The sequence below is a fragment of the Cervus canadensis genome, chromosome 8 (assembly GCF_019320065.1).
Source record: "Cervus canadensis isolate Bull #8, Minnesota chromosome 8, ASM1932006v1, whole genome shotgun sequence".
Lineage (NCBI taxonomy): Eukaryota > Metazoa > Chordata > Mammalia > Artiodactyla > Cervidae > Cervus > Cervus canadensis.
In genome coordinates, this window is record NC_057393.1 from 12459478 (window position 1) to 12601543 (window position 142066).

General features: G+C 44.1%; 6 protein-coding genes and 2 non-coding genes across 9 annotated transcripts; 6 read left to right on the forward strand and 2 right to left on the reverse strand.

Annotated features, from left to right (window-relative positions):
* The first annotated feature begins 12283 nt into the window (after positions 1-12283).
* PRDX3 (peroxiredoxin 3) lies at positions 12284-21403 on the forward strand. The gene is made up of 7 exons (XM_043475312.1): positions 12284-12420; positions 13907-14042; positions 15720-15861; positions 16837-16972; positions 17787-17890; positions 20164-20329; positions 20543-21403. The coding sequence occupies exons 1-7, from the start codon at positions 12385-12387 to the stop codon at positions 20594-20596; spliced, it is 774 nt and encodes a 257-aa protein (XP_043331247.1). The 5' UTR covers positions 12284-12384; the 3' UTR covers positions 20597-21403.
* A 2115-nt stretch (positions 21404-23518) lies between these two features.
* SFXN4 (sideroflexin 4) lies at positions 23519-39234 on the forward strand. Its single transcript, XM_043475311.1, has 14 exons — positions 23519-23725; positions 25289-25354; positions 26544-26618; positions 27512-27538; positions 27622-27676; positions 28376-28401; positions 29262-29315; positions 29401-29457; positions 29590-29655; positions 30305-30383; positions 31613-31728; positions 34554-34639; positions 37081-37198; positions 38821-39234. Exons 1-14 carry the CDS (start codon positions 23687-23689, stop codon positions 38896-38898), a joined length of 942 nt encoding a protein of 313 aa, XP_043331246.1. The 5' UTR covers positions 23519-23686; the 3' UTR covers positions 38899-39234.
* Positions 39235-41398: 2164 nt separating this feature from the next.
* DENND10 (DENN domain containing 10) lies at positions 41399-59099 on the reverse strand. 2 transcript variants are annotated; one of them, XM_043475309.1, is made up of 9 exons: positions 58965-59099; positions 56465-56661; positions 55004-55083; positions 52017-52165; positions 50969-51080; positions 48897-48997; positions 46627-46734; positions 44432-44526; positions 41399-42946 (listed from the first exon to the last, which is right to left on the reverse strand). In XM_043475309.1, the coding sequence occupies exons 1-9, from the start codon at positions 59017-59019 to the stop codon at positions 42770-42772; spliced, it is 1074 nt and encodes a 357-aa protein (XP_043331244.1). In that variant the 5' UTR covers positions 59020-59099; the 3' UTR covers positions 41399-42769. The 2 variants fall into 2 exon arrangements, with proteins under 2 accessions (XP_043331244.1, XP_043331245.1); XM_043475310.1 differs by lacking the exons at positions 55004-55083; positions 58965-59099 and having other exon boundaries at positions 56465-56602.
* Positions 59100-65038: 5939 nt separating this feature from the next.
* On the forward strand, positions 65039-65332 carry LOC122445789 (10 kDa heat shock protein, mitochondrial-like). The gene has a single exon (XM_043475036.1). It carries the CDS (start codon positions 65039-65041, stop codon positions 65330-65332), a length of 294 nt encoding a protein of 97 aa, XP_043330971.1.
* Positions 65333-79340: 14008 nt separating this feature from the next.
* On the forward strand, positions 79341-110400 carry EIF3A (eukaryotic translation initiation factor 3 subunit A). Its single transcript, XM_043475313.1, has 22 exons — positions 79341-79537; positions 84711-84901; positions 85058-85194; positions 85583-85746; positions 87097-87296; positions 88433-88641; positions 90370-90541; positions 93695-93799; positions 94386-94484; positions 95744-95860; positions 96128-96313; positions 96931-97278; positions 97712-97816; positions 97897-98010; positions 99378-99500; positions 100007-100160; positions 100736-100920; positions 103732-103820; positions 104379-105094; positions 107383-107620; positions 108283-108464; positions 109188-110400. Exons 1-22 carry the CDS (start codon positions 79489-79491, stop codon positions 109406-109408), a joined length of 4104 nt encoding a protein of 1367 aa, XP_043331248.1. The 5' UTR covers positions 79341-79488; the 3' UTR covers positions 109409-110400.
* On the forward strand, positions 94122-94251 carry LOC122446924. Its single transcript, XR_006271066.1, has one exon. It is a non-coding gene; the product is annotated as a small nucleolar RNA SNORA19 (small nucleolar RNA).
* Positions 95288-95417, forward strand: LOC122446923. Its single transcript, XR_006271065.1, has one exon. It is a non-coding gene; the product is annotated as a small nucleolar RNA SNORA19 (small nucleolar RNA).
* Positions 110401-112478: 2078 nt separating the features above from the next.
* On the reverse strand, positions 112479-115027 carry NANOS1 (nanos C2HC-type zinc finger 1). Its single transcript, XM_043475314.1, has one exon. It carries the CDS (start codon positions 114597-114599, stop codon positions 113715-113717), a length of 885 nt encoding a protein of 294 aa, XP_043331249.1. The 5' UTR covers positions 114600-115027; the 3' UTR covers positions 112479-113714.
* Positions 115028-142066: the final 27039 nt, after the last annotated feature.

Here is a 142066-nt window from a genome sequence, read left to right on the forward strand (position 1 = left end):
AAATGAGTCGGCTCTTTGCATCAGGTGGTCAAAGTATTGGAGCTTCAGCATGAGCATCAACCCTTTCAATGAGCATTCAGGACTGATTTCCTTTAGGATTGACTGGTTTGATCTCCTTGCAGTCCAAGCGACTCTCAAGAAGTCTTCTCCAGGGCTTCCGAGGTGGCTCAGTGGTAAAGAATCTGCCTGTAATGCAGGAGACCCAGGTTCAATCCCTGGGTCAGGAAGATCCCCTGGAGAAGGAAATGGCAACCCACTCCAGTATTCTTGCCTGGGAAATCCCATGGACAGAGGAGCCTGGTTGAGTACAGTCCATGAGGTCACAAAGAGTCAGACACGACTAAGTGACTAAAAAAAAAAAATCAAGTCTTCTCCAACACCATAGTTCAAAAGCATCAGTTCTTTGGTGCTCAGCTTTCTTTACGGTCCAACCCTCACATCCATACATGACTACTGGAAAAACCATAATTTTGACCATACAGACCTTTGTCGGCAAAGTAATGTCTCTGCTTTTTAATACAATGTCTAGGTTGGTCATAGCTTTTCTTCCAAGGAGCAAGCGTCTTTTAATCTCATGGTTGCAGCCACCATCTGCAGTGATTTTGGAGCCCAAGAAAATAAAGTTTCTCAGTGGTGCTATTGTTTCTCCATCTATTTGCCATGAAGTGATGGGAGCAGATGCCATCATCCTAATTTTTACAATGGAATATTATTCAGCCACAAAAAGGGATGAAATATTGATACATGACAAAGTAGATGAACCTTGAAAACATCTTACTAAGTGCAAGAAGCCAGATGTAAAAGGACAAATATTGTATGATTCCATTTATATGAAATATTCAGAATTCAAAAAGACAGAAACATGGATTGGTTATCAGGAGCTGGGATATAGTGATAGGGAAGAACTGCTTACTGGGTCTGGGGGGTTATTTGGGGGTGATGAAAATGTTTTGGAATTAGATAAAAGTGGCAGTTCCCCAACATTGTGAATGTTCTAAATGTCATTGACCTGTTTCCTTTAAAATGGTCAAATTTATGTTGTATTAATTTTATCTCAATAAAAATAAAAATTTTAAATCCAAGTAATAGTTGGAGAATCCCTAGGTTGGATTAAGTGATTAATAATATTAATATGCTGGACTTCCCTGGAGGTACAGTGGATGAGAACCGCCTGCCAGTGCGGGGAACACGGGTTCGATCCATGGCCTGGGAAGATTCCACATGCCTCAGGCAACAAAAGCCTATGAGCCACACAACTACTGAATGTCGTGTGCCCAGAGCCTGTGCTCTGCAACAAGAGAAGCCTCTGCAATTAGAAGTCTGTGCACCACAACAAACAGTAGCCCCCGTGCAACTGCAACTAGAGAAAGCCCACACACAGCAACAAAGACCCAGAGCAAACAAAAGTAATTAATTTCAAAATAATAATAATATTATTAATGTGCAAAGGAAATTAAAGAGATATTAAAGGCCAGAGAAATGAAAGATGCATAACCAGAAAGTTGCAGGACTGGGTCCCAAGACCAGTCTCTGATTCTTTATGCTGCGTTATTTCCATTCTACTTATTGCATGATCTTCCAGAATGAGAGGAAAGACATAGCATTTTTACCAAGTGCACCAATCTTGCAGGAAAGAGAGAATGTTGGCAGGAAGCCTAGAGTCCAGAGAATAGATAAATGGACAGAGGGAGAGGCAGAGGGGAGGGGGAAGCAATTAGGAAATGGAGGACCGACCGGAACATGCATGCTGAACAAAATCAGGAGAAGGGGCAGGAGGGACACCGGCAGGCTGGTTTGCGTGGTGGTGGGGTGGGGCTCCACTGAAGGAAAGGCCTTGAGCCACGGTAAGCACTCCCCAGTTAGGAAACTGCGGATTAGGAACGCTGCCACCTGCTAACCTGCAGGAGCTCATCCACTGCTCCCCTGGCCCCCAGCACCCTTCTCGTCCTCTCTCCCCTCTGAGATGTCAGTTTCCCACTTGGGAAGGACCAGAGACAAGACAAAAGCAGGAAAGCAACTTTATTTTCAACACAAACTCTGGTCCCACTTCACTCAACCTCTGCCCACTCTGGCCTCCAGCATTTCCCACCCCTGGGAAAATTAGAAGCAGCTTCTCCTTGCACAAGACTTGGGGCCCCTCCCCTAAGTGGCTTTAACAGAGGGGGGAGCTGGAGCCCATAAGAACGCTTTGAAAATGGTGAGGTTGAGTGGAAACCTTCCATTCTCCATGACGAGGCACCAGTATTTCTGAACCATTGATGACTAAAGGGAGTCACAGAAGACTTAGGCAAACAGTACTTTGTTGTGGTTGTGGTAGGGGTGGAGGAAAAATTCATCTGAAAGGAAAGAAGGCTCTTTTATTTTGGGAAAACACATTCAGGGGCTTTTAGTTACTTGAGAATCAAGCCACTACCCACTCTGGAATGGGAATAAAGAGGAATTGAGCTGGGCTACACATTCTCTAAAAACTGTCTTCTTCAGGGGAGGCTGATCACAGGATGCTTTCTGGGAGAAGTCAAGGGGGGAGTGGGGGAGGGCTGGGATGGGAAAAAAAGGTGAGATCAAGGGTGTTCCCTGTGATATTTTCCCAAGGGAGCAGATCCCTGCAACGTGGGGAAGGAGGGCTATTGCAAAGGAGGAAAATGGTCTCCCAGGGGCGCCTAAGGAGCTGGGAAGGTGACAGAGAACATTAAGGCATAGCTCCCACCCTGCTTTACGTTTGTCTTGTTTGTATTATAATCCCCAAGCCTTCCATTTAAGACGATCGCTCATCTCTGCTGGCATCCAGGAATTGAGAGAAAGACATGTGACCATCCTGGGGTCCAGAAGTATAAACAAGAAGACAAGCAGCTCAGAAAAGCTTCTGGGCAAGAGGGGAGCTGAGAAGCCCAGAGCAGTGCTGCCGCCCGAGGTGCAGGGCCTGCCTAGGATCCACACGTGTGTGCTGAGTCGCTCAGTCCTGTCCGGCTCTCTGCGACCCCATAGGCCACCAGGCTCCTCTGTCCATGGGATTTCCCTGGCAAGAATACTGGAGTGGGTTGCCATGCCCTCCTCCAGGGGATCTTGCCAACCCAGGGATTGAACCCAGGTCTCCCGAATTGCTGGCAGATTCTTTACCATCTGAGTCACCAGGGAAGCCCAAGAATACTGGAGTGGGTAGCCTATCCCTTCTCCAAAGGAAGAACTTCCCAACCCAGGAATCGAACTGGGGTCTCCTGCATTGCAGGTGGATTCTTTACTAGCTGAGCTACCAGGGAAGCCCCAGGATCAATATGGACAAGATGTAAAGATGCTTTTGGGAATCCCAAGAGGTCCTGGGAATGGGGACTGGTAAAAGGCCAGACAACTTTCTAATCTAGGCTAGGAGGGGTTCTGGCTGTTGGACTTTGCCATGCTAATTTTAGTGACATTTTTAGTAGCCCAACATGCCAGAGAAGAACCTAACAGTCACACAAGGTGTCATCGTTACCATTTGTTCCTTCATTCCATTGACATTTACGGGGTGACTGTTAAGTAGGAAGCATAGTTAGGCACCATGGGATGAGTAAGACACATAGGCTCTACCTTTTAACAGCTTCTAGGTGTTTTGGGACAACCAGTCACATGTAAGCAACTGGAGTGGGAGACAGATCAACAGAAGAAGTGCAGAGGGCTGAAAGAAGGCTGCTTTAAACTGCCTGGATGCAATGTCGGCAAAATCTCCTAGAAACCACTTATACTCATTGTGGAGGGAGTGTAAACTGGCACAACCCCTCTGGAAAGCAATTTGGCAACACATAACAAAAATTACCAAAGCACACACAGCCCTTGGTCATAGCAGTTACAATTCCAGAAATATACCCTAAAGAAATAGGTAAGAATGTCTGCAAAGGTTTGGCTACAAAGATGTGCCAATATCATAATATTGATTATAACATAAAGAAAATTTTGGAACAGCACAAATCTTCAATAATATCAGGTTGGTTAAGTAAATTGTGGAACAACATTCCAGTGGCATTCCTGTCAAAAATATTTAACCTGAATTGAATGGTGAGGAAGTATCAGACAAGCAAGTGGAGGAACATTCCACAAAAGAGCCAGCTGCCGTCCCTGAAAACTGTGAAGGTCAAAGGAAGATAAAGAAAGACTGAAGGAGACTAAAAGACAACTAAATACGATGTATAATTTTTGGATTGGATCACTGGGGACAGTGGATTTGGTAATAGTGGATCAATGTTAACACTCCTGATTTTGATCATTGTATTGAATATTATGATTATTATATAAGAATGTACTTGTTTTTAGAAACTATACCCTTAAGTATTGAGGGGTTTTTAAACAGTGAATTAGCTAGTTATGAAAACTGCAAACCAGGAGAGCCATCAGAAATCATTCAGAAGTGAAACATGACTCAAGAAACAGTTCAAGGCAACAGTGAAAGATCTGTGATAAAACACAGAGGATTGATTACTGAGAGAATTATGTTGATGATAACTTTCAAAGGCATTTAGGGGAAGGGGATGTCAGCTGGGGTAGGGGAATGGGTAATCAGAAATGGCTGCACATTGTAAGTTTCTAGCTAGATCTTCAACCAGGTCCATCTACATACGCTAGGGGTCTGCCATGTGCCAGGCACAGTGCTACAGGCTGGGCATGTAACAGTGAGCAAGGTGGGCATGGACCTTGCCCTGGTGGAGCTTTTACCTTGGGAAGAAACCCAGCAAATAATTAGTAAACAGACAAAGTAATTATAATTTCCAATCAAAGGAAACAAGGGCCAAGATAGACAATAACAGACTGGGTCGTTAGGAAAGTCCTCTTGGTGAAGATGACAGCCAAGCCATGTCCTAAATAAGGAGGAGGAGGGACTTCCCTGGAAGGCCAGTAGTTAAGAATCTGTGCTTCCTGTGCAGGGGGCATGGGTTGGATCCCAGGCCAGGGAACTAACATTCCACATGCAGTATAGTATGGCCAAAAATTTTTTTTAAAAAGGAGGAGGAGGTAACCAGACATGTTGTTTGTTGTTCAGTCACTAAGTCATGTCTGACTCTTTGCGACCCCATGGACTGCAGCATGCCAGGCTTCCCTGTCCTTTACCATCTCCCAGAGTTTGCTCAAACACATGTCCATTGAATTGGTGATGTCATCCAACCATCTCATCCTCTGTTGTCCCCTTCTCCTCCTGCCTTCAATCTTTCCCAACATCCGGGTCTTCTCCAGTGAATTGGTTCTTCACATCAGGTGGCCAAAGTATTGGAGCTTCAGCTTCAGCATCAGTCCTTCCAATGAATATTCAGGGTTGATTTCCTTTAGTATTGACTGGTTTGATCTCCTTGCAGTCCAAGGGACTCTCAACAGTCTTCTCCAGCACCACAGTTAGAAAGCATCAATTGTTTGGTGCTCAGCCTTCTTTATGATCCAACTCTCACATCCATACATGACTACGGAAAAACCATAGCTTTGACTCTACAGGCCTCTGTCAGCAAAGTGAGATCTCTGCTTTTTAATACTCTCTCTAGGTTTGTCATAGTTCTTCTTCCAGGAACAAGCATCTTTTAATTTCATGGCTGCAAAGTTTATTTTCTTGGGCTCCAAAATCGCTGTGGATGGTGACTGCAGCCAGACACGAGTAGAGAGAATTGCAGTCAAGGAGCACAGCAGGTGCCAAGGTGTGGGCTGGGTGCTGGGGAAGGAGGAGTAAAGCAGTAGGGCTGGGTCAGGAATGGGGTGGATGTCGGGCCCAAAATGAGTGGTCTGGAGGGAGGCAGGGGCACAGACTGTGTGAATTGGGGTTTTACCCTAATAAAAACCAGGAAGCCACTGAAGAGTTTTATGTAGGAGATGAAATAACCTGGTTGGTGTTTGCTGCTGAGGATGCATCGGAAGGAGGCAGTGAAAGCAGAGACAGGTTAGGAAGCTTCTGGGCCCATCATGGGAGGTAGGGAGGAAAGGAGACAGATCGGATGATGGGATGGGCCTCACATGTGACTTTTGCAACATCTCTGAATAAAGTTTGCTACAAAGAGGCTGACAAGACTGAGAAAGATGGCATTCATCCGCTATCTTTCTCTCTTTCTTAAATTGTATTATTCTAGAATTACATCATATTCTCATTTATTTATTTACTTTTGGCTGCACTGGGTCTTCATTGCTGCTCATGGGCTTTTTCTAGCTGCAGCGCTCCGGCTTCTCACTGCGGTGGCTTCTCTGGTTTCAAAGCATGGGTTCTAGAGTGGGCTCATAGTTGTAGCTCGCAGGCTTAGTTGCCCCGAGGCCTGTGGAATCTCCCCGGAGCAGGGATCGAACCTGTGTCCCCTGCATTGGCAGGCAGATTCTTAACCACTGGACCACCAGAGAAGTCCATCCTCCACCTTTCAACTTGGTTCCTGAGACCAGTTCTCCCAGTATGGAATAAATTATGACTAAATATTTACACCTAAATCCTGCAGTCAGCCTGTGGATAACACTTTGTATTACAATTTTTGTAGAGCCGTGTTTAAGTTTGGGTTCTCCTAGACCTTCATTCAGGGAAGGCAATGGCACCCCACTCCAGTACTCTTGCCTGGAAAATCCCATGGACGGAGGAGCCTGGTAGGCTGCAGTCCATGGGGTCGCTAAGAGTCGAACACGACTGAACAACTTCACTTTCACTTTTCACTTTCCTGCATTGGAGAAGGAAATGGCAACCCACTCCAGTGTTCTTGCCTGGAGAATCCCAGGGATGGCGAAGCCTGGTGGGCTGCCGTCTGTGGGGTCACACAGAGTCGGACACGACTGAAGCGACTTAGCAGCAGCAGACCTTAATTCAATGCAAGGAGCTTGTTTGGGAGGTACAAGAAGTGCAGGTGAGGCAGGGGGAGATCAGACAGGAAAGCAGCTGGTAAAAATGTGTTAAGTAACCTCCATGGGTAACTGCAACTTAATCCCTGTGGAAACTCCAGGAAACACACCTCAGGTTATCTACCCAGGAGCAGGGGAGCTGGACTACTTTGACACCAGCTCTTCCCACCTGGCCACTGCAAGAGCCGCGGTGGTGGTGGTGGTTTAGCCGATCAGCTGTGTCAGACTCTCGCAACCCCATGGACGGTAGCCTGCCAGGCTTCTCTGCCCATGGGATTTCCCAAACAAGAACAGGGGTTAATTCTCTTAAATTTGTCTTTCCACGGGGTGGGTGGTCCAGCCCTCCCAGTTCTGAAAGACCTCAACACAGAGATGCAGGTAAGGGCAGTTAGGAATCTCCAGGGTCCAAAGAAGTAGCAGGGTCTGAGGGATACAGAGACTTGTGATAGAGCTGCATGGACTTTGTGTTTTGCTTTCTTTCCCTTTTAAAATAGACCTCGGGACTTCCCTGGGGGTCCAGTGGTAAGAGCTCATCTTCCAATGCGTGGGGTTTGGTTTTGATCCCTAATCAGGAAGCTAACATCCCCCAGGCCTCCAGACCAAAAAACCAAAACATAAGACAGAAAACCAAAATGTAAGACAGAAGCAATATTGTAACAAATTCAATAAAGACTTTTAAAATGGTCCACATCAAAACAACAAAAAAAAGACAACCTCACACCGTGGAAGTGACCTAAGCCTTTTTGACCACCAAGAGGCCCTAAGAAGCTGTGAAAATTCCAGGGGCAAAATGGTGATGGCCTGGACTGAGGTGGTGGCATTGGACATAGAGGGAAGACATCCATCCTTTGGGTGCTGGTTGGTCGCGGGGGCAATGAGCAGGTAGTGAGGAATAGGTTTGAGGAGAGAAAGCAAGAGTTTGGTCTTGTGTTTGTTGAGTTTGGGCTGAGTAAGAGATGTCCGAGTGGAGATGTTGGCAGGCTGACTGGGAGACACTGCTCTAAAGAGGGGGGTAGGTGGCCTAGAATTAGGAGGATTTTTAGGGCAGTGGACTATTCTGTGCCCTAGACTAGAGTGGTGGATATACATCAGCACACATTTGTCCAGACCCATAGGGTGTACAACAGCAGAGTGAACCCTAATGTTAACTCAGGGTGATCATGACGTTATCAGTGTAGGTTCATGGATTGTAGCAAACACACCACCTTGGCAGATGGTCGGGGAGGCTGTGCAGAGGAGGACCCAGAGAGTACATGGGAAGTCTCTGTGTTTTCACTCAATTTTGCTGTGAACCTGAAACTGCTCTAAAAAATATAGTCTATTGAGAACTTCCCTAGCGGTCCAGTGGTTAAGACTCCATGCTTCCCATGCAGGGGGCATCAGTTGGATCCCATGTGCCCTGCAGTGCATTCAAAAAATCAAAAAATACACACACACACACACACACACACACACACACACATGTATAGTCTATTGAAAAAGGAGGCAGGGGTGGGAATAGATGCATGCATGCATGCTGAGTCGTGTCTGACTCTTTGCAACTCCAAGGACTGTTGCCCACCAGGCTCCTCTGTCCTTGAAACTTTCTAGGCAAGAATACTGGAGTGGGCTGCCACTTGCTATTTTCCTGACCCAGGGATTGAACCTGTGTTTCTTGAGTCTCCTGCATTGGCAGGCGGATTCTGTCCTACTCCTCCAGGGACTAGCTGGGGATAGGCAATAAAGACAGCAGAGGAAAGACTCAGGAAAGGCTCAGAAGGAAGCTGAGGTGTGCTAGGGGCAGGATGGGAAGTCTCAGACTCAGGAAGGTGAAATAATCTGTGGGGTTCTGAACAGAGGACAGATTGACCCCATCTGTTACTCACTGCTGTGGAGCAGCGCAAGGTCAGGCAGTGGGAATTCAGATGAGGTTGTCCGGAGAGGCCTTTGCCAGGAGACATGGCTCAGCATGGAGGGTGCATCTTCCCTAGAACCCAGGAGACAGCTGAATCGGGCCCTCGTCAATAGGAAAAAAAGGGGGGAAATGAATGCTTTTAGCCATGGAAAAAGGAAGAACTCAGGAAAACCCAGAGTAATGTCTGCCATCTCTAATTGCAGCCCCGGTTACCAGAATATTAACTTGTGGTTCCAGGGAGGTATTTTCCTAATCATCATAAAACAGTAGCATATATCTTTTCATTTGTCTTTCCCTCGTCTAGGTCCAAAAGTTCTTCTTCCAAACTCAAAACGGAGAATTTCAGTTATTTTCTACTCTTTTGGTAATCAAGACAAGTTCAGTTTGTCTTTTTTCTTTAGGGGAACAATCTATGTCCTTGTTGTGACAGCTAGAGAAAACTGTATAAAGAGATTTTTTTTTCCCCGCCTTGAATGAATGTGGAAAGAACATCTTGGCCACTATGTCAACCACTGCTTATTCATTAGTTCGATGAAGTTTTTCTGAGCATTTGTTATGAGCCAGGTACTAGCCTAACCATGGTTGACCACAGAACTGAGTATCATATATGAGCTTTACCTTCATGAAGTTCACAGTGTGGTTAAGATCTAAACAAAACTATGTGTGTGTGTGTGTGTGTGTGTGTGTGTTTTCAGTTGCTCAGTTGTGTCCGACCCTTTGAGGCCCCATGGACTGTAGCCCACCCAGCTTCTCTGTCCATGGAATTTCTCACACAAGAATACTGGAGTGGGTTGCTACTTCCTACTCCAGGGGATCTTCCCGACCCAGGGATTGAACCTGCGTCTCCTGCATTGCAGGTGAATTCTTTACCTGCTGAGCCATCAGAGAAGCCCCAGAAAAGACTATCGAGAACCCCAGCGTGATGTAGCAAGAGTGAGAATGAGAGATGAGAATGAGAAAAGCTTTCTAGGTACCTTCGAGGTTTCTCTAACGACCCCCGGGGGAGGTAGTCAGAGAAGGGTTGGCAGAATAGTACTCAAATACCAATTCCAATTAAGGTTATCTTTTCTTGGAATGAACAAATGGGGGACCCTGCTCATCCTCCCAGAGGACGTCTTTGGCTCTAGCCAGAGATTAGCTGAAGGACACTCACTTTGCAATTTCTAAACAGGATATTGAAAGGCTCTAGTGTGAAATTCCTTCTGGGCCTCTGGGCTGGAGATTCTAGGGTACTTCATTCTTTCTAGGACCAGGTAGATAAGCTTTAGACAAACACCAGCAGACCAATGTGTCCAATGAGGAGTTCTCCATTCTCATTGTCCCCCAGTCAGTGAATCCCTATGTGACTTGAGGCAAGCTGTTGAACCACAGGCAATTGCTTCAGCTTTCTATTTGGAAAAGAAGTGATAAGTAGTGAAAAGTCTCCAGTAGCCAAAAGACCTGGGAACTGGGCATCTATGTTGAGCCTGTAAGGGTTCCCAGGTGGCACTCGTGGTAAAGAGCCCACCTGCCAACGCAGGAGACATGAGAGGGGGGTTTGATCCCTGGGTCAGAAGATCCCCTGGAGGAGGGCGTGGCAGCCCACTCCAGTATTCTTGCCTGGAGAATCCTATGGACAGAGGAGTCTGGTGGGCTACAGTCCATAGAGTTGCAAAGATTCGGACACAACTGAAGTGACTTAGCATGCACGTACGTTGGACCTATAAGCAGATAGGGTAGGGGTTCCCTGGAGAAAGAGAACCAGACATGACTGTCTTGGTGTAAGAAAAGCCATTTTTGGCCTAAGCTATTTTTGTGATCTAAGGCTGGCCACAGTGCTGTCCTTGAACAGGTCTTAGTAATTTATGATCTAAAGGGAAGAAAAGAATGCAGAAGCAAATGACTTTATCAGGTAATAGAAGTAACTACAGCAAGGATACTTCAGTTATAAACACTTCCAAGTCTGTTTCAATGATAAAGATTGGCCTGAAGTGTTCAACCACCAGATCAACTGGAACCTAAGCGATGAATGATATTGACCTTTTCTGACCCTCGTAACTTCAATCAACTAAAGCTTGGATTCTATCTACCACCCAAGCCCCTTCATGCATACCCACATACCCTTAGCTTGAAACTTCCCTAATTTTGCTATTTAACATGACAATGCTTTGGAAAATATCTCCTTACTTAGGACTTCCCCAGTGACCCAGTGGCTAAGACTCTGCACTCCCAAGGCAGGGGAACCAGGTTCGATCCCTGGTCAGGGAACTAGATAGATCCCATATGCCGTCGCTAAGAGTTTGAATGTCTCAATGAAGATGGAAGATACTGCGTGCCACAACTAAGACATGGCACAGCCAAAGAAATATTAAAAAAAAAAAAGTCTTATTTGTTGCAAGTAATAAATCCTTCCCTTTCCTGATCTTTGCCTAGGTTGTGTCATTTGGTTCCATACCCACCAACCCAGTTTGGAAAATATCCACTTGGGATCTACATTTTATCACACCTACTTGATTTTTATCATGTTTGATGAACATGCTTCAAGGTACCGTGCTCACCACTGAGTACTTGGCTTTACTAATCAACCAAAAATAAATGTTAAATGTGTCTTAATTCTCCCAATTTTGGCAAGAGAAGCCAAAATGGAAGCCCACACATCATCCCAAAGATTTTTCAGGACAACAAAATCTTGATGTGTCTGACCCACTTGGCTTATTGGTGGTGGTGGTTTAGTTGCTAAGATGTGTCCGACTCTTGCAGCCCCATGGACTGCAGCCTGCCAGGCTCCTCTGTCGATGGGATTCTCCAGATAAGAAAACTGGAGTGGGTTGCCATTTCCTTCTTCAACTTGGCTTACTAACAGAAAAACTGCATTAATGATTTTTTAAAAGAACACTTATTATTTATTTGACTGCACCAAATCTTAGTTGCAGCATGCAAACTCTTAGTTGAGTCATCTAGGCTCTAGTTCCCTGACCCCAGATGGAACCCCCAGCCCCTGCACTGGGATCACCAAGTCTCAGCCACTGAGAAGTCCCTGAAATTGCATTCATGATTAATTCCATTTCATCTAGGAGCCAGAAGTCTCTACCTCCGGCCAAAATAGGAAAGGGAGCCTTTTACACTAACAGTAATCCACAGGTTCACAGTTGAGTCAGTTCAGTCGCTCAATCGTGTCCGACTTTTTCCGACCCCTTGGACTGCAGCATGCCAAGCTTTTCTGTGCATCACCAACTCCCGGAGCTTGCTCAAACTCATGTCCATCAAGTCAGTGATGCCATCCAACCATCTCATCCTCTGTCGTCCCCTTCTCCTCCTGCCTTCAATCTTTCCCAGCATCGGGGTCTTTTCAAATGAGTCAGTTCTTAAGTCAGTAGCCAATATGGAAATATCTATCTTCCCACCCTGGATTGGATCTTTTTAGGCTGGGGCGACAGACACAAACTATCAATTTCCCAAGCATGAAGCTACTTAGGAGTTTTAACAGGACTTAATCCTCCTCTGGGTGGGATCGAGGGACCCCACAACCGAGACGTGTACCAGGCGGAGGGCCCGGAAGGTCGTAGCTCTTCCAAGCCCCGGCTCCGGCGCCGGCCCGCCCCTGTCCGCCGAGGCCACGCCCCTGACCACGCCCCCGTAGGCTCCGCCTCCTCTGCGTCTCTGTCGGCCCCGGGGTCCCCTGCGCACCGAAGATGGCGGCCGCGGCGGGAAGGTTGCTCCGGGCTTCGGTGAGTGGTTGCTTGCGGGGCACAGGCACCGAGACCCTGCGGTGGCTCCGAGAACGTGCTTCCCAAGTGGGATGCCGCTTCCGCTGGCCTGGGGGTCTTTCACCCTTGGAGGATGTCAGAGGGAAGTGGACCACGGGCCGCCTCCTCTAAGGCAGGCTCCCCGCGCCTGCGCAGAGCCGTCCTTCCCCCCCACCCCCGCCCACCCCCCCCCCGCGCCCTGCATTCCAGTTTCCAAATCCCTCTTCGCTCCCAGTCGTGGGCCACTATCCAGTCTCCTGTCCCCTGCTTAAGCACCTGGCTCTGGATGCAGGCGACCTGTCCCCTGGTCGCGGTTCTATAACTGACTCTATGACCTTGGGCCATTGTTTTCTTTTCCGAACCTCAGATAACTTCCTTACCTTAGCATGGCCTGCCTACCTCAAGGGTTTCCGTGAACATCCCCTTAAATGCTGGATGGACACCAAAATGCTAAAGTAACAAAGTCCTTGAGTGCCTGAGGCTCTTGGCTGCCCGCCCTCCCCTTTCTCGTGGTGGGGTTCCACCCAGGCTCTTTCTTCCCGAGTCATGCTGGACTCTGAAATTGAGCAAACGTTTCCCTTGACCCCTGTCCAGGGGTCTGACCCAGCCCAGAGGCTGAACTTTGCTCTGTTTGTTTGCTTCTGTGTGGGCCGGAATGGCCTTGTCTTTTCCACGGGAAAACCTTGACATGGTAGAACATGCCCAGCACATCTGCTGGTAAAGAGCTTAATACACAGAGCCTGGCCGGTCTCCTGGGCTGAGTGCTCCGGGTTCCTTTTAAAAGCATGGAATCTTCACATTCTTGTAATTTCCCTCTGCCTTGCAGTCTTTTGTTTCCCATTAATTAATACATATGTGTCGAGTTGGCCAAAAAGTTCGTTCAGGTTAAACCCAAATGAACTTTCTGGCCAACCTGATAATTATATTTACATATGTATATGGTATATACATATACACTCAGCCACTGGATCTCCAGGGAATTCCCTGTATTTTTTAAAAAAATAAAAATTACATATGTGAAGTGTGCATCATGATACAAGTAATGAAATAATTACTATAGTCAAACTAATTAACATCTCTTCACATGGTTAGCCTTTGTATGCGTGATGAGTGCACCTGTCTACTGTCTTAGAATAATACTCTCATTTTCAACTTCAACACAGTATTCTTAAGTATAGTCAACATGCTTGTACATTAGAGCTCTAGACTTATTCATCCTCCATAACTGCAACAATGTACCCTTTGACCAACATCTCCCTGTCTTCCCAGTCTCCTTTACAGTGTCAAAGGATAAGGAAGCAGAAGGGAATTTTAAGAACATGTAGACTCAATCCATGCTTTTGCAGTTTGGAGTTTTTGTTCATGGGAACAAGGCCATCGGAGGCCACCACTGCCCTGATGCCCTTTCAGCAGGGTTTCAGCCGCCATTCTGGGAATACATTCTGATATAAAGTGTTTCTCTTTTTAGCTCGCCCGACATGTGAGTGCCGTTCCTTGGGGCATTTCTGCCTCTGCAGCCCTTAGGCCTGCTGCTTCTCGAAGAATGTTTTTGACAAATGCCTTGTGGTCTGGTTCTGATCAAGCAAAATTCGCCTTTAGCACCAGTAAGTGTTGTTATGCTTTCGTTTGGACCAGATAATGGAAACATTTATCATCTCTGAACAGGAGTTCTGAACTATGGCCATACATTAGACTCACGTGGGGAGTTTTTACTATCGTACCACTTTCCTAGTCCCACCCCAAACAAATAAAGTCAGTCTCCGGGATGGGACCAGAACATCGAATTTTTTTTAAAGCTCACCAAGTGATTCTCATGTGCAGCCAAGGGTTGCGACTCACTGAGGCAGACTGCCCGATTGTCACATTTCCTTGGTGACTCCAGAGGTTTTAATCCCCTGGGTTGAGGAACATGAAGGAGGGGTGGGGACAGCCACAGGTGTCTGGACCTGCTGTGTGTGAAGGGCATGAGCTGACTGGGGACGGACGGTGCAGCTACTCTACAGGCTTTTGGATTCAGACCAGTGGCCTGGCTCCACGTGGCCACCTTAGGCCAGTCTGTTGGACTCCTCCGTGATCTGAGTGACACACAGCTGTTTCTTGAGATTTATACTCCATTCTAAAATATGAGATTTGCTTGGTACAGCCGCAGATAATGAATGGCATTTGAAAAGGCTTCCTTTAGGTTTGTCCCACCTTTAAAAAAGACTATTTAACTTGTAATGGTGGTGGGGGTGGGGTGTGTACTTTAGCAAAACCTTTGTTTGTTGGTAAGTATTTTAAAAAAATTTACAATTTTCTCGGAGCTGTAAGAAGTTTCTAGTATCAACTTGATGACACGAGTTTCACTTTCCTTTTCACCTGTCCCAAACCCCAGCTCCCGGTAGCTCCTCCTGTTTCTGAAGCCAGGCATCTTGACACCTGGCCTCCTTTGTCCCGCCTTTCCAGCCTGAAGCCTGGCCTCTATAGTCCTGACACAGCTCTTGCATCCCTTCCTTCCTCTCTGTCCCCTCTGCCGTACCTTGCCCGCCTCACCGCTCACTTAGATAGCTGCAGTCACCTCCTGACATCAGGCTCTCCCTGCTCCTCTTACTCTCCCCTGCCCGACTAATCTTCCTAAGAACAGCCAGCACATCACCCATCTCCTGCACAGAAGCCTCCAGTGATTCCCATATCTCTCCTTTTAAGAACAGACTCATCTGTCTGATACACAAGGGCCCTGTCAGCGTGGCCTTCCACCGTCCTTGCTCTGTCCCCCATGCGTCTTCCTTCTATGCACACCTGTTCTCTACGTCAAGCAAACTCTGCTGCAGGCCATTCCCCGCACCTGCTGTGTTCCTTCCTTTGTGCCATCCGCCCTGGTCTTGGCAAAAATGCAGACCATGCTTAGAACCCACCTTCAGACTCATTGGTCCTTAATTCTATGTTCATCCATCCCTACTCTCTCCTGTCTTCTTTTATTTATTTGCCTTTTGGCCGCACCTTACGGCATGTGGGATCTTAGTTTCCCGACTAGGGAGCACGCTGGTGTCCCCTGAAGCGGGAGCTGAGTCTTAACCACTGGACTGCCAGGGAATTCCCTCCTGTCTCTTTAGTTTCCATAGCATTTTGAGTTAGTGTACAGTCAGACCTATGGAAAGAGAAACAGTTTTGTAAGATGTACAATTGAACTGAACCTTTTAATTATACTACTGATTAATTACTGTGAGAGGTTTGAGTAAAATCAGAGAAGTGGTTGGTTTAACGAATGAACTGTATATGCATGTTTTTGGGGTATTTTTCAGGTTCCTCATACCATGCCCCCGCCGTCACCCAGCATGCCCCCTATTTTAAGGGTACAGCCGTTGTCAGCGGAGAGTTCAAAGAAATTAGCCTTGATGACTTTAAGGGGAAATATTTGGTGCTCTTCTTCTATCCTTTGGATTTGTAAGTGTATTTTCTGTGATGCTGTAACATCATTCTGGGAGCAAGCAAAGATCGCTGCCTTCCCACTGACACGGCCTGTCTTTACTCTTGTCAAGGGGAGGGTTGCTGCTGACTCTGTCACTGTTGGTCTTGTTGATACAGCTTGCATCTGTAGTTAATTCACAAGTGCTAAGTATAGGGGGTGGAGTGGTATTCCTTTTAATGGGTTTTAACATGGCTTTTTTATTTTTAAAGATGTGTGTATTTATTTATTGGCTGTAGGGGGATTTAGTTGCTGCACGTGGGCTTTCTCTACTTGTGGTGAGCGGGGGCTCCTCATTGTGTGGCTTCTCTTGTTGCGGAGCATGAGCTCTAGGGCACATGGGCTTCAATAGTTGGAGAACGTGGGCTGAGTAGTTGCAGTTCCTGGGTTCTAGAGCTCAGGCGCAATAGTTGTGGTGTACGGGCTTAGTTGCTCTGTGGCATGTGGAATCTTCCGGGATCTGGGGTCGAACCTGTGTCCCTTGTACTGCAAGGAGATTCCTACCCACTGGACCACCAGAGAAGCCCTGTGGCTCTTGTTTTACGGCCCTGCAGCCCGGGAGCCGCACTCCTGAACCCACGTGCCTCGAGCCCACTTTCCACTCTGGAGTAGTGGTTCCTGTAAGCCCGTCAGGGAGGAAGTTTCCACTGAGAAAAGTAAGGATGATAAAATGAATTTTCTCATGAAGCTACTTATTTAATAAAATTTTGTCTTTATTCTTGGAGTGTGCCTCCCCCACCCCTATTTTTTGATATGATTCTTAAAATAGAAAGTTGGTGGTGGTTTTTTTTAAACTGGAGTATCACTGTGACCAGGAGTTCAGTGGGGATGATTAACCCTTTTGCCTTTTTCTCCTTTAAGAAAATAGAACTACTCTTTAGACAACTGCTGTTGAGATTTTAAAAGTCTTTTAAAAAACATTCTCTGATAAGAATTCCTGCCCTTTTTTCTAGCACCTTTGTGTGTCCTACAGAAATTATTGCTTTCAGTGACAAAGCCAATGAATTTCATGATGTGAACTGTGAAGTCGTTGCAGTGTCGGTGGATTCCCACTTTAGCCACCTGGCCTGGATAAACACGCCAAGGAAGGTATACACATATCCACACCGCCTCTGCACTTGTGATCTCAAAAACTGCCAGATCCCATGAAAGACCAACCTAGAAGTTGTTAAAGCATGACTAGTCTGAAATGGGCTATCCGTCAGTCCTAACCTACTAGCAGATTCTGTTAAGCTCTATCCATGTCTCCTGTAACACTGCATGTATTTACTCCCCACTACACCTGTGTTTTTCAATCAATAACAGAACAAACTCAGCAGGGCTGGGGAAACAGCTGGACTCCATTGTCTCCCCTCTCAGCTGGACCCTGTAGATCCCCGTACCCTGTGAGGCAGGTGAGACAGTGGTTAAGTTCTCTGGTTTTATTCTTCTGCATGATCAGTATTCTTGCCTAAAAACTTGCTTGGGAGAATCAATTTCTAGCTATAATGCTGGACTATCAAATAATTCAAAGTATTCTTTTTTTTTTTAATTATTCCACCTTTATGCTTCAGGAATGAATCTTCAACCAAAAGGATACTTTAAGAATTAGAAAAAGAAAGAAAAGTCTGTAGTATTCGCTGGGTTTAAATCCTGCCTCTGCCCCTTTCTAGCTGGGACCTGGAGCAAGTTACTCAGCCTGTGTGCGCCTCAGTTTTGTCATCTGTAGAATGGCGATGATGATAGTAGCTGCTCCAGGGAGCTGGAGGGGGTAGTGAGGCAGTAGAAAGAGCTTAGCGCAGCGCTCGGCCCGCTGTGGGTGCTCAGTTACTGCCTTCTGGCTGTGGTCAGTCGCCCTGTCACCTGGCTGAGGAGGCTGTGGGAGCCTCAGTGTAACCACCAGCCCTGTTTGTATCTTTATCAGAATGGCGGTTTGGGCCATATGAACATCGCACTCTTGTCAGATTTGACCAAACAGATTTCCCGAGACTACGGTGTGCTGTTAGAAGGTCCTGGCCTTGCGCTACGGTAAGATCCGTTTTGTATGAACTTAAAATTGTCTTTTGTGTTTAGCGTTATCGTACTTCATAGGGAATTTACAGAAACCTGGGTAGGGAATTCTTAGAACCCCAAACCCTTCACTTGTCTTTTATTGTAATACGCATCAGTGGATGCCTCCTGCGAGGATTGGCAGTCTTTCAGAAATGACTGTGACATGTGTGCCCCCTGCGTCTCCCTGGGCCTGTTTCTGAAGAAGGATATCGTACCCTTTTAAAATATATATATTTATTTATTTTATTTGGTTGCACCAGCTCTTAGTGGCAGCACACAGGATCTAGTTCCTTGACCAGGGATCGAACCAGGGCCCTCTGCATTGGGGAGCACAGAGTCTTAGCCACTGGACCACCAGGGAAGCCTCCAATACCACGTCTTAATGGCCACACTGCTTCACTCTCCCTGACCACATGGGAGTCACTCCTCGCAGTGAAGCCGTCAGACTGCTTGGTGATAGGGGGTGGGGGGCAGAGGGGGCCAGCAAGGGTAGGAGTCAGTTTCCTGGTACAGTTAGTATCTTGTACAAGCGCTGGAGCCAGAGCAGAGTTTGAATTTATTAAGCTCAGCTGCTCAACAGCTGTATGACTGAGCAAGATATTTAGCCTCTTCGAGTCCCTTTCTGCCCATAATTAAAATGAGAATGTACCTCCCGGGTTGGCTGTGAGCATTGAGTAAGGTGAGGCAGCTACAGAGTTTGCGGCACAGGTCCTCGGAGCTGCTGTGAGCTCCATCCCAGGCCGTCAGCCTTCCTGGGAGGGACCAGAACTTAGGCATCATGATGGCTGCTGATGGAGGGACGGGGCAGAACTTGACCCTCCAGGACACAAGCGAGGATCCCACATGGATGGGCCTCACAGTTTTGTCGGGGGCTGGCTTGAACCCGTCACCTGCCCACCGTCGTAGCTGATCTCCAGCCTGCTCGGGGTACGCTGGAATTTTGGCTCCAGAATCCACCTGGGAACTTGGGCCTTTTGACTCTAAGGAGATTACTGCCTGCCTGTAGTAAGTGGAAGCCTAGCTCTGACAGCATTGGCAAGGGAAGGAGAGTCCTGGTGTTTTCCTCCCAGAATCCCCTGTATAGTCTCGCTCACTTTGTAGTTACCTCCCTACTGGTTTCACTGTTAGGACTGACAAAAGGGAGAGGAGTCAGTCTGGCTTGTAAGATAAGCCTTTCTTTCTGGAGACTGTGCTGTGGGCCCATCTCCAACCCAGCTCTCTGGTTCCGCATCTGCATTGTGGACTCCCCCTTGGCTACACCCTGCAGGAACATGCACCAGGACCCCCTTAGCCTCAGAGCCTAGACCCCCTAAGGCCAGGCCCAGGGAGGGAGAACCACCTTTTTATCTTCTGAGTTTTTTCTAATTTGCCTTTTTCCTGAGTGATCAACGTTTGGGATACCACACCCTTTTAAAGATGGACTGTTAAAAACCTCTTTGAGTTTTATGACCTCTGGGTAAGTCAGAGTATCACCCTCACTTGTATAGAAGATAAGCACAGACCCCAGGGTGGTGGGTTACCTCATTACATTGCTGCTAAGTGATAGTGATGGGACACTTGGACAATCTGTGGATCAAAATAAGAACTGTAAGTGATTGAAACACATCAAATATATTTAAATCCAAGATTCGAAGAATTCCAGGAAACCAGTTCATTATTTTGAAAACCTAATAATGGAAGAGTACTAAGCAGTCATTCTGTCTTTCCTATACAAACTGTACCTCAGGGTAGCCCAAAATAAAAGTGATGGGATTGTTTTTCCTTTAGATTTCTACTCTGCCTAGACGTAAGGCCAGTAAATTTTCCCATGGGATTTTCTCCCCGATACTCAATTCACTCATAAGTATTTACAGAATACAGATAAAATACGTCTCTGTTCCTTCTCAGTCGCTTATGGTTTCTTGCCAAGATTTGATACAGCTGCCCAAAGAATGCTTACTGCATCACTAACGAGAAGTCTTTGCTCTGTGTAGTTCAGTGACCTTCAGATATTATGAGACATCCAGGTCACATCTGTGAATGTGAACACACTGCCTGTTTTCCATGGTGGCCTAGTCCAGTCCTATCTTTGTTAAAGCACCTGTCATCAATAAGAGATAATAAGCTTTCTGTATAAGGAAAACCTGATTTTTAAGCACATGATAGAGTTTAATAAATGCTCTATCAAGGAGAATTAAAGGCAGGGTAGAAGTAGAGTCTTTCTAGCTCTGGTAATGTTGACATTCTGATGATGGTGAATCTTTGTGCAGCGGTCTCTTCATAATTGACCCCAACGGAATTATCAAGCATCTGAGCGTCAATGATCTCCCAGTGGGCCGAAGCGTGGAAGAGACCCTCCGCTTGGTGAAGGCGTTCCAGTTTGTGGAAACCCATGGAGAAGTCTGCCCGGCCAACTGGACACCCGAGTCTCCTACAGTAGGTTTCTTTCCCAAAAGCAATGGGAGCCTAGCCAAGAGGGTCCCAGGTCCTCACTGCCTCAAGGGCTGCTGGCCTGGAACATCCACGTTGGAGCAAGGGTGGAGGTGGTGTGCAAAAAGTTAAATAACTGTAGGTTAAAAATTGAGGGCCTTCAGCTCCCTTTTGAGATCATAAAGTCACTTACCCAGTGAAATATTTTTGTATTTTCAGATCAAGCCCCATCCAACTGCTTCCAGAGAATACTTTGAGAAGGTAAATCAGTAGACCATCCTGTGCACACCTGAAGCTTCCCACACCAGAAAAGAACCACAGTGGGAACTCACTTGTAGCTTTTCAAAGATTAGTATTTTTAGAAAGCAAAAAAAAAAAAAACTCAATGATGCTTGTATTCATAAATAGTATTACTCTAAATGTTTTGTTTTTGTAATGTTAGCCAAGGCTTTTAAAACGCTTTCAGTTACTAATGTAATGAGTCCAGGGCAAGGTATGGATGGATGGCTAGTTTCTACAGAGTGTGTAGTTCACCTATTTCTTGGATCATGTCTTCAGTAGGAAAAGGAAACAGATCTTTTTCCTCAGCCTTACTTGAACCTTTGTGTATACCAGAGTAGTACGACAGGTATTGAAAACTTCTGATCAAGGGTCCTGAAATTTTCCTCTTGAATTTCTTTGTATTAAAACTGAATTTTCTTTAAAGACCATAGTTTTAAGTTCTTAGTATTAGTGGTCTAACTTAACACTTGCAATGAATGTGTGTATGGTTGAAGGAAATGTGAATCATGTTTTTTTTTAAAAAAAAAACAACACAGTGGCAAAGTGACTTAACTGATCATGCATGTTCCCCATTCCTGAGATTTATAGTTTATATAGTTATTGTACTTACTTTGTTAGCTGACTTAGTGTCTACATACATTTCTAATATTGATTGGGTATAATTAGAAAGGATATTTATTGAATCCAGGGATTGCAGTATGAAATTTGAATCATTCATGCATTTGAATTATTATAATTATTTTCTTTCTTGAAGTGTTCCATGTAAAAAATATAATAAAAAATAAACATTTTAAAATACTTGCCTTTTTAACACCATTAATTCTTGCTTCAGCTTACTTATATTGTGGGGCTCTCTAGTTTTCCTTCTCTGATTATATCAACAGACATTTATTGAGCATTTAACTCAGTCGCTACAAAGATGAATAAGATGCTGGCTACACATCCAAGGAACTGGACAAAAGAAATGTGGAAGCATTTATTCATTTTAATGGCTTCCCTGGTTGCTCAGATGGTCAAGAATCTGCCTATTATGTGGGAGACCTGGGTTCAGCCCCTGGGTTGGAAAGATCCCCTAGAGAAGGGAATGACTACCCACTCCAGTATTCTTGCCTGGAGAATTCCATGGACTGAGGAGCCTGGCAAGCTACAGTCAAATCCTAGAGTGCCTACTATATGCTAGGTACTATTTTGGAGGCAGAACGAACAAAAAAGACATACCTCTTCCTTTTTGCACTTACATTGTAGAGGGAGTAAACAATAACATTACATAGAATGTCTGGAAGGACAGTAAAGTGGAAAAAGGGACTAGAGCAGAGAGGTACAGGTATTTTAATAGGGTTTCAGGGAGTCAGTCTCTCCAGGTCTGTATTCTCATCTGCAAAATGACTGTAATTGTACCTACCTTGGGGTTTTGGTGTCAAATGAGATAAAACACCTAGAAGGTGAGGGAGTTGCAGGGATAAAAAGGTTCTAGGCAAAGCAAATGACAAGCGCAAAGGCCCTGAGGCAAGAGTGGACTTGGGGTGGGAGAAAAATTGAAGGACAATGTGACCAGACCCATGAAGGAGGAGAATGGTAATGGGGAGCCCAGAGGGCTTTATGGGCAAGCTAAGGACTTCAGATTCTATTCTGAGACAGGAAATGGCAAAAATGTTTTGAGAAGAGTCACATCACCTTGTTCTTAGAGGTTCACTCTGGCTCCTCTCTTAAGACTAGACCCATAACAGTGCAGAGAGGAAAGCAGGTCAGCTGGGCTGGATTTGTGACATACTTGCGGTAGAGCCAGCAGGATAATACAGATGTGCTAAATACTACGGTGCAATAGATGCCTTCCGGGGAACTCTGAGGAGGGGAGCACCTTACCTGGCTATGGGCATCAAGAAAGCCTTCCTGGAGGAGGAGACGAAGTCTTGGAGATACGGAAAAGTGATCTGTGGGAGCTGAGAAGCCACATGGGCCTGAAGAAAACCATGAGCTGCTTTCATGTTCCTGGAGGTGAAATCAAAGGGAGGGCAAAGGCCAACCGGCTGCAAGTGGTCCAGATTGAGCACTTCCTATGGACCCAGCACTGCTAGGGCTTTCACATGTTTTATCTCATTGGACCCACAACAAAAACACAATAGGTACAATTATTGTCATTTTACAGATGAGAAAGTAGACTTGAAGTTACTGACGACCATGGCCACAAACAAGTATTCCATGGCACCAGGTCCCTAACCTGGGACTCCTCAGGAGCCCCTTGAAGGCCCTCAACATCCAGCCTTCCACAAACACACATAACCCTCACACACCCCAGTGCTGGGGAAGTGGGTGGAGGCCGAAGGAAGGCACATTTTCCTCTACAAGTGGTCTCTACCCTCTCTCGTGTACAGCAGAGGAAACTGGGTTTGCCCCAGCGCAGGGGAAAACCCTTGGGCAGAGACACTGCCTGGGAGGCAGGGCTGGGGAACCTAGGAGGGCCCCGGGGTTTGGTATAATGCTCTCAAGTCGACTTTTGAAAATTCAAAAAAGAGGTACCACTGGGCCGCACAAATTATGTAGCACGTCCTATCCCCCATCCCGTGTACGCTGGACTTCAGGTGCAATCAAAGAGATTTCCGAGGGTACAAAGCCTGTGCTAGGGGAAGTCAGACGCTGTAGGACTGCAGGGTGAGCCTGCGGAAGGCGCCAGGCGCCCCTGAACGGATCTCCACTGTAGGTCCCGTGATATGGGCTTTGTTACATAGGCGACCCGTCTAGGCCCGGAGGCGGCCAGCCTACCCGAAAGGGAGGAACAAGGTTGGGAAGACCTGGCCTATGGCGGAGGTGGGCTCCCGGCAACAGCAGGCGCGCGGGACCCCGGGAGCTGGAACAGAGCGCACGCGGAAAGGAGGAGCCCAGGGCACGCGGGCCAGGGAGCCGGGGCAGGGGACGCGCGCGTGCCCGGGGCGGGGCTCGCCGCCCGGCTCCTCCTCCCCGCCAGGCCCGGCCGCCGCGGCCTTTCCTGGCAGCTCCTAAGGTCCCAGGAAGAGGAGCCCGGAAGAGGAGGAAGAAGCGCGGGGGGCCGGGCGGCTCCCAGGGTGCAGCGGCGCCGCCGCCCGCATGGAGCCCAACGTGCGCTTCTGGATCACCGAACGCCAAGTACGGCCCGGGCCCGGCGCGGCTGGGGGCGGGGAGGGCGCGGGCCGCGCGGCCTGGAGTCGCCGCTGGCCGCCGTGACCTTGGGCAGGCCACGTGGTCGCAGCACCCACCTTCCCGTCTCAGACCCCGGGAGGGAACGAAAGGAAAGCCGGGCTTGCAGGATGCCGACGGCCACGGCTGTTAGCGTGCGTCGCCTCTGCCGCAGGCTTGGCTAGGGAGGGTAGGTAACACAGTGTCACCCTGCAGATCGCACGAACCAGGAGTCACTCCGCACCCCTCAGGGGTCTGCTTCTGCTGCCTAGGCTGTTGCTGAGCACCAGGCTGGAGAAGCACAAAACAGGTCCTCCCCAGGAGTCTGTAGGCTCAGCCGCCCGACCTTGAGATTCAGGGCTGCGCGAAGCCCCGCCTCCAGGCAGTGGCCGGGAGGCGCTGTCCAATAGAAATAAGATGGCGCCACGTGGGTAATTCCAAATTTTCTAGTAGTCACATTAAAAATATATGACTTTTCACATTTTAATTTTAATAATATATTGCATGTAGCTCAGTAGAAACAAAATATTAACATTTCAACATGTAATTGGTATAAAAAATTATAAATGAGATTTCTTGCATCCTTTTCTGTAGGAAGTCTTTATGTATGGTTTCCACATACAGCACATCTGGAATTGGCCTGGCCACATGTGGTTAATTGGACAGCACGTTTCTAGAGTGTTCTCTTTCCGCCTTGACCTAGAGCAGAGCCTAGCTCGGTTCTCTTAGGTGGGAAAGTCAAGGACAGGAAACTCAAGTTGTCCTAGCAGAGCCAGGCCTCTAAGCGGGAATCACTGCAAAGTTTGGGGGCTTTAGGGAGCAAACCAGGCCTTCTTTCTCCACATGTGAACCAAACTGCCTGTATTGAGCCTTCACTGAAGTGTCCAGTTCTTTATGACTGGAGTTAAGCCTTATAACCGGTCTTTGCAGGTGACTCTGGTAGAGAATCTGCTGCAGTGCAGGAGACTCCCGTTCCATCCCTGCATCAGGAAGATCCCCTGGATAAGGGGATGGCAACTCACTCCAGTGGTCTTGCCTGGAGAATCCCATGGACAGAGGAGCCTGGCGCGCTACAGTCCTTAGGGTTTTTTTTTTTTTTTTTAGTCCTTAGGGTTTTAACGACATGACTGAGCATGCATGCAAGCCTTATAACCACCCAAGGGGTGTGAAGAAACAGATTCCTTTCTAGGAATCTAGAAGGATTGAGACCTTTCTAGGCAGTGCTTCAAGGTGATATGTGGGGTGTGAACATAGGTCCATTTGACCCCAGAGTCTGGGCTTGTAACCCTCAAGAGCAATTTGAGGTGAAGAGCACAGGCCATTGGGTCATTTCCTGGTTGGGCTTCCTTGAGTACATTCATGAGCCCTTGGAAGCTTCAGTGTCTTCACCTGTAGGATGGGGATGTTGTGAGGATTCTAGGAGATGCTGCAAGGAGAAGGCCCTATGAGGTTCTAAAAATATTGTTAAGTGTTATTACCTGTTTTTGTTTTTCTGCTGCCATTAACCTCTCTGGTGCTCCTGCCCCTCTCAAGTCTTTTATTCAAAGAGTTCTTCAGTGGACAGACTTGTTGGATCCTACGAATTTGGTCCTTTCAATTGTAAGTATTTTCTTGTTTTCAAAAATAGTGAATTTCACACTTTATTCTGAAATGTGAAGGCTGTGTGTCTCTTATCAAAGCAGTTGAAATAGCAGAATCCATGTATATTATCATGTTTTTATTTCTTGTGAATGAACTTGAGATTGGAAAGTTGCTACATAAGAGCAATCCATTTAACAGGTAGTACCAAATCCTGGCTTCCCAGGTGAGTGACTCAGTGGTAGACAATCCGCCTGCAACGCAGGAGACACAGGTTCAGTTCCTGGGTTTGGAAGATCCCCTGGAGAAGCAAGTGGCAACCCACTCCAGTATTCTTGCCTAGGAAATCCCGTGGACAGAGGAGGCTGGCGGGCTGCAGTCCCTGGGGCCACAAAAGAGTTGGACAGGACTTAGCGACTAAACAACACCAACCAAATCCTGGGCCTGGTGCTGGTGGTTTCAAAGGGAATCAAAACAAACCTCCCTGGTGATGGAGGACAGAGAAGCAAAGCTAGCCACAGACCTTGACTCCGGGCTCCAAGGGCAAGGTGTAGCAGGGAATTGGGGGAGGTTATTTAAAGAAGGCTGGGAGGGAGGAACTGTCAGGAAGACAGGACTGTGAGCAAAGGGGAGGGCGGCAGGGGCCAGGTCACCCAGTTACTGGGTCTTTTAACTCAGGGGAACCGGACAGTTCTGGAAGGTCCTTGTGGGTCATTCAGACAAGAGGGATTTTTACTTAGCCGTCTGACGAGTAACCAGAGGGACCCAGACTATGATCAGTTCAGGGGATGACTCAATTATCTAAGTGAAAGAGGAGAGTTTGAACCAGGTGTGGCTGAGGGATGAAGAGGAAGAGAAACCCTTCGTGAGAGACCAGCAACGACACTTACAGCCAGATCCACAGGGGCACTCCCATCTTTGTGCTCAAATAAATGCTTCCTGTCGTCTTGTTTATAATAGAGAAAAACAGGAAACAAGCTGAATGCACATCAGTAGGGAAATAGAGAAATATAAAATGGCATACTCATGCAGTGGAATACTGAGAGTGTGGCTTCAATCCCTGGTCAAGAATTAAGATCCTGCGAGCCTCTTGGAGAAGTAAAAAAAAAAAAAAAAATTAAAATCAGGTGTTAGTAAGCATGTGATCCTTAAATCTGTGGATAAATCTGAAGTTGAGATCATTGCTTGATTTCTTTATATCTAATTGTAGGAAAAAATAGAAAAATCGAGGCAACTCTTGTTAACAAATGAAGATGCATCCAGAGGTGACTTGGAGGACAAAAGGGTATGTTTCTTGTTCCCAGGTGTGCCTGGCTCAAAGCTGGGCTTGGGTGCCTTCAGGTGATTCTAACTGCATGGTCTGAAATCAGGTGGTATTTTGGCATCATAAACACTGCTCAGTTGGGTTAGCTTTTAAAATATAGTTATGATTCCTTCTTGTAAGCCAGATGAATATGAGTTACTACTGTTAGGAACTAGTATTAAGGGAAAACAGCATAGGGTTCTTCCTGTGCAACAGAGATGGGCAGTTGCAGTATCTATTCTCTGTAGCTGACTCCTGAGCCCCATGGCAAATTCCAGAATTCTGGCAGGCCTCTGAAGTCAGAATCTGCTCCCTGTTAGAAGCAGTGTTACGGGGCGGGGTTACAGCCCCTGCCCAAAGACTTAAGCCCAGTGTTTGTTATCTACCTTGCAGCGAGTGGGGCTTTCCAGAGCCCACAAACATCAGTCCCTTGAGGCAGCCTGCGGAAAGCTCGCATGTTTAACTTGGTTTTTCTAAGAACTTGTTGGGGCCTCTGAACTCACACCTGGCTCTCTTACAGTGACTTGGCTAATAGCGTGGTTTGCACACAGCCTGCTCTGCTCTGAGCTGGGGGAGGCTGGCGGCATTCAAGGACTCCCCCAAGGGGCAAGTTAGATGTTGGCCTCTCCAAGGTCACAAACCTGGGGGCCTTTTTAATGTTTTGGTCATTTTCGTGTGGCTCTTCTTTTTGCTTCTTGTTAGTTCACTCATTTGATTTACTTGTTTTGATCTGCTCTGCCCCCGTGGTAGAAAACAGTTCACCCTTCACTCCCTGAAAGGTGGAGCAAAGGTGATACCACAAATGAAACTGGAGAGGAGCTATTTTGGCTGCCAGGACACCTTTAAAAACTATTGCTTGGTCTTTCTCTTTTTAGATACAAGAAGCCTGGAAGAGAAGTCTTGTAAGTTTCAGCCCCATCCTAATTTTTAGCCTAAAATAACAAAACCAAACATCAGACTCACCTTTGTGTGTACCCTTCTGAAGTCCACAGTGCATCCTGACAATAGCAGGCTAATCCCTGGTCCTTTTCGACCTGCAGGTGAGTTGATTCTAATTTTCACAAGTGGTTTGTAACCTTTAGAAAACCTTGCCTCCCTCCAAGTCATGTGGTTGGTTCCTCTGGCAACCAGCCCCATCCTTCGGTGCTTTCCCAAAGTCACCGTATTGACATCATCTCAGGTGTGGTTGAAAGGGGCTTGCTTTGAAGAATGAGAGGCACTTGGGACTTCCTGGGTGGCCCAGTGGCTAAGACTCCATGCTCTCAACGCAGGAGGCCCAGGTTCGATCCTCAACCAGGGAACTAGATCCTGCGTGCCACAGCTAAGACCTGGTGCAGCCAAATAAATTTTAAAGAATAAGAGACACTCCTTTTACCTTTATCGCCCTTCTCACTTAGGAAATTTCAAGGGTTTTAGGATCTCTGGGCCAGGGATAGGGATGAAGAGCAAATACATATGTCTTATTATAAGTCACAGTGTCACAGATGTATTGAATTCACCTAGAAGGATGAACAAAGATTTGCAACAAGTGACCACTTACCCTCAATGAGAGAAAGCCTGGTCAGGTCTTCCTCTGCTGTGCTGGTTTTAAGTTTTGCCTTATGCACGTAGTTATTATTTTTATTAGAAAGAAAAGTGCGTAAAAAATATCCTTTGACTCCCATGCCTGAGAAGAGGCTTCAGGGTGGGCGGTTTTCCACCCTCTCTGCCGTCACTGACCCTCTTGTCTTTCTCGCCAGCTCTCCTGCCTTTCACGGCACCCACGGTGAGTAAGCTGCCATTCACCACTAAGAAGCCAAGGGGTCAGGAGGACGTCCAGGCATCTCCTAAGCTCTGGGCCCCTGTCCCGTGACTGCCTGATAGATGGTTAGGACCTCTCACCTCTGACCCTTGTCCACACCCCACCTCTACTTATACCCCCGGGCATCAGGGCCTGTTGAGGATACACAATGTCACAAGGTAGCCCTTTCTTTGAATACCTACCATGGGCCAAGCACTAAGGAGGAGGTTAATGAGTTAGGACATACTCCATGGCACAGGCCCATGTCACTGGCTGTCACCTCCTCTCCCCAAGTCCCCTCCCCCCCAATCAGGCAGGCCCTCCCCTGGGACCCGGAATCACCCGAAGTGAAGCTGTCCATCTTGGCTCTGCCCCCTGCAAGTTTAATTTAAAATAAATTAAAATGATGCTTCTCAGCCGCCCTGCTCGATTGCATGTCTGGAGACGGGGACCAGTGTGAGGCACCCCTGGGCTCTCACTGCCCATGGGGGCCCATCCAATACCACCTGTCCACGGGCCACTAGCCCCGGGCATCCACATCTTCCGCTTCTTGCCCCTGCTCTTGGGGACTCAGTTCTACATCTCCCTGGGGAGGTTCTGTGTGCCACAAGCCTTCCCTCCCACCCAAGACGCTCTCAGCTATGCATTATTTTCTTTAATTGAAGTATACTTCATTTACAGTGTTTCAGGTTTACCGCAGAGTGATTCATTTTATATGTATTCTTTCTCAGGTTCTTTTCCATTGTAGGTTATTACAAGATCTTGGGTATAGTTCCCTGTACTACACAGTAGGTCCTTGTTTATTTTATATATAGTAGTCTGTATCTGCTTTACTTTCTTTACAGCTATTTCTGTCAATGCTACCGGTGAAAAGTCTGAAGTCCATGATTTTACCTCAGGTAGCAATTCTTTCTATTTCAGAATTATTGAATTTTGTTGAACTTGAAACCAAAATGTGACGTGTTAGCCTCTGTCTTCCTGTAGGCCTCCTTCTACACCTACAGTACAGTCTTCAACATCGTCAATGGAAATGCAAGTTATGTGAGTATCACGAGGCCCGGAGGGCATGCAGTTTCACCGTGTTTCTTTTGGCGATTTTGTGTGTTTGTTGGAATTATCTTTCCTGGGTAGAACTGTGGCATTTACTAAATATGAACCTTTGTTTTTCCCTAGGATCGTCGTGCACACGAGAGCTTATTACTAGGTGCAGGAGTGATTGTGTCTTCAACTTTTTTGGGCGTATGTATTTTTAAAATGTGTCAAATCTTTTACTCTTCAGAATCAAAATTTTATGTTCTAACTGAATTTAGAAAGTATGATTAAGACATGAAGAAAATCAAAGTTACCTGTAATCCTATAACCCCCAAATTATGTGATTTTTTTTTCTAAGTTTCTAGGCATGGACTCAGTACTGTTATCTTTCTTAAAAAAATTAATTCAGGGGACTTGACTGGTGGTCCAGTGGTTAAGACTCTGAACTTCCACTGCAGGGGGTGTAGTTCCCTTAGGTCAGGGAACTAAGATCCCATATGCAGCACTATGCGACCAAAAAAAAGAATAATGTCATGTTTGTAAACATGTTATACAAATTATGTGTTGCTTTCAATGTCAGGATACTGTAATGAGTGATAATGTAGACTTCAGAGTCTGGTGAGCCTGGGTTCACCTCTTGGGTCAAATCCTTAACATCTTAGTGACTCTGGACACATTTGTAGCCTAAATCTCTAAGCGTTCCTCTGAGGATCAGGGAGAGCACTTCAGTGTTGCAGGAATTAAAACAAGAAACGTGTGGAGACACTTGCAGGGTCCTGCCCTGTAAAAGGAACTAGGCTGACACTAGCCCTCTGCTGGTCCCATGCAATGATGATTCGTCTCTCTCGTTTTCTAGTTATTCCCTCGTTTGCTCCAAGTAAAGCTTTCAATGAATAGCGTTCTGAGCAGAAACGTCATTCCCGTCATCATTCTCGGTAAGCGGGAGCCTGCCTCCATCTTCAGGGATACCCCAGTCCCTGGGCCTCACTGCAGTTGGTGAGAGCCAACATTTATAGCTTGCTGGTGCCCCCAGGTCCAGATGGGGTCTTTGGTTTGAGAAATGATGCTTTCTCTGTAGGTACCCCTTTAGTTGTCAAAGGATGAACACGAACCTGGAAACACAAATTACATTTTATTTATATTTATATAAATATATATTTATTATTTATAACAAATATACTCCAATTAATATTTTTTAAAATTTTTTCTTGAAATATAATTGCTTTACAATGTTCGTTTCTGCTGTACAGCGAAGTGAATCCCTATATGTATGTCTCTGTGTGTGTGTGTGTGTGTGTACACACATTTACCCTCCGTCTTGAACCTCCTTCCCACCGCCCCCATCCCACCCCTCCAGGTCATCACAGAGCACTAAGCTAAGCTCTTGTGCTAAAGAGCAGCTTCCCACTGGCTGTCTTGTTTTACACATGGAAATGTATATATGTCAATCCCAATCTCCCAGTTCACTCCCCTCTCCCCATCCCTCTCTGTGTCCGCACGTCCGTTCTCTATGTCTCCATCTCTTTGTAAAGATTGTACAAGCCTTGTCCATATATTATTTCACTGAATCTTGACAACAACTTAGAGGCAGGTAATATTATCCCCACTTACAGATGAGGAGACTGAGGCAAGGGGCGGTTAGGGAGATTTTCTAGGGTTACCCATGGAGGAAGTAGTAGTCTTGGGGATTTCAAACCAATAGTATGACTCCAAGGGAGGGACAGAGATAGTAACCAACTGTTTTAAATTTGCCAGCCTGCAAGTTCAGTAATTCACCCTCAGCATTTGGGCTTGGAAATCAAAGCAGCTTGAAGTGTTGGCAGAATTAGGTCAGTGGTAAAATCTGGGAAATTATGTTATAGAAACTGGGTCAAGCCAGCTTCAGCAAAGAAGGCAGGCATATTTCAAAGGCCCCGGGGTTTTTCTGGGAATCCTGTCAAGGGTGTCGGGACCTGGGGCTAGGCTGTAGTCAGGATCCAAGACCGAGAGGCCAGCAGTTCTGACCCCTACTCCACAGCCCAGGAGAGAGCTGACTTTGTATGTGTCAGGTGACCACCCATGGATCGGCAAAGCACACCCATCAGAGAAAGAGGCGTGACCCTCGAAAACATGTCCCTTCACTGGACCCACACTCATCCCTCTGTTTCCTTCTTTACGTCCACAGCCCAGCTCAGTGGGATGAACGTGATCGCCTCCCGAAGTTTGGAGCCCATACGCGGGATCGAGGTCATGGACAAGGAAGGCAATGTCATAGGTTATTCCAGAAAAGCCGGGACAAAGGTAGGGGACCCACGCTGTGAAGCTACAAGCTGCTTGCCTTTGGGGCGAAGAATTTAATTGTCAGTCTGAGAGCTGGTAACAAATTCACATCTCCTTTCAGCCTTTTCTTATCTGTCTTTTCTCATGGTGCTCAGAGAGAGTTCACATTTGCACTGTGATGTTTAAAAGGTGATGCAGTATCTGGGTTCTCCAGAGAAACAGAACCAATAGAATATCTGACCATCTATCTTTCAGTCATCTATATAAATACGTTAAGTGTGGGCGGTGCTAAGTCGCTCCAGTCGTGTCCGACTTTTTTGGAGCCCTATGGACTGTAGCCCACCAGACTCCTCTGTCTGTGGGATTCTCCAGGCAAGAATACTGGAGTCGGTTGCCACACCCTCCTCTTCCAGAGGATCTTCCCGAGCCAGGGATTGAACCCACGCCTCTTCTGTCTCCTGCCTTAGCAGGCGGGTTCTTTACCACTAGCGCCACCTTCTCCAGCGGATCTTCCCACCCAGGAATCGAATTGGGATCTCCTGCATTGCAGTCGGATTCTTTACCAGCTGAGCTACCAGAGAACCCAAATATATATATATATATATCGAGATTTATTTTATTATTATCTAAATTTTTATTATTTGGCTGTATTGGGTCTTAGTTGCGGCATTCGGAAACTCTTAGTTGCAGCTTGTGGGATCTAGTTCCCTGACCAGGGATTGACCAAGACTGGGAGCACAGTCTTAGCCCTTGGACCACCAGGAAAGTTCCGCCACAGTCCAATTTTAGAACATTTTCATCCCCCTGAAAATTCTGTCGGGTGAAACAGAATTCTGTTTCAGTCACTCCCCCTCCCACCCGCAGCCCCAGGGAAACACTGATCTGCTTTATGTCTTCATTGTTTTGTCTTTTCTAGAAGTTTCATACAAGTGAATCACAGTATTTTTGTCTGGCCTCTTTGACTTTTGAGGTTCATTCATCTTTTAACGCACTGGTAGTGCATGGCTTTTTATTGCCGAGTAGTCTTCCACTATACCACGTTTTGCTTGTCTGCTCCCCAGGCGATGGAGATTTGGATTGTGTCCAATTTTTGGCTGTTGCCCTTGATGCCGCTCTGACTGCTTGTGTACCTACAACTGTGTGTGTGGATGTGTGTTGGCATTTTTCTTCAACTGAATTTTAACTGCAGGGCACGGTGGGAAACACGAGAGTGAATGTTTAATCCCCAAGTTGTTCTTTAGCTCCTCCCGCCTCTCGGGTGCTGTGCTGGGCTCTGGAGACCCACCCCTCACTGGTCAGCATTGCTTCTCTCCAGGGGCTGGGAGGGAGCCTCGGGCCCTGCTGGCTACCCAGTTATCTAGCCCATCTTATTGAGAGGAGCTTCCTTGTTTGCAACATGGCCAATTTAGGGTGAAAGAAAGGTTTGGTGATCTTAAAAAAAAAAGTTGATCTTTCTCTTAAGAATAAAGTGTCTGTGACCATGCGTAAGCTTGGTCATTCTTTTATCACTTCCCTGTCACCGGAAGATTTCTTTTCTTCAGCTAAAATTTCAGAAACTGCGTAACCAGCAATATCTGATTGTAATAGAGCACCTTTGATTAGATTTCAGGAGCCTAGTCCATGCTGTTTTCCTTTGCCTGGCCGTGTCGGCTACTCAGTTGCAGGCCGCCACGCATCTCGCAGTGTCTCATGACCGGTGTCTGGTTTGGAATGTCTTCCCTTCCACACAAGACAAATGGAGAGGGGCCGGCCTTGCCCTGCTGACGCCGAAACACTCCAGGCTCAGCTACCACTCTTTTCTTCTTCCAGCGACTTTATCTTGTATTCCTGAAAGGTTATTTTTAAAAGCCACACCCTCCTTGCAGCCCTCTGTCCTCGTGGGGGAAGGGCATTCCTGCAGGGGATCAGATGAGCCGAGCATTAGTGTCCTGGGCAGAACAGGCATGTGGGCCACAGCAGAGAAGCCTGGACAATGGGCTGTAGCCACGGAGTCACAGGAGGCCGGAAGTGCACAGAACAGATTTCAGGGGAGGGCAGGGTGGGCAGAGTGCCTGTCTATCTTACACTCAGCGTGTAGAGTTGTGCCTTACCCAGAGGTCGAGTTCTGACGTTCCAAGGCAAGTGTCATCTATAGTCAAAATTTCCCTTGAACATCTCCGATATTGCCCTTGAGTACACGTGATTTTTGTGCATATAACCCATACTGTCAGTGATATGTTTAAAGGTTCAATATAGAGAGTAACTTATAGAAAAGATGGCAACACAGTATAGACTATACATATATGTTTATGCAAAATAAAATTTTATAAAACACTGTTCATCACACAAGCAAAAGATGGGAGCATGCAGGCAGACTCATGCATGTTACACGCAGACATGATGCCATGCCAGTGCACTGAGAGCTGGGCTTCCCCTCCTGGAAGGAGTGGGATTAGCTGGGGGCAGTTTAGGAGAGGAAGGTGGGTGGCAGAATCCTGGACTGAAAGAAAAATGTGGCGATGTCCTCAGTGGTAAATCAAGCTTTTCTAGCAAAGGGACTGCCATTTGGTTCTAAGTAAGGATTTGTCTGTCAGCTGCTTCTGCTTGTAATTAATGTTTTATTTGGGGTGGTTGGTGGGAGTGATGGAGACCATTGTGGAGTCATGGAGAGGTTAATCTCATCTCCGGTCATTCCAGGCACCAACTCCAGGCATTTTCTGTACGTATGCAGGTCAAGCGCTGCTTCCAGCCCTTTGCACGTGCAGAGAGGGGAGAATGGCAGCTTGCCAGTCTCTGTCATGACTTGCAAGATCCCTGGAACTCGGCCTACTCCATGTGCTAAGCTGCTTTCTTTTCATTTCCACTAGGCCGTTAAAGATACAGCAACATCCAGAGTTGTGCTGTTTGGGACCTCTGCGTTTATTCCTGAAGTCTTCGCATACTTTTTTAAAAGGTAAGAGGTATGCTTATATCCCCGGGAAGGAATAAACATGTTGACCATCAAAATTGTATAAAATTTGTCAAATACTGAATCTGATGAGCGGGATGGGAAGAAGGTCCTTTAGGAATCTTCCCTCTAAACAGTCTTCATCACCATTAAGATGGTAGGATTGATTTAGGGCAGGTGTGGAAATCCTGATGTGCACATTCCAACAAACCTGGACTCTCCCCCAGTTACTCTGTCCTCAGTTACTCCTTGGGCGTGCCCCTGCACCTGCTGAGGCTCGATTCCTCATTTCTGTTGATAGAAAGATGAGTTTGGAGGATTTGCGGGGCCTGGCAACTCACCCCAGTATTCTTGCCTGGAGAATTCCAGGAACAGAAGAGCCTGGCAGGCTGTAGTCCATGGGGTCACAGAGTCAGACATGACTGAGTGGCTGACACTTTCACTTTTTCACTTTACTTTCCCAGCTCTCATGTGCTATGGCTGCTGCTCAGGTCTCTTTCCCCTCTTCGTTCCAAGCATGTGTTAAATTAGCTTAAGTGGCCCAGAACCAGTTGACTGCCATTCCTTTATTTGTTTATTTTAATATTTATTCATTTGGCCGTGCCAGTTCTTACTTGTGGCATGCAGGATCTTTTGGTTGTGGCTTGTGGATCTAATTCCTCAACCACAGATCAAACCCTGGCCCCCTGTATTAGGAGCACTGCATCTTAACCACTGGACAACCAGGGAAATCCCTGCCATGGCCTGTTAGGAGGAGAGCCTGGGGTCAGCTAGTATGAGAGGCCCCACTTGCAGGAAGCAGCTTAGGGCAGGAGGAGAGGCGTTGGTTTAGATACCAGGAACAGGGCGGGGGGGGTGTGGCCTGCGGCAGCTGATCAGAACTCTTGTGCAGGACAGTCCTCTCTTCTCCTTTGTGGCTGTTGTCTTCCTCCTTTCCCTCTGTACATTGGCTTCTTCACGTTGACACGTGACTGTGGCCACCTCCCAGCTGGTATCCTTGCAGTGTCTTGTCTTTTTTTTTTTATATTTTTGGCCGTACCCCACAGCATATGGGACCTTAATTCCCCAACCAGGGATCAAACCCACACTGGCTGCATTGGAAGGCGGAGTACTGGAGTGGGTTGCCATGCCCTCCACCAGGGGATCTTTCCAACTCAAGGATTGAACCCGTGTCTCTTAGGTCTAACCTATATTGGCAGGCGGGTTCTTTAGCACTAGTGCCACCTGGGAAGCCCCTTAATCACTAGACCACTAGGGAAGTCCTCACAGTGTCTTGATGAGAGAGAAAAACACAGCAAATCTTGGGGGGTTAAGGGTAGGGTGTGTCTTCCACACAGTTCACAAACTCCTGGGAAAGGATCCTGTTGGTCCAGGAGGGGTCACCTGCCTGGTGCTGGCCCAGCCTGCTCTGTCTGGGCTGCTGAGCTAGGAAGCCTCTGCTTGGACCACACAAGGAGTGCATTTCAGGAAGCAGCAGTGTTCTGTCCAACTCCTACTTCCCATGGTCGATCCAGCTGGGTGGCTGTGGGGACTTCTCCAGGGTTGGGTCCCCCTGCTCCTCTCTGGCTGACCTCAACGTGGGGGATTCTGGGAAAGCTGGGATCTAGAGGTTCATCCTCCAAGGCCTGCACAGTGGTACCACCTGCCTGGTGGGGAGAGGTGGTCCTCATTTCCTGGTGGGCCTTTGGGGTGCCTGGAAGGGACCTCGTCCCACACCCATGACAGTATCCCAGGTAGAGTGGCCACGGTGGCCCTTCTGATTCAACCCTTTCATTTTTGCCTCTGAAAAGTCTCAGGGCTCAGAAGGGGAAGGCGGCTTACCTGAGAGCACAGGGTCTGTCAGTGGTCAAGCCCCAGCCGGACCCCAGGACCCCAGATCTCTGGCTTCCCAGGCGGGGCTTCTTGCTCCTTCTTCCCACAGTCTCAGAGGTCAGGGTCAGAACGTCACAGTCCAGGGGAGGGCGCAGGTCCTAGAATCTGACCTCTCACTTTTGAGAATTTGAAGATGTGGCTGCGTCCTCTTGTTGGTGTGAAGGAGATGATAACATAGACCTCATAGGGTCGGGGGATAGCAGGTAAGCAAATGCATATGAAGTGCTTGACCCAGGCCTGACATGTAGTGACTGCTCCATCTGTGCAGCTGCTGGTATCACCTGTTGTGGGGTGATGAGGAACGGAGGCCAGGCCTGCAGCTGCTCACAAAACAATTGACTGCCATTTGAGCCCAGGGCGGGCCTCTAAAAAAGTCCTGGAGGGACATCCCTGGTGGCCCAGTGGTTGAGGCCAAGCTTCCATGGCAGGTGGCCTGGGTTCGATCCCTGGATGGGGAACTGAGACCCCACGTGCCGTGTGGTGAGGCCAAAAAAATAAATAAAAATTTAAGTAAGCCATCTTTAAAAAAATTTTTTTTAATTAAATTTAAAAGCCCTGGTACCTTTTTCTTACAGGACCCAGTTTTTCCTGCAGAATCCATGGTCACTGTGGACCCTGAAGTTTTCTTGTACGATCCTCGTCATGGGATTGATGGTGCCAGTTTCCTTCAGCATCTTCCCACAGATCAGACGGGTAAGTGTCCCCCTTCAACTTCCTCTTAAAAAAAGAAAAATGTGTCTCTTCTCCTCATTATCAGAGTGAGATAACTCATTCTCTGAAAAAAATCGGGCCAAGTTTACAGAAGAATAAAACAAAATAACATCCTTTACGCATAATCCCACCCTGCAGATGACTTGCACAGTTTTGGATTCTGTTTTTCTTAACTGTGTATCTGAAGTGTTTTTCTGGGACATTAAAAAAAAAAACAACTTTGAGATAGTTTAAAGCTTCATAAGATACTATAGTGACGGTCCATCCCATAGGGCTTTCTGCAGCGATGGAAACGTTGTAATCTGTTGTCCAGTATGTGTAGTCCCTCATCACAGCTGGCTGTTGAGCACTGGAAACATAGCTAGTGAGGCTGAGGGATTGAATTTTTAATCTGTTTAATTTTAAGTGCTCACATGCAGCTAGGGACACCCGTTCTGTGTGTGCTCAGTCATGTCCCACTCTGCAGCCCCATGGACTGTAGCCCACCAGGCTTCTCTGTCTATGGGATTTCCCAGGCAAGAATACTGGAGTGGGTTGCCATTTCCTACTCCAGGGGATCTTCCTGACCCTGATCAAACCTGAGTCTGTCTCTTGCATTGGCAGATAGATTCTTTACCACTTTTAGTCTTTACCACTAGTGCCACCTGGGAAGGCCCTGCTGCTCTATAGAGCAGGATATATTATAATCTGTGATGAGTCAGACTGCCTGGACTCAGATTCCCAGCTCATCCATGACCCTGGTCAATCTGCTTAAACTCTCTGAGGCTTAGTTTCTATTAAAGACAGATGGAGGTCATAATACCTCTGCAAAGGCTTGTTGCTGATAGCAAGGACATTACTGATGTAGTAGATACTGATTTCCGGCATTTCTTGGCTGAAATGCTTGTTGCTGTCACCATCACCACCCCCTGACCTCCAACCCCCATCAAGCAAGCCTTGGCATTTGTTGGATGTTTAAAATAACTTGTTGATCCAAGGTGGGCATGAGGTGGCTGAATGGTGGTCCTGTCCTGACTGGGTGGCTTGCAGATAGAGCGCGGGGCTGAGAGGTTCTGCCAGGGCCCTGCCCAGGGTACATCCTCAGACGTTGTGTGAGCCGCAGCATTTGTTTATATTTGAAATTTTCCATAAGAAAGTTTTTAAGGGACTTTCCTGATGGTCTAGTAGTTAGGACTCTGAACTTGCAATGCAAGGGGCCCAGACTCAGCCCTTAATCAGGGAACTTAAGATCCTGCAAGCCTCACAGTGTGTGGGATTTTAGTTCCCTGACCAGGGATTGAACCTGTGCCCTCAGCAGTGACCACATGGAGTCCTAACAACTGAACTGCCAGTGAATTCCAGGTTAATTTTTTTTTTTAAGACATCACTGAAAAGATTGGACTGAAATAGATGCTTTCTGAACTGTTTTTTTTTTTTCCTACACTACATGGCTTGCAGGATCTTGGTTCCCCGACCAGGGATTGAACCCGGGGGCCCTTGGCAGTCAAAGCTCCAAATCCTAAGGTCTTAACCACTAGAGCACTGGAAACTCCTGAAAAAAAAATTTTAACTTCTAAGGCAAAAAAACTGAATATGCATATTAAGAATTTAACTTTGTTTTTTAGATACAGTGCAGTGAGCTTGAAAAGGAAATTCAGTCGGCAACAGAAGAAACAGAACTCTTCTATAACAGAGGGGTGTAGGTGTGCGTTTTAGCTGCATTTGGTTGGTTCCTGCGTGAAAACCTTCCTCTAAGGTTTCAGTTTCAAGAACCTGCCAGAAGGGTCCTGGAATCCCCAGAGGTGTCTGTGCCGACAGGATGGCTTACGATGACACCTGATGAGACTGGTCCTGCCTCGGGTTAACAGGCTTGGATGGAAGAAGAGAAACGGGGGCTGTCCTGTCTGACCCACCACATGCGGTTGCTAAGGGGATGTGTGCGTGATGTAAGATTCGGTTTTCTATTTGTCTGTCAGCCTGTGAAAGGATACTGTGAAATCACCAATAAACTTGTCTAGAGTTGAGTATTTGAAAACAAAGGAGAAAGGTCCATGTGCCCAACGCACAGGCATTAAACTGCTAGCCCACCTCCAGGTACACTGGTGGGGAGTGGGTGAAGGCCTTCCACCCCCAAAGCAATGGTGTTTCCCTTCTTAGTGTAAGCTGTCCTGTTTGGACAGCTGCTTAAAACCTTTGCCAGCTGCTACCCAGGCTCCTTCTTTCTCCTCCCTGGCAGATGACTCGTTCTCGCCCTCCACGGTGAAAGCCAAGGCTCTCGGCCTCCTGGCAGGAAGCCTGCTGACCTCCGTCCACCCACGCCCAGCCTCCCCTCCTCCCTGCATGATCAGCGGTGTCCTGGGCTTGGGCCCCACCGACCCTGCCTGTTTCCTCGCGGCCTTGCTCTGCAGCCTTCACTGCCCCCTCTGGCTTCAGCCTCCCTCCTCTGCTGCTTCCCAGGAGCATTTCAACTGCATGAGTCACTTGGCTCATGAAAAAACAAACACCCCTCTGTGTAGCCAAAGTTTTTCAAAGAGTTTTCTGCTCTCACTCTTTCCACCCCACCTTCCTCTGCTGAGGCTGCTGTCACCGTGCCCCCAGTGCTGTTCACACAGCCACTGCCCGCTGGGCAGCCCTGTCACGGGGCTGGCTCTCCCCTCAGCAAGAGGCCCACGTCCAGCTGTCCCCTGCACTTTGCCATCCAGACATATATTTGGGAGCATCTTTCGCTCCCAGTCTCAGGAAATGGCACTGCCGCTTACTGGCTTAGTCAGGACCACTGGCATCACCCTTACTCCCCTCCTGCCCCCGCCCCATTCAGTAGACCCGCAGCCCTCTGTCCGCCACCACCACCCCGGCGCAGTCCAACAGCATCCCCTGCTGGTACTGCTCATCAATCCATTTCTAGCCTGCTCTTCTAAACCACACCTGCTTACAAGCCTTAAATGGCCTCCCAGTACACCAGGATCAAGTCCAAATTCCTTGCCACGGCAGGTAGAAGACTTTATTCCTCTCCTGTCACTCCCGCTCCTCACTCTGGACTGACATCCATCAGTGTCTCTGAGCCTTCCCACACGCTGTTCCCTCTGTTCCAGGTTAACCTCTCCCTGGGCTTCAAGTCTGACCTGGACGTCAATCACTTTTCTCCAGGAGCCTTCCAGGATTCGCAGGACTGAATTAGGTGCTCCTTCAGTGTGTTCCCATAGCGCTCATGTCTCGCCTAGCATTTGCCACACGGCCATGCCATGGCCTGTTTGCTGACCCTATGCCCCCACAGATGGTGCATCTTGAGAGTGAGAACCATTGTCCTGGGCATCAAGGAAGCCCCAGGATACGATACACAGTGCACAGTGTAGAGTAGGCACTCACGTTTGTGTACTGGGTGGAGGGTGTTTCTAACACACCCTGCCCCAAGTCATCTCAGAACGCGCCTGCGGGGCTTCCCTGGGGGTCCAGTGGTTAAGAATCTGTCTTGCAATGCTAGGGACACAGGTTTGATCTCTGGTCTGGGAAGATCCCACAGGCTGTGAAGCAACTAAGCCTGTGCCGCACAACTACTGAGCCTGTGCTCTCGAGCCCTGAAGCTGAAACTACTGAAGTCTGTGAGCCTACAAGCCCATGCTCCACAACAAGAAGTCACCGCAGTGAGAAGCCCTCACGCTGCAATGAAGAGTAGCCACCGCTCACCACAACTAGAGAAAGCCTGCATGCAGTAATGAAGACTCACCACAGCCAAAAAAATAAATCTTAAAAAAAACACAATGCACCTGTAACTTTCAGTTTTCCCTAGGTCACAAAATGACAGTTATCTCCAAATTTGGTAAAAGGTGTTTCACCACGGCCTAAAAGGACAAAACCAGTCAAAATGATCTACCAGTCAGCTCCATGTAGCCACAAGTTTCTACTAAACAAAATGACAAATGTGCAAAGGCTCCAAGTGAAGATTTAGCCCGATTGATGATACAGTAGTAATGTGAGGACATCTTTTCGAAGATAACACTTGGACCTTAGAGTCAGCTCCAGGAAGGGGGCGTGGAGGAGGACCCCGTAAGGAAAGAAGGGCCAAGCCAGGGGTGGAAGGAGCCAGACTGCTTGAATATTCATATAGGTCTTTGGATAATCCCCCAGGGGTCTGCATTTGACAGAGAGGGTTTTTCCTTTCGTTTGGCTGGAGTGGGGAGAAAGGGCACAATTTATGCCTTAAAGTGCTGAATATCAAAATATTTCACTTTATTTCTGTATCATAAATTTGTTATTTCAACAGCTTTGATCATGAGCTAATACAGTAATACAAAAAAAAAAATGAGGGTGAAAAAGACGTTAGTATTCATTTTCATAAAGTGCAGATTTAATTTTCAATTGTTTGCCCCAGTAAACATCATTTCACTTCAAATCCTCCCCTGCCCCCACCCAAGAAGGGGCTGTTTTAAAATTTTTTCCTTAACAAATGTCTACCACCCAGGATAAATGAAAGATCCAATAAATACAAGTTTTTCTGCAAACATTTTTCTGGTTAAGATTTCTGAGGACAAGAGTACTGAGTGAAAAAAATAACCTGTCATAATTAATATGAATACATATAACAAGAACGTAATTTAGACTCCCATGCTTATTTTGCAATTTTTAGGTCTCCAATTATGAAAAAGGTACCTAACTAAACAAGAATGGATACCTTCATATGTGGCCAAATTATTTTTACTGACGTTGTTTGAAGACATTCTCTGGTTTTGGCCTTTATAAGAAGTTAATTCTCACAGTCCCTCACCAATTATATAAGGTTGCTGTTTCAGTCAGACAGACATTTATATTCAAAATGGGCTTCTTCTCTTATGCTACTACATAAGGACTAGCCTCTTTTTTTTCAAAAGAATATTGCTAGCAAGTAGGTTAATTAAAGAGTACTCATGGCTTAAATTTGCCAAATGCTTACCTCTGCGACAGTATAAATATGGATTATTAAAGTTGTCTACTCAAGTATAAAATCTAGGCAAAACCCTTGTAATACAGGCAAAATATTCAAAGGCTAAGAAAAAAAAAATTCTTTTACAAGAAAGTGCAACTGCAAGGTCTTTTGAATGATCTTCTAGACAGTTCTGCAGAGAACTTAGTAGTTTGGCTCAGAAAGTAGAGTTCCTCATGAGGAATGAAAGTTCTTCCTAGAAGAATTCAAAGCAAAATTTCAGGCAGCTTTCTGAAAATAAACCATTAGTTTGTGGTTACACAATGAGATAAACTGGAACTTATAATAATGAAGGCCTTCAGATTTGCTGCGATTTGCAGGAGAACTTGACAGAGCTGCTCTGCTCCTACCCAGGGACGTTGGGCTTTTATAAAGTTACCTAGGTGGTTACAGCACTTTGTAAACATTGAGAGTAGGCATGAAATTAATCAGATAGGAGGAAATCAGAAGTGTTTTCATGTGTGTTTCAGTGCTTTTTCAGGTCAAATTACAATGCTTTCAAATAAAACATTAAAAATATAACATTTTCTTGGTTATTTCCAGTATTTTACATAGTTAATGGATAATCGTGGTGCTAGGGCTTTAGATCAGTCATCAGTGATACATTCTGCCCACCGTCAGATTTTTAGCATTTGCTCCGCGGCGGCTAGATGGTAGAGGAAGTTTTCTGTGGCTGGCGGAAACCGTCTTTGCTTTAGTGCCTCATAATTGAGCACTCGCTTTTCTCCATCATCCGAAACTTCTGAGAATGGAGCCAGGTTGGTGAAGATTTCTTTTGTTTTTAGGGAGATATCCTTTAACAGAACAGGACAATATACAATACGCTAGTGTCCAAAAATTTGAATAGCTCTCCAGAAATTTTCCTGCTATTTTTTAAGTTTATCAGACTAATTTATAAATTATAAAAAATGAAACAAAGTTAAAACAATAAAAAATAAATGTCACAGCTGACTTTGCGCAGCAGCAGTGGTAGGGATAGGGGGAATATTTTAACCCCTTTTTTTTTTAAGTGCACAACTCAGTGGCATTTTAAGTACTTTCATCACGTTGTGCTGCCATCACCACTACCCATTCCCAGAACTTTTTCATCATTCTAAACCAAAACTCTGTACACATTAAATAATAACTCCCCACCCACCCCCATAGACCTTGGCAATCACCATTAGTACAATGGTGATTTCTGCCTCTATGAACTTGCCTCTTCTATTAATAGGTACTAGTGGAATCAAAACATTTGTCCTTTTGTGACTGGCGTATTTCACTCCGCATAACGTTTTCAAGGTTCATACATGCTATAGCACACGTCAGCACTTCATTCTAAGGCTGAGTAATATTCCACCGTATGTACACACCACATTTTGTTTATCCATCCATCCGTTGATGAACATCTGGGTTATTTTCACCTTTTGGCCATTGTGAATAACGCTACTATGGACATGGGTACATAAATATCTATTTGAGTTCCTGTTTTCAATTTTTAACATAGAATTACCAAATCTATATTAATGCTGTGTTTGGCTTTTTGAGGAACCTGCTATTGTTCTTAGAACAAATCTCTTCCCAGAGTCCCCTCCTGCCTGGGATGAGCAGCCCGGCACCCGCCACACAGGCTTTCCTTCCCCTTCACTGACTGACATTCCCTTCTGGTGGCTGAGGACTCAGCAGGGCTCGCATTAAAGTCATATCTCTTTCCTGGTTTGCTGACATCATTAATTCATTCGGATATTTCTGAATTCTGAATACACACCAGGCACTACATCAGACATTATACTGAGCCATCTATGGATCACTTTTAGTCCATGAAAAACACTGTAATTCAAAACTCAAATTTATACATTTCACCAACACTGCTTTCACTCTAATGGTGATGGTGGAATGGGTGGGTAATGACCATCTGTCCAGGAGGAGAGTCTCAAGAGCCTGAGTTCTCAGGACAAAACCAATCCACCCCTCCAGGCCACAGCTGGGCGGGCCACCAGCATTGAAGAGGAAGGCGCTGCTGGTGAGTGCCCACCAAACCTATATCCCCTCTCACCACTTGAGGTTATATCTTCCACAATAACTGCTTGATTTTGGCACCAGCCCCCTGTATCTGTCTCTTCCTGGAGCCTGGTAACTGACCGGCTCATCTTCATCAGGCCCATCCTGAAGACCTCCTCTGAGCAGCTGCCCATGGGCCTCTCCAGTCACTTCACTCTGTTCACGTGGACAGCAGATAACCTGCTGCTGCCAAAAGATGCCTTTTCAGGACCCCGTCAGTGGGAAGATGAAGGCATTACCTGTATAACTTGGCTGTCTGACTTCTCCGGATCTTCTGCCGACTGGACAATTAACTGACCAACTTCTTTATGCAGTTTGCCCATTGTCATGGCCTCTGGTGAAATCAAGAATATGTTATGTGAATGTTTAGACATTTACAAAATGAAAAATAATCATCTACATGACAATCCAAGTGACTGTACAGAGGGGATTCTGAAAAAACAATTGACAAGCCCCCACATCTCCATCCTGTTACTACACATAGATGAGATGGCTGGATGGCATCACGCACTCAATGGACATGAGTGTGAGTAAGCTGCGGGAGTTGGTGATGAACAGGGAGGCCTGACGTGCTGCAGTCCATGGGGTTGTAAAGAGTCGGACATGACTGAGTGACTGAACTGACTACACACAAATAGGACGACACAACAGGAGCTAAGGCATGATCATGATTTATGTACTTCGTGTCCAAACTAAAAATACACCAACGCCAAACCAAAATTCTGATAAGACAAAAACCTAATGAAAACTGACTACGTGTAGGTTGTGATTGTAAGCCAAGAGCCTGATGTTCCTGTCCATGGTTTCACAGGTGGGAATTCACGTTTATCTTTCTGGCAGGAATATTGTGGAAGCAGTGCTTCCTGTCAGTTCGGCAGAAGCATCTCAACAATCACAGTGTAAAGGCCATTAGGAATGAGCCAAGGCAGCAACCTGGGTTACAGTAATTATGGGCTGACCAAAAAGTTCGTTCAGATTTTTCTGTGACAAACTTTTTAGCCAACCCAATATCTACACTGCTATTTTCTGCAGCAAGAAGGTTAACAGAGATTTCTGTTTTAACACTCGAAAGGGACAGACTCCACGGGGATAAGCCCATTTTATTGACTCAGAGCAGCAGCGGACAGCAGGGAGCGGCCACGCTTTCTGGTTCAAACGCTTTAGCAGTTTCAGTGGCCCTGGCCACAGCTAGATTTCTACCACTCCGGCTTTACAAAAGGCAGCATCTCCTAAAGACCTGATACCATATTTTGAATTTTTCACCATGAATATGTACTATGCTTGTAATTTCCAAGTGAACTAAAACGAGTTTTAGTTCTATTAATTGGAGGTTGCTAGATAAAACCTCACATAATCAGAACCTACCTAACAAGTATCCCTCAATGGATAGCATTCAGCTGCTCCCAATTTTCGGAGAAAGATAAATGATAACACAAAAGTTGTTATCAGTAATTCTCATCTAAAAACAAGACTTCACAATGTCCTGGGCTCAAAATGTATAAAACCCAAATCTTTTCTTCTTCATGCAGCTGTAATTTAGGATGATTTACAGTTTCCACAGGTGACCCTATGACACCAGAACACCCTTTCTTGGTCTTTAGCCCCCAAGAATATTCATTCCCTGGTGTTTACTGAGACATTGTTCAAAAAGATTTTCCACACAGGAGCCATACTCAACCCTTGTGTAGTGACAGATGTCTGCACACTCTTTGATACTTTGTCCTTCATGAGCTGGAGTCTAAATTCTTTTCCCTTAATGACCTGCTTTAACAAATAGAATACGGAGGAAGTGACGGTATGTGACTTCCCAGACTAGGTCGCAGAAGACCCTGTGGCCCCCTCTGTCTTGAATTACTGTTGGGGTGACCAGCAGTCACGTGCTGAGAACACTCACGCTGTCCCAGGGAAAGGCCCCTGTGGTGAGGCCGCCTGTCCACAGCCATGTGAGCAAGCTTGGAAAGGATCCTCTTCGCCCCAGGTGAGCTTTCATTTGACTGCAGCCCTGCCAATATCTTGATTAAAACCTCATGAGAGACCCTGAGCCAGAACCTCCTAGCTAAGTCCCTCCTAAATTCTTGCCCATCAAAACTTTGAGATAATAAGTATTTGGTGTTATAAATCACAAAGTTTAGCAGTAATCTGTTATGCAGCAATAGATAACAAATACACCTTGTTTAAACAGAAAAGTGGAGAAACAAGATGAATAGACCTTACTTGTATATATATATACACACACACACACCATACAACATAAGCACTCACATGTATCCTTAATGGTTAGGTCTACTAGAATGAGTGCTGTGTTCCAGACACAGAAAAATCCCTCCAACACAACAGGTGAGTATTTAGTATTTAAATACTGAGAATCAGCCTAAAAAATACAACTGCTTGGCTTACATCCAGTGTCAAAATCAGAGAAGAACAGAGAACTAACCTTTTGCGAGGGGGGCAATGGTGATCTCACTGTCTGCCAGATTCACAAACACATCGTACAGGTCTGATCTATTGCTCACCTCCAAGTCCACAAATCCAGCGATGTAACCTGTGTTACAGGGAGGACCAGCGTTACTGGAGAAGGAGGAAATCACACTGTGAACATACCAAAACGGGAGTGAGTCTAAGAGCTCATCAGCTGCTTTTCTTCTCTGCGTTACTTATCCAGGGCATTTAAGCTGTATCTGTGGTATTTCTTAAGGTGACATTATCGCCAACTGTCTGAAGAAACTCACACACCCCTCAGAATGTCCCCAAATTAGACTTTATGTCAAGGAAGAATGCTGAAGTAAAGCATCAGCTTTTCACTTGTCGCTATTTGGGTGAAGAATGACAGGAGGGAATTCCCTGGTGGTCCAGTGGTGAGGACTTGGTGCTTTCTCTGCTGGGTCCCGGGTTCAATCCTTGGTTGGGGAACTAAGATCTCCCAGGTCACACTATGCAGCCAAATAAAAAATAAAGTCTTTAAAAGAGAATGTCAGAGAAAACGTGAAGCAAGAATTCTCTTGACCACTGTCCCCTCCCAGGTCTCTGTCGCCAAGAAGTCACAGCCAAACACTCAGGTTCCTCAGGGATAGCATGGAAGAAATAGCATCATCGTCACCAACTTTAGATCAGATACAATAAACACTAAAGGAATCAAAGCAACTCAAGAATCAGCAGACTGGACTTCCGTGGTGGCCCAGTGGTTAGGAATCCACCTGCCAATGCAAGGGACGTGGGTTTGACCCCTACTCCAGGAAGACTCCACATGCCATGGGACAACTAAGCCCATGGGCCGCAACATCTGAAGCCCGTGTGCCCTCGAGCCCATGAGCCGCAACAAAAGAAGCCACCGCAATGAGAAGCCTGCGTACCGCAACTGGAGAGTAAACCCGTCTCGCTGCAACTAGAGAAAGCCTGGGTGCAGCAGCGAAGATCCAGTACAGCCGAAAATAAATAAAAAAGAATTAGCAGACTTTTGGAACTGGTGTTAAAACAAAGGTTCCCTGACTTTTTAGATTTCACAGAGAAATACAATTTAAAAAAATTGGTTTTTTTGGACCAATTTTACTTTACCAAGTGAGGACGTTTAAAAAAACAATGGCAGTAACAAAAGCAAACTTACCACAGAGCACCCAGACAAAGATTCCCTCAGGCCTAAGAAAATGTGATATATGATGACCAAAATCATATATCAAATATGATTCATAAAATCATTTCTATGATATAGAAAATCATATATCAAATATTTAAAAAAAAAGATACTGCAGATTCCTAGAGAGAGAGGGCACTATTCAGTAAGTGTTCCTGAGCCAAGTTGCTATCCAGATTGGAAAAACGGAAATAGCGGAACTCACACACTACCTACAAAAATAGTAATTCCAGGTAGATTAAAGGCTTAAATGGGGAAGAAAAAACTTTATAAATTTTTACAAAAAAATATAGGAGAATATCTTTCTGCCTTTGGGATAGAAATTTTCTTAAACAAAATATAAAAGATAAAATCATAAGTCTAAAAACATCCCAACACATTTAAATTTCTATTCATCAAAAGATACCACGGGAGGAGACTACCTTGGTAGTCCAGTGGCTAAGTCTATGCTTCTACTGCAGGGGGTACAGGTTCGATTCCTGGTCAGGGAACTAAGATCCCACAAGCCTTGAAACATGCCCCACTCCATAAAAAGGAAAATGAAAAAGGTGGTAACTTTCAGGTGATATTGTATATTTTATAACAATTTTTTTTATTTTAAAATTTTTATCATAGTTGATTTACAATGTTGTATTAGTTTCAGGTGTACAAATTTTTTTAATTAAAAAAACTTTTTAAGGGAAAAAAAACTGGCTGCATTTACCAAAGAAGTAATAAATAATCAACATTCTCCTTGCTGTGCTGTGCTTAGTCGCTCAGTCGCATCCAACTCTTTGCAACCCCATGGAGTGCAGCCCGCCAGGCTCCTTGGTCCATGGGGATTCTCCAGGCAAGAATACTGCAGTGGGTTGCCATGCCTTCCTCCAGGGAATCTTTCCAACCCAGGGATTGAACCCAGGTCTCCCATGTTGCAGGAGGCGGATTTTTACTATCTGAGCTACCAGGAAAGCCCAACTTTCCCCTTAGGAATGCTCTAAAATAAAAACAAAAAAAAAATCCACCCCTCCCCTCCCCCCAAACAAACAACAACCCCGGTTAAAGCTGAGCTTCTCCTCCCCTGGGAGTCTGCTGCCTACCTGGGCACATCTGTAGGGCTTCCAGTTCATCGGCATCCAGGTGCACGTAGGAGTGAAGTATTGTCCAGTCCTGTCGATGCCATACCAGGGCAGGCAGAGTCCTGGGCAATCAAAGTGAGAACACAGATGGTTGCCAGCCCACCCCTGAGACTCCGCCCGTCCTGTTCCCTCTTCTTCTCGGGGAGGAAACTGGCTTCCAGATGCAGAAGGAGAACAAACTCACTGTGCCGACACTTCCGGGCTTCAGAGTAAAGTAACACGGTGTTTTGCTGTTGTTTAGTTGCTCAGTCGTGTCTGACTCTTTGTGACCCCGTGAACTGTAGCCCGCTAGGCTCCTCTGTCCATGGGATTTCCCAGGCAAGAAAACTGAAGTGGGTTGCCATTTCCTTCTCCAGGGGATCTTCCTGACCCAGGGATCGAACTCCCGAGTCTCCTGTATTGGCAGGTGGATTCTTTACCACTGAACCACCAGGGAAGCCCAAGTGTTTTAAACACCACTTTTTGGGTTAGATTAGCTACAAAAAACTGAAGGTATTAGTTTCAAAAGATCTCCACGGTGGAAAGGAATGATGCTTTTAAAGTGCTCCCCCACGGTCCAGTGGTTAAGACTCTGCCTTCCACTGCAGGAGCTGTGGGTTCCATCCCTGCTTAGGGAGTATCCCACATGCCTCACAGGGCAGCTGAAACGATAACAACAATAATAATAATAAAGTGCTCTTCCCAATGCCCCACTCTGCAGACCACCATAGAGGTGGTCTGGGGGTAAAATCCAAAGTGGGCCCTGCAAGCAAGAAATATTTTTGAAGCCTCCCATTTCATATTTAAAATTCCAGCCAAACTTGCAAACTACTTTGTGTTTGTTTTTATATGAAAATAAGTTTTCTTTAAAAACTTCCAGTGAAACAGCCACTTCATTCAGGAAGAAGTATGTGTTGAATGCACCTGTGGTTTTGTGAACCCTCTGGTGGCCTACTAGATATCTCAGAAACTGAGGACACTAAGGTTTCAGAAGCATAAATGTAGAGGAAGAGGGAAAATGGGTGGAGAAACACAGAATTTGGGAGTGAGAGCAGGATAACAGTTCTGGTCCCATTACTGTGACCTGAGGCAATCACCATCCTAACAACCGTAATCATTTCTAGAGAGCACACTATGAGCAAGGCATGTGCTGAGCATGATACACAATGGAAATATAATTGGAAAATTATTTCCAATCCTTAAACCAAGCTTATGAGGTGGGTATTACCAGCTTCATTTCACAGATAAAGAAACTCAGGTGTAGAAACATTACATATCTTTTATGTGGTCACAAGGCTAAGAAGTTATCTCCCAGGACTTTATTGCAGGTTTTTCTGCCTAGCAAGCCTTTTTCCTTCTCAGTATCTAACCACTTAGCCTCCATCTGCTTATCTATAAACAGGGCAGTCACACTTCCTCCCAGGGTTCTTCTCGTGAGTAAGTCCAATACATCTAAGTGATTTACACAATGCCTCACATACAGTGAATAGCATAAATGCTAGCTCCTCTACTTTTACAAAAGAATCTAACAACAAATCTAAGTTAGATTTGGCAAAGAAAACAAAATGAATCTATATTTACTATATAAATAAGAGTCTGTGATAGAACAGAATGGAAGAACAACTTGCCAGAAACAGGGGTCGGGCAACTATGGCCCATGAGTGTGCTGCCCTTCTTTGCACGTAAGGTTTCACCAGAACACAGTCATGCTCATTCATTTACGCATGTGCTGTCCATGGCTGCTTTTGTGCAGCCCATGGCAGTTGAGTAATTGGGACAGAAAGCATGTGGCTACAAGGCTGAGATCTACTCTCTGGCAAGGGAATGTCTGCAGAAAAACTTCCTGCTCCAAAATATTCATGTTTCAAAATTTAAAGAAGAATCTGTTCAAACTCAGTGACCTTGAATACTAAATCTAAACCAAAGTGGTATCTCACCCCTAAGCTAACACGTCTTATTTATACCAATACGCAAAGCAACAGGGTCCAGTGACACAGAGGACCCCAAAGTGGCTGCCGACAAAGTTTACACTTTTTAATGGTAAGAGATCATACCTGGTAAACTCCTGGACAGCTTCTATTTTGGGGTGATAGACGACAATTCTTTTCTTTAGCATCAGTGCTGTGTGTAAGATAACAGTTTCCATTCCAAACTGAGATACAATGTCTTAAAACAAAAGAAATTGTAAGTGCATTAAACATTATATAAGAAAATCAAGATTTTATCAGAAATAATTCTTTTCACATGAATGCTTAATTATTTTCACTACAGAGAATAAATTTTGGTAAATGTTATAAGTACAGAAGCACCTTAGTTGGTGGATGGGCGTATCACTCCATACATTTGCTCCCCAGGATGGGTGTTACGGTAGCTACACCCACTCCCACAAGGGACTGGATGCTGGGTGCAGAGGTGAAGCCAGATTCACAAGAAAGGGGAATTATATGAAGGGAATCACCATCTTTGGGGTTGTGAAAGCCTAAGTTTTAAGAAAAAAGGTTCACTGACTCCTCAAACCTACATACACATCACTGCACAAGTCCTTGTGAGAGACAGCTGAACACCTAACACCTCAGCAGGGATGCTTAGAAACCATATGACACAGTGGGATTGGGGATGAGAATGAAGGCCAGCATAGCCTGTGGAATCCTTTCTTTCCTTGTTAAGGACACAAACTCTCGGCTCAGCTCTAGGCTGGACGTTCCAGCAAGGAAAGAGAGGCAGGAAGTTAGACTAGGAACTAGGGCAGGGGCTTTAGCTCCCCCCGAGGAAGAGGTCACAGCTAAGATCTAAGGAAAGGAAAACAATGGAAGTCAGTGGAGACTACTACCTGCGAACTTCAGCACACCAATGAAAGAACTCTCTATGGACAGTTGAAATCATATGGAAAGAAACATCACACAAGTCTGCTTTCCTGACAGAGTTCTAACCACATAAGGAAATGCAGAACTACCTTCCCGCACAGGAAACAAATACCATGTAGATGAAAATATGTGGAAAGAGGAAATAACAGTCTAATACAAACTGTCCTTGGCCTGGGGTTTTATTGTTGTTGGGATGGGTTTTTGTTTCTTTTTTGCATCTTTTTTTTTTTTTTTTTACCTTTGATGGAACCTGCAAGGTATGCCTTTCGGGCATCAAAGTCCTTGCTAAGGAAAGAGCCATTTTCTTCACTCTGGCATATCCCCTTCGTGAGAACTGCGATGTAGCTCTCCATCATCTTAACTGGGCTCCCGTGCTTCAGGTACATTCTGTGAAAAAGGACAAAAAGCAAGCGTGCTTCTAGTTAGCATGGACCACCTGGAGTAACGCACCAAGGCCAGGCATGGGTACGTTCTAGAGAACCTGAGCCAACTTGCTACCACACTTCTGAATGCCTGCATCTTTTCATGACATGGTTACTTCTATAAATTTACTTGGAAAATAAAACCACCACTGGAGAAACCTTCAACAGTTCTGTGCAGTCAGCTCTCGTTACATCTGGGGAGGCCAGCTGAGGTCCAGTTAGGCAGGAGAATGAACTAAGGACTTCCTGAGGCCCTGCTGCTCTCAAGAATACTGTATCCTTATCTGTTTTTATGTCTTACATTCACAGGTGGTGTCGTTGGGCATAGCAACTCTGTTTTATTGCTACATTTCCTTTCTTAAGAAAGGAGTTTATGCATTGTCCACAGAGAAAGCAGCAATTAGTTGCAGAACATCTATTTACTATTGGAGTTCTCAGAGGTAGCTATATTTAGATAATTAAGAAATCAAACTCCTCTAAATTTCTGGTGATAAATACACACTAGATACATTCATTAAATTAAAAAGGTCCAGAAAATGCTTACAGGAAGCCGGCTACATTTACAGCTCACATGTGAAATCAGGCCCCTCCCCTGCAATCTCGTCCTGTGAGAAACTAAACGTGAATTCTAGAGAAACAGGTCTTTTAGTAGCATTTTAGTAGCTGGGCATTTTAGTAGCTGAAGGGGTACAAAATTGGGATGAACATAAAATAACTGTTTAAGACAGATCACTTGAAAACTATATTTATTGTAAATTAAGTGAAAAAAAGCATGGGACTTAACTGCTTATTAAGTTTCATCAACTGTCAGTGTTTTTAAATTATTTTTGTGCACACACTGGGGAAAAAGAGGCAGAGGATAATGAATATGGTGAACTGTCATGTATAGAAAACAGTCAACCCCATGAACTCATCCAATGCTTGCAGATGAAGAAAACAGCTCCAGTAAGACATAAGGAAGGCTGCCCTGGGGTGCGGGGGTCAGGAGGAAGAACTGGAGACTGGGAACTGGGGAAAACAGGGACTTAGACTTCACTGTACACCGAACACCCTTTGGTGTTATTTGCATTTCTTTTTACTATTTTTTACATTACCACCACCAAAGCAGAGCAGAAAACCAAACGGCACCATTAAAATGATTACATATTTAAAAAATAAAATAAAATTTCATTTAAAAAATTAATTTAAAATTATAAAAAGGGGTCATGGCAGTGGGCCCAGATCCCACAGAGGGAATGGACCCAGCCATGTGGGGACTTCCCGGCCACTGTGTGCAGCGTGCTGTGAAGGGCACCTTCCCGCCATCAAAAAGTGCTTTTCTAACTAACACAACACTGTAAATCAACTATACCTTAGTAAAATAAAAAAGGGAAAGTGAAAAAGTGTTTATCTCTGTGTGTGTAAAGAGGCACATGTGTTCGTGGGGAGAACGAGTGTGCATGCAGACAGCATGTGGGTGCCAGGGCAAACACTTGAGGGTGTTAAGGGGGAGCAGACAGAGGAAGTGGTTGGCACCGGCTTGAGTCCTCATTCCTCCTGTAACTGTGACGGGGGGAGGGAATTCAGAGTGTGACAATGTCACGGCACTGCACAAGCTGAGAAACCCTCTGGGCTTCCTCCAGGGCAGGAAGTATATTCTAAAGCTACCCGGCCTTTGGAGGCCCAGAATATTTCCCAGTGAATTCAACTGAGTAACCTAACCTTGACTCAATCAAATGGAATGGGAGTCCACTGTTTGTTCAAAAACACCTCTGCAGTGTCTTTAGTTCATGGCTTCTGGATAGTGACCCTTCTAACAGTAATAATCTCCCTTTGTGTCAGTGCCTTATTTGCAGACAACTGTGTATATTCCACAGCGAGCCACACTCCTGGAATTTATCTCATGGAGAGCAAGAAGTTTTTCTTATCACAGCTGACTGCAAAAACAGTAAAACTTCATTTTGTCAAAATATAACCTAACTGTAACATTTAGGTCATGAGATGGTATTCTTACACTGTGTGTATGTGTGTGTATACATATATAAAAATGGCAAAAATGCAACCATTTATCAGGCTTATAGTGTGAAAAACAAAAACAATGCCTCTTATCCCGCCCCTATAAAAATCTACATATTGGATGTAAATCTGAGGGTAATACATAACACTGATAATTATAATTCTATCTAGTGACAATATTAGGGGGAAAAAGAAGCAAAACACAAAACCCTGCAAAAGTCTTATTTAAAGAAAAAGATAATGTCTCTCACATATAAGAGAGGCTACATTAATTTCACTAGATACACTTATCAAGGCAAGAAAGCAAACTAGTATACTTTAGGTTAATTTTTTCAACAGTTGTGAAACTGAAGGAGTCCACTTGAATCATGATTAACCAGTTCATCAGTTTCTCAGCTCCTCAGCATTCCAGCTAAGAAATATTTTCCTGTCCTTAAGCATAAATCAAAATGCCTATTAGCCTTCCCCAAATGACTCCCACACACAGACTGACACAAATGAGCCAGCTCACCAATCCCATCCTAAGGAAAGTTCCAGCTTGGAAATGAGCAGAAGTAAAATACCAAAAGTGGCAAGTGACTCAAAATACCCACCTACAACAGTTGTGCAAACTGCCTTTTCTCTCCCCAACTATCGTTTTCCCTGATAACAGGAGCAGTACCATGGAAGTAAGACAAAATTCCTCTTTATAAAACAATGCCCAAACAGAAGGCTGAAATATGCTTCCTCATGTAGAAATCTGCTACATGACTATTGAGTAAGATCCTCATTTTTGTATATTAGCATTTAATACAGTTTTCATACAGACCTACACAATATCCTAGTGAAGGCGGCATATTTCTCTGGATTAAAATCTTTGGCGGTCAGAACAATAGAAAAATGAGTCACCTGTCCAAAACAAACAAAAAAAAGTACACTCTTTAAAGGCACTTTAATAGAATTAATCTTTATTACTACATCCTAACAAGTCTCTTGTATAAGACAAACCAGCATTAAAAAGAAAAGACCAAAATGTAACAAGTCCTCACTTGCCTCTTTATACTTTTATGTGTATATTATTTATAAATATATACACACACATAAAAAATATTTTGTGTGAGTATATATATATATATATATACATAAAAATTATATATACATATATTTAATTTCCTTTTAGTTAGAATTCTTTTCCTCAAAAACATAAAAATATTTCAAATATCAGAAATGTGAGTTTTTATTTAAAACCCCCTATCCTCATCAAAGCAGAATTAGGAATGCTATATCAGACCTACCACTTAGTGACTATTTTTCATTAATGAAATAGAAGGATGGAAAACAACATATATATGTTTCAGTAAAAATCATACTGTTCCCCAAATATTCAATTCTCTGTAGGATGTTATATAGGCTAAAGGGCATTGTTATAACCTTCATTTATTTATATGCCTCTATTACTATACATACAAATTTCCAATCATCATATACCTATTATTCCCATTACTATCTTTTTACAATTTACATTCTCTAATTATTAATCTCTGTTTTGTCTTAAACCTCTTATAGTTTCTAAACTGTTGCCTTCCTGTTACTTTAAACGTAATTCCTTACGTTAAAGCTGGTATCCTGAACATGCTTCACACCATCTGGTGACTGACTACAGAAATAGCCCCGAAATGCTAAAAGAAGTCTTCACCCAGAAACTGACCAGGGGCTCAGCCACTCCGTACTAATACTCTTTTCTCTGAAAACACCTGCTGGTTATGCAGGACTAGGAAAGTCCAAAATGACCACATACTTACTGGCTTTTAGCCTGTCACCTTGATGGTGTCCATATCAAATGACACATACACAAAGTCTACTGAACACACAAAATTTCCTTAGTTATCCTTTCTATTCTTAACATACCCTTACAAACATAAACCACTAAAAAAGTTTTCTTAACCAGGATAATTATATCCTTTAAAATAGTTTTTAATTATGGAAAAATATTTCTTCCCACTATTAATCAAAGTCAAGGCTTTGAAAACCTTTCTACATTTCTACTCCATCCAAGTGTAACCTGGGAAAAGCGTCTGTATACCAACCTCGGGTCAATCAAACAATATATACCAATCAATATAATGATTGAGAGTGAAATGTGAAAGAGAACATTTCCAATTAAAATAATATATTTAATATTTTCCCAAAACATATTATGAATGAGGAAGTCTAAAGCTAAGGGTTATTAGATTAGAATCTACATCACTTAAACTATTTCTCCATTTTGTTGACCCTCCTACAGTCATACCTTTTTCAAAATGGAAGAATCTGGAACTTCAACTGTTGTGATATAAAACCATGCTCTTCTGTACTGACCAAAGACAAAGGGATGGAGCAGTTTGTTTTCATCTGTAAGGCAGCATTTTCTCAGCAGCAGATTCCTTAAAGTAGCTGTGGTGGAAGGGTAACACCATACCCACAGAACTTCTCCATTTGTGTCCTTTTCTACGGTGGAAAGATGGTCACTGTGAGAATGTCAAACAGTGGCAAGGAAGTGAATTGATTGGTTACTTAGAAGCACTTCGTGGAATCAGTTTCAACACCCCATTTTACAAAGAAACCCAGAGCATGTGAGATACCCCACCCCCAACCCCCAGTTCTCACCTACCTCTCCTGGTCCCATTAGCTAGCTCTCCTGATCTCGAATTTTAGGCCACCTGAGTAAGAAGCTTTTCTAACAATTCATGAATGAAAACATAGCTTTAGAGGTTTGGTAGGGTCTTCTCTATCTCCTCCCATACAAATTCTCATAAACTATAAGTTTATCTTACGATCTAGTTGGAAATATGTTTAATAAATACATACAAAGGGTTTGTTGAAAACTGGAAATTAAGAAAATGGGGAAATCTCTGTCATATCATGCTATGCATTGATAGTATGAAGTCTATATTTAAAATTTTAATAATAATGGTTAAACAATCATACATGAAGTTTCACCACCAAAGTCAACACCTCAGTAACAAAACAAGAGCAATTTGCTAATAAAAACAACTCCAGGCAAAAAACAGCCTAAAATTTAGAGAAACAGTAACTGAACATACACCAGCAAAAATCCAATTTTTCATCTACAGACTTAAAAAAAAAAAACCTTTATTATGAAAATGTCAAGTATAAAAAAAAAAGTAGAGAATGAGAAAAGGAACCTTCATCGCTCAGCTTCAGCAATTATCAACACCTGGTCCTCCTCCGGTCATCATGGGAAGGAGCTCCACTCACCCCCATTATTTTTAAGCCATCCCTTTTAAATTCATGTCAACATGAAATATTTTTTTAAATGAATTGAAAATGCAGTAAGTCATCTTTTTCTTTGCTGATACCAGATAAAGTCACAGTTTAATTCAGTCTTAACTCGAAAGTACCTTCAAGGACTAAGAAGTCTGAACAACAAAGATCGCTCAGTCGTGGGCGACTCTTTGAGACTCCATGGACTGTGTAGTCCGTGGAATTCTCCAGGCCAGAATACTGGAGTGGGTAGCCTTTCCCTTCTCCAGGGGATCTTCCCAACCCAGGCATCGAACCCGGGTCTCCCGCATGGCGGGCTGATTCTTTGCCAGCTGAGCCACAAGGGAAGCCCAAGAACACTGGAGTGGAAGATGTCTTAGGTACTTAGGTTTTGTTTTGAACCAGTTTTAAAATCACATTAGAAATGAACACAGAATCTGTTCCCAGATAAATGCACTCCTTTGAGACAGTGAAAATAATCAGCAACATTTAGCCACATTTCCACCAGTTTTGCTAAATCCAAGCAATATGCTTGTGCACTAGGATTTAGGCATATATGAAAATCTCTGGAGAATATTTTTTCAAAGCACAATGGCATGCAGGGAACCGACAGACATTCCCCTAAACCAGCCTCGTGCTCACTGTCGCTGTCGGCTGGACGTTCCTTCAAACCATTGCTCAAGTCTCGGGCACGCATTTCCTGCCGCCCGAAGATCCTAACGTACTTCCTTATTCATTGATTTACTCAAAAGAAACTGGGATTCCACCCACTATGATATTAATGCACGACCTCCCTCTTCGGATGCAAGCATTCTCCCCTAGTATGAGGTGGGGCTCTGGGGCTGGACTGCAAGGGTCCCCATCCTGGGTCCACCACTTCCTAGTGTGCCTTCTTGCACAAATGACGCCCTGGGCCTCCATCTGCTCCGTGAAGTGGGCATCAAACATTAGCCAGACCCCCTGGAGCCGAGGTGAGAGTCAGACGGGAAACAATCGATGCAGAACGCTCAGCACCCCGGGCCTGTAGCAGGCCATCGCGTTTGGAACCAGCTCGATCACATGACCGGGGCCAGCCGGGCGCCGGGCTAGCGCCCGTCTTCTGCCTCGCTCAGAGGGACCCCGGCCCTGCAGCCTCACAGACGTGCGGCCTGCAAGCTGCCCTCGGCCTCAACGGGGCCTCGCCTGAGCAGCTCGGTCAGCCTTCACGTCCAGGCTCGTCTGCAGCCCGGGGCGTCCAGGAGGACTCCCCTCATAGAATCCTGGAGGTCTCCGGGGTCCCCCCGCCCTGCCTCCCAGCCCGGGCAGGCCCCAAAACAAGGCCGCGGGGGCACGGGTCCAGGGCTGCAAGCCCGGCCCCTGCGCCGAGGAGGTCGGGCCCACAGCCCCTAGCCCAGGCCCAACTTGGAGGGGGCCGCGCCCTCCCCACCGCTGGCGGTGCTGCGGGCCGCGGGAGCAGGGGTCGCCTGGGGTCCAGGCGGAGACGGAACTGGGTACGGGCCTGCGGGGCAGGGCGCCTGTGTCCTCACCGATCAGCCCGACTCCGAGCATCAGCTGAGTGTCCGCAGCCTCTGTAGCAGCCATTTTCCGTCGCAGCCGCCGCCGCCTCAGAGCGCGGAACCCAGCTCCCAGCCCGTAGGCCCCGCCCCTTATCCAGGCCACGCCCCTCTTCCTGACCCACCACCCAGGGGCCCCACCCGCTCGCAGGCCCCACCCTTCAGGCCCCGCCCCCCGTCCTGAAAACACCCTTCCTCCTCCAGGACCCGCCCCCCCCGCCCTGAAGACACCTACTGCCTGACCCGCTCTCCCGAACTTCCTGCCTCTGCACTTTTGCCCCAGGCGCCTCACCCTCGAGTCCTGTCTCTTGTCTGTCATCCAGATCTTCATCCTCCGCCTCCTCAGTTCAGTTCGGTTCAGTCGCTCAGACGTGTCCGACTCTGCGACCCCATGGACTGCAGCACGCCAGGCCTCCCTGTCCATCACCAACTCCCGGAGTTTACTCAAACTCATATCTATTGAATCGATGATGCCGTCCAACCATCTCATCCTCTGTCGTCCCCTTTTCCTCCCGCCGTCAATCTTTCCTGGCATTACGGTCTTTTCAAATGAGTCAGTTCTTCGCATCAGATGGCCAAAGGATTGGAGTTTCAGCTTCAGCATCAGTCCTTCCAATGAACATTCAGATTGATTTCCTTTAGGATGGACTGTTTGGATCTCCTTGCAGTTTACGGGACTCTCAAGAGTCTTCTCCAACCCCACAGTTCAAAAACATCAATTCTTTGGCGCTCAGCTTTTTTTATAGTCCGACTCTCACATCCATACATGACTACTGGGAAAATCATAGCTTTGACTAGACAGACCTTTGTTGGCAAGGTAATGTCTCTGCATTTTAATATGCTGTCTAGGTTGGTCATAACTTTTCTTCCAAGGAGCAAGCGTCTTTTAATTTCATGGCTGCAGTCACCATCTGCAGTGATTTTGGAGCCCCCAAAAAATAAAGTCTGTCACTGTTTCCCCATCTATTTGCCATGAAGTGATGGGACCAGATGCCATGATCTTAGTTTTCTAAATGTTGAGTTTTAAGCCAACTTTTTCACTCTCCCCTTTCACTTTTATCCTCAACCCATCCTAATCTTCGCTTTTCCCCTCAGGTTTTCCTCATTCTACCTCTGCCCTCTGGTCTGGCTCCAAAGAGGTGTCCTGAGGTTGGAGGGAAGGTCTCCCCATTCATTCACTGGCTTATTCATCCAGCCATCCCCAAACAAAAAAAATAATTGAGGATTTAAACTGGCTTTGGAAATACAGGGTTGACCAAGACAGAGTATTCTAGTAGGGGACTTACTAAAACAGCCCAGAGTGATAAGCCTCTTGCAGTAAAATAGTGCTGTTTGTTAAAGAGTTAAATGGGCATGTGGTGATCTGAAATGGGTATTAAGGAAGGCTTCCCTCAGGGATATTTGAACAAAGATCTGAATGATAGGACGAAACCAGACTATTTGGGTGGCTCCAGGATCCTTCCTGCTGAATTCTCTGTGTCTCCAAACCCAAATCACACAAAACTCATCAGGGAAGGATGCTTAGAGTCTAGCCTAGCCTGTGCGCTGGCGCTCAGTCATGTCAGACTCTGCCTTTACCTGGACTGTAGCCCGCCCAGCTCCTCTGTCCATGGGGTTTCCCAGGCAAGAATACTGGAGTCGATTGCTACCATTTCCTCCTCCAGGGGATCTTCCTAACCCAAGGATCCAACTTGCGTCTCTTGCATCTCATGCATTGAGATGCATTGGCAGGCAGATTCTTTATCACTTGGCACCACCTGGGAAGCCCTTGGAGTCTATAGGGTAACAATTCACTCTTCATCTCATTTGATCTTTTCAAAAAAATTTTAATATGAAATATTTCATACATACACACCAATCTAAGAAAAACTTAACGACTACCACCCAGCTTAAGAAATAAAATATTACAGGGAGTTCCCTGGCGGTCCAATGGCAAAGACTCTGTGCTTCCATTGCAGGGGCTGAGGGTTCCACCCCAGGAAACTAAGATCCACATGCCAGTGAAGCCCGGCATAAAAAAATAAACAGAAATAAAGTATTATAAATGTCCCATCACTTCATGACGAACAGATGGGGGAAAAGTGGAAACAATGACAGATTTTCTTTTCTTGGGCTTCAAAATCAAATGTGAAAATTAGCCAATCAAAACAGTGGTACATAACAGAATGCTATGAAGCTATGAAGGAAAGTGAGGTGGACATATTTGTACTAACTCATTATAATCCCATAAACGTTATCATTACAGTGCTGCTAGTTTCCCAGGTGGCTCAGTGGTATCTGCCTGGTAAAACTCTAAGTTCTGTGTGTACTTGTGTATGTATATAACATGTATAGGATGGGAGGGATGCACACCCAAGTGCTGACAATTGTTTCCTTAGAGGAGGAGCATGCGGGCTGTGGCGATAGTGTGAAGGAAGGTTTGGGGCTGTAGATTGTATAATAAAAATACAAATATAAATATTTAGAAATGTTGTTCAGTCGTTAAGTCCTGTCCAACTCTTTGCAATCCCATGGACTGTAGCATGCCAGGCTTCCCTGTCCTTTACTATCTCATGTCCATTTAGTCAGTGATGCCATCCAATCATCTCATCCTCTGTTGCCCCCTTCTCCTCTTGCCCTCAATCTTTCCCAGCATAAGGGTCTTTTCCAATGAGTCAGCTCTTTGCATCAGGTAGCCAAAGTATTGGAGCTTCAGCTTCAGTAATAGTCCTTCCAATGACTATTCAGGGTTGATTTCTTTTAGGATGGACTGGTCTGATCTCCTTGCTGTCTATGGGACTCTCAAGAGCCCTCCAGTACCACAGTTCGAAAGCATCAATTCTTCAGCGCTCAGCCTTTTTTATGGTCCAACTCTTACATCCATACATGACTACTGGAAAAACCATCAGTTCAGTTCAGTTCAGTTGCTCAGTCGTGTCCAGCTCTTTGCAACCCCGTGGACTGCAGCACTCCAGGCATCCCTGTCCATCACCAGTTCCTGGAGCTTGCACAAACTCATGTCCATCAAGTCCGTGATGCCATCCAACCATCTCATCCTCTGTCGTCCTCTTCTCCTCCTTGTGGAAAAACCATAGCTTTGACTATATGGACTTTGGGGGGCAAAGTGATGTCTTTGTTTTTACCATACTATCTAGGTTTGTCAAAGCTTTTCCTCCAAGGAGCAAGTGTCTTTTAATTTTGTGGCTACAGTCACCATCCACAGTTATTTTGGAGCCCAAGAAAATAAAATCTGCCCCTGTTTCCACTTTTCCCCCATCTATTTGCCATGAAGTGATGGGACTGAATGCTATGATCTTAGTTTTTTGAATGTTGAGTTTTAAGCCAGTTTTTTCACTCTCCTCTTTTACCTTCATAAAGAGGCTCTTTAGTGCCTGCTTGCTTTCTGCCATTAGAGTGATATCATCTGCTATCTGAGGTTGTTGATATTTCTCCCAGCAACCTTGATTCCAGCTTGTGATTCATCTAGCCCTGCATTTTGCATGGTGTACTTTGCATATAAGTTAAATAAGCAGGGTGACAATATACAGCCTTGATGTACTCTTTTCCCAAATTTGAACCAGTCTGTTGTTCCGTGTCTGGTTCTAACTGTTGCTTCTTGACCGGCATACAGGTTTCTCAGGAGGCAGGTAGAGGTATAGTGCATAAATATATATATTTACAAATATTTATAAATTAGTATATTTAGTACATAAAGGCTTTAAATATGCTATCTGTAAGGTCCATGTGCGGGTCAAGAAGCAACAGTTAGAACCCTGTGTGGAACAACTGATTGGTTCAAGATCGAGAAAGCAGTACGACAGGGCTGTCTGCTGTCACCCTGTATGTTTAACCTATACGCTGAGCACACCATGAGAAATGCTGGGCTGGATGAGTTATAAGATGGAATCAAGATAGGTGGGAGAAACATCAACAACCTCAGATACGCGGATGATTCCACTCTAATCTTTGGCAGAAAGCAAAGAGGAACTAAAGAGCCTCTTGATGAGGGCGAAGGAGAAGAGTGAAAGAGCCAACTTAACTCTAAATATTAAAGCAACTAAGATCATGGCATCTGGCCCCATTACTGCATGGCAAATAGAAGGGGAAAAGGTGGAAGCAGTGACAGATGTCCACTTCTTGGACTCCAAAATCACTGAGGAAGGTGACTGCAACCATGAAATCAGAAGGCTTTGATTCTTGGCAGGAAAGCGATGACAAACCTAGACAGTGTGTTGAAAAGCAGAGACATTACTCTGCTGACAAAGATCCATATAGTCAAGGCTATGGTCTTCCCAGTGGTTACGTATGGTTTTAAGAGCTGGACTGTAAAGAAGGCTGAACGCCAAAGAATTGATGCCTTCAAACTGTGCTGGAGAAGACTCCTGAAAGTTCCTTGGACAGCAAGGAGATTAAACCAGTCAATCTTAAGGGAGGTCAACCCTGAATATTCACTGGAAGGACTGATGCTGAAGCTGAAGCTCCAGTATTTTGGTCATCTGATTTGAACAGACAACTCATTGGAAAAGTCCCTGTTGCTGGGAAAGATTGAGGGCAGAAGGATAAGAGGGTGTCAGAGGATAAGATGGCTGGACAGCATTACTGATGCAATAAACATGAACTTGGGCAAACTCTGGGAGATGATGAGGGACAGGGAGGCCTGGCATGCTGCAGTCCAAGGGGTTGCAGAGAGTCGGACACGACTGGGTGACTAAACAACAGCAAAGGTCCATAACTAAAAATACAGAAAAAAATTAAAATGTTAGTAAAAGTGGTTTTCTTTAGGTAGATAAGACTATGGCAATTTTTTTCTCATGCTGTTGCTTTTATTTCACAATTTTAAAAATGCTATATTTCTTTGCATCCAGGAGTTCAAATTTTTAAATCTCTGAAATTGGGACACATCCTATAATTATAACTGGAAGTGTTTTTCTTCTTAATGGTACATAAAATGATGTGCTTAATCATTGATGGCATTTCTAGACTTGGTGAAACACGGTAAATAGAAAAAAAATAAGAAAATTTGTTAAATCTGTAGACCCCAGATATCCTGTCTTTTCCACTTCACCACTTTGCTGAATCTTAAAGACACAGTTAGCCCAAAATACATAATAATTTTGTGTGGTATTTGGGCTAACCAGTATTACCACACTAACTGGTATGGTATTTGGGTAACCAGTTTCCATTAAATTAACAAGAATGCAGAATCAGTAAGACTTGATTTCCTTTGCTCAGTGTGCTAGCATCTGCAAAACAGACTGTGACGTGGACTAAAGGCTGGGGAGATGGTAGAGCACAGTTCTTATCTGTGACCATCTCACAGCAGGCAAGAAAGCGGAAGAGAGGGGACACATGACCAGATCTATTGCTTCTGGGACTTCAGACCTAGAGAGGCCAACTTGTGGAAAGAGAAAAAAGCCTCAGAGCTGGGGCAGGATGAGAGCACAACCTCTCCTTGCCTGTTCAGGTGGCTTTGCTCTGGGCACCTTAAGTACTTCCTCTAAGAGAGTTAGGGACAGCCCCCTGTGGCCAAGGCCCATGGGTGTCACCTTCGTCTCTGGCACGTTCCGGAGGCATTCAGAAAATAAATGAGGATGAGATGATGACAAGTAGATACTGAAACAAAGGATTGGAAGGAGATGGTGGTATATACCGGGAGGGAAGGGGGACATAGGCTATTGAGTGCAGAGGTTGTCTCTGCAAAGTGTGATTGGAATTTTCTCCCTCCTCTTTTACTTCCTGGTGTGGTCAGACCTGCCAGACAGGTTCTCCACAGTCAAGAGGAAGAAGCAGAGGGTGGAGAGAGGAGAGGCACCCCAACTTTTGGTGATAACCAAAAGTTATCACACTGGGTGTGGCAACACAAACTTGAGTTCTAATCCTAGCTTTGCCCCTCATTACTGTTAAATCAGTCTTCTCTGGGCTTGTTTTCTTAGTGATCAAATGGAGCTAATCTTATTTTCCTCTGTGTTTGTCTTAATAAGGGTTGGACCAAGAAAAATCTTTATGCTAATGTTATAGATAAGAGTAGCCTTGTGGAGAGAATGAACTAAACTACAGTGGCCGGAGTCATGGCAGGACAGGCATTTAGGAAGTTTCTTTCCTTCTTTGTCCAAGTATTAGTTAAAAAGAGTGCAGCAGAAACTAGCCAGTGGCGGCATTATGCTTCCATAAAAAAATTGCAAGGAAAAGTATTGCAAGCAACAGTAGTAGTTGCTGGATTGGGTTCTAAGGGAAGGGGTAGAGAGATTCAATCAGTTACTAAGAAAGTTGGAGATAAATTTCTTCTCCCAGAATATGGACGCACCAAAGTAGTTCTAGTCGACAAAGATTATTTTTCATTTGGACGTGGTGACATTCTTTAAAAGTACGTGCTAAGTCACCTCTGACTCTCTGCGACCCTTTGGACCGCAGTCCACCAGGTTCCTCTGTCCATGGGATTCTCCAGGAAAGAATACTGGAGTGGGTTGCCATGTCCTCCCCCAGGGGATCTTCCCAACCCGGGGATTGAACCCATGTCTCTGTGCCTCCTGCATTGGTAGGTGGGTTCTTTATCACTAGTGCCACCTGGGAAGCCTATAGACTGAAATAAATCACTATTAAAATGGCATCTGCCCATTCCACTGAAATATTTCATCATGTAAGTAACTTCCACGTCTCTCTTTTATAATAAACTAATGCTATCACCCCGATGTGGAGAGCATCTCCAAGACCACCCCAGGTTCAATGACTTGTGTGGGGGCTCACAGGATTCAGCACATAGCTATGCTCAAGGCTGTAATTTATTATTGCTGGAGGATCCAAGCCAGACAGCTAAGGGGAAAGGCACAGGGTGATAGCTGGAGGAGACCAGGTCCAGTCTTCCAAGAATCACCTCCTAGTGGAGTCACGTAGGATGCACTTGGCTTCTCCAGTGACACGCAGTGACAGCACATGTGAAATGTTGTCCATCGGGGAAGCTCATTAGAGATGCAAGGCTTTTATTGAGGGCTGGTCACAGAGGCACTTCCTGCCCAACGCATACCAAAATTCCAGCCTCTCACAAGGAAACAGGTGTTCAATGTGAACCCCATTTCGTGTGTGAATAGTTCAGGCACAGTCACTCATCAACTCTGGGAATGGCAGGAACAACCTCCAAACCCGACTTCCTAGACAGCAGCCCCGGCCTAAGCTTCTCAGCAGGCGTCTCTCCGGATGGCGGTCTCTGGCCTGCTACAGCTGGTTTGCACAGCCTGCTTGTTCCTTGCTCCCCAGGAAAAGAGTAAGAAATCACTGGCATTGATACAGGTTTGGAAAATGCCCAAACCCTCCGAGCACGTGGACAAGGGACCCAGTGTTTCCCACAAATGTTCCAATGCCCACGTCCCTGTGCGCCAAGTGTGGCACTTCTTTTCATCTGTTTCAATAATTGGATTTAAGCAGAGATTAGGCACCATGTCAGCCAAGAACTTCTTTGGCGGGGTGGGTGGCAGCTCTTTTGAGGGATTCCAGGCCTGCCTGGGGACTAGAAAGTCACCTCTGGAAGGGGGTTCAGTCAGCTACCCTGACACTGTCTTGATGGTTAACTGGCTTCCAGCCTATTCGAGGCTTCCAGAATATCGCCAAGAGGAGGTCGTTCTTCTTGTATTCTTCAAGGTTTCGGGATGCTTATATTGGAACCTAGGCCCCAAGAAGTCCAGCTTTGGAGTTGTGTCACATTAAAAGAAACAGTTCAGTAAAGAAAATGCAGTTAAAATGAATTCTGATCTTTATTTGCATTTTTCAAAGAACATTAAAAACCATAGATTTATTGCCTTCAGTGATAATGTCTTAAAATTTATTTCCGCTCATATTTTTTAAACATTTCACTTATAATTTTTAATTAAAAAATTTTTTTGGTGCTGAAATCTGGGATAAACGTTTTGTTTTAGAACAGTTTTCAGTTTACAGAAAAGTTGTACCGATAATACTGAGATTAATATATGTGTGCATGGCAGTGTGCACGCTCAGTCTTGCCCGACTCGTCGGGACATCATGGACGGACATCATGGACTGCAGCCTGCCAGGCTCCTCTATCCCTGGGATTCTCCAGGCAAGAGTGCTGGAGTGGGTTGCCTTGCCCTCCTTCAGGGTATCTTCCCGACCCAGAGATTGAACCCAGGTCTCCTGCATTACAGGTGGCTTCTTTACCACTGAGCCACCGGGGAAGCCCCAGATTACTATATATTCCTCACCCGATTTCTCCTATTATTAACATCTTATATCACAATAGTAAACTTGTCATAACTAAAAAATGAACTAAAAAGGAACCAATGTTGATATATTAGTAACTGAAGTCCATATTTAATTCAGATTTCCATAATTTTTACCTAATTCTTTTTGTTTCGGGTTTCTAGTGAGGATAACCTATTTAGTCAATGTGTGTCCTTAGGGTCCTCTTGGCTCTACTTTCCATGATTTTGATCACCTTAACAGTTTTGAGAAGTGGTGGCCAGGTATTCTAGAAACTGCCCTTCGGTTAGGGTTTGTCTGATGTTTTTCTCATGATAAGACTGGGTTATGCATTTAGGGGGAGGAAGACCACAGAGGTCAAGTGCAGTTCTCATCACATCTTACGAAACCTTGCCCACCTGGCTGAGGTTGTGTTTGTTGTAAAGACACCCCCCACCCCCTTTTCTGTACTGTTCTCTTTGGATAGAAGTCACGATGCATGGCCCATGCCTAAAGAGTGGAGGGTTATGCTCCACTCTCTTGAGGGCAAAGTATCTATATAAATTATGTAGAATTCTCCTCGGGAAATCTATTTACTCTCATCTATTTAGTTATTCAATCATGTATTTATATTGGCACTGACTCCCTCGTATTTTGGGAAATTATGTCTCTCACTCATCTGGCACGGGTTCTCATATCTCTTTCTACTCTTCCTTACAAATAACTTTTTCCATTATTTTCATTTTCTCTCTTCTTTCCTTTTCACTTCCATTAACCTGTTTTCCCACCCCCTTAATCTCCCTCTGTCTCTCATCTCATCCCTTTCCTTGAATCTCCTACCCAATTTCTCCAGTTGTCCTCCTGATTGGTCAATTGGTTACTCCGCATACCAAATAAAGTATCTGGCAAATAAAGTATAAATAAAATAAAATATCTAGAAAACAGGGGGAAGGGAAGCAGGGAATGCTCATTAGTCAACTTCAGAATAGTTTAGCAGTCAAGGGGGCAGAAAGAGGCTATGAATATTTCAAGCACTGATTATTTTATCCATCTTGTATGCATATATGTGGAAATGTTTTCTAGAGAGCTTGTGTCAGCGTTGGTGCTGAGAACCATACATGTAGTATCTCACTCAACCTCACGACAACCTCATCATGCTTATTTCAGAGCTGATACATCTAAGCCTCAGAGAAATTACCTGCTCAATGTCAAGTCAAATGGCAAAGCTGGGGTTTTAAGCCACAATTGACTCCAAATCTGATGTGCTCATAGGAAGAACTGAGATGTATTTATAATCCTGGTCCCCGAGGAAATGAAACATACTTATACTTCTAAAAACACCAATGTGGAGTACATGTTCACAGTCTCAGAGAGTCTCAGCTCAGAGCTCTTTGGCTCTGTCTGAATTTGTAGGTACACCTTAATTACAGTCTCGCTCTTTTCCTCCATTGAGCTTGTACCTCAGTTTTCACCTCCTGCAAAGCAGACTCCAGAGTGTTTTAGTCTTTTTTCTTCTGTGAGTTACTGTGGAGAAAACTGTTAAGGACTCTGGATTCGTTTTCTCTTGCTGTGTCACAGGTGACCACAAACAGAGGCTTAAAGCAATACCCACTGCTTAGCTCCCGGTTCTGTAGATTTGGGTGATGGCTCTCTGTTCAGGGACTTGATGGCCAGGCTGCCTTCCTTTCTGGAGGCTTCAGGGAAGAATTGGCTTCCAAGCTCATCCAAGTTGTTGACAGAATTCAGTTCCTCGCAGACTGAGACCTCTGTTCACAGGAGGACTTTTGCCTGGGAGATGCTCTCAGCTTCTAGACCGTCCTCCACCCCCGCCACAGTTTTTCTTTGTGTAGCTCCCTCCAGATACTCTCATGCTTTGAATCTCTTCCCTCCTCTGCCTCTGACTTTGAGACCCAGATTTAAAGACCTCATGTGATTAGTTAGGCCCACCCAAATAATGTACCCGGCCCCCTTTTTCTTTGGCCACATCGTGTAGCATGCAGGATATTTCACTGACCAGGGATCAAGTCTGGGCCCCCTGCAGTGGAAGCACGGAGTCCCTCCTATCCACTGGGCCACCAGGGAAGTCCCAATCTCCCCTTCTTAAAGTCAATTGTGACACATAATATAACCTAAAAAAAAAGTGAAAATGTTAGTCGCTCAGTCTGACTCTACGAACCCATGGACTGTAGCCCACCAGGCTCCTTCATCCATGGGATTCTCCAGGCAAAAATACTGGAGTGGGTTGCCATTCCCTTCTCCAGGAGATCTTCCCAACCCAGGGATCAAACTCGGGTCTCTTATATTGCAGGCAGATTCTTTACCATCTGAGTTACCAGGGAAGCACAGCAGTAATACCCATCACATTTACAGTCTTAGGTATTACACAGGCTGCATAAACCACATCTTACAAGTCTGTCTACCACAGCCTCCATTCTTTCATTTATTCACACGTCTCATATTTATGGAATGCCTGCCCTGTGCCAGGCATAGTTCTAGGAGTTGGAGATACAATGGTGAACAAGACAAACTTGACCTCTTAAAGCTTACTATGTAGCATAGTAAGACAGATAGTAACCAAGGTAACAAAGAAAACTCCCTGTTAGTGCTGAATGCTCTGCGGAGAATTAAAATGGGCTGGTCTTTAGGAAAGGGCCCTGTGTGGAGGGACTGTTTTAGCTGCTCCGTGAGAAGATAACACAATGAAAAGGTCCATGTGAAGATAATCTAACATCCACAAACCCAAGATAAAAGTCTACATGTTCCAGGGTTCCTTCTAATCATGTTTAACATGCTTCACAGAGAAGCCTTGTTTCAAACCACACCCAAAACCACTATGCACAGTGTCTTACTCATTCTGCTTTCTTGGCTGCAGTTGGTTTGTGTAGCTTTGAGCATAATCTCCCAAGTTCCCCTGCAGTAGCTGGGCTCCATGGCATGCCAACCTTGGCCTGTGTGAGCATGTATTCCATGTCCCATAAACAAGCCCCTGTTTCTCCCTTCAGTTTTCTTCTACAGGCGAGCAGAATATTTTTTAATTCTTTTAAAATTAATTAATTTTTTTATTTTTGGCTGTGCTGGGTCTTCGCTGCTGCAAGGGCTTTTCTCTAGTCGCGGAGAGCGGGGGCGCCTCTTTGTTTCTGCGTGTGGGCTTCTCATTGTGCTGGCTTCTCTTGTTGTGGAGCACAAGCTCGAGGGCACACAGGCTCCAGGTCACATGGGCTCCCAGGCTCTAGTGCACAGGCTCAGTAGTTGTGGAGCACGGACTTAGTTGCTCTTCGGCCTGTGGGATCTTCCTGGACCAGGGATTGAACTCGTGTCTCCTGCACTGACTGGCAGGTGAGTTCTTTACCACTGAGCCACCAGGGAAGCCCCAAGGCAAGTAGAATGTTAACTGAAGACTCCTGAGTGTAAGATGCATGTTTCCCAATCAATAATAATATATCACCAGGACATGTTTCTGCTAAAAAATATACTCGACTGAATCTGAATTGCAAGTTCCTGCTTTAAATTTGCAGAACTCGAACTTTCAGGGAGGTGAGAACTGCCTGGCATAAGCACAGGGCACTCCACATGTGCCCTGGGCACACCACTGTTTAAAAGCTTCCCAACCCCAGCTGGACATTTTCAAGGTGCGGAACGCCAGGCTGTGAGGTTTTGGACCTAGTTTGTTATCATAAAGCATTGGTGCCACCGATTTGCTCTGAAACACACACCAAACACTTTCTGGATGTGACCATGAGCCAGGCACCGTCCAGATACAAAGATGAACAGTCCCAGTCACTACCTTCAAGGGACTTCCAAGGTGACACAGCAGAAATGTGCAGATGGGCAATTATAATATAGAAGGCTTGCTTTAACCAACTGTCATTTATTCAAATGACTTTGACTTACTGAGTATTTACTCTGAGTGAGGTACTGTTACTGGTGCAACTGATACAGCAGTTGGACAAAACAGACATAAATCCCTGCCCTCATCAAGCTTATATTCTAGGAAATTCCCTGATGGTCCAGTGGTTAAGACTCCTTGCTCTCACTGCTGAAGGCCTGGAATCGATCCCTTGTCAGGGAACTAAAGTCCCACAGGCCACATGGCACAGTCAAACAAGCAAACAAACAAAAAACTTCCCTTTTAGAGGGGCAGACAGTAAAGAAATAAACTCATAAAATATATCAGGGGTCAAATGGTAGTAAATAAATGTTATGGAGGACATGAAAGACTAGAAGTGTGCTAAGAAGTATAGAAAGAAGGGAGGTTATTATTGCTTTAAAGAGGTGAGAGAAGACATCGCTGAAAAGGTGACATTGGCATGACGTGAGAGGGACAAGGGAAGAGAAGGGGCTGTGTTGGGTCTTGCAGGTCATTATAAGGACTGACTTTCACAGAGTGATCTGGGGGCCTCAAGAGGGTCTTGATTAGGAGACTGACACGATCACCTCACTTTTGTTTTGAAAAGGATCCCCCTCCTTGCTTTGTGGAGAAAAACAGGGAGGGGGGCAGATGAAAAGAGAAAGACAAGCCTGCTGGTTATCATACACTCCAGCTCAGAAGTGATGGTGACTCAGACCATCATTGGAGAGCTGTGGAAGTGGTGTGTGTGGGATTTGTTGATGGGCTGATTGGACGTGGGGCTATGACAGAGAAGAGTGGAGTCAAGGATGTCTTTAATGTTTTTGTGGCTTAAGCAACCAGAAAAATAGGGTAATTATTCTCTGGGGGATGGTGAGAAGAAGAGCAGGATGGAGCCAGAGAGACCTGGCGTCTGGTTTGGGGCAGGCTGGTGTACATTGCGTGTCAGACATTTAATGGATGTTTCAAATAGACATCTGGGTGTGAGCTGGGCTTTCAGGAAAAGAGGTCAAGTGCTGGTGATACAGTTTTGTAACTTGACAGCACAGACGTGATTTGTAAAGCTATGAGCTAGTATCTTGGGTGCCTTTGCTGTCAGTGTCTTTGCTGCAAGCATTTTCGCTGCAAATTGGCCATAAGACAATTTTGCCATGAAGGATATAATAACCAGTTGACAGTTTGGGGTTTGACAGTTTGGTTTCAATGAGTTGAAATGCATTAGCTGGACTGACTGTCCAGTCAGTAACATTACTGATGTCTTTATCGAGCTACCAGGTGATGTCTCTCCTTTACTTTTTGTTCTTTTAGTTTTTTTTCCCCCCACTGTTTTTATCTTTTATAGCAAAATTGCCTATGGCCAATTAGTTATGAGGTAAAAATATTTGGGCAAAAATGCTTGTGGCAAAGATGCTTACAGCAAAAGCATCTAGAACCATGAGCTAGAACCAAGAGATAAAGGCAGTTAGAGGAGGGACAAGGTCCAGGAACTGACCCCCGGGACTTTTCAACCTTAGAGGTCAGAGGGACGAGGAACAGACAGAGGTGAGAAGGAAATCAGGAAAGGAGGTTCCTGGAAGTCAAGTGGAGAAAGTCTCTTAGAGAGGATATGGCAGTCATCTCCGTATGTGAGAGGAGATGGAATCCAACGCGTTGGTAGGTAAGGGCTGACCCTAGATAGGAGCACCGATGAATGGTAATAGGAGGGAAGGAGTCTGAGCACAGATGAAGGTGGGCAGCAGATGGCAGAGTGCCAAAGTTCTCTAACTTCTCCTCTATTTTCTCTCAGCCATCGATGGACAGTAGAGAAAGGAGGGCCTGGAGGTTAGAGAGAGGAAAATGTATGAACTGATCATCTAGGAGAGTGAGAGCATGGCCAAGAGAAGTGCAGTAGGATGGGTGAGCAGCAGCATTGGCGCTCATTGAGGCTTGTGGTCGTGAATTTGAAGTGAGACTTCTCGACGTGGCTCTGCCTTCATCTCCAATCATATGAGGTTGCAGGCAAGAGTAGGTGGAGGGTTGGATTGGCCAGGGTTTGGGGTAAAATAGAGAACTGAGCAGACAATAACTAAATGATGGAGTCCATCTTGGGCCTGGAGGAACTTCCATGGCTGGGGGAAACTCCGTGCTCAATGCAGGGGGCCTGGGTTTGATCCCTGGTCAGGGCCCTGGATCCCACATGCTGCAACTAGGGATCCTGCATGCCGTGCCGAAGATTGAGGACCCCACGTGCTGTAGCTGTAGCTGAGACCAGGTGCAGCCAAAATAAATTAATAAATAAGGAAGAAGTTGGGTCTGGAGGGAAACAGAGGACATGGGGGATGAGAGCACAGAAAAGAGGTACAATGGATGAATGGATTGCAAATAAATCCCAGTCAAACAGCAAGGCTGTTCCAGTTGGGGTCTGATAGCATTAACCAAACAGCAGGGGGTGGTCAGAAAGTAATATGCTTGAAATCTAGATTTGGGAACTGAGATAGTTAGTGTGACAGGATCTGGATAGAGGTTAGCATACTATGGCCTTGCAGGTTAAATCTGGGCCTGCAGCCTGTTTTTATACAGCCTTGAGATAAGAATGGTTTTTCAAATTAAAAAAGAAAAAAGGCTATTATCCTTTTAGCAAGAACAGTTGCTCCAAGAATTGAAGGTATTTCATGGCCCACAAAATCTAAAATAATTACTACCTGGCCCTTTATAGAAAGAGTGCTGACTCTTGGTCTAGACTCTAGGGTATCAACGGGTGTGTGAGTGACTGAGGTCAGGTAGAGGACACAATGGTGAAGGCCAGGTGGCCAGGATATCTGCCAGGATCAATTACTTGGGTATAGAGCCCACCAATCATTACAATGGTTGTGTTGGAGAGAGTGACAGGGAACCAGAACTAACAGCCAAGGAATGAGGGGGTATGACCTGGGATTGGTAGATGACTGAAGAGAAAGGACCATAGCATGGAGGAAACACACATGGCCTAGACTGATGTGTGAGCATCAGAAGTGAGAATTTAAGGGAAGAGGGAGAGAGAGAAGGAGATACAGAAAGCGTGCTCTGGAATAAAGTTAGTAGGTTGAGCTAGTTGGTCATGGATCCACCTCCAGTTGCCAGTGGTTTGGAGAAACGCAGCCATCCCTTGCCAGGGTTGCAGAAGCTGCAGAGTGCTCATGACTGGCCTGGGTGATGGAGCTAACGGTGACTTGAGCAAAGACCATGGCAAAGGGACAGCCCCGGCTGGCAGAAGAGGCTTTGCAGAGAAAGACTTTGGGTTGAGGCTTGAAGTATTAGCAGGAGTTAGGTAATGATGGTGGTGAGGGGAAAGGGATATATACTGCAGGAAAGCATGGTATCTTTGAACACTGACCTCAGAAAATCATGAATGAACTTGGGCACAGTTGGAGGTCTGGAATCAGTGTAATTAGGAGCTTTGGGTGAAGAATATTATTGTTTCTCCTTTAATATTTGCATGTGAAGCTTAGGGATAGTGAATGCTCTGTGTAGATGGGTAGATGCTCTATGAGTGAAACATGACATACACTGGCCTTTAAACTTGTTACTGCCCCATGAGTATTATAGGAAAATGTATTCTATGTGTTTACATAAGGATTTATTCATTTCTCTCTCCAACATCTTTTGAGAGCATCTTGCTGCCTGATGCTCTGCCAGGCATTGGGGATACAGTGGTGAACAACATGTATATGGTCCTTCCCCTCTCAGAGCTTACAGTCTGCAAGCAATTACACTGAAGTATGGTCAGCGCTAAGAGAGGATGTTATTGGTGCTCAATGCCTTGGTATCTAAATTAATCTGGGAGCCAGGGAAGAATCCTGGCAGAAGTGACATTTAATGTGAAGGAGAAATAGGTTCTTGTTGCCAGAGTAAGGAACGGGTGGTGGTGAATTTCCAAGTGAAGTGATGGCATGCACTGGGTTGGAGGTGGGAGAGGGCTGTTTCAGGCACTGATAGACATTGAGAGTGGTGAGAGATGGGTCTAGAGAGACAATGGCAGCCTGGGCTGGAGTGGATTCTGTCTCCATGTGGCTTTTTTTTTTTTTTTTTGGCTACCTGGTACATCTTATAGGATCTTGGTTCCCTGACCAGGGATTGAGCCTGGGCCCTGGGCACTGAAAGCATGGTGTCCTAACCACTGGGTCGCCAGGGAATTCCCTCCATGGAGCTTCTGATGAGTGTTCAGAGTTTTCCTCTTTCTTGACTGCAAAGTCTGAGAAAGCAGGAACCAAATCTGTCCTGCTTAGCGCTGCATACCTACCTATAGAGTGCCTGCCTTTCAAGTCTGACACATAGTAATGGTTTGCTGAATGAATGTATAAATGTGAACCTTGGTTTAACTCTGAAATTTATTATGTTCATCAGTACAAATATCTTCATTATAGCATTCTTGTAAACAATGAATGTGAAAGCATTTCAGTAAATTGTGAAGCATGATACTTGTTTTAAAGCTGTGAAGTATTATGTTGCAAATATGTATAAAGTAGTACTTCAGTTGTACCCTTAACAACTTTTTTTTTTTTTGAAGGACCTTATTTATTCCACTCAAGTCAGAAAAATCCTACAAAACACTGTATTAGAGAAATTATCCAGTCATATACAGTATAAACTAGATTGATTAGGGGGAGAAAAAAACCTTCATCAGACTGATTACTTCCTTTCGCCACTTCCTGAGTGGCTTTTAGCATTATTCAGGTTGCTTGTTTTCCACTAAGTGAGCATTAATCAACAGCAAGTAATTATGCTTTTCTCCAGGCCCAGAATAGATCCCATCTTGTCCTTCTTTGTGTACTAGTCTATTTTCACTAGTGAATCATCATCTCTGTGAAAGGAGGCATCGTGCTTGTCTTTATCCCCAGCATCTAACGTTATGGCTGTTAGCTGGTACTGAATGCCTGCTAGTTGAGTTTAATAGGTAAATTTATCCCGGAAATTGACATTATACCTTTACTCATTCAAAAACATGGTAACAGACTCTAAATACTTTTCAGGCACTTAAATAGTCCTTTGTTATTGCTGCTGCTGCTACTTAGTTGCTTCAGTCATATTCGACTCTGTGTGACCCTATGGACTGAAGTCCACCAGGTCCATGGGATTCTCCAGGCAAGAGGACTGGAGTGGGTTGCCATGCCCCCCTCCAAGGAATCTTCTAGACCCAGGGATTGAACTGGGGTCTCCAGCATTGCAGGCAGATTCTTTACCACTGAGCCACCAGGGAAGCCCCATTTGGTGTTGACATATTACCAAATGCTTCAAATGTAGTCTTCCCTTGGTATCTATAAGGAATTGGTTCCAGTTCCCACCACATATCAAAATATTTAATACTCAAGTCTTATGGCATAGGACTTGCAGGTAACCCTATCACATCCTCCTATATAATTTAAATAATCTCTAGATTACGTATAACTCTCAATGTAGTGTGAGTGCTAAGTTGCTTCAGTCGTGTCTGACTCTTTTCGACCCTGTGGACTGCAGCCCATCAGGCTCCTCTGTCCATGGGATTCTCCAGGCAAGAACACTGGAGTGGATTGCCATGCCCTCCTCCAGGGGACCTTCCCAACCCAGATACTGAACCCATGTCTCTTATGTCTACCTGCACTGGTAGGCAGGTTCTTTACCACTAGTGCCACCTGGGAAAAAGCCCTAATGCGGTGTAAACCTATCTAAATAGCTGCCAGTAACAAATTCAAATTAGGCTTTTTGAAATTTCTGGAACGTTTTTTTTCCCAAATATTTTCTTTCTTTCTATCAGTTGCTCTCTCTTTTAAGGCATTTTATTTTTTTGGCCATGCCACATGACATGTGGGATCTCAGTTCCCCAGCCAGCGACTGAACCTGGACTCTCATCAGTGAAAGTGCAGAGTCCTACCCACTGGACCTTCAGGGAATTCCCTTCTGAATATTTCTGATGCATGTCTGGTTGAATCTGAGGATGCAGAACTCCACAGCTGTGGGTGCAGAGGGTTGACTGTACTTTTAAAATAACTTCAAAGAGAAAAGAATGAAGATGTAGAAACATTGGATTTCATTTTACCTTCCAATTTTCTAGTATTTTGTTTCAGGTCTACCAAATAATGAGTAATAATCAATAATCATTTTACCATTTTCTTTGAGATTTGAAAATGGAAAGTTAAGAATGTTGGAAAGCTTTTTTGATACTTAGGCCAGGTTTCTTTTTATTTTATTCTGTTATGTATCTCTCTGGTCTACTGAAAAAGTTTTCTATATACAGCATTTAAAAGCTATATTTGCTTTTATGTTTAGCTCTTTAATTTTGACTTAATTATTGAATACACAAATAAGTCTCTTGATCTCGTCCTATAAAACAGTTCCCATGGCTTTTTAATACTTACTGCTCAACTTTGCTCTTATTTTTTGAGGAGTAAGCTCAGGGTGATCTAATCATTTGGAGGAATGAAATGAATTTTAAAGTAAAATTTTTTTTTTTAGAATTTGTGAATTATTTTTTGTCTATGTCTGCATTTCTCAAATACTTTCTAGTGATAAGTAGAAAAACCTCTTTGCTGAGGCAGAAGGAATGAGGGGGAAATGCTTTTGGTATGTATATACTATAGTTTTCTCATTCATTAATGTGGTACTCTCATTAATTTACACATCCCATCTATTATTGCGGTGGTGAGTTTAGCCACTAATTTCGTGTCTGACTCTTGTGAACCCATGGACTGTAGCCTGCCAGGTTCCTCTGTCCATGGGATTTCTCAGGCAAGAATACTGGAATGATTTGCTATTCCCTTCTCCAGGTGGTCGTCTCCACCCAGGAATCAAATCCATATCTCTTGCATTACAGGTGGTCTCCTCTTTTGTAGGCAGGTTCTTTATCGCTCATTATTACAAAATGTGTAATAAATTTGCAACAATTTATTCCACTGCTGCTTTCTGAATTTTTCTTCTGAACTTATTTTAATTTTTTTAGTATATGTGCTGCCGAAGCGAGCACGAACTTAATTTTTTTGGCCAAGCTGCAGGGCATGCAGGATCTTGTGTTTCCCTGACCAGGGATGGAACCCATGCCCCGGCAGTGGAAGTGCATAGTCTTAACCATTGGACCACTGCCAGGCAAGTCCGAGAACTCATTTTGAGTAATTAGAAATGGCTTTCAAGTTCTAGGTATAATGTTTGAACATTAAAGTTGTTCATCAAAAATAGAAGATCTGTAGCGAAGGGCCTATTCCAGAATTTTTTCATTAACCTTTCACAAACCTTTTCTTAGGTGTGTATGCAGTATGTGTATGCTTAACATCAAGGCGACGACACTCCCATGTATTTTCAAATATTTTGAGGGTCTGGTCTGCTGCATGTTCTTTTCTCCCCACGCCAGACTGTTGTCTCCAGTATATCCCAACCTTCAGGTCTTGGCTCAATACAAGCCTTTTCTGAGGCCCCGGGCACTCTCTGTGTCACCAACTTTAGAATTTTATCTAGATGTGAAAAAAGCCTGCTTAGTTGTTTAGTTACTTATTGCAACTCTCCTCCCCATGCTAGTCGTCATGTGACAGGTCTCCACTAGAGGTGGACATCCTTGGCCTAATGATATGTGCTCAACGCATTTGTGTTAAGTGAATAAATTTGGTATTTTAACTCAGCCAAGTCAGTATCCTTGCCTGGAGAATTCCAGGGAGAGAAGCCTGGCGGGCTACAGTCCATGGGGTCGCAGAGAGTTGGACAGGACTGAGCGACTAATTTTCACTTTCAAGTTAGATCATTCCCTTCCCCAGGCGAATGAAACTCCAATACTCTGGCCACCTGATGCCAAGAACCGACTCACTGGAAAATACCCTGATGCTGGGAAATACTGAAGGCGGTAGAAGGGGATGACAGAGGATGAGATGGTTGGACGGCATCACCGACTCGATGGAGAGGAGTTTGAGTAAGCTCCGGGGAGTTGGTGATGGACAGGGAGGCCTGGCGTGCTGCAATCCATGGGGTCGCAAAGAGTCGGACACGACTGAGCTGACTGAACGAAACCGAACTGAGGCGAATGAGACTTGATTCTAATTTTGCAGGACTCCGCACAAATCATATGAGAGGAAGACAGCGCTTTCTCGCCAGATAGTAGCTCTGACCCAAAATGCATCTTTCTCACCCCTATTCTCACTCGAGGAGCTAGGGGCCTGAGAACCCGCTTGCCAACGTACATTTCGCCAGCGTGTGGAGGTGGAACCCGAGCGCCCGTCAGCCGAGCACAGCCGCCACGTCAGCCGGCGCGCGTGACGCCAACGCGCTTGCGCGCGGGGGGCGGGGGCGGGGCGTGCCGGAGGCCTGCCCCCTACATCCGGGGCCTAAGCGGCGGCGGCGCCGCCGCGCAGGGCGGGTCACGTGGCTTCTTCCTTTCCGTCTTTGGCCGGCTGGGCGCGGGCGACTGCTGGCGAGGCGCGTGGAGCCTCGCGCTGGTTCCCCTTCGTCTCCTCTCCCGGTCTGGGACCCCGAGGATTCGCTGACGCCGGGTGAACTGAGCCTGCCGCCAAGATGCCGGCCTATTTCCAGAGGCCGGAAAATGCCCTCAAGCGCGCCAACGGTGAGGAGGGGATCGGAGCGCGCCGGACTGGGGCGGCCCGAGGCCTCGGAGGTCGAGGGGGCCCGGGCCTGGTGCGCGGTGTGCGACCGCCCGACTGTGGCTGCACGGGAGGCCCCTGCGGCCTGCCCGCCGCCGACCCAGCCTGGGTTTGGGTATGGTATCCCTTCTCGCTCCAACCGACATGGGAGGTTGAGCGGCGAGGGTGGGAGGCGCGGAGTCGGGAACCGTCTCTCTGCGGGGCTGGCCTTCCTCCCGCCGCCGCCCGGTGAGTCTCGGGGGGCAGGGTGGCGCGTCGCGGCTCCGGAGACAAGCCGACCCGGGCCCGAGCTCCTCTCTCTCTCCCCGCCTTTGCTGGGCACCCCCTCACCCGAGACCACGGGGCCTTGTGCGCTTCGGCCCCGCGTCCCCAGCCGCCATCTGGGAGTGCCGGGGAGGAGGAAACATGGCTCCCTCCCGGGGACAATGCACGCGAGAACCTCGGCTCCACCTCCCGCCGGGCCGGGAGGCCTGGCAGGCCCACCTCCGGGCCCTCCTGCGGACGCCTCCGCGCCCCAGAATTCAGCGCCGTGCTTTGCCGGCCCAGGGTCCACTTCCCCCTCCGACCCCTCTTATCCGCTTCGGGGACTCTGACCCATTTAACTCGTTCCCTATTTTTTTTTCTTTTTATTTTGGCATTGATTATTGGCAGCTGCGAAGCCTACTCCGAGTCACAAGGAAGTTGGGACAGAGTTAATACTATAAGAGAGACTTGAAGTTTCTCTCAAAGATTAGGAAAGTGAGGCCTAGGGAGACTGGTTTGCCCAAGGTCACTCTGGGAGTGAGTTGTTGAGCTAGAAGCCTAACACCAAGGTCTCTGAACTTCCAGATCCATCGTGGTCCCCCCCCTCCCCCCCCACTGTTGCGCTGCTGCTTGCGATTATTTCCATATGGGTGCTTGAGTCGGCGGCACTGTTGGGAAAACTTGTGTGTGTCCTGATCTGTTCAAGAGGCATTTATTACGTTGCCATTACAAGGGGTGCAAATGTATTCTCTGGTCTTTCAATAGATTCTTATTTAGGGTTTATAAGTGTTAGGGCGTCCATGCTCTTTCATTTTCACGCTTCCTCAAGCCAAACGAGTTTTGGGTCTTAACCCCTGTTGTGGATCGATGTACAGTGTCTGTTAACCCTTTTATACTTATGAAGCTTATTTTGTTAGTTCGTTTGAAAATCCTCTTAGGAAAAGGTCAGTTTCAGTCAATGCGTACAGTTGGTACTATTGATAATCTGTCAGGGCCAGAGAGCTGTTTGTCGTATGCTTGTTATTTTTACTGTAAATTAACGATTTCGGGGCTAAGTAACCGTCTGTGGAATAGGATAATGCCACATTCTGTGGAATAGAGTAACTGTTCTAAAAAACAATTGAAACTACAACTTTGATCGAATCACTCACTCGGATCCTCCATGTTAGTTTGAACTGGCAGGAAGTTTACACATGCTGATTAATTTATAGGAAAGAAACAAGATTGAGATGGAAGTTTAACCCTACAAAATAGCAAATTTAGGGAAAGCATTATTTCTTGAATGTTATGAAACTTAAGAGAATAATTATATGTTGTGGTATACAAATGGCTTGGGTGAAATTACTACCGTAGGTCTGTTTTATGGTCCTTTGAATGCTTTACCAACACATTTTCTCCCCTGTTAATTGGCTGAAGCACTGTAATCTCCGTGGCCTAAATACTACATGTTGATGTGTTCAAGCCTTGTATCCGTCACTCCTCTCTTTTGAATGTATATGAACTTAATATTTCAGTAACTTTAAAATTAGAAGGGATATGTGTTAACATTTAAAATCTTTTCTCACAATTTCTAAGTTGAAATAGATTTGATTCATGAAGAGCAATTTGTGAAGATGTCAAATTAAAGTAGGCAAGATGACAAAGACGTGGGGATAGGGACTTGAATTTGTTAGTGTAGTTTTTGTAAAAGGCCTTTTAAAAAGCTCTTAGATGAGTGCTGGTATGGTAGAGATGCCTTCCCTTTCAAGTAGTATAATTTCTGTACCTTTCATCTTAGAGAGATCCTGTTTTAGTATCAAAGAGCAGAATGTGGATGGCCTATGACACTGCTGACAAAATTTTATAAATAGGGTAATCAGAGCACATTATATTTTTAATGGGAATAATCTCATTTATAACATTGGTAATATAAAATCACATTTAGACGCCATCCATCAGAGTATCTTAATAAGATGTGAGTAAATTTAGGTGTAGAATGGTTTGTCAGAGCAGTATTTTTGGAAGCAATTGGAAATAACAGCCTTTTAACTTACACTCTACAACCAGTGTCTTAAAAATAAAGTTGTTATTAAACCCACAAATTATGTAACATAGCTTATCTACTTGGTCTGTTACACAAATAAACTAGTAAAATTGAAGGGCTGACCTAAACTTTACTGTAGGTAGATACATAGATCACTCACTGTTTCTTTAAGAATGCCTACCCTCCTAGGAATAGTTTCTAATTCCAGATTTTATTTTTAAGACGATACCAATCTGGAAATGAACGTTTCTTTAAAGATTGCAATACAGCTTTTAGTGTGTGATAGTTTTCTCCAGCCTCAAAAACTTGTTTTTTTCCCCTAATTAGATGATTGGTTTGGAATTTGAAAGTATTGAATTTGAATCTTAAATTTTGACTAGCTGTTGAGGAAATGAAAAGTACTTTCAGTTTTATCACTAAACAAGACTTACTTTTTTTTAAAGTGACATTGTTACCACAGTCATTTAAAAATAAGAGATTGGGAATTATTTTTTGATAGTTTGTTATTTTGTTACCACATCATACTGGGGCCAGCTCTTAAATTTAACCCTTAGTGCCTATTTTGCAAAATATTGATAGTGTTTATGTACAGTAGAATGGAATTTGAATCCTCAACGTAAGATTGGGAATTGGATATAATAAGTCATTTTGGTGGGCTCCTGTGATAGCCTTAATGTAAAGGATAAACGTAAAAACATTTACTTCCCAATTTTTGGCTGATAGAAGCTGTTTCTGTTAAATAGTTGTGAAAAAACACTAAAATATTGTTGAATTTTAAAATAACTGTGTGCATGCTCCAGGAAGATGATGAGTAGGTCATTCCCTTAAAACAGAAAAGGCTTACTCCAGCAAAGTATCTAGTTGTATTCAATGTTACATCTTTGATTGGGAGGGCTGTAATGTGAAAATGGCCTTGCTGCCATATTGGCAGATTTGACATTGAAATTATTGAAGTATTGAAGAGGGGTTTATATTAATTTGCATGTGAGGAGTATGATTTGGTATAATATGGGATGATGTAGGATATTGTGTTAAAAGATACTTATTTCAGTGTGTTTTGTGATGTTTTCTGTATAAGGTTTTAAAAATATACTAGAGTTGGAATATTGTTTATAGTTTTCCTGGAGGAAGGAATGTTCAGAGGCAGCATTCCTGAAAGATATGATGATTGGAAGAAGAAATAAGAGTTACTCACTAAATCCATAGATCTAGTAAATCCTTCAGATAAGAGAGACATTTTGGTCTGTGTTTGCTGTAGCATAGTTATATCTTAGATAATGCTATACATTGTTAGGTTAATGCCAAAAATAATTATTTGTCAAGGATTTTTTTAGAAAAATGAACAATGATTGTAAAAAACAGATGTGTTTTAAGTTTTTTATGGAGTAAACTAGTATTCTACTAAATTACTTGTCAAATTTTCAGTGGAGAAATTTTTGTATGTGTGAAATTTGGCACGTACTGAGTTTTAAGTTGAACAAAACCAGAAAAGAGCCACCCATAGTCTGTTAAGTGTATTGAGAAAGTTAAAAAAAAAAAAAAAAGAAAAAAAAATATGATAAATTTTAACTTTGGTCAGAAATGTGATGGAGGGGCCTTTGCTTTTGCTTTTCAAAACAAGGAGTGTACCCAAAATCTGAGATTGGAACAGATTTTGAAATGTTGCTACATACAGAATGCTATTAGGTTTAGGCAGTGAATTTTAAAGAGTATCCATTTGTTTGCTCTACATTCTAAAATTTTTTTCTCAATTAAAAAACTTTTAATTTTAGAAGTTTGAGATTTACAGAATTATTATAAAGATAGTACAGAGGGTCACACCACACACAGATTCTCCTGTTAATAAATATCTTAGATCTGTGTGGTATGTTTGTTACAACTAATGAATCAGTGTTGATACATTATTATTAAGGAAAGTCCATACATTGTTCATATTTTCTCAGCTTTCTGTAATGTCCCCTGTGTATTCCAGGATCCCACCCAAGATACATTACATTTGGTTGTCTTCTTAGGCTCCTCTTGGTTGTGGCAGTTTCTTAGATTTGTTGATGGCCTTGACAGTTTGAGGAGTATTGGTCTTCAGGTATTTTGTCTCTTAGCTGGGATTTGTCTCAGTTTGTTTCTCGTGTTTAGATTGGGATAAATAAGTGGAGAGATACTTTGTGCTCATGGACTGGAAGACAAATGCTGTTGTTAGTTCTTCCAAATTTGTTATATAGGTTCAGTGAGATCCCAGTGAGCTATTTTGTAGGTATCTACAAACAATTCTGAAGTTTGTATGAAAAGGCAAAAGGTGTTACATAGCCAGCGAGTACTGAAGAACAGAGTTGGAGTACCCCCACTACCTGACTTCAAGATTTTCTGTCAGCTACAGTGATCGAGACAGTGAGGTATTGGCCACAGTGTAGGCAGGTCAGTAGAGAAATGATCAAAGTAGAGCCCCCAAATAGACCGACACAGTCAATTGATCTAAAAGGAATGTAGCCAATCTGATTTGTTCTCAAGTCTTAATACAAACTAGCAAAAGTTACATCAGCCAGATCATTGTGACTGAAGTTACACTTGCTTTTTCTGCCTATTCTAGGGGGAGATTGTTAATCTCATGACTTGAATTTCTGGAACTTTATAAAGTAACTTAGACATAATTGGTGCAGAGGAATTGAGTGAAATCTAGTTTTACCTATAGGGCATATTTGAGATAGTATCAGTTTTTCATTGTTTTACCTTGGCATAGTATTAGAAATAAAAAATGTGACCTCAAAAGAGATGGTAATAGGTTGGTAAATTAAAACAGCCGAGTTAAAAAGCAAGACTTAGGTTTTTATGTAGCATACATAACTAATTTTAATTCTCCTGAATTACTTTTCCAGAATTTCTTGAAGTTGGCAAAAAGCAACCTGCTTTGGACGTTCTTTATGATGTTATGAAAAGTAAGAAACATAGAACATGGCAAAAGATACACGAGCCGATTATGTTGAAATACTTGGAACTTTGTGTGGATCTTCGCAAGAGCCATTTGGCTAAAGAAGGCTTATATCAGTATAAGAACATTTGTCAACAGGTATGAACAGCTGGGTTTTTATATTTTAGTAAGTGCTTTTAGTCATTTTGGGAGGCATTTACCTTTCAAATTTACCGTTTCATACCATAAACTTTGCTTTTAAAATATTTTTTGGTTTGTTGGGAAACGAATTTTATTTATTTATTTATTGGCTAGGTGAACATCAAATCTCTAGAGGATGTTGTTAGGGCATATTTGAAATTGGCAGAGGAGAAAACGGAAGCTGCTAAAGAAGAGTCCCAGCAGATGGTCTTAGACATAGAAGATCTGGATAATATTCAAACTCCTGAGAGGTATGTGGGCTAAATTGCTAAATATATCTTTCTCATTGTTTTTCTTCACATGTGTCCCATTGTCCCCATTTGAAGTAAATGTTTATTAGAAAGAATGCTTGTCTTTGGAATTTTAAATGTACAGTAACTTCAAGTCATGTACTATTCAAAGTTCATAAAAGTGAAAAATTACAACCATCCAATAGGGTGTATACTAATTTAAATGGCTTTAATACAGATTGAGAATTCAAATACTTGGACTAAGTGATAGCTTTACAGTATGTTCAAAGTTGTAGGTAGGATTTGAACTATTTTATAATGATCATTGTTGGTTTTGGTTTTATAATCATATGGCAAAGTAGGAAACCATGTCTAAAATTGTTTTCAACGTTTTTAAATATTTTTGTAGTGTTCTCCTAAGTGCTGTAAGTGGTGAAGACACTCAGGATCGTACTGACAGATTACTTTTAACTCCATGGGTTAAATTCCTGTGGGAATCATACAGACAGTGTTTGGACCTTCTTCGAAACAATTCTAGAGTAGAGCGTCTCTACCATGATATTGCCCAACAAGGTAAAACAAGAACTGATTTGAAAAGTTGACTTAAGGATAGGTTTTGCAAAAAATTAACTGTTAAAGTTGACCTCCTTTTCTCTGTAGTACTTATTTTACATAGTTTTAATTCTTACTTTAGATGATTGGCATTCATTTAAATATTAAATAAGAAATTTGTTTCATTAGTCAAGGTAATTCTTTGTTTTCCGTTGATGTCTGAAGCACCTTTTAAAGTCATTTTGGAATTTTCTAAGTGACTGAAAAGATAAACTTTTCTGTTGCTTTCTGGCAGGCTTGATTCTATCAATACTTTTGACGCTATAGCATACTCTTCGGCAAGCTACTTAACCATATGCTGGGTTTCTGAGGTCTTTTTGAGCTCCAGAGTGTTATTGAGTATAGAACTAAACCTTACTGAAGACTCAGGATCATCATAAAAAGTATCCAATAGTTAACACTCCATGCACTTTTAATCTGAAGAACTGTATTAAGTTTGTTTTCCTAATCTTGTCTTTTTGCCTTACTGTTGCAGCTTATCTTCCTATCAGTGCAACCTTTTAACTATATATGACATGAGTGGCTCTTGGCTTTTTCTTACTTTTAGCCTTCGGCACAAGCTTGTCACCATTCTTTTTAACATGGCATTTGTTTTTGTTTATTCAAGTTTTAAGTGATTATGTGACTAAGAATAGCTTACTGTAAAGGAGTATTAGAATCTGTTTTGCCCACATGGCTAGCATCTAACACAAGTAAACTAGGACCTTTTGATAACAGTTGAGATAAATATTAGCTTGTCGTTAAACTTCATCCTTTTGTTTCAGGCCTATTGAAATAGAAATACTCTATTTTAAGGGATTGACAAAGGACACTGGAAGAAGTTATTTTAGTATTGCATGTATGATAGTAGAAAATTATGTGTTTTAATGATAGAGCAAGTAGTTCATTTATACATCTCTGCACAATTGAAATTAGGTTACCATAAACCCCCAATTTGTATTATTCAGTTTCAGTTAGTGCAGAAGCTTTGTTTTCTAGTAAATTAGGTAAGAGAGTTAATTATATTTCAGACCAGAATTTTTTTGCTCTTTTAGGGTTTGAAGTGATAAGTGTTTGAAAGGTGAGTCCCTCTTAGACTTAAATAGCTTCCTTAGTTCTCAGAACCATTTTAGTCCTAGACCAGGACTGATGACTGTCTAAAAGGTGCTCAGGGCACATGAAGTGAGTTATGACTCTGATCATTTCTCAAGACTGATGGTGAGTTTGGGAAATCTTGTTACGGTAACTGACCTTAATACATGAAATAGAACCTATTTAAATACTAAGTTTATGGTGGAAAGTACCTAATATATTTTACAATTATGCTTATAGCTTTCAAATTCTGCCTCCAATATACCCGGAAGGCTGAATTCCGTAAGTTGTGTGACAACTTGAGAATGCACTTGTCTCAGATTCAACGCCACCATAACCAAAGTACAGCAATCAACCTTAATAATCCAGAGAGCCAGTCTATGCATTTGGAAACCAGGCTTGTTCAGTTGGACAGTGCTATCAGCATGGAATTGTGGCAGGTATGTTGTGAACTATTTTGGCTTTTCTTTGTAGTAATAGTAACTCATACTACCTTTTTTTTCTCTTAATGAGTATCTGCATCTTGGTATCTCTTGGTTAATTTCAGTAGCTAGGTAACAGATTTGAGGTTGTCTAATGGTAAGGGTTTGGGACAAGAAATCTCAGTTACTTTGGTTCCAAATGCCTGCTGTCAATTCCAAGCCAAATCATGTAATCTTTTTCAGACCTCAGTGCTCAAATTGTGGTTCAATGCCTGGAGAGTATGCGTTTACAGAATTTTGTAAATAATTTCATGGTAGTTTTCTGTCTGTTTACCCTGATTTTAAAAAATCAGTTTGTCTTTCCATCTTATTTTAATAGTAATTTATTGTACTTTCTAAAAGTATTGATGGCAACAGTTTAGAAATTACAAAGACAAACTTGGCCTTTACCGCAGAGAGTTGGAGAAACGCAGCACCAGACTGTCCCCTAGATTCTCAGTGCTGCCGAGACTTAGTAAGCATGCACAGTAAATATCCTACATCAGAGATCTCCGGAGTGGGCATTTTGTTGTCAGCATGGACTTTTTTACTCTAAGGATTCTATAGACATTTTCTCATGAGTTATTTTTATATATTTGGTTCCCCCACCAAATCTTATTGAAATTGCAGAGGAAGAAACTAAAAATTGGTAGTCTTCAGCCAATGAAAATGTGATTTCCTGCTTTCCCATATTTTCCTTTTATGCAGGTACACCCTTAAGATACCTGAACAAAAGAAAAAAAGTTTAATAGAAGACAAGTAAACAAGCCTAGTATAGAAAATATGGATAAGTTAAAGGAGGAGAATATTTATCCATTACCTTAACACTGAGAAGTAGCCTTTATATTGTGTTTTATGTCCTTCCAGATTCTTTAAAAATATATTCTGCCAAGTGGTATGATACTCTTAAAGGCTTGGGCAGTCTAAGAAATTGTGTTAGTTTTCTGAGATATATCAGATAGTTAAATTATGAATAAAAAGAACCACACATGAAGGCGTTTTATTTGCCATTTTTATTCTTAAGTGTAATGTATTTTCAGTTTCATAAAGAGATTTTTTTGTTTTTGTTTGTTTGTTTGGACTGTAATGACTATAATTTATACCACTAATTTTAGGAAGCATTCAAAGCTGTGGAAGATATTCATGGGCTATTCTCCTTATCTAAAAAACCGCCCAAGCCTCAGTTGATGGCAAATTACTATAACAAAGTCTCAACTGTATTTTGGAAATCTGGAAATGCTCTTTTTCATGCGTCTACACTCCATCGTCTTTATCATTTATCTAGAGAAATGAGAAAGAATCTTACACAAGAAGAGATGCAAAGGTAAGAGTCTTATTGTTGGATAGTATTGAGATATAAAAGAAATATCTTGTAAATGGCATGATGTTAGATTAGGGTTTCTCGGCTGCACTGTTGACATTTGGCGCTGGTTATTTCTTTGTCAGGGGACTGTGTTTAGGATCTTCGGCAGCATCCCTGGTTTACCCACTGATTGCCAGTCGCACTCCTTATAACTGTTAACTACCAAAAAACCTCAATGGTATTCTTGGGAAGTATTCTTTGGTAGCTGTCTTTTATCTGATAACCAACCCTCCAGTTGAGAAAATGGAATATTAGGAAAGGCAGTGTTAAGCTTCCTTAACTGAGTGTAGGTATTCAGAATCTAGGAACAAATTAGACCCCCTCCCCCCAAAATGAATACTTTTATCAAGTAACTTTTCCCCCCAGCTATAAAACATTAACTCTGTAAATAATTGGCATGTGTATTTTTTGTTGATAGCCTGTAACCTAACAATCTAAAGACTTATTTTTTTAGCATTACATATATACTTTCAGTCATGTTTGGTTTTTATTAAACATTTTAGTTGGGCTTAGGCAACTCACATATCACTTCTTACTGGCAGACCATGTTATTTTGGTCTCTAGGAGAAGTACATACACCAAATTGTTTTTCTTAGCTTGTAAGCAGTGCATGGAACCAACTAAGTTTTTTCTAGTGTATATGGCAACCCACTCCAGTCTTCTTGCCTAGAGAATCTTGGACTGAGGAACCTGGTGGGCTGCAGTCCAAGGGGGTTGCAAAGAGTTGGGACACGACTGAGCGACTAAAACTTACACTTCCATATATATATATACATATATATGTATGTATGTACGTGTATGTTTTGCCACACAGAGCATCATGTGGGATCTTAGTTCCCCGAGTAGGGATCGAATCTGTGCCTCCTACTTTGGGAGCTCAGAGTCTTAACCACTGGGCCACCAGGAGAGTCCCTTAAAAAACTATTGAGGACAGTGTTCATTATGTCATTCACTATCTGTTATATAATCCTTGTCTATTGAAATAAGGAAAAAAACTTGATTTTATCAAGTTATTTCTATATTCTTCTGTTAGAAAATACTGTAAGAGTACTGTCATAATCATTAGGCTCTTTGGCTCTATGTACATTATTTTCCTTAATCCTCCCAACACCTCGTGACTTAGAAAATTCGGTATCTTGCCTAAGCTTCTAGTCTTGGAAATGGTGAAGCTGAGGTTCTAATTGGGCTCCAGAGCCTGCAATCCTTAGTGTCCTACGGTGCTTCAAATTCAACCTGAGTTTTGTGTTTTAAGGAAGCTAACATTTAACTTTTGCCCTCAACTCCCATAATATGTTTTTGTGGTCCTTGTAACTGTAACTTTTCCCTCTTTCTTAAGTGTCAGTTTTTTCTTAGTTTTAAAATCTTCCCTAATAGCTTTTGTCAGGGAGTAGGGATATATGCAGGTGTGTCTGTGCTGCCATTTAACACAGTCTTTTCTCTACAGCTAGAAAACACTGACAGTAGTAAGTGGCTGGGGGTGAAGTTCTGCTTCTCCGAGTGTTCATTTTAGGATAATCCATTTCTTTTTTAATTAATCCTGTGCTTTGATGAATACTTACGAGGCCAGTTCATTGTGGCGGTATACATAATTCTGTCACTGGCATATTTTACTAGATAATTAAAGAGAAGTGTCTTTCTGCTTATCAAGTGACATTTGCAAATTTAACAGATTGTAACTTTGTTCTCCAGAATGTCTACTAGAGTCCTTTTGGCCACTCTTTCCATCCCTATTACCCCTGAGCGTACTGATATTGCTCGACTTCTGGATATGGACGGCATCATAGTAGAGAAACAGCGTCGCCTTGCAACCCTGCTAGGCCTGCAAGCCCCACCAACGCGAATTGGCCTTATTAACGATATGGTTGGTATAAGTTTTAGCACTCTTAACTCTTAACAGCTTTGGACAGAACGCTCTATGGTCAGGTTTTATAATTTATGATTAAATGCTGGGAATTCTGATGCATTGCCAGGGGATTGTGATGCATGGACAAGTTTGAGAACCATTGGTGTAAGTCAGCCCTGTGTTGAGGTGAGATGTTTTGTCTTGAATGAGCTGGAGTTAAATTGGATGCAGCAGACAAGACTCAGACTAGCTTTGAGGAATAGCATGGACCCCTTGATAAGGGAAGTATGATGGGCAAGAATGATCATGGCTTATTTCAGGGGCTGTAGGAAAAAATTAAGCTGATAGGTGTTAGAAATATGATGATGAGTCCAGGAAAGTGTGGAATTAGATTAGGCCCAGTTCTGGATAACTCAAGTGTTTCCAACTTTGTTTTCTTTAACTTTCATTGTTAAGGCAGTGGTTCTTTCTTTTTTGGCAGTGGTTCTTAATTAAGGCTATGCACTGTAATTGTGTGTGAAGTACTTTTGAAAATGCAGATTTCTAGGTTTCATCCACTGCATATATTAAATTGATTTCAGAATATAGAGCCCAAGGTTTTGTATCTCACAGTGTTTTACATTGGACTCTTTAATTCAGTGGGAATTTATCATGTTAGTGTCTGTTACCTGCCAGGCAGGTGATAGTTAAATGGAATGTGTACTCCAGAGGAGTTTGGTTCACAGTAGTTTGACTTAGTGGTTACTGTGGTACCCCTCTAGCAAATTACTTCAGGATAAGAGAAAAAAGAGGGACAGGTGTTAGAGAATAGGCCTTATTCCTTCACTGGCAGAGTCAGTCAGTTTGGATAAAAGTTAGTACATTTTGTATATGGCAACAGTTTTCGCTTGTAACAGTTCTCTGTTAACAGTGCTCTGTTAGTAGCAAGGCAAGTTCCCTTTGTGGTCAATTTTTTAAAAGAAGTAACTTAACCTCTGAAATAGTATTTCTGTCTGAATGCCTTCATGTTTTATTCTGCTGCCATTTATAAAAACCGGCTTTGTGTCTTGGCATGTTTTTATGGGACTGAATTAGGATTAAATATAATTAAATAAGAGCATTGTGTTTAGGAAGAGGTCTTAACTAGCAGATAAGTATTTAAAAAATTTTTTTTGAATACTGAAAAGTGTGCTTGATTGGAAGTATTATCCATATCTCTTGAGCTCATGTAGCACACCTCAATGTTAAAGTTGATCAGCTTTGATACTGATGCAGGAATCTGTTGGTGGGGTCAGGGTCAGTAGGCAGGACATCCACGTTTGGGTCCTCATTGGACCCATAAATAAATGCCTATAAGAAGGCTTTTAGTTGGTGCCAGATGAATGGCTTAACTAGATGTCAGGAGGCATTTTATAAATTTTGTGTTCACTATATGTACAAGGTTGAGACCTGAGTATTAGGTTTATGTAGGTAAATTCATAATCACCTAGAGAATGATTCTATATCTCAGGAACAGACTCAAATTAATCAAGTTCATAAGAGGTTGTTAAGCTTGGGAAGCAAGTATACTTCAGTAGATTATGATAGCCTATCTCAGCACATTCCTTATTTGGAGGGGGTGCTCAGTGGAAAATCCAGAATATTCATTTATTAAGTACAGTTGATTCATAATGTGTTAATTTTTACTGTATAGCAAAGTGGTTTAATTTTATGTACATTCATTTTTATATTCTCTTCCATTATGGCTTGTCTTGGGATACTGAATATAGTTGTGCTATTCAGTAGGAAACCTTGTTTATCTATTCTGTATGTAACAGTTTGCATCTACTAAACCCCAGCATCCCAGTCCATCCCCTGCACGCACAAGTCTGTTCTCTATGTCTGTGGGTCTGTTTCTGTTTCATAGATAGGTTCATTTGTGTCATAGTTTAGATTTCACATGAAAGTGACCATATGGTATTTTTTTCTCTTTCTGACTTCACTTGATATGATAATCTCTAGTTGTATCTGTGTTGCAGCAGATGGTATTATTCCATTCTTTTTTTTAATGACTAAATAGTGTTCCACTGTGTATGTGTGTTCTTTATCAGTTCATCTGTTGATGAACATTTAGGTTGTTTCTATGCCCTGGCTGTTGAGAATAGTGCTGCTATTCACAATAGTAGGGGTGCATGTATCTTTTCTGAATTATTTTTTTTTTGGATCTGTGCTCAGGAGTAGGATTGCTCAATCATATGATAATTCTAATTTTAGTTTTCTGAGGAACCTCCATACTGTTTTCGTTAGTAGCTGCCCCAATTTCCATTCCCATCAGCAGTGTAAGAGGGTTCCCTTTTCTCCATACCTTGTCCAGGATTTGTTATTTATAGATTTTTTTTGCTAATGGCCACAGAATAATTTCTTGATAGGTATATGACTGATGTCCCATAACCTGAGGGCAGGTTATACAAGCTACATCCTTATTGTGCAAGGAAGTTCTATTCACATATCAACTTTGATTAAATTGTAACATACATATTTAAAGTACATGTCCTAAGTATAATTGTGTAAGTTCTCAAAAAGATTTTTCCATTCACCACTTTTTCCTATTTCTCCCAAGAATAGCCACAGTCCTAATTTATAACACCACAGATTAATTTTGCCTGTTTGTGTATTTTATATGAAATTTAAATCTCACATAAATATATGAAATTCTTCTCACTGGTGAGATATATTCATGTATTGAATATAGTTGTTCTTTCTTTGACTGTTTTTGTGTATTATGTGAATCAGGGCCTGTTTTGTCCTGAGTTTTTTTTTTTTGAATTTTTGGCTTTCCGAGCAGGGTTGCTGTAATAACTTTTCTCTGATACAGCTATTTGTAAACTGGTGTTTACTTTTTATTGATAATAAGCTGATTTGTGTTGGCCACATGAATGGTCTTTGTAAATATTTTGACTGTGTTGATGAGTTTTTATTTCCTTTGTGAACTCCTGTGGGGTCTCACTGTAGAGAGCTGCATAATTGGGGGTAAGAGACTCAACATAGTGGTCCTGGATTTCTCTTTGGTAAATTTAGAGGTGGTTGAGGCTAGATAAATACCAGTTATTTCCCAGGTCTCCAGCCTGATATTTTTATTTAATTTATAATCAATTCAGAATCCCAGTTACAAAATACCTTCAGCAGTTAGTCCTTTTGTTTTGCTTACTGTAGGTCAGATTCAATGTGCTACAATATGTTGTCCCAGAAGTAAAAGACCTTTACAATTGGCTGGAAGTCGAATTTAACCCACTAAAACTCTGTGAGAGAGTCACAAAGGTAAGCTTTGGTTATATTATCATGTAGCCATCCCTGTTACAGTTTTATGTTGTAGTATTTTCTTTTTATTGGAATATAATTGCTTTACAGTGTGTTAGTTTTCTGATGTACAATGAAGTAAAGCGGCCATGTGCATACATATGTCTTCCTCTGTCTTGGACTTCCCTTCCTCCCTGGCCATCACAGAGCACCTGCTGAGCTTTATGTGTAGTGGCTTCCCACTAGCTGTTTTCCACCTGGCAGTGTATACATGTCAGTCAGAACCTCCCAGTTAGTCCCATATTTGTTAACAGAGAAGTGTTATCCTATGTGTTCGAATTTGGTGCACATTTCATTGTCTTTTTTCTTTATGTCAGGAGAAAAGATATTTCTGATGTGCTAAATAAACCTTTGGAGGTAAATTAGCAGCATGACTTAATTCAGCCATTGCTGTCAGTCACCTTCATACAAGAGTCATAGCTTCCTGTTACATTTTGTGTTTCTTTGCATTATGTGATGATTTTGTCTGTGAAGAAAATGAAAAAGTATCACCAGTGTTTTAGTATTTATTGTAGAGAAAATATAACTCTTGTAATGGGTTTTATAGGTTCTCAATTGGGTTAGGGAACAACCTGAAAAGGAACCAGAGTTACAACAGTATGTTCCCCAACTGCAGAACAACACCATACTCCGGCTTCTCCAGCAGGTAAAGATGAAAAAATGGATGTGTTATGAACAGCTGGGAATTTTCCATCGATTGTTTGGAACACAAAACTAAAAAATTTAGAAATAGCCCAGGAAAAAGCTTCATCAAATTCTAACCCTCACCAAAAGTAGTTTTTATGTGTTTGATTTGAAAAATCACTATTTTACATAATTCATAGCTGCTTTTGTCTCTTTTTGTTAACCATTGTCTTCATACATTTTTCCTTGTTAGCCATGTACATCTTACTCCTTTTAATACCTATTTAGTTTTTCATTGTCTAGAAGTACCCTGGTTTATTTATTCAGACTGTTGGTGGAAATTCTTTAGTTTTTTTGGCCATAATAAAAAGTTGAAATAGTGAACATTTTCCATACAGGTATCTTTGCATACTTCTGTAACTTTTGTAGCTAAGAAGTGGAATTAGCCATAGTCTACACATTTAAAACTTTTAACAGATCCTCAAAGATTGAATTCATTGACCCTCCCACCAGTAGTGAAGAAAGCTTTTTTTCCTGCTAACACTAAATATTGTCAGTCTTTTAGTTTTTTTGGCAATCCTGTGGTATGTGGGATCTGTTTCCCAGCCAGGGATGGAACCCGTATGCCTTGCATTGGACGCATGGATTCTTAACCACTTGATCACCAGGGAAGTCCCAGTATTGCCAGCCTTTCAACTGTTGTAGTTCAACTTTGTACTTAAGTTTGAATATTATGGTTTACAGTATGACTTAAATGATCCTGTTCTGTCTTCCATTTGTCTCATTGGCGGTGGAGAGTGTTTACTGTGTGTTAACTTCATGTTGGTGCACATGTCATTGACCTGCTTTCTCTCCTGTGTGTGAGCAGTGTTATTTCTTCTGTGCTATACAAATAATTGAAGGTTAATTAGCAGTATAACTAAATAGTAATACTGCCAGTCTCCTTCAGACAAACAGTTTTATTAAATGTTCAGATGAATTAGGTAAGTAGCAGGTCTCTGTCTACAAATATGTGACCATTTAGGGATTTTTTGGTTTGTTTTTATGGAACTAGGATTCGAAAGGATTATGTGATGGTTTGAAATATAGCGTAATCTTTTCATTAGCCTTGGATTTTAATTCTAGCTCCAGCAGTGCATTGTTTACATACTCTGAGCTTCCGTTTCTTTTCTTTGAAAAATAGGCTAACTTTTCTAACTTTTTACTGTTCCATGAGACTCCACTTAACAGTTGGCTAAATAAATGATAGCTATTATTATTAACCTTGTGTTTCTTATGCAGGTGGCACAAATTTATCAGAGCATTGAGTTTTCTCGTTTGACTTCTCTGGTTCCTTTTGTTGATGCTTTCCAACTGGAACGGGCCATAGTAGACGCAGCTAGGCACTGCGACCTGCAGGTAGGCGCTCCCAGGGCACACTGAGGGGGTGGCAAGCCTGCGAGGACTGAAACACACACTGTTTGTTTCTCTGCTTCTGGTCGAGTGGCACTGTTTTAAAGCTTTCATGAATTGAGGCTTCTAGCTTTGATGTTTGACATTCTTCAGTTGATCTTTTTTCTTAAATTCAGTTGAAATTTTAATCAAAGTTACTCATTTGTAACTTTGTCGTTACTTTATATTTGCATGTAGATTTAACTATTTAAAATACTCTTCAAATTTTCATAGGTTCGTATTGACCACACTTCTCGGACCCTTAGTTTTGGATCTGATTTGAATTATGCTACTAGAGAAGATGCTCCAATTGGTCCTCATCTGCAAAGCATGCCTTCAGAACAGATAAGAAATCAGCTGACTGCCATGTCCTCAGTACTTGCGAAAGCACTTGAAGTCATTAAGCCAGCTCATATTCTGGTACGCATCTGTGGGAGAAGTGGATGACGGAATTAGGAGGGGCCCTCTAGGTCTTGCACAAAAAGGTTTGAAATGATGTCTCAGAGAAGGGATTTATTATATATTTCGTCTTAGGTGTGTTTGATACTTTTGATATTTTGTTAAATATCTTTGTCAGATAACACAGATCATTGAGCTACCTTCTTTGGGTCAGAATACAGGTAAGGTGATCATAGGAGTACTGTGATGAGTGGTAACAGACCACAGGTGATGACCCTCCATGTAGGGAGTACTGTGATCACGCTTTTCCTTTCTGTTTAAGTTGTTTGTGAGCTCTTTTAGTCTTTTCTCCTTGGCTTGAACTCTTTATAGTATATGTGGTTCAGATAAAAGTTGGCCTAGCAGATAAAGGTTCTTCAGCTATATCATTGCTGTTAAAGACTGAATAGTTGTAGTATTTGGTGCTAGAAACCAGTAGTTGAATAATGTCACTCTCTTTTTAAATGCAAATACATGTTAGGAAAACACATTAGGAGTATGTAGCAATATTTTTGGTGTTGAATACTGTGGTATGTCAGTTAAAATTATTTTTATTTTATTTATTTATTTTAATATTTTTAATGCATTTGTTTTTGAAGCAAGAGAAAGAAGAACAGCATCAGTTGGCTGTTACCGCATACCTTAAAAATTCACGGAAAGAGCATCAGCGTATCCTGGCTCGCCGTCAGACAATTGAGGAAAGAAAAGAGCGGCTTGAGAGTCTGAATATTCAGCGTGAGAAAGAAGAACTGGAGCAGAGGGAAGCTGAACTCCAGAAAGTGCGGAAGGCTGAGGAAGAGAGGCTGAGACAGGAGGCAAAGGAGAGAGAGAAGGAGCGGATCTTACAGGAACATGAACAAATCAAGAAGAAAACTGTTCGTGAGCGTTTGGAGCAAATCAAGAAGACAGAACTGGGTGCCAAAGCATTCAAAGATATTGACATTGAAGTATGTAGCATATTGATGCATTAAAATGCCAGTTTTATTCAGGTCCCTTTGAAGCACAGTTCTTTACCATTTATTGGTTTACTTTGGGTTATTTGGTTATTTTGCTCCGTTTGATACAACTATTAATAGTCTATGAAATAAGCATTTGATTTGGCGACTCCACAGTTTTTAGTCACTGTTGAAATGGAATTTGGGTACAGTAGAATACAGGAATAAGAAGTAGATGTTATGGTTACATTGTTTTTCCTCACAAGCAAATAAGCCTCTTTTAAAGACATTCTTCTGTTGCCTGAATTTACTCATTATAAGCATTTGCCCTTTTGAAATAAATTAATTTAGGATCCATTTCTAGAAAGAAGTGGTGCTCCATATTGACTGGTATGCACTTCTTTTATACTCTTATTAATTGTGGTACATTTCTGTTACTTTTCAGGACCTTGAAGAATTGGATCCTGATTTCATCATGGCTAAACAGGTTGAACAGCTGGAGAAGGAAAAGAAGGAACTTCAGGAACGCCTAAAGAATCAAGAAAAGAAGGTAAATGAAAGAACTGATGAACTTTAACGTGCCAAGTTAAAAGAAATTTTTTTAACAACATTTGTTTTCATGATTCTCAGATTGACTACTTTGAAAGAGCTAAGCGTTTGGAAGAAATCCCCTTGATAAAGAGTGCCTATGAAGAACAGAGAATTAAAGACATGGATCTGTGGGAACAACAAGAAGAAGAAAGAGTAAGGCTTTAATTTAATTGTAATATTTTTAGACTATAAGAAAGCTATAATAAAGCCAGTAATGGGAACAGGGTTTCAAATTGATTTCTGTATTATTTTGCCAGAAATTGCGCTCTCATGGCTGTATACAAACAGGGCAATAGACATTTACAAAATAGGGATTAAAAAATGAAACTTGTAAAGTACAAAGGATAGCTGAACTTTATTTTTTTTGAAAACTGCTTTATGGAGATACAATTCACGAATTTAAAGTGTGCAATTGACATTTTTAGTATATTTATGGAATTGGGCAACAATCTGATTTTAGAACATACCCCAAAGGAAACTTCATACCCATTAGCAGTCACTCCATTTTCTCTCCACTTCTTCAGCGGCCACTTAACTCCTTTCTGTCTCTAGATGTGTCTGTTTTGGGTATTTCTTAGAGATGGAATCGTATAGTCTGTGTGTGTGTGTGAGTGTGTGTGTGTGTGTGAGACTAAACAGCTCCTTCTGTAGTTTTATTTGCTTATATGTACTTAACAGTAGAAAAGCAACATTTGCAAATGCTTATAGTGGCCAAATTTGTAGAAAAAATGAGTGACCTCATTTTGGTTAAAAAAGTAACCACGGGCAGGAGACAACATTTATCTGTGGTGGCTGCATCCTCTTGGTTGTTGTCATTCTGGGCCTAGTATTAACCATCTTTTCCAGTTTTCTTAAAGTTGGAATTTGTGTGATAATTCTTTTAACATGAAATTAGCGGAAGTGCTACAGACCAGCTAAAAGCTTGAGATTTCCTGCTTTTTTAAGTTAATTTATTGAAACAAAATTTTTAAAAGTTTTTTTGCTTGTGCCTCATGGCATTTGGGATTTTAGTTTCCTGATCAGGGATCAAACCCACACTCCCTGGAGGGGCCAGAGAAGTCCCTCCAATTGCTTTTAAAGAAGAAAATATAGTAAATAATAAAGCCATGAAGTCTTTGTTGTTTTGTTTTATCATACACATTTTAGTTTTTCCTCCTTAAATTTTGTGGTTGTTGTTGTTCAGTCTCTTAAGTCCTGTCCAGCTCTTGGTGACCCCATGAACTGCAGCCCTCCAGGCTTCTCTGTCTTTAACTATCTCCAGGAGTTTGCTCAAACTCATGTTCATTGAGTCAGTGATGTTTTGGTACCGTGGGGTTAAAGCTGTTTCTTAGAGATGCCCCAAGTCTTTTTTATTCATCTTCTGTTCCTCATTGTCATCCTAGGGAGCTGTTGGTATGGCAGAATGGAGCGGGCAGAGGAGATGCTTACACTTCTTCAAGAATATCTGTCAGAAATTTGGGATAAATTCATAATCAGATAATGAGCACTTTGAAATTTAACTTTGTATCATGTGTTTGCAGATTACTACGATGCAGCTAGAACGGGAAAAGGCTCTAGAACATAAGAACCGGATGTCACGAATGCTTGAAGACAGAGATTTGTTTGTAATGCGGCTCAAGGCAGCACGACAGTCTGTTTATGAGGTGAATTTCCTGGTTTCAGGGAAACCTTTATTCATGAGCTTTTGCCTTAATGAATCTTCAGTGTGGTGGTACATTCTCTGTCTTGAGCTAACATAATCATCATTCAAATAATATTTTAATAGAGATATCTTGAATTATTTCCTAGACTTAAGTAGCCATCACTATAAATGGATTTTTTCTGAAGGTGAAAATAGACTGCATTAAACTTGGTTTTGATATAAACTTTTGTTCTTTGATTCAGAAAGAGAAAAAAACTAGATCGAACAGTCCTGCTCTTAGACTCTGATTTAATCATTTATTTTGTATAAATAAATCCACTGTGTATAGATAATACTGTCGATTCAAAGTTTTAACCATTTGAGAACTTCTCATTTGGAAATTTGATTTTTAGGTTTGTAGGTTGCTTTTTATGGTTCCACCAAATTTAACAGTGCTTTTGTAACTTACTGCCATTTTGTAGCCCTTGATAATTTGATTCCTTTCTTTTGGTGATCATTCAATTACAGGAAAAACTTAAACAGTTTGAAGAGCGATTAGCAGAAGAACGGCATAATCGCTTGGAAGAACGTAAAAGGCAGCGTAAAGAAGAACGAAGGATAACCTATTATAGAGAAAAAGAAGAGGAAGAGCAGAGGAGGGCAGAAGAAAAGATGCTAAAAGGTAACGTTTTAGACCGAGAATGGGGCTATACGGCAAGGTTGATAATAGGTCTCCTCTGTACAACCTTACTTAGGAAAGGAATGTGGAACCAAGGTGATTCGTTTCTTCACTGCAGCTAACTAGTTCTCAGGTTCTGACAGCCTGACTTAGTTCTCTGCAGTGTGTTACCTGTGAGGGTGTTAATGTCCTCTGCCGGCCTATTTCAACAATTTTGGAATCGTTCTATCACAAACTCTGCCCTCGTATTTTTTATCATTGTAGTCTGTATAGTATTAACATTGATTGAGCAAAACGTGCCACGTGAAGTCTCTCAAATGATCCTTTTTGTGTCGTTGCAGATGCTCGGGTGTTGGGGAGGGATTCTGATATATTCTTTAGTTGTGTTGAGTGGGATAATACTTGTTTTCTTGAATATTTTCTGATATTCAAGTTTAGCTGATTGTAAACTATTTTAAAATTCTTAAAAATAGTTTTCTTCTACATTATGCTGCCTCTAATACCAGAAAAGTAGACGTATGGCCCTGGTGGAAATGTGTGGGTGGGAGGCACACTTTCTAACCTGATGTGTTGTGCAGAGCGAGAAGAGCGGGAGCGGGCTGAGCGCGCGAAGCGTGAGGAGGAGCTTCGGGAATATCAGGAGCGGGTCAAGAAGTTGGAAGAAGTTGAAAGAAAAAAACGTCAGAGGGAGTTGGAAATTGAAGAAAGGGAGCGTCGCAGAGAGGAGGAGAGGAGACTTGGTGATGACTCACTTTCTAGAAAGGTAAGTACGGCCGTCAGTGTTCTGTGATGTGTGGGTATCAGCCAGGTCTCTGCATGACAGAGCTGTCCGTGCGTGTGTCAGTGTCTGGGCATGGTGTTTTGAATTACATCGTTCAGATTTAAGTCTGGTATTGCCTTATCTTTCCAAAGAGGGTTCCTAAGGAGGATGGGGAGGGGATTAGACTTGTCTTAGCAAGCTGGGATTTTATAGGCTTTAGAGTACTTGTCAGTAAGAACTAATCCCATGAAATTAAGTATTTGATGAAAAGTAACACAGTCATATGGAAGAGGGGCTGTTCGGTTCCTTGAAGGGAGTTGCTATGATGTGAGGGTCCTCAAAGATGAATTTGGGGGACCAGCCAGTGTTCGACATCCCTTGTTAGAAATGCAGTCTCAGGCTCAAAGCCAAATCTTTTGAATCAGAATCTGCATTTTAACAAGATTACCAGGTTCTTCAAATGCTGGTCTAAGTGTTTATTTTTAATTTCCATTCATGTCCAAAATGACCAGTGCTTCTGACTTTATCTTGTATAAAGAGGGTGTCCAATACCTTCTCCTGGCAGTAGCTTTGTTACCTGCTTAAACCACATTGCTTCAAACCCACCCCTCCTTTCTGTTCCTCTGCTCCTGCCTTATTTAACTAAGCTGGTTTCTTTTGCCCGTATCACCTCCAGGCCTCACCCGTGGTTGCGATCCTCCCCCAGCCTCAGAGCTCCGTCTGTACTGTGGCTTGCTCGGTGTTGCACGTCGTGTGCTCGATCGTTGCCGCTGCCCTGGGTCTCAGACCTGACTTTGGGTCGCGCTCATTGCTTACAGCCCAGCTGAGCACACCGGAGCAGTCAGGGCCTTTTATGCTTACTGCTGTTTTGTTAGCTTCATCAGTCACTGTTTTCTTAGCACTTATACTCTAGCTGTTCTGAGCTAGTGTTGTCTTCCGTTGTGTCTGTGACATCTGCCCGCATGCTCTTTGTTTTTCCTGCAATGTGTCCATGCTGTCCTTTAAATGAAATACTGCTATTTTTTAAGGTTAGGGGTAAGTAGCTGGAGGGTTTCTTGCCTGCCATGTCTCTGATCCTTTATCTGTGCCACACCTGTATCAAATGCTTCCCTTTATTGGAGGGTCTGCTCTTAGTTTTGTAGCCTTCAATTTGTTTTATAATATATGAATGGATTTTTAGTTTTGTTAGTCTTGTTGGTAATTATTATGAGTGTTCTTTTCCTGTTGGGCACAGAGTGTTGTGTGAGAGTGTGTGTGTGTGTGTGTAAAATAAGAGTTAACTGTTTGATTTGCTACATCCTGTTAATTTAGTTCTTCTGAGGCAGATGAGGTAGCCCACCCATGGTTATGGGTTTCAAAGGTTTTTATCGGTTTTTGCAGTTCTGTGTTAATCCTTTGTTGTTGTTGTTTCTGTTTTGTTACCCCCCCCCCCCCACCCTTTCAGTTGGAGAGTGTTCATTCTTTCTGTTCATGTTTAACATGGCAGCTAACTATGGTAACTAGTGCTTGTGGCTTTATTCCTGACGTTTGTTTTGGCCTTTATGCTTTTCTTTGGTCTTCTACCATCCATTCTTTTCAGAGTCTAAACTTACACTCTGTAGATTTTGAGAACTCTTCCCTTTCTTCAGAACAAACAAAATGTGCAAAACAAACAAAACAACCACTGCGAGCTTAGCCGCATCTGACTCTTTGTGACCCCACAGATTGCAGCCCGCCAGGCTCCTCTGTCCATGGGGATTCTCCAGGCAAGAATACTAGAGTGGGCTGCCATGCCATCCTCCATGCCCTCCCAACCCAGGGGTCGAACCCAGGTCTCCTGAATTACAGGTGGATTCTTCACTGACTGAGCCACCAGAGAAGCCCAAAGATTATAAGGCTTAAGGCCTCTTTATCTCTTGCAGTAGCACCTGTGTTGGTCATGCAGTTGTGTCCGACTCTGCAGCCCCATGGACTGTATATAGCTGGTCAGGCTCCTCTGTTCATGGAATTCTCCAGGCACGAATACTGGAGTGAAGAGCCATTCCCTTCTCCAGGGGATCTTCCCAACCCAGGGGTCGAACCCTAGTCTCCTGAATTGCAGGCAGATTCTTTACCATCTGAGCCACATCTATTTAAAGGCTTTACTTAAATTTATTGCCTCCAGTGCATTTAAACAATGTTTTTTATTTAGAAATTGCTTAGCAGTTTTACAACTGCATTGGCAAGGTGATTTAGTTTAAAATATGTTTACACTGTATCTTTTCCCCTTTGCATGTAAGTTTTTTTTTCTGTATATTAACTGTTTTATTTTTGTGTATGCCTCACAAGAGGTTTTGTTTTTCTTTCACAGTTGCATAATGGTTCATTGGTTTGGCCAGTTCAGAATCATCCTCCTCCAGAAGCTGAGAGACCTGTCTGTCCTCACTGTCCTAGTACTTAGTGGGAAGAGGAGGGTTCTGGACAATAGTCTCGATTTTTTTACTTCAGTAGATATTCTGCTCTATTCATAGGAAGCTCTGAGAAAAGAAGTTCTAATGTTTCACCAAGTCTTTGTTTAGTTGCCTAAGCTTAGGTCTTTACTGTTCACCCTTTTTGGCATGTGTGCCCCATCAGTCAGGATTCAGTTTACTTAGAGCATATTGAATTGTCTTAACTCAGGGAGATTTTTTTCTCCTTTTCTCTTCTTCTGGCCTTTCAACGTCCTATTCTTGATCTCTTTTAATGTTTCATTTACTCTTTTCATCTCTTTGTGCTATAGCAACTAACTCTGAGGCTCCTGTTCAGTTTCTATCAGTGGTGTTGCTAATGTGGTGACTCTGACTTTGCTCATTGTAGGACTCTCGTTGGGGAGATAGAGATACAGAAGGCACCTGGAGAAAAGGACCCGAAACAGATTCTGAGTGGAGAAGAGGCCCTCCAGAGAAGTGAGTAGAATTAAGGAGAAGAGACTGATCATAGGTCCTGTTAGCATCTTATTAGTATTTTTCTAATTTGGCATATTTTGTGGCGGTGGGGAAAAAGGGAGTCATGAAGAATTGTATGCGTATCTATTACTGAGATGTTTTCATGGTTTACTTCAATGCTGCTGTGATTACTGACATAGAATAGATATCTTGGACAATATGTGCTTTAGATTTTTCTTTTATTTTTAATTTCCTAAACTAATGGTATTGTGGTTAGAGTATAGTGAATGGTTTCATAGTATTTTTCTTGTCGTTTTGAAAGCTGTAGTAATAGATTTAAAATTTGCTCAGGCATTCCTCACAAGGTGCAGATACTCTTTAGAGGGAGTTGTCTGCTTACTCGTTTATTTGTCAACATAAAATTTTGGGTTTTGTGGGGTTGTTTTTATTGGAACATACTCTTGTAGGACTAAGGTTAGTGAATTTATACTTTGGAAGTGAGTAAAATCATTCCGAAAGAGATCACGTACGTACTTAAGAAAGCATACTCTTAACGGTGTTTGGCTTGTTACTCTGTAGGGAGTGGAGACGTGGAGAAGGGCGGGACGAAGAGAGACCTCACAGAAGAGATGAAGACCGACCAAGGCGTCTGGGGGATGATGAAGAGAGAGAGTCCTCTCTCAGACCAGACGATGATCGGATTCCCCGACGTGGCATGGATGATGACAGAGGCCCCCGACGTGGTCCTGATGAAGATCGGTTCTCTCGCAGGGGGGCAGATGATGACCGGCCTTCTTGGCGTAGTGCAGACGATGACAGGCCTCCCAGACGAATTGGCGATGAAGACAGGGGTAGCTGGCGTCACGCGGATGACGACAGACCACCTAGACGAGGACTGGACGAGGACAGAGGAAGCTGGCGCACGGCCGATGAGGACAGAGGACCCAGGCGCGGGCTGGATGAGGACCGGGGGCCACGCCGAGGAGGTGCGGACGATGAACGTTCGTCCTGGCGGAATGCTGACGACGATCGTCCCAGGCGGGGCATGGATGATGACCGGGGTCCCAGGAGGGGCTTGGATGATGACCGAGGACCTTGGCGGAATACCGACGATGATAGATTTTCTAGGCGAGGTGCAGATGACGACAGATTTTCCAGGCGTGGTGCAGATGATGACAGGGGGCCTTGGAGAAACATGGATGACGATCGGATCTCAAGGCGGGCTGATGACGATCGGATTCCCAGAAGGGGTGATGATTCACGACCTGGCCCCTGGAGACCATTTGTCAAACCAGGTAAAATTGTGGTATTCAAAAAACCAAATTGGATGCTTTATATGTGTTTACAAATGCTACCTAAAATTTTACACCAGCTTATCCCCACTATTCTGTAGAGAATGGCAGGTAATTTCAAAGAAAAAACTCAGGTCTCAAAGGACAAATTACAGTTTGATTGTTAAGTAAGAAGTGTTCCTGCTATTGCAGGGCTTTTTTGAGGTTCTTTCTGTGTTTTTCCCAAAGTATCGGTGTTCTTCAGGTTCCTTCCTGGACTGGACTGCTTGTAGAAGTAGTAAAAAATAAAAATATTCTTATTAATCATTTGTCTGTACTCTTGTCAACCATGACATTATGTTTGTGAGAGGAGCCCATTTCTTTTCTCGGTCTTGGGCCTGGTTCATCCTTTCATACTTTTTTTTTTAAAATTTATTCAGCTGTGCTGGGACTTAGTTGCCGAGCGCAGGATCTTAGGTTGTGGCATGTGAGGTCTAGTTCCCTGACCAAGGATTGAACCCAGGCCTCCTTCATTGGGAGCGTGGAGTTTTTATAGCCACTGGACTACCAGGGAAATATCCCCCCTTCATAATTTTTATTATTCTCGAGTAATTGTGTACAGGTCTGTGCCTTCATTGCTCTCTTGCCCAGATGACTTTTCCCCATACCTTCAGACCTGTGTTTCCAACTTTTATGTAGCACCTGGTCACTGACACTTCAGACTCAACCTATGAAGACAGAATCCTGCGGCCCCCCCCCCCCCAAAACACACACACACACACACATGTTCCTTTTCAAGGGCATCACTGTCCATCTAATTGTATAAGATGGGCGTTCTCCTTTACTCTGCTCTTTCATCCTTCTTGTATCTTTTCAATGACCAACGTCTTTTCAGTGATTTGTTTTAAAAGCAGTTTGAGTGCCTGCCTGCCCCTTCCCCTGAGTGGTTTCTGTTGCACACTTGTGTTTCTTCTCACTTCATTCCATTGTGAAACTTTGTGACTTTTGGGTTAGCTTAACTTTACTGTGCTTTATGTAACATGGGGATAATAGCATAGTAGATTCTCATTAATTCATGATAATTACATTTTTATAAAGTCAGTGAATACTGAACCATTGCTACTAAGGGAAATACTAGGTTAGGTTCCTGTCTTTTCCTGAACCCTCTGGTCAGTTTACCTCATTTAATGTATGTGATTGGTTCGTTAGCATTGAACCCCCTGGCCAGCAGCACGGTCACTTGTTCCTGAAGAAGCTTATCTAACACCCGTATGTTCCCCCTAAGTCGTGTCCATTGTCTTTTTGTCTTTGGGAGAATGCTGGGGGTAGGGTTGATGGTGCACTTAAAAACTGAAGTCACTAACAAAAAGCACAAAAAAAGTGGAAATGTGGCACTAAATAGGCCATTCAAAGGGTACTTGTTTAAAGTAGGAGAGCTGCAGCCAGAAGACAGCATCGCCTTGTTTGAGCTCAGCTGAGAACAGGCCCGTCAGGCGGCTCAAATATTTCACAACTGGGTACATGCCTGGGAGTGACTTGTGAAAGTGCTGGAGTGCTAATTTTGGAATCACAGGTTTTTAGCAGGTAGCAAATTAGCAGGTATGGAATAATCTCCTTATCTCAGAGCTGTGGATAGGATTGAAAGAGCTAATAATAGACAGATGGTTTCGACTAGTGCTGTAGCACACCGGAATATAAATGTTAGTGATGATAATTGTTGGCCTTGCAGCTATAAGAGGTTTTCATCAAAATAATCTGCTTCATTTCCTTTTGTGTGTGTGCCTGTGGATTTGTGTGCACACATTTTTCCTAGATTTGGACATCCCATGGCTAAGGGAGGTATTGAGCAGGGCCAATGGCTCTGTCCTTATTTCATGACCTTATGGTGGTAAATGGTAGGGGGCAGGATTGTGAAAGGAAAGAGTCTTTTTAGTTAGAAAGGTTTTGAAAATGTTGAAAGATAACAGTGAACTCATAATTGGGGCTCTATCTTTCAGATCTAGATCCTACCCCTCACCCTTGAAGCTCTCTGCTTAAATGAGTTGTCTTCACTGTCAGAGCAGGTTTATAGATTTTTATACCTGAAATCTCTGCACGTGGAATATAAAGTTCCTATATGTTATATGTTAGAAAAACAGTAATAGGTAGTCATAAATAGGAGTTGGTTCTGTGAAATGAGGTAAATGCATTTAGTTTTTTAAATTGGGTTAGAGTGTCTTATTAGCTATTACAGTGGTGATGGGTTAACATCAAGATTCATGGTTGCCAATCTGTTTGAGTGGAAATTTTCATTTTGTTTTTTAAAAACCTAGGTGGATGGAGAGAGAAAGAAAAAGCCAGAGAAGAGAGTTGGGGTCCACCTCGCGACTCGAGACCATCAGAAGACCGTGAATGGGAGAGGGAAAAAGAGAGAGACCGAGATAATCAAGATCGAGATGAGAACGACAGGGACCCGGAGAGAGAGAGGGACAGAGAGAGGGAGAGGGACCGAGAGAGAGAGAGAGACCGAGACCGAGACGGCGATCGAGAGGACCGCTTCAGACGGCCAAGGTTGGATACTCCGGTTAAGACTGTCTGTGGCCTTATGGTTAAAACTCCTTTAATGTTGTCCTATGCATTCCCAGCTTTTTGAAAAACATGCTCCCCCTTTTCATATATTTATCTAGTAGAGTCAGATTTTAAAAATTTTAGAGGTCATCTAACTGAACCAGATTCCGCCTTTCAAAGAGGGGACAGGCGGGCTGGTGCTGTGTGTAGGTTGTGTGGCTGCTGTGGTGGTGGAACCAGTCCAGGTTCTTCACTGTCCATTAGTTTTCCCCTGTAGTTGAGGTCCGTTATTGCTTTTGAATTATTAAAAAGTCCCTTTGCTTTTACTAGTTTTAAGAGTTCTGGCTTGCTTCATCTGGTCAGAGTGGCTTTGTACTAATCTAATCTAGATCAGCACAGTTCAGTACAGCTTCCTGCAAGGATGAAAGTGTCCTGTAGACGTAATGTCCACATGGTAACCAGCTGTCACGTTTGACTGTTCTGTTGGACAGTGCAGAGCCAGATGTTCTCATTTGACTTCATGCCTGAAGCATCAGGGTGAGGTCAGCTCATGAGTTTATAAAGTTTATTCCTGTTATTTGCTGACCTGGATATTATATATGCCCTTAAATTTACCCCTGTTGTCTAACAGCAGAACTTAACATGTCATTTGAATTGGCTTGCAGGGATGAAGGTGCCTGGAGAAGAGGACCAGCTGAGGAGTCTTCAAGCTGGAGAGATGCAGGTCGTCGTGACGATAGGGACCGCGATGACCGGCGTCGTGAGAGAGATGATCGCCGTGATCTAAGGGACAGACGAGACGACAGGGACCGAAGAGGACCGCCTCTCAGATCAGAGCGCGAGGAAGGTAGAGATGTATTTTCTGTGTGACTGCTGAACACTGGGGAGCCATAGTTGATGAGGGGATTTACTGTCTCTTTAACTTGTGTGAACACCAAAAATAAGATGGCCAAGTAGATCATTTATTCCCTTTAAAGTTCATGGTTTTCACAAACTTACTGGAGGAGTACCCACTCCAGTACTGTTGCCTGGAAAATTCCATGGAATGAGGAGCCTGGTAGACTACAATCCATGGGGTTGCAAAGAGTCAGACACGACTGAGCAACTTAACTTTGACTTTCATTTTTTTTTTTAAATGACCATGGCACTTTTGCCTCAAAAGCTTTGACTATTTGGTTTTACATTGAGGGTATTTCTTCTTTTATAGTATAATGAAATATATTTCACTTATTTGCTGTTAAGTCTTCAACAGGAGCCAAAAATCCTGTAAATTTTTATCCAGCCAGATTTTTGTCACCTTATCCTAATTTTTTAAAAATTAGTACACTTCCCAGGCCAGTGATGTCTTGCTTGCGAGTTGGTATTTTAAGTCTGTTTTAAAGGTTTTTCAGAAATTGTATCAAAATGATTAAAATGTATTTAGGTGTTTTTTTTTTTTTTTTCAATGATTCTTTATCTTCAGTACTGGATTTCTGAGTAATTTGAGGCATTCCTTTTGCTTCAGTTCTGTTTAGTCTGAGCTGATAGAATACAGTAATAAATTTATTCTCTCCTTTTCTTTTAATTAAAGTAAGTTCTTGGAGACGTGCTGATGACAGGAAAGATGACCGGGCAGAAGAGAGGGAGACCCCTCGTCGTGTTCCTCCTGCAGCTCTTCCGAGAGATCGAGACCGAGAAAGGGAAGGTGAGAAAGAGAAGACCTCCTCCTGGAGAGCTGAGAAAGATAGGGAATCTCTTCGTCGTACTAAAAATGAGACTGATGAAGATGGATGGACCACAGTACGACGTTAAGTCTCAAGATAATGGATTCAAACTCATGTCTCTGCATAGGTTTGATCACATTCAAGGATTATTATACTTGTGCTTCAACCAATCTAAATTGGATTCTTTAATGTCTCACCATAACACAAAAAGCATGAACTTGTATTAATCCTATATAATAGATTGATCAGACACCGCATCCACAGACGGTTGGAAAACCACGCCATGTTTTTGAATTTAAGGTGTTGCATTATTTCATCAATCATTTGTTTACAAAAAAAGAAAAACTAAAAATAAATTTAAAATGAGAATTCTTCAGGTATTGAGTAACACCTATATCTTGGTATAGAACTGATCTTTTTTCTTTTGATTTTGAAATATCTGGTATTAATTTGGAATGAAGTAAGGTTCTGTTATAGAGAATGTATTTGAAGTCTCTAAAACAGGGAGCTGAAACAGTTCTCACACCATTGAGACATACCTCTAGGTATTTTGAGGTATTTACTATTTACTAAATTCAGAAGGTTTTTAGGTTTACTCTTAAGTGCAGTAAACATTACACACATTGGATACAGTGGAGTTTTTGGTAGATTTTACTTGAAAGAAGGTGAGTATAAACCAACTTGCGGTCATTATTATAATGACGAGAATACTGCTGGAGTGTGAATCCAAAACAGATATAGCTTTTAAATTTTAAAGCATTTGGTAAACTGTGGCTGAGTTTTTTCTGTTGCCAATAGCAAACTGCTTTTCCATTTATGGAGAATTCATGCCTTTCAAGCATTTTAAATATGACAATATTTATAAATGTGTGGTTTGGAGGAATTGTTTAAATTCTTTTTCCTAATTTCCTTTCTCTTCAGAATAGATTCTTTCAATAAGTAATTTGTAGTAATGACTGTGTTGACTTCAATTTTGGAGTGTAGTAGCTATGTTAAAGATTAACTATTTGGTCTTATTGAAGCCAACACAGAACTTGCTGCTGTGTTTTTTCTTCAATGATAAATAAAACACTTACAGAATTTGTTTTAGTGTTGATTTGTGGTTAGAGTTAGTGTTTATATATAATGTTTAGCTTGCATATTCAGTTGAGTTTATTTCACTTGAGGTTTTACCAGTGGTATTAACTTTCTCACTGTTGAGTATCAAAGAAAATAACCTAAATATAACAAAAAGCAAATGTGGTTAGGATGGTCCCACTGAAGTGTCCTCCTCTGTTACTGGATGAACTTCTTAGTTTCCCTGTAAAGTTGTCCTCTCTGTATGGTGTGTGTGTGTAAAGTTGTGTTTCCCTGTAAAGTTGTCCTCTCTGTGTGGGGTGAGTGTGTGTGTGTGATGTACATCTTGAGTTTTCCCCTGAAATTAAAAGCATAATTGATTTTACAGAATGTTAATTGCAAATTTATAGTGGCTCTAGGCACTTAGATTCTTTCTGGTGTTGAGTAGTGGGGAGAATTACTCTTGGTGCAGCCATGAAGCCAGAAGAGGGAGTATTGGTGCTTTTTAAAAAAAAAAAACTTTACAAAATGCAGCCTTTCCTTTTCGATGTTAGTGATAGAAATCACTTTAAAAAACATTTTTCTTAATTTATATTTCAAACAAGTAAAAGTCTTGTGAGAAGAAGACCTTTTGTAACAAGTGAAAACTTGGGACAGTAACCTGCTCTGTCCCAAGTTACTAGAGCAGGACATATGTGGCAGTCACATACAGGCCCCCGACAGACATTGATTTGAGCGGATTTGTTTAGATGGTGGTCTGATGGTTAGGTTTCCAGGCTGGTCTGCAAATCACCCTTCCAACCCAGACCCTTTCCCAGATGTACTGTTCTCCCGAGTTCAGAGCACAAGGTAAGGGCAGAGGAGGGCAGCTGCTTGTGATCATGCTCAGGGCCTCACAGCCTTACCCCTCCCTCAGTGTGTATTTTCAGGTGTCTTCCACGTTCCCAGTGGCTTCTGCATTTTTAGACCGGGCATCATTATCAGTATGGATGGATCTGAGGGTGGAGACAGCGGCCCAGAAACGGTTCCACATCCCAGTATTTGTCCAAAGTGGCTACTAGGGGGAGGTTGGCATCTATATGTGAGACATGATTTGACTGTACACCGATTTAAAATTTTGGGAGTCTAAAATATACTGGAAATTAATGGAAGGAATGTTCTTCTTTTCCCCAAAACATGCAGTCTTATGAAAATAAGTAATTTTGTCAGTATTTTGTATACTTTCTAGACTTCAGAAAATTGGGTTTCCTTTTACCTTAAATTTAGCTTTTCAAGTACTTAAAACATGTTTCAGATTGAGAGTTGCTTTTAAATGTGTTAGAGCCTGTTCAGTAAACTTTTCATAAGAGAGTTCTAGAAAACTACTGACATTTTCCATTATGCTTTAAAATACTAGAAGCTAAAGTTAGCTGGAAAACAGGCAAATGGCGGGGGTGGGGGGGGGTGGGGGGGTGGGGGGTTGCGGTGCTGCTGATACAGTAAGTCACCTGCCTAGTCCTTCCCTCCTGGAGAATGCACCCATCTGTTAATAGTAAATCTTGAAAAGGTAGAATTAAAGCAGTGGCAAGAGGTGACAGGAATTCATGTGACCTAAAAACAACCCAGAAAGCTAGAAAACTATTTTAAGTTGGTATGTTTTCTAGCAAAACTGAAGAGAAGTTAATGCATGCTTTTGAGTTTATGTATATTCATGTCTGAAGTTCTCTAATTTGGAGCTAGACTAACAGGATTTTTTCTTGACCAAGAAATGAATGGTTTGCTTGTGTGCCCCCCTCTTCTCCCACCCTTTGACCAAAAAAGCTCATAGCTATCTCAGTTATTATGGCAGCTTCTTAGATTTTCAAAGAAGTGTTCAAAAAATGGAGGGAGTTGTTTAATATGAAGGCAGTCTAATTTATAATAACCTAGCTAAGCTATCCTGGGACCTCTAAAGACTAAGTCTGTTGCTGTTATTTTTCAGATAGTGATTTTGTACAGTTTAGATGACTTCATGTTAACTCATTTCCATTTTTACCTTCTGTGTCTGTTCTGATGGTAGATGTGGTATTCACTATGGTGGACTTGAAAATGAAGATGGGAGGTTAAAGTAGAAGTCAAGCACCTTTGCCCAAAGATTAGATTTAATCTCACTGATGAAAATAACTGGTGGGATTCCAGAAGGGTTGTCTTCCAGTGAGAATGGGAACACAACAGAGGGAGGCTGTGTTGTTCCTTGTCTTACCCCCCCCCCCCCCAGTTCCTTTAATTGGTGCCTATACTGGTTTGAGAACTTCTATGATGGTTTAAATCTGACATAGTCCAGAGTGGAACCTTCCTGAACACCAGTTGTTCCATTAACCTTCCGGAGCTCAAAGGATTCCATCTTGCATTTAGTCTGAGAGGCAACAGCTGGAATGAGATTGCCACTATTTAGAGACCCTGAAAGCAGCAATTCAGAGTGAATTAATACTGCACCCTTTTGATCTTAAGTATGACATATTTTTGAAGAACTAGAATAGGAAGGGGCATAAAGAAAAAGCCAAGTAGTAGAGTTAAAGGCATGGTTAATGAATTCATATACTGTTACTGTATAAATACACAATTTTTTTAAACAGCACCATTTAAGTGTATACACAATTATAACTTGGCACTATTTTTAAAGGGGGAAAACGGTAGTTGCTCACTAATAAAAAGATCTGGTACATGAGCTGTATTCTACCTACCTACAAATTGTACATTTTATACATCTCCAGCTAGGACAAAAACAAGCCACAAGGAGGGAACACCCACCCAAACTAACACTGTAAAGTATACCAACTCTTCACTTAATGATGCTACCAGGCAGGGCTTCACCTGGAATTATAACTGGGTAAGGACAACAGAAATATTAATTGTTCCAAACAATAAAATAGTCATTTTGCTGACACTCCATAAAATCGCCTGTTTTAAGTTCAGCTGAGAGGCTTTTAAAAAAATATTCTAGACCTAGTAAAGTGCCTCCATTCATAAAATTAAACATCCAAGATTAGATTGAGACAATTTCATACTGATGCGCATCTAAAATAGGTCGACGTATAAATAAACCACAGCGCCTCTAAGTTGCCACATTTCAGTTAGTGGAATACCCAGCCTTCACCGTCTGGATGTGCACAAACTAGAAACATAATCAAGATTTTAACGTCTAGTCTCAACCGCTCTTCGACAGGAAAATAGTACCGTCGGCTTCCTCTGGAAAAACCAAGACGAGCTCCACACTCCCCGGCAGCGAGGGAAGAGATGGTGCGCAGACCAAACACGAGAGTGGGCGGGCGGCTACCCTGGTGGCATCAGGTGGCAGCAGCAGACCGGGGTCCGGGCCCTTAACGCAGCTTCTTGCCGGGCAGGCCGTCCCGGGCGCTGCGCGGCGGCGGGCGGGCTGCAGGCGGCGGCGGTACTTTGGAAAGCGGGCAGTACTTAATGGTGTGCGCGTTGTCGCCGCTGGCACCGCACAGGGGGCACGTGTACCTGCGCAGCACGGGGCACAGCACCCGCCCGTCGGGTCCCTTAAGGATGTGGGTGGTGTAGAGCGCCACCGCCTCCTTGTTGTTCCGGCAAAACACACACACCTGCAACTCGGGCTTGAGCAGCCGGGCGGCGGCCGCCCCGGAGGCGGCGTGCAGCCTGGGCTCGGCCGCCCACGCCGGGGCCCGCTCCTCTCGCGGCGCCGCTTCGGCGGTGGCCGCGGCGGCGGCGGCGGCGGGTGCACAGCCCAGAAGCACGGCGGCGGCGCGACCGGCGAATGGGCTCAGCTCAGCGAAACGCTCCTCCAGGAGCCCGGCCTCGGCAGGGTCCGCGCACAGCTCCAGCGCGCGCAGCTCCAGCGCGCCCCCCAGGTAGCGGCTCCGGGACCCCGGATCGTCGCTGTCGTCGTCGTCGTCGTCCTCGTCGTAGTCGGGAGGCCCCAGAGCGGGCCCTAGCGCCCCGGGCCCGGCCCCCGCGTGGGGGGAGCAGCACGACGAGGAGGAAGAAGAGGGCGGGGAGCCGTCGCCGCCGCCGTCCCCGCCGCGGGCGCAGCCGAAGCGCGGCTCGCTGTCCACCGCCTTGGTGATGAGCGTGGCGAGTCCCAGATAGTCGTTCCACGAGCTGAAGGGCTGCGGGTGCGCCGGGCCCTGGGTGCTCACGTAGCGGGAGCTGGGCACGAGCGCCATGGGCGGGGGGGCGCGGCCGCGGCGGGGCGAGCGGGGCGCCCAAGGGAAAGCCTCCATGGGCGGGTTGCGGGCCGCGCGCGCCACCTCCCCGCCGCCGGCGCGGGCCGGACGGAAGGGACGAGCCGAGCCTGCCCGCCGGCCTGCCTCGGGGTGGGGCTGCCTCGCCGCCTTTTATCGGGCCCCGCTCCTCCCCGCCCCGCAGCCTCTCTGCCGCGGCCCTGCCCCCTGCCCTCCCCCGCCCGGGCCACCTCGCCCGCGCCCGGGACGGAGGCGGAGCGGAGGCGGACGCGCGGGGGGCGGGCGGGCGGGCAGTGAGCGCGCGCTGCTCCGGCCCGCGAGGCTCCTGCACCCCACGCGCTGCGCCCGCCTAGCCAGCTGCGGGGCAGCTTTCATTCTGGGAGGGGGCGGACAGGCGCCGCCTCGGGCCGCTACGCTAATTGGCTGCTGACCAGAGCCCCCTGCGCCATGGGCGCCGCTCCAGACGCTGATTGGTGAATCCGGGGGAGGGGGCGTGCCCTACCGCGCAGCTGGGCGGGGAGGGGGATGAGGGGAGGGGCGGATGCTGGGGCCCGCCTTCGCCTGAGCTCTGTTCCCGGGGTTTGAAACAGGTGACCAGTCCTGGATCTCCCTCGGCTTGGGGGTGAAACCCACCTCCCAAGCTTTTAGTACCCTGAGCCAGCCTTCTGCCTTCTGAGAAACCCCTTGTTTGCTCTCTCCTTCTCATCAGCATCAGCAAGGAAAGATGGGGAGGCAAGACTTGGTGCGAGCTAACGATGCAGTTTTTAAGTGGGAGCCGCCCAGCAATCAAGTAACTTCCTTTCGCACAGCGTTCTGGAGAGCTTTCAACTGGGTGGAATCCTCGCACAAACCTCAGAGAGCTTGAGAGAGGTTTCGGTTCTTACCTCGTAAGTAGTGGAAGGACACATAACTTTCCCACAGCAGCACTGTAGCGCATCCCAACAGGTGTTCCGAGACCAGCTGGTGGCCAATAGCTGGTGACAGACAGGTAGGGGTGAGGGCCTTAGGAGAGTGATCAGTGTGTGTGTGTTTCTAAGTGTGTGTAGCTCTTCACTCCCCCTGCCCCTGGGGTGGGGGGACCGTATTGAAATATGAGGTGTTCGTGCAATTGAAATAACAAAGCGTATTCAGGGGCCACTTCAGCGCCACCATTTAATACTTTGAAATGAATACAGTACTTTTGTAAAAACGGTGGAAAATAAATCAGAAGACTTTAGGTGGCTACGAGATGGCCATACCCTTCCCAGGAGAAGGAGCAACACGGTTTTTTAAAATATGCAAAGTAGGAAAAGGTAGGAGGCGAGTTCCTGTAGGGTGCTGAGGGGCGGGGACAATGCCTTCTCCTCTAAGCTGGCAGGCTGGGTTGGCTTCATCGGGCGTGGCAGTGTTTTCCTTCCTCTCTCTGGAGGAGCTCTGTCTGTTGGAACAGGGTTGGGAGACTGGTGTTGCAGCTGTCCTTAGTGGGTGGGTCTGGATATGTCCCAGCAGGTTTAGAGTGGTCCCGTGGGGATGCCCAGAACCTAGTGCTGGCTCGGGTTAACAGTAGAATGACGAGTGAGTCCGAATGTTTGCAGTGAAGGGGATCGTTGGGATCATTCAATCCGATCTTACTTTATAGATGAAGAAAATGAGACCCAGAGGAGAGAAGGCTTCTTTAGACCATACAGTGAATTTGTCACTGCCAGAGTGAGGACTCAGGCCTCTTCATGACTGGCTTGGTGGCCTTTCCTCTACACCGTGAATTTGGAATCTATTTCAAACTTTGAGTCTGTCTGTCTGTGCATCAGCAGAAATCAAGTATAGCACACAGGGGTATGGAGGAAGAGAAGCAAGATGGGGCCTTTTGCTGTTGGTTTGGTCCCCTGCCCTCAGGCGTGATCCAGGGGCCACGTAGCAGGGACAGGGAAGGTCTTGAGGCAGTAACGTGATGCCTGTCCTGGCCACCTGTCTACATGCCGGGGTGGAAAGTATGTTTTTCAGCCTCTTCCTCACCTCCTACTCCCTGATGGTTGATTTAAGTCCTCAAACCAGGCAGTGATATTCAGCACTTGCCAAGCCAGTTCCTTTTCCAAGTTTGTGTTGGCACTCAAGCTGAAAAGCTATTCCTTTATTTCCTCTTGTCTCCCACCAAAAATAAATATAAGGGCCCGGCTGGCGTGGGGCTCCTGCAGAAGCGTGGTGGGTTTGCTGACACTGAACTCGGAGCTCTTACCACGAGAACGCTGGCCCCCAGAGTGGTATGAAGAGTATTATTCTATAAATGGAAAATTCCACTCTGTTCTTGCAGCCCTGCAGCCTGTGTACTTTCAAGGTATGCGGACTTTTCAAGCTCTGAAGACTGCGAGCTACTATTCCTAGAAAAACCTCTGCGAGCAAAGTTTAAAGCCACCAGCGGCTGGGGCCAGCTCCCCTTGGTCAGACCAAAGAGAATGGCAACTAGGAGAGGCTTTCTTTCCTTTCTCATGTGGATTTTTTAGCCCTTCTGAATTTGCAGGGAAATAAACGCTTTTAAGTGAACATGAATGGGAACAAGTGCCTCGATCTATCGGGAGCTGCGGCCTGGGTGGGTGAATGGGTGGTGTTAATTGTGAGGCAGATGTCCTGGGGAGAGCTGGAGGGGTGCATCCTTGGGCCCTGCCTCAATGCTCTTTCCCCAGGCTACTCACCTCATCTGCTGTCAGCCTTGCCCATAGTAGGTGTTTTGCCCTGAAAGAGTGTCTGGAAGCGAAGGTCAGGGGCATGAAGGCTTCTTTTTTTTTTTGGCAGGGGAGGAGGTACATGCTGCACCTCAGTATACTGTCAGTGACCCCAGAGAGGCTAGAGTGCGTGCCTGCCCCAGCTCTTGGCTCAATCAGCAGTTACTTCTGTCACCAAGTGCAGACCTCAGATGAGCTCTCTAGCTCTCTGTGAGGCTCTTTAGCTGATTTCTGAGATGTGCTCAGTACCTCTGTTGGATGAAGTCTGACTGCCTTTGGTTCCCCTTCCAGAAGGCCGGACTGAAACAGACAGAAAAGCCCACGTGTGAAAGTTTCCTAGAGGGACACCTTCAGGTGGTTGGGGCAGAAGACAGAGCAGGAGAGCCCTCATCTCAGAGGTTAGACAGTGTTTCTTCCGTTTCTCCTGGGCCAGGGCCTGCGTGCCACAGGCGGGGCAGGGGTGAGCCGTGAGATGCTTGGGCTCCGGGTGTCCACCTCTCCACGTGGCCCCCAGCCCCCATCCTGGGCCGTTGCCTTTGCTGGCAGCAGAACTGAGCCAGGAGAGGCAACACGCAGACCTCGGGCGGCTTGAGGCGCTTCAGAAACATGAGGTCAGCCCCAGGGAATGAGGCAGCTTGGCGGGGGTCCAGGCGGCTACAGAGATGCTGTTTGTCAGGCTCTGGGTTCCCGAGGCCCGCCTGCCAAGCTCCTGTGAGGGGCAGGAAGTGCTCTGACGGCCCCAGCCCCCACACGGCCCTGGGGCCTGGAGGTGCATTTGGGCGCATTTGGCTCACTTCTGTTAATGGTCTTGACATTGTCCACGTCATGCCTCTGGCCAAGCTCAGAGTGCCCTTTGGGGCTTAGGGTCAGCCACAGTGGGGTGAGAAGCCCTGTGGTGACGTGGCAGGAACTGGCTGGGCCAGTGGTTGGGTTTTTACCTTGGTCCTTCTGTAAAGTCTTCAGTGGCCTTGGATGAGGGACTTTAACACTCTGGGCTCCAGTTCCTTCCTCCGTCAACGAAGGGGCTTTATGTAGAGGGACGGCCATGTTCTCCTTCCTGCTTTCTTACTTTTATGAAGTCTCTCTCTTGACCTGGCGAGGTGAGCTGTGATAGATGTAAGCCAGCAGAAACAGCCCCTGTTCCTCGATATTTTTAGGAGAGGGCTGGTAACCCACATCTGGGTCCTGAAATGTAAGGGGGGTGTTACATTTAGGGTGTTAGGGAGGCTCTGGAAGAGAGTTTGCTCCTTCAGAAAAATACAAAAGCAGTAACCTCACCTTCTTCCAGTCGCTGGCAGATTGAAAATCTGAGGCAGCCCAGAGGTGACAAAGCTAAGTCTTCGGGACAAAAAGCTGGTATACTGATGACTGCCTGGAAAAGTTATTTAGAAAAATGAAGCCTCGGTGACATTTCTGTTGCTGTCCTGTGACTTGTTACACAAGATATTTAAGCATCTTTATTGTTTCAGCCACGGCAAGTCAGGTATTGCTTGCAGCTGAATTCAGTCTAGTTGAAATGTGCTGTGCTTAGACGTGTCCGACTCTTTGTGACCCCATGGTCTGTAGCCCACCAAGCTCTTCTGTCCACGGGATTTCCCAGACCTGAACACCGCAGTGGGTAGCCATTTCCTCTTCCAGGGGATCTTCCCGACCCAGGGATCAAACCTGCATCTCTTGCATTGGCAGAGCGGATTCTTTACCACTAGCACCACCTGGGAAGCCCAACTGAGATATAGTAATATAAAAAAATTGCATTTGGCAATTCTGTCAAGAAGGTGAGACACCCCATTCTGGCCAGATGGAGGTGACAACCATGTCAGCATTGTGTGTGTGTGTGTGTGTGTGTACGTGCACGGGGGACGGAAGGAAATCCAGAGGACTGAGAACAGGAGCTTTGTGGGGCTCTTCTCTTACCCAGCCTGCCTTGTGCTGAAGCCTCCCAGCTGATGTTAGTATTGATAACACCATGACCATCAGACCAGGTGCTTCGTAGCATCGTCTCGGTACCTCCTATATAACTGCTTCACAAGGGCCAGCTGGGATTGCCGTCGTGTTATCCGTGAGTTGAGGCTGAGCTCACATGTAAAGATGTGTCCCTCTCCAAAGCTGGGTTGTGCTTCCTTGGGTTCACCTGGTCATCCTCTGGCCCTGGGCTTCTGGGCACAGCTGGGGGAGGCTGGCCAGGAGCCAGGCAGGGGCTGAGAGAGGCAGAAGGGGACATTCAAGGCCAAACTGGGCCCATCTATCATGTCAGAGATTGTTCCCCAACAAAATCAATTTCGTTCAAAAGCAGTGTGGACTTTTCTATATTATTCTATAGTGGATACTTGGTACAGCGAGTAGTCCGTTCTGTTTGTCACACACCCTCCACCTCCCGGCAAGTATGGTTCCAATTTTGTTTAAAGCAAGTTACGCCTGGAAGCTGAGGGCCTGAAAGGCAGCTGTCCCTGGGCTGATGGTGCTGATAATAACAGCAATAACAACAGATGGCACATCCAGAGCCCTCACAGGCTCATAGTTTTTTTGTTTTTTTTTTGCCACGCCACGCAGCAGGCAGGATTCCCCAACCAGGGATCAAAACTATGCTCCCTGCACTGGGAGCTCGGAGTCTGAACAACTGGACCACCAGGGAAGTCCCAAGCTCGTAGTTTCTTAAACTCTTCCAACAGTCTTATAATCATACCCTTTTCACAGAAAGGAAAACAAGGTTTGGGGAGGCTTAAAAAGTGTGCCCAGGGCTTCCCTGGTGCCTTGATGGTAAAGAATCCGCCTGCCAATTCAGGAGACATGGGTTTGATCCCTGGTCTGGGAAGATCCCACATGCCGTGGAGCAGCTAAGCCCATGCACCACAACTATTGAGCCTGTGCTTTAAAGCCCCGGAGCCGCAACTACTGAAGCTTCGTGCCCTCTGGAGCCTGTGCTCTACAACAAGAGAAACCACTGCAATGAGAAGCCTGCGCACCGCAACTAGAGAAAGTTCGCGCACAGCAACAAAGACCCAGCACAGCCCCCCCTTCCCCCGACCCCCCAAAAAAAGTGTGTCCAGCATCTCCCGGTGGGTAGTGGATGGCTTTCTCCAAGGCCTGAGCTGGGAGCTACCCTACTTCCTCGACCATCTCCTGGCCTGTGGATACTGAGTTAGAATTCTCCACTTCCTGTCTTCCTACCTCCTCACCTTCTTTCTAACTGGGACTGTGAGCTCTCTTTGCTCATCTTCAGTCCCTGCTGTCTGCAAGGGGAGAGGTGCAAAGACTGGGGCCCCGAGTGGAAGAATTAGACATAAAATGGTATACTATGAGGGTAAGGTTGTTCTCCAACGGGCCTGAGGGATGGGGTGGGGGCAGACGAGGTCAGGGAAGGGGATGAGACCCAGCAGGGCTGCTCTGTATGGTTCTGTAGGTTGTGCACTGTGCAAGGGCTTCCCATCTCAGGTGATGCCTTGTGCTTCCTAGACGTGGTTGTATTGATATATGTATGAGTGCTTCTATGATAGTTTTCTGGCAAATTGGGAGTAAAGTCTTTTTCTAATGAAATCAGTATATGATGACAATATTCTGACAGAGGAAAAGCCCTGTGGAAGAAATGCCTTTTCCTAATTTGCCCAAAGCTTTCACTCTGACCAGAAGTGTGAAGTGCTAAGATTCTTGAAAGCAGGCCTTCAGTTTGCCATTAGCTATGTGCCTGTGGGCCTTGTTTAAGCTTCAGGTAGAAGTGTCTAATTGAGCCGATCAGGTGGGTGCTGGGCGCAGTTCTGCCCTAGTAGTTGTAGTGGATGAGAAACTCCATTGGGGTTAACATTTTTCAGATTACTCATTTTAGACGTCTTCTCTCCATCATACCTGCCTTACGCTAGCTTTTCCCCAGCTGTCTCGAGTTTCCTAGGTCTTCTTGTGCCTGACAGTGCCTGCCCTTGATGATGAGGTGGCAGTTGTGCCTGTCCTGGGGCTTCTATGGCTTAGGAACCAGAAGGCAGGGTGGTGGTCCAGGCTGGTACAAATTGAGTGCCTTTAGATGATTGCCCCTTGCTGGGCCTCAGTTTTCTCTCATTTAAAATAATGAGGTGGCCAAGACTTCCCTGCGGGTCCAGTAGTTAAGACTCCGCAGTTCCAATGCAGGGGGTTCAATCTTTGGTCAGGCAACTAAAATGCTACATGCCATGTGGTGTGGCTAAGAAAACAAACAAACCCGAAACACACCCCAGAAAACAAGCCAGCAAAAAACTGGGTACAAATTCTACCTCAATAAAGTTGTTAAAACCAAAACCTAGGGACAGGATATAAACTCAAGATTAAAAAAAAAAACAACAAAACAAAATTAGGTGGCCTAAGTGATTTCTTAGCCTTTTCCAGCTCTCAGATTTATTTGTTCACCATCAAGGCCTTGGGCTGAATGTGAATAAGACAGACATACTTCTGAGCTCATAGAGCTCATGCTCTGATGGGGTGTAGACAGACAGACAGATGATGATAACTTTGGAAGAAGGCATAATAGTTTCCTATTGCAGCTGTAACAAATGATCACCAACATAGTGGCTTAAAACAGTACAAACTTGTTTTCTTACCATTCTGGCAGTGAGACATCTGAAATGTATCTCAGGGCTAAAGTCAAGTTGTCTGCAGGGCTGTGTTCTTTTCTGGAGAATCTAGGGGAGAAACTGTTGCCTTTTCCAGTTTCTTGAGGCTGCCTGCATCCCTTTGGCTGTCTTTCCTTCTTTAAAGCCACCAACAGCAGATTAAGTCCCTTCCATGCTGCCATTACTCTTTTGATTTTTTTTTCTGCCTTCCTCTTCCACTTCTCGGGACCCTTGTAATTATATTGGGCCCACGTGATAATCCAGGATCATCTCCCTATTTGAAAAGTTATGACCAACCTAGACAGCATATTAAAAAGCAGAGACATTACTTTGCCAACAAAGGTCTGTCTAGTCAAGGCTATTGTTTTCCAGTAGTCATGTATGGATGTGAGAGTTGGACTATAAAGAAAGCTGAGCGCCAAAGAATTGATGCTTTTGAACTGTGGTGTTGGAGAAGACTATTGAGAGTCCCTTGGACTGCAAGGAGATCCAGCCAGTCCATCCTAAAGGAGATCAGTCCTGAATATTCGTTGGAAGGACTGATGCTGAAGATGAAACTCCAATACTTTGGCCACCTGATGTGAAGAGTTGACTCATTTGAAAAGACTCAGATGCTGGGAAAGAGTGAAGGCAGGAGGAGAAGGGGATGACAGAGGATGAGATGGCTGGATTGTATCACTGACTCAATGGACATGAGTTTGAGTAAACTCCGGGAGTTGGTGATGGACAGGTAAGCCTGGTGTGCTGCAGTCCATGGGGTCACAAAGAGTTGGACACGACTGAGAGACTGAACTGAACTGAACCGAATTAGCAATCTAAACTAATCTAATGATGATCTAATTAGATCTAAACTCAATCTAATTAGCAATCTTAATTCCACATGGAACCTTAATTCCTTTTGTCATGGAAAGTAGCATAGTCCTTCGGGTCTGGGAATTAGGATGTGGGCATTTTTGGTGGGGGACATTATTCTGCCTCCCACATGAGGAGTACAGAAGACTCTGGGACACCTTGGCAAGGGGCATCCAACCAACACACATGGGTCCCAGGACCTTTGCATGTCTAGAAGTCAACCGGGCTGGTGAACTGAGGTTTCCTTTGCCAGTCAGGACCTGACAGGGTACAGGGGACGCTATGGGGTGGAGGAGCCTTGTGTGTGTGTGTGTGTGTGTGCGTGTGTCCCTCAGGCAGATGGGAAATAATTGCTGAGGGTCTGAGTTGCAAGAAGGGATGGTGAGCAAAGGAAGTGGCGTATTAAAAATAATGATTATGATGATGTTATTTAATTTGTGGTCAAAATAAACAGCCAATTTCAATAAAAATACCAAGCCACAGCAGCATGTGCATCACGGGGGAGTGACTGGAGGAAAGCACTCTAAAATCCTGTGCTCTGATTCCAACACCCAGGAGAGTAGAGATACTAACTCTAACAATTTTCACTTAGGGAAAATTTTAAGCATTACAAAAGTAAATGTCCCAGTGTAAAGAACCCTAAATGACCATGACGACTCTTACTTTATCTGTTGCCCCCACACCTGTTTTTCACATCATTCCCACACTGTGGATCAGTTTGAAGTTATGAACATTGATAATAATTTTGATAGGTTAAGTATGTGTGTTAAAATCTGTTGAGCACCACTGTTAAAGGAAAATAGGGGCTATATATAGTAGATGTAAAGAAATGGAGTGAAGAAAAAATAAATATTACAAAAGAAAGCATGATCAAAGTGAAAGTCATGAAAATGGTAGAAGAAATTAGAGACTAACACAACATGGCAATTATCCTCTAATTAAAAATGAATAAATTTAAAAATAATGATAGAAGATAATTTGAAAAGATTGATACAGAAAAGTGAAGGAATGAATGAAATAGAAAACAAAAAATATGACAGATGATCCACAGAACCAAAAACCTTGTTCTTAATAAAAAACAAAATTAACTTATTTGGTAGGGTTTATTTCTTAAAAAAAGACATGACAAAGTGAAAATTTTGTGACTAGCTGCTTCTTAAATTTGAAAATGTATAGGAAATTGAAAGATTACTGAAAGCAAAAACTCAAGAAGAATTTAAAAACCACAGTAGTCCTCTAACACTGTATAAACTGAACCAGAGTTACAAGTATCATAACAGGGACTTCTCTGGCAGTCCAGTGGTTAAAACTCCAAACTTCCATTTCAGGGGGCCCCAGTTCAATCCGTGGTGGGGGAAGTCCTGTATGCCTCATGCTCTGGCCACCTAAAAAAATTGTCACAAAGAAAATGCCAGATCCGGATGACTTTAAAGAAAAGTTCTATCATTCAAGGAACAGATAATTTCAATCCTATGCAAACTGTTCTAGACGTTAGCTAAAGAAAAAACATTTTCTAATTAATTTTATAAGACTAGTATAGCCTGATATAAAAATAACAAGTATAAGAAGGGAAAATTACAAGCTAAGCTCAGTTGTAAAGATACATGCAAAAATCTGAAATATCAGCAAATCAAATTTAGCAATGAAGGGGAAAACAAAAGATAATTTATCAGTTCTAATGCAGATGGACCTATAGAGTGAAATATTGGTTTAACAAAGAAGTCAGTTAATGCAATTCACCATATTAACATAGTAAAAGAACAATAAAAAAAGATCTCAATAAAAAGCAATTTGATAAAATTCACATAGAGTGATGATAAAATTTTTTGTAAAATTAGAAAAAGATTTCCTTAACTGATAAAGCATGTCTATAAAACCCTACAGTCAACATTATAATTAACACTTCTATTCAGTATAGTACTGGAGGTATCAGAGGTCCTAGCCAGTGCAGGTTGGCAAGAAAAGTAGAATTATAAGGATTAGGAAGGAACAAACAAAACTGCCATTATTTACAGGTCACATTTTCTTTGTAGAAAACATAAGAGAAGCTTGCTAGTCTGGTAAGATCCCATATGGCCCGGGGAAACTGCTAAGCCTACGCTCTGCAAAAAGAGAAGCCCCCACAATGAGAAGCCCACATACTGCAACTAGAGAAAGACTCTGTGAAGCCATGAAGACCCAGTGCAGTCAAAAAACTGAAAAATTATATTTGGAAAATTTAGCATATCTTTTCCAGAATCAAGCAAACAAAAATAATCGGAGGTACAGACAATCTGAACCATACAAATAATATACTTGAGCATTAGCTATCTATAGAGCATTATACTCAACAGAGAACACATTCTTTACCCGTGGGACAGTTATCAAAACAGACCAATTACTGACCATATAGGAAGCCTCAGTAAATTCCCAGGGATCATATCATATTTCTGCCATGTTGTAATAAATACAAATTCTAAAAAAAATCCTGTACATTTGGAAATGTAATAATGTATTATATTTAAAATTTACAATGAACTTTTAGAAGAAATAACAGAGTTTAGTAAGTTTCCTGAATACAAAATCAATGTATACTGGGAAGATCCCCTGTAGAAAGGAATGGCAACCCACTCTAGCATTCTCGCCTGGAGAATTCCATGAACAGAGGAGTCTGGCAGGCTACAGTCCATGGGTCACAAAGTGTCGGATATGACCAACCAATTAACACTTTTCATGCATTTCAATACACCAACAGAAACAAAGTGCTTGCTGTTGGTATATTGCCAACAACATAAATGATAAAATGTCACTTAAGCTAGCACTAAGAAATCTCCCTACAAAGAAAAATACCAGATCCAGATGACTATAGATAAGTTCTCCTATTTGAGGAAAAATAATTCTAATAATAAAATATGTACATGGTCTCTATGGAAACAATTGTAAATTTTATTTGAAAGACATTAAAGGAAACCTAAATAGGAGAGATATACTGTTTGTGTATTAGAAAACTCACTATTGTAAAGTTGTTAGTTCTTCCAAATTCATCTATAGATTCAAAATCCTAACTTTGTATGTGTGCACATGTGTCAAACTTGACAAGATGACTTTAAAACTTGTATGGATAAGCAAAGATCAAGAAAGATAATGCACTCTTGAAGGGAAAAAGGGCTGGATGGGTAGGAGTAGGAGCTTGCCTGGCCAAAGATCAAAATTATTAAAGATTTAGTTATTCAGACGATGTGCTACTGAGACAGCTGTAAACTGAGTGGTTTAAAACCAAAATCACACATATAAAGAAACTTGTGGGACTTCCTGATGGTCCAGTGTCTAAGACTCTGCATTCCCAGTGCAGGGGGCCTGGGTTAAAAAAAGAAAGATCCCATGTGCCACAACTGAGACCTACTACAGCCAAATTAAAAAAAACAATTAACAAATAAATAGAAATGTAGGGAAAAAAAAGAACATGAACAAATGATTCATAGTTGACATAATGATTTTTAAATATATGAGAAAAAGTTTCAGTTCCACTGACAACCAAGGAAAAGCAAATTAAAACAGGAAACTTTTTATCTATGAAACGATTTTTAAAAATCCTTCAGGTTTTCAAGAATTTGAAATGGATTCTTTCCTGTACTTATCATTTTGGAGAACAATTGGCAGTATCTGTTAAGAGCCTCAAAATGTTCATACCCATTAGACTGATGATTTGACTTCTAGGAATCTATTCTAAGGAAATAGCCCAATCAGTTATTCTTACCCAGCAGTCAGAAACTCAAGCCAAAATGTTTACTGCAGGGTTGTTTGTAATAGTAACAGAATGAAACTTAATGGTTTGACCAACTTAATGGTCAAATAAGAGGGAGCAGTTAAATAATGGTGCATTTATGTAATGAATTATAATAAAGTCAATGAAAGTTGGGTATTCTATTCATTTTTAATGACATAGTAGAATGCTTATGATGTAATTTGTAACCATAGTATTATTCTGGAATATTAAGAGTGGTTCTCCCTGGGCTGTGGGGTTATCAAAGATTCCCCACCCTTCTTTTTTTTTCCAGTGTAGTGTCAAGAGCTATGCTTTAGAGCCAAACAGACCTTCCATGTCAAAGCCAGCAATGGCCAGTTGAGTCTCTCTGATACTGACTCTCCTGCCTCCCTTCCACTTTTAAAGACCCTTGTGATTATGCTGGGCCCACCAGGGTAATCCAGGCTACTCTATTTTAAGATCCATGGATCAGCAATCTTATTTCCATTTCCAGCTTTAATTCCCCTTTGCCACCTATTGTGCTTGTGCTCAGCTGTGTCTGAGTCTTTGTGGCCCCGTGGACTGCAGCCTGCCAGGCTTGTCTGTTCATGGGATTCCCCAGGCAAGAATGCTGGAGTGGGTTGTCACTTCCTCCTCGTCCACAGGTCTGGGTGGTCATCTCCTGCCCGCCACAGTAGCCATGTGACCTTGGGCATGCAATTCCCTTAAACCTCAATTTCTTCATCTGTAACAGGGTTTCTTCACTTCAGCACCACTGACAGTTTTGGATGGATAATTCCTTTGCTGGAGGGGGGGCACCCTGTACTTTGTAGGATGTTCAGCAGCAGCCCTGGCCTCTATCCATTAGATGCCAGTAGCAACCGCCCCTTCCCCTACAACGTGACAAGCAAAAACATCTCCAGACTTTGCCACACGTCTCTTGGGGGCAGAATCTCCTCTGGTTGACAACTGATCTATAAAACAGGTATAGGGGGTTCCCTGGTGGTCTAGTGGTTAAGAATTTGCCTGTCAATGCAGAAGGGAAGATTCCACACTCTATGGAGCAGCTAAGCCCGTGGGCCGCAACTACTGAAGCCCACGTGCCTACAACAAGAGAAGTGACCACAGTGAGAAGCCTGTGCACATCAACAAAGAGCCAGTTCAGCCATAAGTAAATAAATCTTTGATCAAAACAAAACAAGAAAGCTGGTATAGTCCTTACCTCGTGGTATGGTTGTAAGGATCAGACAAAATGATGTGTGCCTAAGGTTTAGCATAGTGGCTCGTGCGTAGAGAAGTTCCCCTTTCTCTCCACTTCCCTCTCCTCCCCACTCTGCTGCTGCAAGTAGTTATGTATCTATGTTTTACTTTTCTGAATGCACTGTGTGTGTGTGTGTGTGTGCTCAGTCATCAGTCGTGTCTGACTCTTGGTGACCCCCTGGACTGTAGCCTGCCAGGCTCCTCTGTCCATGGAATTTTTCAGACAAGAATGCTGGAGTAGGTTGCCATTTCCTACTCCAGGCACTCACTTTACTGTTATGCTAATTAAAACAAGTTATCAGAAATTCTTAGCCGTTGTGCAGTAGGCTTGAAAATTAAATACCTTCCGAGGCAAAGGTACATTTTCAATGAAAACATTACAAACAAATTTCGATTATTCAAATAGCGGGTAAATTCCAATTATGAAAAATTCAAACGGTATACACAAAGCTAATATTTTCTTTCATTTTCCCAACCCCACCCTCCATCATTATCTTCCCAGAGGTGTTCCCTGCCTATGAGTGCCATGAGGACAGGGATTTCACTTGTACTGTTCATCATTTTACCTCCAGCGGTTGAAGTAGAGCCAGGCACACAATAGATAGTCAGTTCAGGTTTGTTAAATGAATGAATGAGTTTAGTGTGTAGCATTTCAGCTCTTTGAAAAAAAATTGCTATATAAATCTTAGTGGTGGTTATTATTATATTCTAGCTCAACAGTTTATTAGCCATATGATCAAATTACCTAACCACACAGAAATTTAATAATTTCATTGCCTGAAAGTGGTTAGTACTCCTACTGCATGGGGTTGTTGTAAGATATCCCAAGTCTTTGACTATACATTTAAATGGACACACAAACACACACACATATTCTTTTAAATTTAGTGTATCTGAGATCCTATATATTGTTCTGCAATTTAAAACAATTTTAAAAATTTATTTGGCTGTGCTGAGTCTTAGTTGCAGCACACAGAATCTTTTTTTGTGGCATGTGGGATCTAGTTCCCTGACCAGGGATTGAACCCAGGCCTTCCAACCCTGCATTGGGAGCTCGGAGTTTTAGCCACTGGACCACTAAGGAAGTCTCTTGTTCTGCAATTTGCTTTTCCATTTAATATGTCAGAGGAGCTTTCCAGGTCAGTATATATAGAGCTGCTTCATTCTTCTCAGCTGCTCTAAAGATGAACCATGGTTTATTTCAGGGATGGTGTCAAACTCCCGGCCCTCCTCCTCCTGGTGTCTGGCAGGTGCTCACTGAACAAATATCTCTTGCTGAATCACCGCCTGGGCAAAGTGCTCCTCAAGCTGGAGGAGCCTGTTGATATTTTAGTTTTCATCAACTGTGCAAATCTTTGAATCTTTTTGGTTTGAATGCGTCAGAGTCTGGTCTGGAAAGCTACCCGAGATTATTTTTAGCCTGTTTGGCCAGGGGATCAGCTGCTCTATGGAGATGCTCACTCAGGGCCAGGGGTCAGCTTGCACGTACTACCTCCAGCAGGCAGTCACAAGCGCTTGAAGATACTCCTGGGCCTGGGCTGGAAGTGGCTGTGGGACCCTGAGTCCCTGAACCTGAAAGCAGGACTGGGGGGCTCTCCTGAGATTGGCCCTGGCCAATGTGTAAGGACCTCAGGGGATTCATTCCTTCTCTGCTCCTGCTCCAACTCTCTCTATGATGGTGGTTGCCCGCTGATGCAACACTTACACTCTGGGCTTAGTCTCTGTCCAGCCCTCCCTTGGCTCCAGACAAGCTGTGGATGTTCACACCTTTGTACAAACTGTTTCTTCTGCCAAGAATATCCTTCTTTTCTCTTTTTTTGCATTCAAGGCTAAGCTCAAATGGCCCTTCTTGGGTAAAGCTTCCCCCTTCCCACTGAGATGACCTGGTCACCCTCTTTAAGTGCCCAGAAGCTCTGTACCTGCTACATCCTGGTCACAAGGAAGGAAGGACTACCTGCTCCTACCTGTCTGCTCTCCTCACCCGATGGGGGCTTCTGGAGGCAAGGACCCCTGGCGCCCACCCCAGTGCCTGGCACATCAAGGGACTTTGCACATGGCTGCTGGGTGAGGGAAGCTCCGTGGCAGCAGGATGAAGGTGCTGGGAACAAGCAGGTGAGCGGAAACAAGTGCTCTACGGAGAAGGAGCTGGAACATCATGAGGTTAGGAGCCACGGGCTCTCCTCAGGATGCCTTCTTCATCGTCCTCACAAAGTGGTCCCTTCAGGCTGGAACAAGACACTCAGTGCATCAGAGACTTAAGTTCGACTCAGACGAAATCTCGTCTAACTTCTAAAAAAGAATACTAAAAGAAGACGGCAGTTGTTTCTGTGATTCTGATTCTACATGTACCTGAAAAACAAAGCACTCTGAAGCACCCCCACGTTGGAAGTCACATCAGCTGAGCATAGGGATGGTCACTTTTCTAGGGGGCTGACCCCCTCAAACCTCAGCCATCCAGGATGAGGCCAAGAAGTGGGAAGCTAGTAGGCTTTAGGTAACTATCTCAGAGAACTCTATGAGAGCATTTTAGCTGTGCACAAGAGTCAGCTCCTCGCTGGGATCCTATTAACTCTTACTTTACATACAGGTTTTGTAACAGGTTCCTTTCTTTATCTGGTTTCTCGGCTCAGACTATACGGTGGTCATGATAGAGGACATGTGGATGGGTTGGGTGGTACCTGTTGAAAGCAGTGAAAATCAGTAACAGAACCTGACAGTGAGAGAAGGGACCAGTCAACTATCAAAAAGCTGATGTAGGCACGATTAGAACAGAGTCACCTTGGCTTGGACCATCTAGCATCTGGACAAATAGCCCACTTGCATCCAGTGACCTCTAAAGATATTATAGACATTACCATATGATGACAGGATGTAATTATTTGGTAATGTTGATTCTGAGGGCTTCCCTTGTGGCTCAGCTGGTAAAGAATCTGCCCTCAATGCTGGAGACCTGGGTTCGATCCCTGGGTTGGGAAGATTCCCTGGAGAAGGAAAAGGCTACCCACTCCAATATTCTGGCCTGGAGAATTCCATGGACTGTATAGTCCATGGGGTCACAAAGAGTCGGACACAACGGAGGAACTATGAATTATAAGAAAAGTATTAAATTTCAATTACTCTGTTTAAGAAGACAGGAAACGTATAGTACAGTTTAGAAAATGATTAACACAGTTTGGAGTATCAATCATGTAGGCACATGTACTTATGTGGCTTCTCTCCCTTCTCAGAACCACCAGCTAATAATCACTGTGGAACAAACAGGTAATAATCACTGTGGTTCAACATGTCCAGCTATGAGCTCTATCCTGTTACCTCATTTAATCTCCAACAAGCTTGGGGGGAGGGGTTATGGGTAATCCCATTTTAAAGGTGTGAAGGGTGAGGATCAGAGAGGGAAGACAATGCGTCCAGTGTCACACAGCCAGCAAATGCCGGAAGGGACTTCGATTCCAGGTTAATAGACTCCAAAGCCGCTGCTCTTAACCCATGGGTCCTGACTCTGCTGGGACTTTCCTCCCTTGCCTCAGCAGACTGAAGCCCTGCTGGGTGTGTCTTCTGCTGTCCATTAATTGCTCCACTTGCCCCGGCTCCCAGGGAAATGTTCAGGGTGATGGAGTTGTGTCCCAGGATGCTGGATACATTGTCAGAGTCCCTGATGTCCACTGCTGTGACATTTGCTAATGAATAGCTCCCTTCCTGGAGCCAAATGAAATTCACTGTCTAGCCACCAGAAAAAATACTTCATGTGACCCCTGACAGCTCAAAGATGAATGCTGACTGCCTGGACATGCTTAGGGTTGGAGTTCTGGCAGGGGTGTCTTCTCTGCTTTCCTGTCTTAGCTCAGGATACCATAGATTGGGTGGCGTATATATAACAGGAATTTGTTTCTCATGGTCTGGAGGCTGGAAGTCCAAGATCAAGTCACCAGCAGATTTGCTGTCTGGTGGGGGGACTTCTTCCTGGCCCTTAGATGGCTCTCTTCTCACCGTGTCCTCATTAGTGTCCTCTTTTATAAGGGCATTAATCTTATTCATGAGGGCTGCACCCTCATGATCTAATCACCTCCCAAAAGTCCTACCTCGGCATACCTTCCCAATGGGGATTAGGTTTCAATATATGTATTTGATGGAAGGGGGACAAATTCAGTTTATAGCTCTCTCCTCAGTCATTCTCTAGAGTCACACTTGTCCACACTTGTTCCCTCTCCCCTCCTTGCTTTCCCCTAGTAAAGTCTTGCCCAGCCTTCAGAACCAGCTCATATGTGGCTTCTCAGTGAAGCCTTTGGCAGTAGACTGGGGAAGTGAGTGCTATATGCTCAACATGCCTTCCCATGCTCCTTTGTTGGGTTCCTCTGGGGAACTCCTTCAAGGCCATGTGGGCATGGTAGGATTGTCAATCACAGCTCTGCCCCTGCCACAGAGGTCAGCATATGACACAGGCTGGCCAATCATCAGAGGACCCAACCCCCTGGCCACAGAGATTGGTTCAATGGTGGGCATGTGACCCAAACAGGCCCAATCAGATTCTTGCCTGAAACTGATGTGAGAATGTTGCAGGATAGAAGGGCTCATCTCACTGACACTGCTTGCTTGGGATGCTGTGAGTCCGCAGCTGCTGGTGGCTGTCTTGTCTGCATAGAGGAGATCAAACCAGACAATCCTTAAGGAAATGAACCCTGGACATTCATTGGAAGGACTGTTGCTGAAGCTGAAACTCCAACACTTTGACCACCTGATGTGAAACTCATTGGGAAAGACCCTGATGCTGGGAAAGACTGAAGGCAAAAGGAGAAGACGGTGGCAGAGGATGAGATGGTTGGATGGCATCACCGACTCAATAGATATGAATCTGAGCAAACTCTGGGAGGTGGTGGAGGACAGAGGAGGCTAACGTTCTGCAGTCCATGGGGTCCCAAAGAGTCAGACATGACTTAGTGACTGAACAACAACATTTATACTTATGTGCTATGTGGTTGCCACTTGCTACTGTCCCATTGCTCAGCAGGACCTCCCTGCTCCTCTGTCAGCCCACATAGACCACGAGACCATAGGTGGTGGTTAGGAGGGAGGATTGAGTAAGCCAGGGAGAGAGGAGTACAGGTACCTACTGAGACCCCTTCTGCAGCTGCTCACGCTTCTCAGGGACAGCCTGGGTCAGAACGTACCTCACAAGCAGACTTTTAAAGAGAACATACAGATCTAGCCCCAGAGGCCAACATTCCTACTTCAGGAATGAGGCTGGGCTTGGGCAGTGCCGCGATGATTTGGTTCAGGCCAAGAGAACGACAGACAGAACTGTTTCTGGGGGGATGAGAGAGCTTGAGGCTGTAGCGCCAACACCTGGCAGTTCTGTCTGCCAGGGACAGAACTGACACCAGGGTGCGCCTTGGCCTTTGGAGGGTGGCCAGGAGCTGGCTGGGAAGTCACAGGCAGGGAGTGGGGCCACGGTCCAGACAGGGGTCCGTCTGAAATGGGTGGAAAGCAGATTCCCTGCCAAGAATCTTGACCGTGCACAGCTTCGACTTCCAGGGAAAAGTTCAGATTTATTTAGTGTCCAGTGCCATGCGCTAGACCTTGGGCATTGTTTACAGTGTGGCTGTGTGAATAAAAGTGAGGATGGGCTTTTCAGAAAACGAAATCAAATAGTCAACATATTTTTCAGGTCTGCAACTTGTAGACAGCTTGGTGGACAGTTGAAGAAGTGTTTTTCTGTAATAAATCAGAAATTGTTTTATTTTTCCTTCAGCTAATTTTTTGTAATAAATTCAATTGTGCTGTGGTGGGAAGGATTCTTTTAAATAATTCCTCCCTGAAATGCAACATCTCAGATTGCCAGAGAGGACCCTTGATATGACAAAGATAAAATAATTCATTTTACAACTTGACCATGTTGTACTTTGATTTGTGGAAGTCACCTTCTCCTCCTTACATTGGCTTTCAAGTAAATACCATGCCTGTTGCTTAGGTATTAAGTCCAGAGAGGGTGGTTTTAGTAGAAGCATGGGCAGCAGGGAAGACAAATTCATATTTATTTATTTATTTTAATTAAGAAAATGTATTTTATTCAAGTATAGTTGATTTACAGTGTTGTGTTAATTTTTGCTGTGCAACAAAGTGATTCAGTTATATATATATATGTGCATTATTTTTCATATTCTTTTCCATTGTGGTTTATCACAGGATATTGAATATAGTTTCCCTGTGCTATACAGTAGGACCTTGTTTACCTATTCTATATACAATAGTTCTCATCTGCTAATCCCGAATTTCCAGCCCCTGCCTCCCCCACTGTCCTTCCACTTGGCAATGACAAGTCTGTTCTCTGTTTCTGAGACTGTTTTGTTTTGTAGATAGGTTCATTTGTGTCATGTTTTAGATTTCACCTATAAATGATATCATGTGGTGGTTGTCTTTCTCTTTCTGACTTATTTCATTTAGTATGACAATCTGTATGTCCATCCATGTTGCTTCAAATGGCATTATTTCATTCTTTCTTATGGCTGAGTAATATTTCATTGTATATATATGTATATATATATACCACATCTTCTTTATCCATTCATCTGTCTAAAGCCATGTTTTAGAGATTCTATTTCAATGAGAAAAAAGTGCTGCCTCTCTTGTGATGGAAGTGATTCAGTGTAATCAACGTGCCCCCAGATTACTGGCTATTGGGGGATGGTGATGTGTCTATAGCCTTGAGGAGGGCACGTCCGTATTGCTGAGCCATGGTGTCATGGCTACTTTGGTGGAGGTTCAGAACAATGCCCAGTAATTCCTAAAAGGCTTCCTTGATGGCTCAGCGGTAAAGAATCTGCCTGCAATGCAGGAGACACAGGAGACACAGGTTTGATCTCTGCGTCAGGAAGTTCGCTTGGAGGAGGAAATGGCAACCCACTCCAGTACTTTTGCTGCTAGAATATCATGGACAGAGGAGCCTGGAGGGCTACAGTCCATAGAGTTGCAAAGCACTGGATACGACTGAACACTGATGGCAGTTTCTAAAAAGTCTAGTTATTTCTCCTTCTCCAATGCACAGGAAGTGTTTACCCACTTTGTTGGAGGAGCAGAGTTCTTTTTCAAGGGACTGAGGCCGATCGTGATTTCCAAACATTGCTGTGTCGAATGTAGTTCATCTCACACACTCTTAATGATATGATGCTGAGACTCTTCCACTGAGTGGTAGGCTCTGTGATACAGTCCCTTGAATACGGACTGGTCTTAGTCCTAAAACACAGAACATGGCTGTGATGATTCATACTATGTGTTAATTTGACTGGACCAGGAGATGCCCAGGGAGCTGGTGAAACATTATTTCTGGGTGTGTCTATGAGGGTGAGATTAGCGTTTGAAATGGTGAGCTGAGCAAAGCAGATGGGCTTCCTCAGGGTAGGTGGGCATCATTCAATCCATGGAGGGCCTGAATAAAACAAAAAGGCTGAGGAACAGTGAATTACTTCTGCTTGAGCTGAGACGTCCATCTTCCCTTGTCCTCAGACACCAGTGTTCTTGGTTCTTGGGCTTTCAAACTCATCTCTGGACTTACACCATGACCCCACCTTCATAACTTGCCCACCGCCAATCTCCACTCTCAGACCTTTGGATTCAGACTGAATTACTCCACCAGCTTCCGGGTTCTCCAGCTTGTGGATGGCAGACAGTGGGGCTTCTTGGCCTCCATAACCATGTGAGATGATTCCTATAATAAAAATCCTTTGTTGCCTATCTATATATATCCTATTGGTTCTGTTTCTCTGGAGAATGCTAATACGAAGGCAGCAGTGGTGCTTCTTGGCATCTGAGCCTAAGCTATAAAAAATGATCTAGTTTCTTTCCATCTGGAGTCATCTGTCTGTCTCTCTTTCTCTCTCCCCATGTGTCTTGGGCATCCTGAGCCAACCTAGAAGAAGTATGGCTACTCCGAAGCTGCCATCCTGGAGAGACCACACATGGAGGCTAAACAAGAGAGAGGTGGTTGGGGGGCTGCAGCTGTTTCTGTTCCAGGTTCAAGTCCTCTAAGCTACAATATCAGACATCTGGATGAATTTTCTGATGATACCAGCCCCCAGCCTTTGAGTTGTCCCAGATAATACCAAGTAGAATAGAGATCAGTTGTTCTTACTGAACCCCGTGCAAAATGCAGACTGATGAGCAGAATAAATGATGTTGTCTTACGCATCAAGCTCTGGGTTGGCTTGTGAAGCAGCAGTATATTTAGGGTCTGGGTTTGTGGACCAGGTCTGGCCCAAGTACGGCAATGAGTTGAAGGGCTGTGACTCTTCTGTGCTCATTCAAGGGAAACCTTTGCTCACCTGATCTAGAACTTCTCTGTTTATACAAATCAAGTAAGTTGCAGAGTGCCCATCTCTTTCACCACCTCTATGATGACCATGATCTTTAACTAACACCAAAGAGCTCTGCTTGTGAGATCAGGAACACTTGGTTCTGTTGCTTATTACAGAAATCTTGCCAACCTTGTCTCTGGTGATTAAATGCCATCACTTGGCCTTTGCTTCTCTAGGATTTCATCTTCTCTGTTGAACTGAGGAAATTGAGATTGATGCCACTGTCATTCCTGGTCTATCCCCTCTGGGATAGAGGGGATATCTATCTCCAGAGAATATCCCCTCTGGAGACCTTTAAGGATGCCAAGAAATCCCCACCAAAGTATTTCTCAAAGCCTTGATGAAGGGAGTGTCCTCCAGATCCTCCCAGGGCTCACAGTCATTCTCCCAGGGGTGAGAGAGAAAGTATTACACAGTAGATCTGCTCTGGTATTCCAACCTCCCAAGCCTTTGGACAACCTCCTCTACAGTATCCCAAGGAAGTTTTGGCATCTCAACCTCATTCAACATATACATATTTGGGTCTAGGATTCAGTCAACCAAGCAAGTTGATAAAAAACTGAAGCCTTGTGCCTATGACACTTTTCAGTGTAGAGTCTAAATTTAAATACATGGTAGAAAACTTCTCAAGTTGGTGTATTAGTGTAAAATATTACATTATTACATCCTCTGGGACACCTTGTGGAAGCAAATATAAGCCTTTTATTAGAAATTATTTCATAATTCAGGGTCCATGGGGTCACTGAAGATAGACTCAGAATCCAAAATCACAAAGAATATGAAGAATCATATGAGGAAGAGACAGCATGCATAACTTGTATTTTAAGAACCTGAGAAAATTTGAACATACTAAAGAAAGAAAAGAGATCAAAAGAAGCATTAAGGATAGAACAGAATATAATAATAAGAGGAAAAGAAGATTTGGATAAAACTGCATTTAATACTATAGAAGTGAAAAGCCATTGAAATAAAGATATTCAGTGGATAGGTTAAATAGTACATTAGACTCAAAGAGAAAATTAGTGATGACATTATCACAAATACAATACAAAATAATAAGCGGAAGGAAAGACAGGTTAGAAGACATGGAAGAGAGAATGAGGAAGTCCAATATACATCTAATAGGCCTCCCAGGATGTATAACATGGGGAGAATAAGAGAGAAGTAATATTTGTAGGGATAATGGCTGAGCATTTTCTAGAATTGATGAAAGCCAAGAATCTTCACACTGAAAATGGACAAGGAGTCCTGTGGAGGTAGAAATAAGTAAATCTACACTTATTTATAATGAGTAAAATTGTAGAAAACCAAAACAAAGAGAAATCTTTAAAGTAAAAAGACTTAATCACCTACAAAACACCAAAACCAAACAAACAAAAAAACAATCATTGAGCAGACAGCAGATTTAGAAAAAAAAGAAACCAGAAGACAATGGGACTGTGTAATAAAGACACCACTCTAAATAACTGTCAGTCAAAAATTATACAGCCAGCAAAGAGGGAACACAAAAAAAGACATGTTCAGACAGAGAAATTAGCACTCTAACACTCATGGATCCTTTTCGGAAGGATTATTATAGAATATACAGTTTTCCCATGATACTACGGGGTCCTGAGATACACCTATGGGGTACTAGTTCCAGAAATCCCCCATGGACACTAAAATCCACAGATACTCAAGTTTGTATGTAAAGTGATACTGTACAGTGAATAGAGTTAGGTCTCTGTGGATTATATTGGGTAGTTTAAACCCAGAAGGAAAAGGTAGGCTATAGGAAGTAATTGTAAGACAATAATTTGATAATTACACACGTCAGCCTAAATAAGCTCTGACTGTATACAAACCAGTGATTAAATAGAACTAGTTTGAGGGGTTCAGAAACAGGTGGAACTAAAGTGCTAGATCACAACAACCTGAAGAAAGCGGAGGTTGGTGGGACTGGAAGCAAAGTGTTCTGAGGTCTTTGTGTCATTGAGGTGGAGGATACCGATGTGGCTTAACTCGAAACGTTGCTAAGCATTCATATTAAGGGACTTCCCTGGCAGTCCGATGGTTAAGAATCCACTGTGCAATACAGGGGACATGGGTTCAATCCCTGATCAGGGAAGTAAGATCCCATATGCCGTGGAGCAACTAAGCCCATGTGCCGGAATAAAGATCCCATGTACTGCAGTTAAGACCTGATGCAGCCAAATCAAACAATCATCAATCAATAAAAGAATTCATATTAAAATGTGATATAAGCTAACTACAATAATAAAATAACACATATGCCTTTGAAATCAGTAGAAAAGGAATCTTTAAAAAAAAAATGATTAATCCAATAGAAAGCAGGAAAGGAGAAAAAAGAAGCAAAGAAAAAGCATAGTAAATAGAAAACACCAAATAGGATGACAGGAGGAAATCTGAGTATTTTAGTCACCAAAGCATAGGTAAAGAGATTGCACTTGACATCTTGAAGAAATTCTCTAACTGGATTAAAGAATAAAACAACTACAATTTGAATCCAACTTTGTGCAGCTCCCAGTGGTGCATCTAGAGCATTAAGGACATTTGAAAGGTCGAAAGAGATGAGAAAAGAGACGTCCAACAACTACTAACCCAAAGAAAGACGGCGTGGCAATGTCATTATCAGACCATTTAAAAAAAATTTATTTTGGTTGTGCTGGGTCTTCACTGCAGCACCTGGACTTTCTCTAGTTGCGGCAAGTGGAGGCTGCTCTCTAGTTGTGGTACACAGGCTTCTCACTGTGGTGGTTTCTCTTGTTATGGACTGTGGGGTCTAGAGCACGTGGGCTGCAGTAGTTGTGGCACGTGGGCTTAGCTGCCCTGTGGCATGTGGAATCTTTCCAAACCAGGGATCGAACCTGTGTCTCCTGCATTGGCAGATGGCTTCTTCACCACTGGACCACCACACAAGTCGATCATTAGACAAAATTAGTGAAAACCAGAGCCTCAACACCTCATGCGAAGGGAACAATTCACCAGGAAGGTACACTCGGATGAGGATCCTCAACCAACATTATTTCAAGAATATACAGAAAGTAAGACAGAATTAGGAGAAGAAATGGAAACATTTACAGTCTTAGAGGGAGATTTTAACACAGCTTTCTGGAAAGTGAAAGCTCTGGTGGACTGTATATCAGAACAACATCATTATCAATCTTGATTGGATGAACACATAGAGAACCCTAACCCTGTATTTATCATTTAAACATGTATTTTCAAGCCAATGTGAGACATTTACAGAAATCGATCACTTACTAACCCAGAGCAAGTCTCAACAAATACCAAGGAACTGCCATCATACAGACCACATTCTCAAGCCACAATCAAGAAAATTACAAATCAATAGTGAAAAGTGAGTCAAACAAGGAGAAAGATTATTCTCAGGATTTCCAACCACACTCACAACATCATGACATCAGGCATGGGAGCTGGGCTGATCGTTACTGCTGTGGGTTGATACCCTCTGTTATTATGAGGCAAACCATCCCTCCCCGGGCCGGTGTGTGGGTCCAAGGACAGAGACTGCATTGTCAGCATAACTGAGCAGGCACACTAATTGGTGTGTTAGTTTTTGAGGTTGACCCTGCAGCAGCATCAGCTGAGTCAAGGGGCAGACTGGAGGTGACACCTCAGGAGTCTTATCTTTGGCTTTCTCCCTGGTCGCCCACTGACTCTGGATTCAGGTCTGAATGAAAAACCCATCTTCAGGCTGGACTGTAGTGCTATGTGGGTGGCTCCGTTTTCACCTTTGTTTGTCTGTGAACTAGACCGGACCAGTCCTTGTGAAGGGGGTGGGGAACTGCTAAAGGAGCATCTTAGTCCATGTGTTGGCTTTCGGGTGGCTTTGGATCTGGTCCAAAGTTGGGACCCCAGATGAAGGAGAAGAGCAAGGCAGTGTGTCAGATGGAAGATGGTCTATGAGTCAGGCAGCTGGTCTCAGCTCTTTTACTAAGCAGCTTCATAATCTTGAGCAAGTTACCACTGCCTTGAACCCTGATATGTCTCTTTTTGAAGTAATCAACCAGAGGGAAGTTTGGAATCTGGAAGTTTTATCCAGGACTCCTTGATGCGAGTGAGTCCAACCAGGACTCAGACTGGCACAAACTGGCTCAGAAGCCTGTTTCAGACTGGCTCAAAGAAAAAGGGAGTTGATTGATGAAACTGAGAAGCTCAAGAGGGGGATTCTGGCTTCATGTGTGGCTGGATCCAGAACTTCAAACAAGATCATCAGTACTTTGCCTTTCTCTGCATTGCTTAGCGCTGCTTTCCTCTGAACTGGCTTCAACCTCAGGCACTGCTCCCCGTTCTTAGCGGAGATGGCCGGCTGCAGATCCAGGCTTCCATCCGATCAGCTTCAGAGCCCCTGTGGGAAGATCATACCTCTTTTTCAACAGTTTCAACACAAATCTCAAGATTGAATCTCATTGGTTTGACTTAGGTCACATGTCCATCCCAGAACCAATCACTAGCCAGACCAGTGGACACCCTGGTAGACCAGGGCTTGGTCATGGGCTGACTGCTCAAGCTGGTAAGGAGTGACTTCCCAAGACTTCCAGGATTTCAGCAAAGCAGCATCCTCCCCTCCCCTACCCCCCACCCCCACCGAGGTAGGCAATGGGGCTACCCTCCTCCCCTTCCACACCATGGTTACTGGGCAGTTGGGCTGGGATGCTGACATGGATCTGGATCTTAAATCACTTACACTCTGGGGAAGGCAGAGAAGTACAGAGTGAACCGTAATATCAGCCAGGCCATTTCAAAGGCTATAATTGCAGCCCACGTGATGTGTTGCCAGAGTTCAAATGAGGCAGGAATTAACTGTGCTGGGGGGCCTGGGAGGGCTTCTCAGAGGAGGTGACATCGATCTGTCCTCCATCTCTCCCTTTTCTTTACTTTCTGCCTGCACTTGTGGGCAGCCCAGACAGGCAGTGACTCGGGGTTGACCCTGGCGCAGGATCCGAGCCTCCCGCCACCTGAGGGAATCGGTGGCAGCGTCGCAAACCTGATTATTGGGAGCCGAATGGCTTCTAAGCACTCCTTGAGGACCCTGGCTTCGTGCGTCTGAATATGGAAATTTAATAACCGTACTTGATATAACCCTCATCTCTGTCTGTACCATTCCAGAGAGAAAATTAGTCTTGGTGTTTGCAATTTTATAGACATTAGGGAACTGGTGCAAAAAAAAAATACTAGTTCCTGAGTTCATAGGCCTGAAGTGACAGAAGAGGCTGGTTGGGTTGCTGATAGAATCACAGAATGTGAGAGAGAGGTGATTCAGGCCAGGGGTACTTCATGCAGAGGCTGTGAAGTCTTCTAATGTGGAGACAGAATTGTACCTCTGTGTGTGTGTGTGTGTGTGTGTGTGTGTGTGTGTGTGTGTGTGTGTGTGTGTGTGTGTGTGTGTGTGTGTGTTCCCTAGGGAAAGCGTTCATAGCTCTCATCAGATTTGCAAAGGGATCTGTGACCACCAAAAACTAAGAGCTTTCAACTGGGGCCTCAGTCCTCACGCGACAATGGAGAAGAACGGAGCCCTGGGGCAAAAATATTTCCCAGAGCCCCGCAGGTCAGGGTCTGGGTTGACGTTGAAGCTGAGATGTCCAGATACTGGCCTGGGGGCGGGGGTTGTAGTTGCTTAGTCACTAAGTCGTGTCCGATTCTTTGCGACCTCATGGACAGTAGTCCACCAGGCTTCTCTGTCCATGGGGGTCTCCAGGCAAGAATACTGGAGTGGGTTGCAATTTCCTTCTCCAGGGGATTTTCCCGACCCAGTGATGGAACCCGCATCTCCTGCGTTGGCAGGAGGATTCTTTACCACTGAGCCACCAGGGAAGCCCTGGGGGTGGGGGATCTTTTGTCAAAGCAGGGATTCCCAAGCTGACTGGGCATCAGAGCCTTTGAGAGCCTTTTCAAGTGCCCTGGGCTGGTTCCAGACCCCCAAATAGAGGACAGCTGAGCCCCGGGAAGCTGCATGCTCAGCAGTTCCCACGTGGGTTCCCTGCATGCTCAGCAGGTTCCCTGCAGGCTGCCCAGACCTGGCACAGTGATG

Bases quoted from the DNA above. Each gene is read 5' to 3' on its own strand.
- SFXN4 (XM_043475311.1), top strand. From the start codon at position 23,687: ATGGAGCCCAACGTGCGCTTCTGGATCACCGAACGCCAA. The intron at 29,458-29,589 runs GTGAGTATCACG...GTTTTTCCCTAG, and splicing joins TCAATGGAAATGCAAGTTAT to GATCGTCGTGCACACGAGAG. The intron at 30,384-31,612 runs GTAAGCGGGAGC...TTACGTCCACAG, and splicing joins CATTCCCGTCATCATTCTCG to CCCAGCTCAGTGGGATGAAC.
- EIF3A (XM_043475313.1), top strand. From the start codon at position 79,489: ATGCCGGCCTATTTCCAGAGGCCGGAAAATGCCCTCAAGCGCGCCAAC. The intron at 94,485-95,743 runs GTAAAGATGAAA...TTTCTTATGCAG, and splicing joins TACTCCGGCTTCTCCAGCAG to GTGGCACAAATTTATCAGAG. The intron at 95,861-96,127 runs GTAGGCGCTCCC...AAATTTTCATAG, and splicing joins CTAGGCACTGCGACCTGCAG to GTTCGTATTGACCACACTTC.
- DENND10 (XM_043475309.1), bottom strand. From the start codon at position 59,019: ATGGCTGCTACAGAGGCTGCGGACACTCAGCTGATGCTCGGAGTCGGG. The intron at 52,166-55,003 runs GTCTGTATGAAA...CCTTTTTCACAG, and splicing joins TTCACTAGGATATTGTGTAG to AATGTACCTGAAGCACGGGA. The intron at 51,081-52,016 runs GTAAAAAAAAAA...TTTTGTTTTAAG, and splicing joins CCTTGCAGGTTCCATCAAAG to ACATTGTATCTCAGTTTGGA.
- PRDX3 (XM_043475312.1), top strand. From the start codon at position 12,385: ATGGCGGCCGCGGCGGGAAGGTTGCTCCGGGCTTCG. The intron at 12,421-13,906 runs GTGAGTGGTTGC...TTCTCTTTTTAG, and splicing joins GAAGGTTGCTCCGGGCTTCG to CTCGCCCGACATGTGAGTGC. The intron at 20,330-20,542 runs GTAGGTTTCTTT...TTGTATTTTCAG, and splicing joins GGACACCCGAGTCTCCTACA to ATCAAGCCCCATCCAACTGC.
- LOC122445789 (XM_043475036.1), top strand. From the start codon at position 65,039: ATGGCAGGACAGGCATTTAGGAAGTTTCTTTCCTTCTTTGTCCAAGTA.
- NANOS1 (XM_043475314.1), bottom strand. From the start codon at position 114,599: ATGGAGGCTTTCCCTTGGGCGCCCCGCTCGCCCCGCCGCGGCCGCGCC.